This window comes from Salvia splendens, chromosome 3, assembly GCF_004379255.2.
Source record: "Salvia splendens isolate huo1 chromosome 3, SspV2, whole genome shotgun sequence".
NCBI classification, from domain to species: domain Eukaryota; kingdom Viridiplantae; phylum Streptophyta; class Magnoliopsida; order Lamiales; family Lamiaceae; genus Salvia; species Salvia splendens.
Window position 1 is genome coordinate 40,056,962 of NC_056034.1, and position 109,499 is coordinate 40,166,460.

General features: G+C 38.0%; 12 protein-coding genes, 1 non-coding gene and 1 pseudogene across 16 annotated transcripts; 4 read left to right on the plus strand and 10 right to left on the minus strand.

Moving 5' to 3' along the window:
- Positions 1-12,447: 12,447 nt before the first annotated feature.
- On the minus strand, positions 12,448-12,587 carry LOC121797569. Its single transcript, XR_006049928.1, has one exon. It is a non-coding gene; the product is annotated as a small nucleolar RNA Z247 (small nucleolar RNA).
- A 1,100-nt stretch (positions 12,588-13,687) lies between these two features.
- LOC121796026 (ammonium transporter 1 member 1-like) lies at positions 13,688-15,318 on the minus strand. Its single transcript, XM_042194722.1, has one exon. It carries the CDS (start codon positions 15,247-15,249, stop codon positions 13,783-13,785), a length of 1,467 nt encoding a protein of 488 aa, XP_042050656.1. The 5' UTR covers positions 15,250-15,318; the 3' UTR covers positions 13,688-13,782.
- Positions 15,319-21,627: 6,309 nt separating this feature from the next.
- Positions 21,628-23,738, plus strand: LOC121797453 (pentatricopeptide repeat-containing protein At3g06430, chloroplastic-like). Its single transcript, XM_042196212.1, has 2 exons — positions 21,628-22,094; positions 22,196-23,738. The coding sequence occupies exons 1-2, from the start codon at positions 21,756-21,758 to the stop codon at positions 23,357-23,359; spliced, it is 1,503 nt and encodes a 500-aa protein (XP_042052146.1). The 5' UTR covers positions 21,628-21,755; the 3' UTR covers positions 23,360-23,738.
- Positions 23,739-33,573: 9,835 nt separating this feature from the next.
- On the minus strand, positions 33,574-34,197 carry LOC121793969 (major allergen Pru ar 1-like). The gene has a single exon (XM_042191987.1). The coding sequence runs from the start codon at positions 34,157-34,159 to the stop codon at positions 33,683-33,685; it is 477 nt and encodes a 158-aa protein (XP_042047921.1). The 5' UTR covers positions 34,160-34,197; the 3' UTR covers positions 33,574-33,682.
- A 2,125-nt stretch (positions 34,198-36,322) lies between these two features.
- LOC121793946 (major allergen Pru ar 1-like) lies at positions 36,323-37,014 on the minus strand. Its single transcript, XM_042191967.1, has one exon. It carries the CDS (start codon positions 36,953-36,955, stop codon positions 36,479-36,481), a length of 477 nt encoding a protein of 158 aa, XP_042047901.1. The 5' UTR covers positions 36,956-37,014; the 3' UTR covers positions 36,323-36,478.
- Positions 37,015-50,732: 13,718 nt separating this feature from the next.
- Positions 50,733-51,788, minus strand: LOC121797019 (major allergen Pru ar 1-like). The gene is made up of 2 exons (XM_042195761.1): positions 51,783-51,788; positions 50,733-51,146 (listed from the first exon to the last, which is right to left on the minus strand). The coding sequence occupies exons 1-2, from the start codon at positions 51,786-51,788 to the stop codon at positions 50,733-50,735; spliced, it is 420 nt and encodes a 139-aa protein (XP_042051695.1).
- Positions 51,789-52,388: 600 nt separating this feature from the next.
- Positions 52,389-53,493, minus strand: LOC121797020 (annotated as a pseudogene).
- A 949-nt stretch (positions 53,494-54,442) lies between these two features.
- On the plus strand, positions 54,443-56,577 carry LOC121793979 (pectinesterase-like). Its single transcript, XM_042191995.1, has 2 exons — positions 54,443-55,490; positions 55,617-56,577. Exons 1-2 carry the CDS (start codon positions 54,470-54,472, stop codon positions 56,306-56,308), a joined length of 1,713 nt encoding a protein of 570 aa, XP_042047929.1. The 5' UTR covers positions 54,443-54,469; the 3' UTR covers positions 56,309-56,577.
- A 454-nt stretch (positions 56,578-57,031) lies between these two features.
- Positions 57,032-63,773, minus strand: LOC121796027 (DEAD-box ATP-dependent RNA helicase 13-like). Of its 2 annotated transcripts, none has more exons than XM_042194724.1 (15): positions 63,481-63,773; positions 62,840-63,157; positions 62,540-62,718; positions 62,265-62,459; positions 61,908-62,084; positions 61,054-61,433; positions 60,715-60,895; positions 59,731-59,853; positions 59,533-59,649; positions 58,925-59,029; positions 58,513-58,653; positions 58,319-58,384; positions 57,652-57,810; positions 57,438-57,519; positions 57,032-57,337 (listed from the first exon to the last, which is right to left on the minus strand). In XM_042194724.1, the coding sequence occupies exons 1-15, from the start codon at positions 63,668-63,670 to the stop codon at positions 57,282-57,284; spliced, it is 2,469 nt and encodes an 822-aa protein (XP_042050658.1). In that variant the 5' UTR covers positions 63,671-63,773; the 3' UTR covers positions 57,032-57,281. The 2 variants fall into 2 exon arrangements, with proteins under 2 accessions (XP_042050658.1, XP_042050657.1); XM_042194723.1 differs by having other exon boundaries at positions 62,834-63,157.
- Positions 63,774-65,752: 1,979 nt separating this feature from the next.
- LOC121797455 (probable folate-biopterin transporter 9, chloroplastic) lies at positions 65,753-69,082 on the plus strand. Its single transcript, XM_042196217.1, has 3 exons — positions 65,753-66,502; positions 67,241-68,393; positions 68,529-69,082. Exons 1-3 carry the CDS (start codon positions 66,016-66,018, stop codon positions 68,563-68,565), a joined length of 1,677 nt encoding a protein of 558 aa, XP_042052151.1. The 5' UTR covers positions 65,753-66,015; the 3' UTR covers positions 68,566-69,082.
- Positions 69,083-76,048: 6,966 nt separating this feature from the next.
- Positions 76,049-78,050, minus strand: LOC121793729 (MYB-like transcription factor EOBI). Its single transcript, XM_042191768.1, has 3 exons — positions 77,875-78,050; positions 77,084-77,213; positions 76,049-76,572 (listed from the first exon to the last, which is right to left on the minus strand). The coding sequence occupies exons 1-3, from the start codon at positions 77,984-77,986 to the stop codon at positions 76,128-76,130; spliced, it is 687 nt and encodes a 228-aa protein (XP_042047702.1). The 5' UTR covers positions 77,987-78,050; the 3' UTR covers positions 76,049-76,127.
- Positions 78,051-83,339: 5,289 nt separating this feature from the next.
- LOC121793720 lies at positions 83,340-86,111 on the plus strand. 3 transcript variants are annotated; one of them, XR_006049150.1, is made up of 6 exons: positions 83,340-83,495; positions 83,842-84,003; positions 84,734-84,971; positions 85,042-85,162; positions 85,236-85,471; positions 85,636-86,111. XR_006049150.1 is itself a non-coding variant. In XM_042191764.1 (5 exons), the coding sequence occupies exons 2-4, from the start codon at positions 84,736-84,738 to the stop codon at positions 85,239-85,241; spliced, it is 363 nt and encodes a 120-aa protein (XP_042047698.1). In that variant the 5' UTR covers positions 83,807-84,003; positions 84,734-84,735; the 3' UTR covers positions 85,242-85,471; positions 85,636-86,110. The 3 variants fall into 3 exon arrangements, 1 of the variants encoding a protein (XP_042047698.1); XR_006049151.1 differs by lacking the exon at positions 83,340-83,495 and adding an exon at positions 83,695-83,736; XM_042191764.1 differs by lacking the exon at positions 83,340-83,495 and having other exon boundaries at positions 83,807-84,003; positions 85,636-86,110.
- Positions 86,112-87,672: 1,561 nt separating this feature from the next.
- LOC121797021 lies at positions 87,673-91,298 on the minus strand. The gene is made up of 3 exons (XM_042195762.1): positions 90,328-91,298; positions 88,314-89,449; positions 87,673-88,101 (listed from the first exon to the last, which is right to left on the minus strand). Exons 2-3 carry the CDS (start codon positions 88,713-88,715, stop codon positions 87,673-87,675), a joined length of 831 nt encoding a protein of 276 aa, XP_042051696.1. The 5' UTR covers positions 88,716-89,449; positions 90,328-91,298.
- Positions 91,299-91,366: 68 nt separating this feature from the next.
- LOC121796029 (choline transporter protein 1-like) lies at positions 91,367-98,101 on the minus strand. Its single transcript, XM_042194725.1, has 10 exons — positions 97,434-98,101; positions 96,522-96,880; positions 96,255-96,400; positions 95,812-95,995; positions 94,718-94,791; positions 94,395-94,508; positions 93,325-93,681; positions 92,366-92,626; positions 91,779-92,006; positions 91,367-91,692 (listed from the first exon to the last, which is right to left on the minus strand). The coding sequence occupies exons 1-10, from the start codon at positions 97,631-97,633 to the stop codon at positions 91,507-91,509; spliced, it is 2,109 nt and encodes a 702-aa protein (XP_042050659.1). The 5' UTR covers positions 97,634-98,101; the 3' UTR covers positions 91,367-91,506.
- Between the last annotated feature and the right edge of the window lie 11,398 nt (positions 98,102-109,499).

The following is a 109,499-nucleotide window of genomic DNA, read 5'->3' on the forward strand; positions in this document are numbered from 1 at the left end:
TCATCTTTACTTCTTAAAAGATAAATGTAGCAATACCTTGTGCAATCATCTATGAAAGTGATAAAGTACTTTTTACCACCTCTTGTTTGCACCATCTTTAAATCACATACATCCGTGTGAATTAATTCAAGGGGTTTTGTGCTTCGTTCAACCGAGTGAAACGGCAACTTAGTCATTTTTGCTTCAAGACAAATTTCACATTTATTTTGGGTATCCAATTCATTAGCCTTTAGTAAATCTAAATTCACTAATCTTTTAATAGCTTTTGAATTCACATGTCCCAATCTACAATGCCACAAATTTGAAGACTCAATCAAATAAGAGGAAGTAGATGCTTTATTCTTATTAGCCAATGGCTTTGCAACACTGCGAGTTGCTACACTAAGCTTGAAAAGCCCATCGGTTACATAACATTTTCCGAGGGATTTTCCAAACTTATACAAGACAAACCTATCAGACTCAAATACAAGTTTAAACCCCTTATTAACTAGTATTGATCCTGACACTAGGTTCTTGCGGATGTCCGGGACATGCAGCACATCCTTCAAAGTGATTGTGACGCCAGACGTCATCATGAGAATCACGTTGCCAACGCCGAGGATTTCAGACGATGCTTGATTCCCCATGTTGATTTTCCTTCCTTCAACAGCCGTGTAGGAGGCAAACTTGCTCCTGTCGGAGCAAACATGAGCAGTAGCGCCGGTGTCGATGTACCAGCCTCCCTTGTTATCAATAAGGTTAACCTCTTCAGTGACCATTGCAATGAGGTCGTTCTCATCCCAGTCCTTGAACTCCTTCTCAACGACGTGGGCTGCCGGCTTCTTCTTCTTGCTGCGGCAGTCTTTGGCAAAGTGGCCTGGTTTGCCACACTTGTAGCAGTCGCCTTCAAACTTCTTTGAAGGCTGCTTTCCCTTCCCTTTGTCGTTTGGACGGTTTGGGCGAGGGCGTTTGTTGGAGGGACCGCCCCGCTCCAACAGGTTGGCTTTGGCTTCATTTGGGGTGAAGCCCTTAGCCTTTTGATCACTTTTGCGCACGTCGGCCTCAATGCGCAATTTCACGATCAAGTCTTCAAGGGTCATCTGCTTTCGCTTGTGCTTGAGATAACTCTTGAAGTCCTTCCAACTTGGAGGGAGCTTGTCAATGATCGTGCACCTTAGGAACTTATCGGGCAAGGTCATCCCTTCAGCCACTAAGGAGTGGATGATCATTTGGAGCTCTTGGACTTGCTCCATGATAGGTCGAGAGTCGACCATTTTGTAGTCCATAAACTTGGACGCTACGACCTGTTCAGTCCCTGCAGCATTATCTATGTTATATTTCTTTTCTAGGCTTTCCCACATTTGTTTAGATGTGGTTACATTGGAGTATACATTGTACAAACTATCATCTAATGCACTTAGAATGAAATTTTTACAAAGATAATCTCCTTTTCTCCAAGCTTCGTAGTCCGCCATGACTTCGAGCCTAGTCTCTTGGTCACTTGGCGCTGGCGGCTCGTTTTCCGTGAGGAAGTTGGCGACGCCCAATGTTGTCAAGTAGAACAACATCTTCTGGTACCACCGCTTGAAGTCAGATCCTCCAAACTTTGGTGGCTTCTCGGCGGGTGGCATCATTCTTGGTGCCATAGGTGCCGCACTTGGTCCATTGAAGGAACCAATTCCGTTGCCCCCGAAGGAGCCAACAACTTGGTTGGGCATAGAGCCCCCCATGTTCGTGTTGGGCATAGTGCCCCCCACATTCATGTTGATCCCGGAAGATCCAACACCAGTATTGAGCCCGAAGGCACCAACACTCGATCCATTAAAGGATCCGAATGAACCACTAAAAGTGGAACCAACCGAACCACCAAAGGTGGAACCAGTGGACGCCCCGAAGGGGTTGTCCCAAACCCAAGGGACGGTGGATGAGGCAGCTGGGAAGCCGGGGGTTGGCATCATCGAGGGAATCGATGAAGTGTTGACCGGTCCAGTGGTCGCCATGGTGGAGGGAATGGCGGAGGTGGTGGTGGCAGCAGCAGTGTTGGATTCCGTCGACATCTCCAGCAAAGGTTTAAGTTTCGAAAGTTTTTAGTTCAGTTTAAAAGGTCCAAATCCCTTCAAAGGCAAGTTATCTCGTCTTGCGATTGTTGGTTTCTGGATTACAAGAGATAAGAGCCGGGCGTAATACAACCCAAAAGAAGGAATACAAAAGAGGAAACTGAACTAGAATGAGATTACAAATGTAAAAACGAAACAGTAACCGTGAAAAATGTTTGAGCCGAGTCGAGGAGGCCTCTTCCCGCAAGACGAGATACGCCCCGGTAGTGCTCTTCGGTTTGGCGTGTCGTCCCCAAAGGTAAAACGGCTACGTCTCTATTGATGCAGCACCGCAATCAGTAGAGCTCCGGCGAACTGGATGTAGGAGAGAGCAGAGCTTCTACAGAAAGACAATGCAGAGAGGGAGAGAGCTTATGCTGTAATGCTTGTGAATGATGTGTCCTAATGCAGTGGTATGGCTAGCCTATTTATAGGCCAAGCCACCATGCAGGGTCAACCGAGCCATGAAGGCTCATCATGGCAGATTCGTAACCGACGTCGGTTACGAGCGTGTGGCAGGCGTGTGCCTTTCGCATGTGGAGCGTGTGGATTTCTCACGTGGCAGCCGTGACTGTGCCTCGCTTGACGACGTGTCAAGCCACTTGGATTGTTGACTCGGCGGTGGTCCAAAAAGAATAGTTTGGGCCAAGCCCAAAGACCAAGATCCAAGTCCAAGTCCAAGTCCAAGTCCAAGATCGGGATCGGGATCGGGCCCGCGGCCACGGCCACGCCCACGGGCACGGGCTCGGGCTCGGGCGGGGCGGGGCGGGCGGCAGCGGCGGCGCGCGCGTGTGGGCTTTTTCACCCATCTTGATCCACTATAATTATTAAGTAACATAAAGTCACTTAATTTAAACACATTAAAGATGTATTAATCTTCCAATGTGGGATAATTAACACTAGTTAATTATTCCCTAAGCACATGCTCCAAGCTTTAATTAAAAGCTAATTATGCCCAACTTTAATCCACTATTTCTCACTCACCGGATATCGGATTTGAGAAAGTGAATATACTACATTTATCTACGTAAAATATAGATCGACGCTATATCATTTAATTTCACAAAATTAAATGTCTCGTCACATTTATCCTTTGGTCAAAACCATTGACCGGACATATTTAATCCATGATTTTTACATATTAATGTAGGAGTACATAATTAAGTTGAGCTAAACTTAGTAAATTTAAGTCTAATAAAAGACCCGGTTCTAATCCCACTACGACTTCCTAGTTTAGCTCATAAATCTAAAAAATTGTTATAGACTTATAGCTTTCTCATTACAATTTAACATGTTTGTCATTAGTTTGCTATAGCATATAAGTAACACATCGAAGTTTACACATGTAAACATCATATTGTTTCAAGATTATTATCAAGCTTCATCATGTTAGTCATTATATAGTTGGATTTTACTCATTATAGTATTTCTTTTGACAAAATATATCAATCATAAAATTATAACGTACTCATCATAATAGTATAGTATACTCATCGTAATGATATAATATTCTCAGCATAGCTAGTAAATATTAACCGGTCTAAATCTACAACTTGCTCATTAAATATTCACAATATTAGAATTTTCTCATTCTAGATTGACAACAAAGTTGGTGAAAGTAAGGTAACATGATATAATGAGTGGGGTTTTGGACCATACCATAACTACAAATTATGGAAAGACATATATATTCCGGAAATATATTGAATTTAATAATAATGGATTGCAACGCATAAAAATAAGTTTCATTAGATCTTCAAATCCAATGCCTTAATATTTAGTAATTAAGTGTACTACTTATTCCGCAATAAGAATATATAAGGATTTCAAATTTACACTTTTAATTAGTTTCTTAACTTTTTAATGATTTGTATAAAGTTCTTATTTAAATTAGTCTACACATTTGATATTAATAAAAGTCTTCTATTATTATTTTTAAAATATCTGTACAGAAAAAAAAATAAAAATAAACATCATTATTGACCGATCCATTTAATATAGTACTCGTAGTAATTTGTTTGAGTGATGCTAAATGGCCATAATATGGCCAGCCATAAAAATAAAATATTAATAAAAATCTGTACATTTAATGCTAATATTACTTTAAACTTGTTCATCTAAAAAGTATCAATTTTTTAAGACTAATTTACCCTTGTGCATAAATAGGGAGTAGAGTAAAATTAAATAGGGAGTATAGTAGTATACTAATTTTTTAATACTAGTACTCGTAATTCTTTCCAATTCAAATATAAGCAAATGACGCATAATAATGTTTAGATATGATAGAATCTTATCATGGGTACCTAATATGTTGACATGGAATTTATTGTATACAATTCAGATGTCAACTTACAGTAAAGGATATTAGTTTCGTCTAATTCATCAATCTTGGACATTAATAATTAAAATAGTTGTACATATTTTTGTATTTTTAATAAAAATATTTTTTTATTATAAATAAGAATACGTACAATGCATCTGCAATTTCTAGAAATATATCTAAAATTGAAATCCATTTGTATGCAGATGAACCCATTTGGAGTTGCGTATAAAAACAAGATCATGTCATATCTTACCTTCAGACTTTCTAATTACAATTATATTAGCAATTATATAATAATATGATTTTGTATTTTTAATACTATTATTATTTGTCTTATTAATATAGCCTATAGTATGTATTCGTAACAAAAATTTAAATGTTTGTCATACAATGAAACTACTATATAATAATGATAGTACAATGCTACTAATATATCATTACAAATTTATGGCCAAACTCACCCTATTAGTACCATGACGGCATGACCTTTAGATGTGTTTTGCATATAAAGTTTATCCATGTTATCCATATAAGTTAATATTATTAGTATTATGTTTATGTTATTATTATTATTATTATTATTATTATTAAGTTTAGTTATTGGTATATAATTGTATTGTGTCCTATGATAGTTATTTTGGCCATAATTAGTTATAGTTATTTTTGTAATGTAATAACATTACATTAGTACTCCGTATATTTTACATAATACATTGTGGGAATATATTAGTAGTATCTTAAATATACAATTATTTATAACATTAATATGTGACATATATAATGAAATTAAACTTTTGATTATATGATACAATTATAATATATATAAGTAATTTTATGATATGCAATACAATTATATAACGCACATTCATGAAAAATGACTAGCAAAATTAGAATAGCTAGGAGTAACATTGGTATAAGATTAATTAATCTTATTTGACTTGATCGTAAAATATATTAACTATATGCAGCCGTACATACTTATTAGCATAATTTATTTATCATATATTGATATCTTTTACTAAGATATGGTAGGATTTATTTAATATTCATATATATATATATATATATATATATATATATATATATATATGGAAGAATGAATGAAACGAAGAAGAGTCCATGCATGCTTTATTTTTTCACTTCTCTGCATTCACCCATTAATAATAGTTTTGGTTGTAATGGGAAGTTGCTGTGCAAATCAACACCATTGGATTAAAAGATCTAACGACCTCCGTTTGGCATTTGTTCTACGTTTAAGAATGGTTCTACGTTTAAGAATGGTTCTATCTTGATCACAATCCTATATATATATATATATAAAATTTGTTTTAAAGTACAGAAGATTGTGCATAATAAAGGTTTATTAGTAATTTTTCTTGGAAATAATAATTGTCATTATTATGGTGAGAGAATGTTGTATTAATAAATTTGAAGTGAAATATTAGTAATAGTTTTCGAAATAGTGGAAAAAGGGCAATTACATAAAATCACACTTAGCATTAACTATTACTAATAATTTGTTACATCAACTTCTATATTTATTTACAAAAATGCCACCGTGTGGCTGCCACATTATGGCCACGTAGCATTTCCCAATTTGTTTTATCAAAAAGTGGTACTCCATCAAAATTGGATGGATCTTAGTTGGGCTTGATATCAATAAGCATCAATGTTTAGATCGGAAAATACAAGGAATTGCTGGACGAATAAGTGACTTCAAATATGACAAACATCATTAATGGAGCTTTGGAAAAAATTTAGCAGCCATTCAAACTTCAAAGTGTAAGATGTCTTGTGTTTGATGATAAGTGGGTTCCCACTATCATTATTATTTTTTCTATATAAAAAAGATTCTGCACGTTGCTGAGAAAAAAGAGAGTATATTCAATCGATATGGTATGGCCCGTGATTTCTGGAGATTCTCCGTATTAAAGTATTATGCCCCATATATCAATAACTTAGAGCATGCGTAACGCAAGGGGCCGGGCCGCATCTCGCGAGTCCCGGCCCGTCCCGAGCGTTGCACGGAGGAGAGTCACGGCCCAGGCCGCTCCCGGGGTCGCGTTCCCGGCCTGGCTAGCGTCCCGCGTCCCGGCCCGGGACGGCGTTTCACGGTGACGGGCCGCAAGGCGCGAGTCCCGACCCAGCGTTGCACGGTGACGGGCCGGACCGCAAATCCATTTTTTTTAATTCGATGTCTATAAATACGAGCCTTTGTTGTGCATAAATCTTACGTGCATTCAATTTCAATCCTACGTTACATTTCAATCCTCTATTAACTCGAACAATTATACCCTTTGTGTCGGTGTAAATGGATTGGTTCAACAGCGATCAACGTGAGATGGAGAAGTTCGTTAACTCGAACAATTGGTACATACCGGCGTCGCCACCATCGCAGCCGACGCCTAGTCCGGGAGTCGGTAGCAACGTCGACGGAACATCGCCGGTCACCACCGAAGAGTTCGAGGTCAGTGAGATGGAGCCCGCTCAAGAGCGGGGCAAGGGGAAGGTGGGCGAGGAGGATGGGCCGAAGAAGTACAGTCCGCAAGAGACAATGTGGCTTGCGAGGAACTACATCGACATCGCCGAGGATCCTATCATCGGCAACCAGCAAACCAGCAAGGTTTTTTGGGAGCGGATTGCTGAGAAGTATAACGCTGGCCGTCCTAAAGGGTCGATCGAGCGTAGCTACGTGAAGCTGCGCAAGCATTGGGGCCGGGTCCAGGCGGATATGAGCAAGTGGAACGGAAAGTGGGCCAACGTAGTCCGGATGTGGCCGAGCGGGCACAGCGAGGCGGACCTCGTCCAGATGGCGAAGGATGCGTTCTTCGCTGACGGGAAGAAGGCCTTCAAGTACATCGACGTTTGGAAGCTCGTCGAGAAGAGCCCGAAGTACACCAGCGGTGCCGAGCCGGCGGCAACTGGGGCGGCGAAGAGAACCAAAGTTTCCGCCTCCGGAAACTACTCTTCGAGCGAAGGAGGTCTGGCGATCGACCTCAACGTGACGGACGACGACGTCTTCGGCTCCTCTCCTAGCATTCAGAGCCGCCCGATGGGAACAAAGGCGGCCAAGAGGAAAGCAAAGGGGAAGGCAACTGCGAGCAACTCCGCTATGGTGCCACCACCGACCAATCCGTCTCTGGATAAGATGTCCGACACTTTGTCGGAGATGAATATTACATGGCGGATGAGCCAGCTGACGGAGTTGACAGCGAGGGATACATCGAAGATGTCGGACGAGGAGCTCGAGTTGCACCGTGAGATGATCGCCTACCTTCGCGCCCAAATGAAGAAGTAGTAGTCGTGGCCCGGGTTTCTTGTATTTTAAATTTGCTTCGTCTAGTAATGTAATGTTAATTTCGAATGAACAATGCATTTTTCCGGTTTCAATTGTTCAACGAATTGCGTTTTCGAGTTAAATAGGTTGGAGTTGTGAATAGTGTCATTTATTAGTTGCGGCCCGAGTTGCGGCCTGCAGGGTTACAGCAGTTGGGGCCTGGGCCGCAACTGTAGAGGAATGATGACGTGGAGGGGACTTGGGGCCGGAAATGGGGACGAGGTTACTGATGCCCTTAGACTATAAGTTTATCTATGATTTTTATATTAATTATAAACTCCATATCGATAACCAATTAACCATAAAAGTAGTATAGGGTAGTTTGAGATTAATATTATCAGGGTGTAATTAATAAATTAACAATAATCTTATAATGATATTGTTTCGAGATTAATATTCACCCATACGAACATTCATAAGACTCTAATAATACCGTCAATAAAATATAAATTGAGCGAGAATCAAAATTGCACGGCAGATGAACGATAATATCCAAATTCCACCGCAGTTTAAATACGTCATCCCCCATCCGCCGTTAGGAGCTCCGCTTTTCTATTGTAGTCCGCTATTAGAAATCACAGTTTATTTTTACTATAAATGATAGATAGACTTTACATTTCATTCAAATTTTATTATATAAAACTAATACTACATAAAAATGTGTCATCCACCTACTTTCCTTCATATATATAACTTGTGTCAAACTCAAATGAGACTTCTAACCGTTCGAGAATGAGTACTTAGTTGAAAACAACCCTAAAAGCATCTTCCACAAACTAATTAAAATACATTTTTCCTTAGCAGTAAATTAGATAACACGTCCTCTTTTTTCCACCTTGTGTTACCACATCACGCCAGCTCCGCTTGTGGTCCTGCACACTAGCTACGTCGCTCTCCACGTCAGCATTCTCACGAGATTTCTCATTTCCTTTACCCGTGGAAAATCCTTGTTCCGCGCTGGCATCCAGTAAAGCATCGCCTTGCACACCATGGTCCCCAATTGGCTCCTTAGCACATGAGTTCACAGGATCCTTTTGACAAGGCTCGCTAACACGCCCCCTCAATCTTAGAGCAGATTGTGATACCACTCCCAGCTTATTCCGCAATTTCTCGAAGGATTGACGATTCAGAGGCTTGGTGAAGATGCCCGCGACTTGATCCGAAGTTGGGACATGTCGCAACTCTAAATCCTTAGCTATCACTTTATCTCGAACAAAATGCACACCAATCTCGATGTGCTTTGTCATAGCATGAAGAACTAGATTTGAGGCTAGTGCTATTGCACTTAGATTATCAACCCAAACAACTGTTGTTCCTTTCTTCTCCATCTTAAGTTCATTCAGTAGTGAGTTGGTCCAAGTCACATCCGAGGCCACATTCGCAAGACTTCGATACTTCACTTCCGTACTCGATCTTGCAACAACGGTTTGTTTCTTTGCACACCAAGATATTAGATTGCGCCCATGATACACACAGTAGCCACTCGTCGATCTCCTATCATCCAAGTCTGAGGCCCAATCTGAATCTGAAAAACCAACTATGTCTCCATTTGATCTTTGTATCTGAATACCATAATATAAAGCCCTAGAAAAGTACCACAAATTTCGTTTACTGCTCGCCAGTGCGTGTCCAACGGAGCTGCCATATATTGGCTGACTTTGTTGACAGCGAAACATATATCTGGTCTGGTTATTGCCCCGTACTGCAAAGCTCCAACCCTCCTGTATTGCTTCTCATCAGAAATGGGATTCCCGTTACTCTTGCTCAAATCACAATTGGAGACCATTGGAGTAGGACAACCTTTAGCTCCTTCCATGTTCACTTTCTTTAAGAGATCTTTGATGTAGGTCGATTGACAGAGATGCAGGCCTTGATCTGTTTTAATGACCTCAACACCAAGAAATAGATTAACCTCCCCCAGATCTTTTAAAGAGAAGTGAGTATTCAATTGAGTTATAACTTCCTTAATTGAAGATGAGACATTGCCAGTGACCAACATGTCGTCGACATAGATGGGAATATAAATTACCTCGGTGCCTTTGATTCTGAAGAAGAGAGAAGCGTCTGAGCGAGATTGAGAGAAATCCAGTGAGAGCAGCACAGAATAGACAGTAGCAAACCAAGCTCGAGAAGCTTGTTTAAGGCCATAAATCACCTTGTTGAGCTTACAAACCAAATGCGGTCCACCCTGCTCAAAATCGATGGGTTGGCGCATGTATATGTCTTCTTCCAAGTTTCCATTAAGGAACACGTTGATATCGAGATGAGTAACAACCCAACAACAAGACACGTAAATACTTAGAGTCAATCTGATTGTAGCAGGTTTGACCACCGGGCTGAAAGTTTCATTAAAATCAAAACCGGGAACTTGGGAAAACCCTTGAGCAACTAACCTCTCCTTGTACCGAGCAATGGTTCCATCAATGTATTTCTTAAGTTTGAATACCCAAGTGCAACCTATAAGGTTCTTTCCAGGCGGAAGAGTGGTCAGAGTCCATGTGTGTTTTTTTAGAAGAGTTAGGAATTCAAGAAGCATGGCTTCTTTCCAGGATGGAATTAGCAATGCTTCAAGGACTGATCTTGGTAAGGTAGATGCGGACAAAACGAGGGTAAAGAGTTTAGGTTTGAAAATTCCAGCTCTAGATCTTGTGATCATGGGATGTGCAGAGGTGCATGATCAGTGATGGGAGTGGATGAGGTATTATCTGGAGGAGCAGTAACAGTAGGGGGAGAAGATTCAGTGGGAGTATCACAAGAAAAATTTTATGGAGTAGGAGATTGAGGTGAGATTGGTGTCTCTACTCCAACTTGAGAGATAAAGTCAGACGTGTGATTGGATGACATGGGAATTTCATAGGAGTATATAAGAGGTGGAATGACAACAAGAAATGTAGGAGATGTGGCTGGAGGAGCTGTATGTGAGCATGAGGCAGATTTGAAAGGGAAAGACGATTCATCAAACACAATGTCACGAGTTATTATGACCTTGCCTTGAGGTAGAAGAGCTTTATATCCTTTATGGGATGGGCTATAACCTAGAAATGTGGCTGGTACTGATCTATGTTGCAACTTATTTTTATTATAAGGTCTCATGAATGGGTAACACAGGGAACCAAAAACTTTAAGGGTAGAATAATCCGGCTTGGTGTTATTGAGTTTCTCAAATGGGGAAATGTTGTTGATGGTTTTTGAGGGAAAGAGATTGATGAGGTACACTGTAGTGAAGAAAGCAACATCCCAAAATTCACTAGGTAGCCCTGCTTCGGCCATGAGAGAAAGACCAACTTCAACAATATGCCTATGCTTTCTCCCAGCAAGGCCATTTTGTTGAAGAGTATATGGACAAGATACTCTATGCATGATTCCAGATTCTTTGAGGAAAGAGGTTAAGGCTTGAAACTCTCCCCCCCCCAATCAAACTGCAACATCTTGATTTTTTTAGAGTATAGATTCTCAACTAGTGCCTTGAATTGCTTAATCACAATATACACATCACTCTTGTATTTAAATAAATAAAACCAAGTAAATATGTTGTATTGATCTATGAACGACACATAGTAGACATAATTGTTTCTTGATGTGGTGGGGAAGGACCCCAAAGATCACTATGAATTAGCTCAAGAGGTTCATTGCATACAGATTGAGAAAGGGAGTAAAGGAGTCTATGTGCTTTAGAAATACAACACGAGTTGCAAAGGGAACTTGAATTCATTGCACTGAATGGAATGTTATATCGGTTCAAAGCTGACTTAACAATGTCAATAGCAGGATGTCCTAGCCTTTTATGCCACAGGGCTACACTAAAATTGGAAGAGACATTGCTTGGAGAACTAAGAATAGCAGCAGCAGAGTTTAGGGAAGGAGTGAGTACAGTGGGTACACACTTGTCTTGATTTGAGGCTGAAGTGGAGACTCAGTCTCGCTTGATTGAAGGTTTCTTGACTAGGAAACGATAAAGGCCGTTATCAAGGATGCCCTGGAGCACGACTTCCGTAGACACCTGATCCTTAACCAAACAAAAGGAACGGTGAAATTCAAAAAAGACCTTGTTATCACTAGCAAACAGTGAGACACTGAGCAAATTATTGGTAATGTGAGGGACATGAAGAAAATTTTTGAGGAGAAGTTTTCTATTAGAGGAAGATGAATTAGAATTCAGATATGTTTCACCAATATGAGAAATATTCACCCCAAAACCATCACCTAAAAGAAGCCTCTTACCTCCTGAGTATTCAGTACATATGTTGAGATTGCTGAGGTCATGAGAGACATGATTTGTGGTATCAGAGTCAGGGTACCAAGAGGTGGTATTAGATCCATCATAGCTGAGTTCTGAAGGACACACAACAGATTGAGTAGCTCCAACTGATTGACATGAACCAAATGAGTAGTAGGGTTGGATATATATGGAGGCTGTTGAGGTGCTGATCCTCGTTGATTCTATGAGTTGAATCCTTGCTCAAATCTGTACCAGCATTTGTTAGCACTGTGCCCTGACTTCTCATATAGTTGGCATATGATTTTTCCAGTGCTATGACCTCGACCTCCTCTTCCTCTCTATAAGATCTCCCCCCCCTCTACCAGTATTGTTGTTGTCTCCCCTGCCTTGCTGGGGAAATTATCCCTTCTCTGGCCAGATTGTTATGCCAAATTCAAAGATGGCTGTGATCCTTCCATGCTTCCAGCTATGTTTGCTCCAGAACTTAGACGTGATTCAAAACTCAGCAGTGTTGAAGTAACATCTTGCACAGTCCAAGGATCGACTCTTGTTGAAATGGACACCACCACAGGTTCATACTCATGTCCTAGGCCAGTGAGAATGTGAAGTATCTGGTCTTCCTCAGGTAAGGGATTTTCAGCTGATCCCAAAAGGTCAAAATAGGATTTCATCTTACTGAGATAATCCTTCATCAGGAGAGATTTCTTTTTCATCGTCTAAATCATCAGCTTATACTGCATTGCTTTGGCCTTGGATCGGCTTGCAAAATTTTTGAGCAGAGCACTCCAAATATCCTTGGTTGTTTTGAGACCAACCACTAGGACCATGGCACTCTCTGAGAGAGATGAAAGCAGCCACGCTACAAGCCTTTGATCCTGTCGACGCCAAGCTACATACTCAGGATTCATCACTGTCTACCCAGCTGATGTTCCCGACACGGTTTGCGGCGGAGGCTCTACTTCTCCGGTCAGGAATGATTCCAGACCATATCCCCACGCAGTGACTTCAACTTGTGGCTGCCACATGAGGAAGTTTTCATCGGTTAGCTTTACCGAAATGTGAGGAATTTGTGATAAAACAGGGACATGGAAATTTTGATGCGAGGACTGATGGGAATTGGCGTTCGACTCTAGAGAATCCGCCAATTTTTTTATGAGCTAGAGAAAGACAAAAAAAAGGTAGGGCAAAAGAGACAGGATCACAATCCCGCTCTAGTACCATATTAGAAATGTGCCACTCACATCTTAAAAGGCCTTATAAGGAGGAGGATTATCCATAATTTTATAGGTGAGTTAGGATAGTTACCAAGTCGATGTGAGACAAGATATTAAGAATTTTAACAGTAATGCCTACGTAATATGCTTCTTATAGACGATAGTCGACATGTGATTGCACATATTCCAAGTCAATAACTCGTCGACATGTGATTGCACATATTCCAAGTCAATAAATGCAAAAAACAACAAAGAGTCTCAGCCCATGCCTAATTAATACTCCACACTCTTCATACAAAATATTTTACATCAAAAGTCGAAGAGGTTTTTATGTTACATCTTCCTTCTATAAGTCATATACTCCAGATGATTAAAGACTTAAATGGTTTAGACTTCGTCAAAAGAATAACAAAAATCTACTTTATTATGCTTACACACTCAAATTATCACCATTCAAAATTCTCTTAAAATCTTTAAAATTCTCTTAAAATCTTTACAAAACAAAATAAAATATCATGCTTACGAGATAACCGAAATGCATACCACATAAATATACTCCATGACATAAGAACAAGAGAGTTCCCCTCAACAAAAAAATAAACATAATTAAAAATCTAAATTTGATTTGGAGATGGCTCAACTCTCCTCATTGGAATATGTTTATTCGAGTCATCCTCATAGACATAAGCAAAACCACCATGCCGGGTCAGATCCATACCCGCCAGTTCATCATCCTTCGAGATCCGTAGCAGCTTCAGCCTATGCAATATGTAGAAAAGCGGACCCATGGTCGCGCTGACCCACCCGACCACCACCAGAATCTGGATCACATGCGCCGCCAGCAGGCGCCCCCCTCCGCCCATAAACAGCCCGTACGGCCGCCCCGGCTTCCCCGGGTACACCTCGTTCACATACTTCTCCGTCGCGAACAGCGCCGTGAATATCACCCCCCACGTCCCGCACCCGCCGTGCAGCTGCGCTGCCTCCAGTGGGTCGTCGAACTTGACCAGCTCTGCCAGCCTGTTGCACCCGATCAGCACCAGCGCCGCCACGAAACCGCACACCACCGCCGCCCACGGCTCCACCACCGAGCACCCCGCCGTGATCGCCGCGAATCCGCCTAAAAGCCCGTTGCAGACGTCCGTCACGTTCCAGTGCCCGGAGAGGATCCTCTTCCCGAATAGAGTCGTCAGCGCCGCCGTGCACCCGGCCAGAGTGGTGGTGACGGCCGTCCTCCCCACGGCGGACCACTGCCCGTAGTAGCTCTTTGCCACGTAAGGGACTAGGATTTTATTAAATGACCCGGGGTTGAACCCGTACCACCCGAACCATAAGAGAAAAGTCCCTAAAACCACCAGGGACGCGCTGTGGCCGCGGAGGGCTATAGCGCGTCCGGAGTGGTCAAAGCGGCCGATTCTGGGTCCTTCTATGAGGGCGCCCCAGAGGCCGGCGATGCCGCCGACCATGTGGACCACGCCCGACCCGGCAAAGTCGATGACGCCGGATCCGAATAATAAATTATTCGTATTGGTGGCGCTGGCCCAGCCGTCTCCAGACCAGAACCAGTGCGATACGACTGGATAAACGAAGCCGGTGAGGAAGGAGGAGTAGATTAGGTAGGCGACGAATTGGGTGCGCTCGGCGATGGAACCGGAGGTGATGCCGGCGGCGGCGATGGCGAAGGCCCACTGGTAGAGGAAGTTGCTGTAGTCGAAGGAGGAGGTGGGGACGTCTTTGAGGCCGAAGAAGTGGCGGCCGATGAAGCCGTTGGAGGGGGCGCCGAAGGCGAAGGCGAAGCCGAAGAGATAGTAGAAGAGGCCTCCGGCGGCGGCGTCGAGGACGTTGGTGAGCATGATGTTCATGGTGTTCTTGGCGCGGACGGAGCCGGCGCAGAGCATGGCGAAGCCGAGCTGCATGGAGAAGACTAGGTAGGCGGAGAAGAGGAGGTAGGTGGTGTCGACGGCGAAGCCGGTGTCGGTGAAGCGGTCGGAGACGGCGTCGAACTGGCCGCAGATGTACTGGGCGGCGTTCGTCGCGTTGGGGCCGAAGAGCTGCGCCAGGTGATCGGCGGAGCAGCTCATGGCTTTTTTTATTTGGATGGAAAGAGAGAGCGGAGGAGAGATAATGTATGTATGTATATATGAACAGAATTTGTGAGTACAGGATATGTATATATAGAGAATTAGAGATATACATATGATTATGATTTATGAAGCAGGCGTCGATTTTGACTTTTCTTTGATCATGGTAATCGAGGGCAAATTTGTCATTTTACCTATTTTTTTTATTTAGATTTTTTGTTAACTGGAAGATTTATTCCAAAAAAAATCTTAAATTCCAGTGGTTAAGGGGCCATAGCCATCCCTTTGAATAATGGGAAGAGACTTTTCATTTGTGATACTGTTTGATTTCATTGTCTGTTATATTAAGGTTCTTCTTTAGCAAAGCAGTTGACATTGACTTATTACTTCAATTGGATTTTCTTGAAATGATTACACAACTAAGTATATATGAGTTGTAATTCACCGTTCACATACAAACCATTTTTCCAAAATTCCAAAAACCATTGCTCATATATTTCAGAATACCGTCTATACTCGTCTGATGTTAATTATTCATATATTGTCGCATGTGCAACGTCATACTACTAATTTATCTTTATCGTACTACTGTATTACTACTAATTTACATTACTTACAAAAGGTGCGTGCAAATAAGCATGAATCATGATTCATGGGCAAAAGGGTCATTTAGGCATTGCCTTTAAGTTGGTGTTGGATATTCTGATTCATAGAATCGAATTTGACTATGAGAATCGTATATTAAAGTAATATTAAGAGGAAATAAGTAAGAAAAAGTACCTATGTTTACAAAGGTGGGTTGGTACCCATTTTTTATGCTACATTCTACTATATTTATTTGTAAAAGTACATTAGTTAAACGTGAGGAAATAATTAAGAATTTTTTTTATCATCATAAACATTAAAAGGAAAACCTGCAATTTTCTTCGGTCGTTGACTAAGGAAGTTGCTCTCTCAAGTCTCACCTCTGTCCTCTCTCTTCACTACTGCTACTACTACTAAACTTTACTTAGGGCTCGTTTGGTTGGCATGTTAGAAATATTAAGATAGTTATCACTAGATAGTATTTTCGGGCCGAAAGTAAGATAGTGATAAAGATAGTGTTTTTATGACGTTGTTTGGTTGATATGTTAGTCTTCAAAAACTATAAATGGTTAGAAAGTAAAATGACCAAAATATCCTTATTACAAATATTATGTTCATTTTGTGTTGGAATATTATAAATATACTTTGTGACTAAATTAGCTTAATTAATAATATTTTATTACTTAAATCATAAAACAAATCATTAATTTAACACAAATTAGCATAGGTGATCTCAATTGACAAAATTAGTGAGACTTAAAAGAGGGTTAGTGACGCGATTCCAATAGTTGATGACCAAATCCGCCATTGTTGTCCGATCAATTAGCTTGATCACCATCGCTGGCGGCACCTCCAGCTCCACCTCACCATCCTCTGCCTCCTACTCGCAATCGTCCACCACCTCCTCGCTTCCTCCGACGCCGATCCCCTCGTCAAAGGCCGCACCGCCGTCCACCTCTTCACGTCCCTCCAATCCGCCTTCCTCCTCTCCGCCTTCCTCCTCCTCGCCGTCGCGCTCCTCCTCCACTCCCTCCTCCCCCTCCCTCGTATTTAATTTGTTTTATGGATCTTAAATCCTCTTTCCAAGATCGACACCAACATCATCTCACAGGTCTCTAATTTATCCATTTCCATTATTCAATTCGAAAAATCCCCAATCATCTATCAAATCGAATTAAAACAGAGCACATTTTGATGTAAACAAATTCAATCGCTGTGGTGCAGGTAGCGCCACCGCAGAAATTAGCAAACGCAGAGCAAACTCCAGCACGGCGTCGAATCTGTCGACGACGGAGCAAATCAATGCGAGGAAGGCGAAGCAGGATCCAATTATCGGAGATCGTAGGGAGCGATGACCTATTGCAGCCTAGCTTCCACAAATATGTGACGTGTTAGGAGGGGCGCCGGAGACGACGAAGACTTGGAAGAGCAGGAATCCTCCGGCAGCAATAGCTTTGCCGGAAGGCGGGAGAGGATGTGGAAGCTGCGTCGAGGAGAGGTAGGGGGGAACGTGGATGTGGAAGGCGGGAGGAGGAAGAGAATTGTTGCAGAAGAGAGAGAAATTGAGGGTGAAAGAGGGTGACGAGAGATGTGTAGTTAGAGAGAGAGAGGGGGGTAACATTGACTCTCTTGACGAAACAGTATACTATCCCATCATTTTTGTGGTATAGGCTAATCTCCATTTTGTTGATAGTCCATCGGGCCGAGACGGGCCGCCGTCATTTTTTCGGGCCTTGTGATAGTGCTATCATGCCAAACAAACAAGGAAATTAGGGTAGATAAGGGAGACTATCTACCCCTAACATGCCAAACAAACGTACCCTTAAGATATTTGTGAAACAAGAGTAGAAATCCAATACTATGAATTTATAGTAGTACTAATTTTTTCCCCTAAAATCCAATTGTACTCCCTAAAGTCCAATTGTAACTTTGTACTCCTTTTATGTACCATAAATTTTATTGGAGCAATATGATTTCTTATTAATATAATCAGAGTAAACCGAAATTTAAATAGGAACTAGTATTAACACCCGAGCTATGCACGGGATATAAGAGTTTCAAATAATGAATATAAAATATAATAAATATATAGAAAATAAGAATTGAAAGAAATATGGAGATTTAAAAAAACAGAATTGTACTTATCTTGTCTCACTCAAAATGAATAATTTACTACTCCCTAATAAATGAAACATTTTAAATTCGACAAACGATTTTATAAAATTTTAATTTATGATTTAAGTGAAGTAAAAACAATAAAGATAATGACAAAGAGAAAATGTGTGACAAAGAGCATCCGCAACGGTGGCGCTGCTCGCCACCGCCGTCCGCGCCGCTGGCACGACGCTGCTCGATGCATCGAGCAGCGCCGTGCCAGCGAGCAACTGACGTGGCGCGCCCTCATTCGTCAACGGCATAGCCGTTGGGTTTAAATATTTTTTTTTTAAAAAAATCGGTTTTTAATTAAAAAAACCGATAAAAAAAAATTTCACTTCCCAAAAAAATTATATCCGTTTATAACCGTTTTTTCCCACTTTTTAATTTTTTTTTAATTTTTTTTACCCCAAAAATACACACTTTCATCTATAAATACCCTCAATTTCACTCCCAAAAATTCACATCAAACTACACAATTCTCATCATCATTCTCTCATCTTCATTCTCACCTTCAATATCTCATATCCATTTTCATCTTCATTCTCTCATACCCTACAACATCCCTATCCGACTCCGGCTTCGAAGAAGTGGCTAGCCAACTCGCCGGAGCTAACTTGGGTAGCCCCGACGCCGGACCAAGCGGTTCCCAACGCCGACCGCAAGGAAGGAAGAAGGCGGCGGCCGAGCGCCGGCGCTCAGCGACTCCATCGGCCCCCGCCCCCGAACCCGCACCCTATGTTCCACCTCCACCCCCGAACAACTCGTTGTGGGCCCTTTTGGCCCAACTCAATATGGCCGATAGGTCAACTATGACCCCCACGCAACTTCAAACGCACGAGGGCATGATAGTGGGTCTCCAAAAACAATTGGGGTTGTTGCCGCCGGATGAGTAGTCTTCCTCGGGTAATATTAGCCAATAATTATGTAATTTTTAATTTTTAGTATTTTAATTATATAATTTTTAATTTTTAAGATTTTAATTATGTCTTTTTTATTTTATTTGTATTTTGTAATATTTATTGTGATTTTTTAATGAATTTTAGTATTATGGAAATGTTTATGTTTAATTGAATATTAAATTAATTGTGCTCGTCCTTGCGGAAGAGCACAGTTGTGGATGTTGTGCTCTTGCCAGAGAGCAGGCATGAATAGTACCGCCCGGGCCCACAACCGTGCCGCTGGCAAGAGCACGGTTGTGGATGCTCTAATGATCAAGATAATGATTTAATTAGAATAAGTGCAGTTGGTATCGTGGAACTGTGATGACCTTGAGGTCATGAGTTCAAACTCCACCACCCGCTGGGAGACTTGGCATTAATCTGCAAGCTCGGTCGAGTAGGTTTAATCCGATTTCGCCAAAGGCGGGTTCGGAACACCTGTGGTCAAACCAAAAAAAATATGTGGAAAAAATAATCTAAAGTTATTCCTACTATATAAATTTAAATTAATTACAATAGATTTATGTAAGTTTCTAGAAAACTCCCCTTGAATATATGTATAGGCATTAATCCACAAGCCCGGTCGAGCTTGAGCTCAGATTCCGCCGAAGGCGGGTTCAGAATACCTGTGGTCAAACAAAAAAAAATGTGTGAAAAAAAAGATCTAAAGTTATTACTATTATATTAATTTAAATTTAAATTTAAATTAATTACAATGGAATTTATGTAATTTTTTAGAAAACTCCCCTTTAATATATGTGTAGATATTTAAAATAGTAAATGGAATAGAATACAAATTTTTCATATTAAGATTAGAGTTTTAAGAGTTGGAGCTTTCTCATTATTAATGTTAGCCCCGCCGCTCCACCGCCCTGCTTCACCACAGCCGGCCAGGTTGTGGTGTGCTCCGACATTTCAAGATTTGATTTGGTTCAACTTTCTTCATTCCCAAGATTAAATTTTTTTATTGTTTTGCTGTAATATTCTTCCACCATGCTCCGCCCGCAGTTCGACTGCTATGTCGGCGTCGACAGTACTTAATTCAAGTATTTTGTTCTTGTGTTTTTGTATAGTTTTTGTTAAGTTCTTGTTCTTTTAACTTCGGTATTTATAGAGGGGAGAAATTTGGTATTGGAGTATTTGGGAAGCTCTGCATTGTGTATTGAATTGTTTGGGAAGTTTTGCATTGATTCTCGTCCATATGCACCAGCTTTTTTATTTTCAAAATACATATCATACAAAATCTAATAAATTAAAAGTTGAAATTAGAAATCTATAATTTAAGACATGATAATAAAGTATAACATCCCAATCGAACTATATTCAATGAAAACAAATATCAATTTTAATAGTGTCTATATTTCATACATACATATATACATAAATAATCTTTAAAGCTCTAAATAAAACCCAAATATGGACTACATAAATTAGTAAATGTCAAACCCTAAAGTGGCGCCCTATCTCTCCATCATCTTCTTCTCTAGCCTGCTACCATCTCGTTTTGCTTCCCTCCTAAATCGCCGTCGCCGCTCCACCGACGGAGGGAGTATCTAATTGCTACATCGTTGGATCTATAAGAACTAATTAAAATAAGTGTTTGTAATATTATAAACAACAACAAACAAATATTTGTACAACACATAAGAATCTGCATTTTGTGGACTGACGAAAATGAAAAGTGTCAAATTCTATCTAGAATCTGCATTATAATTTGGGTTTGTAAAGCCTTAAATTAATATTTAATCTAACCCTAATACTTCCCACACAAGAGGCGTCCCATTACCCTCTTTCTCATTCTCTTTCTATTCCCGATTGGATCTGTTACTACCACCGCTCCCTCCGCCCCGACTCACCGCCGCTCCACCGCCCTGCATCGCCGGTTCATCCGCCGTACTGCACGCCTGCTTGCTTCACCTATCTCACCAACCTCGGCCAGCCGCCGTCTCCGGCACTGCTCTCGGTCAGCCGCCTACCGTTATCCGCTGCTTTTGTTTTCCCCTTCGTCTACTTTTCTTCTTCTTGCCATTGTGTCATATCTCCTTCGGTTTCACGCCCCACCCCAGTTGTTGCCGCCGTGGTCCTGACAGCCACTACATTCGGTGGCTGGGCTTGCTGCCGTCACTCTCTGATCCTTCATGTCAGCGTTACCCATGTTCACGGTGAGCAATCTTTCTCTTAATTTTATTCATGTTTTGAAGAAGTTGTAAAATAAACTCAATATTTTGGTGTTCAAATTTTCAGAAACGGGTAGATCGAAAGATACTACCTTTGTGTGTCGCCGGAGTGATCGTCGGATTCCAGGCTAAATCGCTCCCGTGAGTTAAGCACTGCAATCAAAAAATTAGTCTACATTAGTTCACATGAATGAATAAATGCAGTTTCAGTTAACTTTACACCTATTTCTCATTATTTCAAAACTTGTTTGGGAAGTCTCTGCAATGCATCCAACAATTAATAGGAGCTGCCTCTTTTCTGTCCAATGGTTACCATTTCTCAAAATGATCAAAAGACTAAACAAAATAGCTTTACATTTTCCCTCTAAAAAGGGTAAAAATGTCCTTTTATCAAACTGACATTTTAGATGTCCTTTTATCAAACTGACATTTTAGATTAGTATAGATATAGATATGTAATTATTATATTCAAATGAATATATAGATTTTTTAAAAAATGTCTTCACTTTTTTGCAAAACGTTGGTCCCTCCCATCCTCTGAGACTTATCCAATTACAGTGTTTCATTCCCAAATATCTTCTCAGTATTCTCCTCCCAATCCAATCCATCTCCACTCTTGAACTTGAATGTAAGTAGGAGTAATACATTAATGGCTGCTCCTTTTCAACTCTCCTTCTCCTCCTCCTTCCTCCCCTCCCCACTCCCCACCACCGCTAAATCCGCCGCCGCTCCGCCACTCCGCAGATTCCATGTCCTGTGCTCCGCCGCATCATCCACATCGGATTTGCCCAAGAAGAAGCACTGGAAGGCCGGTGAATATCCTGCTCAGATACAAACCTCCACCACTCAGCTACCCAAAAGGAGAACCCCTATCAAAAACATCAAGAAAAAACTGGATAACAAGAACAATGCCAAAGCATGGGTTAACACTGTCACCGAATCTCTCTCCGACGCCATTGACAAAAAACAGTGGCTCCGAGCCCTTCAGGTTTTCTCAACTTACAAATTATTTTCGATATTTTGTTTTTCGGAAAGGAAACACCATTTCATCAAACCCACTTAATTAATGCTGGTTTCCCGATCAATTAGGTGTTTGAGATGTTAAAGGCGCAACCTTTTTATCGTCCAAAAGAAGGGACATATATGAAGCTCATTGTTCTTCTTGGTAGATGTGGGCAACCTGGTCAAGCCTGCCAACTGTTTGATGAAATGCTTCAAGAAGGTTTGGAACCAACTGCTCAGCTATACACTGCACTGCTTGGTGCTTGTTGCCGCAGCAATTTGATTGATAAGGCTTTTTTCTTTCTGGAACAAATGAAGGCCTTACCTCATTGCCAGCCTGATGTCTACACCTACAGTATACTCATAAAGGCCTGTGTGGATGCTACCCGTTTCGATCTGCTCGAGTCTCTTTATGATGAAATGTCTGAAAGGTGGATTACTCCTAACACTGTCACTCAAAATATAGTTCTTAGTGGCTATGGCAAGGCAGGAAGATATGAAGATATGGAGAAGGTTCTTACGAGGATGCTTGAAAGTGAGACGAGCATACCTGATGTATGGACTATGAATACCATCATTAGCTTGTTTGGGAATGATGGCCAGATTGAGATGATGGAGAGGTGGTATGAGAAGTTCCGCGACTTTGGAATAGAGCCAGAAACGCGCACTTTCAACATTTTGATTGGCGCTTATGGTAAGAAGAGGATGTATGATAAGATGTCGTCTGTGATGGAGCACATGCGCAGGCTTTCGTTTCCTTGGACAACCTCAACCTATAACAACGTGATTGAGGCATTTTCTGACGTTGGTGATGCAAAGCACATGGAGTACACGTTTGATCAAATGCGTACTGAAGGTATTAGGGCGGACACCAAGACCTTCTGCTGTCTCATCCGAGGGTATGCCAATGCCGGCCTCTTTCACAAGGTTATCAGCAGTGTTCAGTTGGCGGGGAGATTGGAGATACCTGAGAATACCTCTTTCTTTAATGCAGTGTTGCATGCTTGCTCCAAGGCACAGGATTTGATGGAGATGGAGAGAGTTTTCAAGAGAATGAAGGATAAGTTATGCCGACCAGATTCCACAACTTACTCTATAATGATGGATGCTTATAGAAAGGAGGGTATGAGTGACAAGGTCTATGATTTGGAGCAAGAAATGCAGGGGATGATCGCAAAGACTGAGAGTGAAGATGATGTCGGTGATATTGAAGATACTAGCCCTGATGTCAATCAAGTGTTGTCTGTTTGAATACTTGCCTGATAAATTTCTGGTGCCACCTATAAGCTGTTATCAGTTGGAAAACTCATTTTAGAAGGATGTGAAGACACATTTCCTAATTGGAAAGTCGAGAAGAGTGAGGCAGCCTTACTCGATGACAACATCTCTAATTTCAACCACACAAGCCAGGGTAAACTCAAGTCGAGATTTTGTTTGCTGCGATGCCTCTTCCTTCTGGTGACCCAAGAAGTGCTTTATAGGGCGATTGTAATTCAACTGAACCTAATATTCTCATGGATCCATGTTGAGGGGGATGTTTGCTATGGGGTAAGAAGAGAATTGGTAGCTTGTGTTCTCATCTTTTGATGTGGTTTTGTTAGGAGTAAAGGGTGTCACTCGTTTAAATCAAGCACGAGAGGTGCTCGATCTTATAAACTCACTCACACAATCTGCTTGAATAAAATGCACCAAAGGATTACCCAACAAATTTGGAATGAAACTCTCGAATAATTATGAAGAAGGATTACAAAACAGGAATGGAAAGAAAAGAAAATAAAAATATAAATCCTCTGCAGAGGCCTACGGCTACTGCCGTTCTAAACTGATCTTGCTTCCAAAATGATTTCTATCTCCTAAGAATCTCAATATTTATAGACTATTAATGCAGCTAAACAAATCCAAAATGATTTCTATCTCCTAAGAATCTCAATATTTATAGACGATTAATGCAGCTAAACAAATCAAATAACAAGCTTAACAAGGTTGCCTATTTATTCTCCATATCTTCTCTATCAGCTAGCTTGAACAAACTAACCAATCAGCTAGATTTGTGGAGCTATCCTGCTGGCACTCACTTGGCTAGACTATTCGTATCAGGTTTATGCTGTTTTCATTTCAGTGCCATCTTTCCTATTATCCAACAATTATGAGTAGCTTTAGCATGAATGCCTGAAATAGGTTTATTGTGATTAAGTCATTGCAAAAAGATACAGTCAGACGACCAGTATAAATTTTATTGGTTGAGAAATGTTTGAGTCTTGTATTTAGTTGAAAATAACCTTATTGTATTCGTTTATGTGTTTTGGTAATTCATGGATAGTAGTAGTATTGTTTTAAAATTTGATGAGGACTCCATTATATTATGTACTACTAGTAACCTAAATGCTATCAACTTAGGATAGTAATAGGGTCTCATATTCCATTCCACTAATTCATTCCACTCACATTTCATTTAAAATTAATATATGCAAGTGGAACGCATATTCCAATAATTTTTTTCACTCACTTTTCTTAACATTTCTTAAAATCCGTGTCGTAAAGGAATGAGATTCCTAATGACGGACGGAGGGAGTAATAAATAATTAAATTAGACAGAACAAAGGCTATTTGATTTTGATAAATAGCAGTCATCGACTCGACCTTTTTTGGAATTAGTAGATGAACTTGATCATAGACAAATTGACTATGTTTATTTGATTAAATGTTTATGACTGAAAATTAAGATAGCGTTGAACATTGTATCCGTAGCAATCTAGAGAGAGAATGATGGGCATTTCAAAGACAAATGCCTCTGCTACCTAGCCCAATTCAATTGAAAGTGGCAAATACATTTTAGAGCTTCAAACATTCGGGTATATCTAAATGAAAACTTGCACGTGCAATTTTAAGAAATTGGGCATTCGTGGGAAACTAGGCCTATTTTTTTATGAGAGAAGTGGATCTCTCGATGCTTTGAGGAAAATAAGCTTAGTTTCCCACGAATGCCCAATTCCTTCAAATTGCACGTGCACGTTTCCACTAAGATATATCTGAGTATTTGAACCTCTGAACTGTATTTGCCACTTTCGGTTGAAATGTTATTATCATCACTACCAAGGATCTAGAAGTTGTTTTGTTAGTGAAGCCTCTTTGTAATCATCTCTTGAATGTCTTATATAATGAAGATTGTTGGTCCATAATAAAAAAAGTCTTTTGGAAAAGGAGATGTGCCGTCAAGATTTAAGATCATCGGAACAAAGATTGCAAATATATGTCAAGGTTTGCCATTAACTGCCAACATAGTTGGGGGAATGTTGCAGGGACAAGATTGGATGTCAGTCGAAAAGAAATGATTTTTAGATGTTGAGATGTATTTTATGGTAGATTTTTTGGAATTCACCATCAATAGTTTGTCATCACCTATACTGAAGAAGTGTGTAACGTATTATTGTTCAATTTTTCCAAAAGGTCATAAAATTGTGAGGCAGGAGTTGATTGAGTTATGGATGGCTGAAGGATTTCTCCAACTTGATCAAAGAAATGACATGGAGTCTGTTGGGAACAATTTATTCAAAGTTCTTCTACACAACTCTTTATTGGTAGTTGCTGAGAGATACTTACAGAAATATTGAAAGTTGTGTGATGCACGATCTTATGTATGACCTCCTAAGTTATTGAACTATATTTGCCACTTTCAGTTGAGAGCTTCAAACTCTCGGATATATCTTAATGGAAACTTGCACGTGCAATTTGAAGGAATTGGGCACTTGTGGGAAACTAAGCTTATTTTTCTCAAACTATCGAGAGATACACTCCTCTTATAAAATAAACGGGCTTAGTTTCCCACGAATGCCCAATTTCTTAAAATTGCACATGCAAGTTTCTACTGAGATATACCTGAGTGTTTGAAGCTCTGAACTGTATTTGCCACTTTTAGTTGACTTGGCAAGGTAGCAGAGGCATTTGTCTTGAAATGCCTCAACTGTTTCATCTTCCATATATTAGCTTCAACTTTAAGCGCTTCAAACACTCGGATATATCTTAGTGGAAACTTGCACGTGCAATTTGAAGGAATTGGGAATTCATGGAAAACTAAGCTTATTTTCCTCAAACCATCGAGAGATCCACTCCTCTCATAACATAACAGACCTAGTTTCCCATGAATTCCCAATTTCTTCAAATTGCACGTGCAAGTTTCCACTGAGATATATCCAAGTGTTTGAAGCTCTGAACTGTATTTGTCACTTTTAGTTGACTTGGGCAAGGTAGCAGAGGCATTGATCTTGAAATGCCTTAACTGTGTCATCTTCCATATATATGTAGAGATGCCCACCGGTTCCGGTTCCGGCGGTTAACCGGCGAACCGGAACCGGCGGTTCCGGTTCTGAACCGGAACCGTGGCAATTTTTCCGAACCGGAACCGTCGCAATTCGGGTCGCGGTCCGGTTCAGGTTCATGATTTTTTGAACCGGCGGTTCGGGACGGTTCGGAACCGCCGGTTCGGGCGCGTAAATCAAGGCGTCAGGGATGGGGCTGACGGCGGCAGCTTTTCAGCGGCAAAACCGGCCGGTTTCCGGCGGGTTTTGGACCGGAAACCGGCGGTTAACCGTGAAAACCGGCGGTTCCGGCGGTTTTCCGCCAAAACCGCCGGTTTTTCCGGCGGTTTAGGCGGTTCCGGTTCGGAACCGGCGGTTTCGCGGTTCGGTTGTATTTTTTTTTTTTATTTGAAATTTGGATTTATACAACAAATTGGAACAAGACAATGTATAATTCAAATAGAAATACGGCGAATAAGGAAGAAATGATATCTATTTTATTGAGTTTGAGTTGTAAGTTGTAACGGACAACGATACATTACAATTTACAATATGTATACAGGTATACAACATACAATAATGTAATATAAATTTGAAATTTGAACTTATACAATAAATTGGAACAAGATAATGGATAATTTAAATTGAAATAAGACGAATATGATGAAAATGATATCAATTTTATTGAATTTGAGTTGTAACGGACAACGATACATTACAATTTACAATATATATACAAGTATACAACATACAATAATGTAATATAAATTTGAAATTAAATTCTTCCATTTCCCCCCAGTTTTTAATCTATAAATACCCCCCTCTATTCTCATTTACATTCACCACACTCTTATGTTAATAAGAGTTTCTCTCTTCAATCTCCCAATTCTCTCTCTTTGTCTCCAATTTCTCATTTGTGCTATTGTGCTTCCATTTAATTACTCAAGTGCTACTCTTATTACGCATTGTTATACACTTATACTTGTTCCCGTAGTTCTTCCATTTTTCCCTCCATTTCATGTTTTTTTATTTGTAAATTATATTACATTGTTGTATGTTGTATACTTGTATATGTATTGTAAATTGTAATGTATCGTTGTCCGTTACAACTCAAATTTAATAAAATTGATATCATTTTCATCATATTCGTCTTATTTCAATTTAAATTATCCATTATCTTGTTCCAATTTATTGTATAAGTCCAAATTTCAAATTTATATTACATTATTGTATGTTGTATACTTGTATACATATTGTAAATTGTAATGTATCGTTGTCCGTTACAACTCAAACTCAATAAAATAGATATCATTTCTTCCTTATTCGTCGTATTTCTATTTGAAGTATACATTGTCTTGTTCCAATTTGTTGTATAAATCCAAATTTTAAATTAAAAAAAAAAATACAACCGAACCGCGAAACCGCCGGTTCCGAACCGGAATCGCCTAAACCGCCGGAAAAACCGGCGGTTCCGAACCGGAACCGGAACCGTGAAATAGCCTCACGGTTCAGTTCCGGTTCCGCCTTCGACCGAACCGGAACCGACGGTTCCGAACCGGAACCGCCGGTTCGTGAACCGTGGGCAACACTATATATATGCTTCAACTTTAAGCGTAGATCATGCATGTGGTTAACTACAAGACTAAGACTTTGTATGTTGGTAATCTGGTTGAACATTGAAGGATGAACTAACAACATGGATGAAGGCAAGGTATTTCAAATGAATCATATTATATATTTCATTGTCAATCTTTATGATCTTAAAGGGGAATACATTAAAACCTGGTAGCGATTTGAGCAATCCAAAGATATTGTTTTTCGAACACCCAACATAGTCATCATTGGAAAAATAAATAAATGAACAAATATAAGGAGCATAAGGTATTAACTGAAAAACCAAATGCATTGAAAAGCATAAGGCCATCCACAACGCTGTCTCTATACCGTCTCTTAAACTGTCTCTTAACTACTATTTGAGCACTATTTGAGGGCCCCACTGTCCTTTTTTCCTCCATCTCTTAACTAAGAGACGGAACCTGCAACGCTCCGTCTCTTAACCGTCTCTATACCGTCTCTTAATTACTATTCATTCAATTTAATTTATAATTTTTTTTAAAACCCAATTCAATTTAAACAAACACACTTTATTAAAATTAAAATAAAAAAAAACACACAAAATAAAAAAAACACACAAAAAAAAAAATTTAAAAAAAACACAAAATAAAAAAAACACACAAAATAAAAAAAAACTAATCGGAAGGGCTAATCATCCTCCGGAGGCGGTCGAGGTTGAGGGGGAGTCGGAAGGCCAAGTTGTGCTGCCATATGCACAATTCCGTTCCACCAGGCCGCGAATTGGGAGTGCGAGAAGCGGGAAGTGTCCGCCATTGTGGCGGTCATGTACGCCACCATAAGTGTGTCCGAGCCTCCTCGCGAGCCCGATCCTGAGGCCGACTGGCTTGATTCGCCTCGGCCCTTCCTTGCTCTAGCCGCTTTCGCCGCCTTCGTCCCTTGCGGCCGACGGCGCCCACTCGCGGATCCTCCTGCAGCGCCGACTGTACCCGCAAACTCCTGGGATTCAACATCATGTTGGCTGATGCCTTCAGCAGTGTCACCACTAGACGCACCAGCACTAGACGAGTATAGGCCACTCGCCGTATGCTTCGTGCGCTTCGAGGTTGAGCCCGAGCTGGAGCGGAAACCGCCGGCCCATCGTTCCTCGTCCTTGACGGAGCGCCAAACATCAACAAATCTGAATTGATGTCCCTCGTCCTGGTAGTAGGCGCGCAAAGCGGACGTCAAAATGTCGGTGGCCGTGGCGCCGCTTTGGTAGCGCGCCTCTTCCGCCGAGTAGATGCCGCAGAATTTTTTGACCTGTCGGTCGACTCGGTCAAAGTGACAGCGGATCATTTTAACTGTGCGCTTGCGGGAGCGGTTCGGCTTTATTTGGTGGTAGACCTCGACAACCTTTTCCCAGAAACACTTCCGGGTTTGTTGATTCCCGACGATGGGATCGTACGAGACCGTGATCCAGGCATTGTACACCGCCATCGTTTCGAGGTTGTTGTACGGATGTCGGCCAAGATCCTCTTCCTCTTCTTCCTCCTCGTCCTCGCCGGCGTGGGATCAACTGGAAAATCCTCCCGGGTCTGGGATAATCCCTGCGAAAACCGCGGGACGTTGGGACGAACATATGCATCAAGGTCAAAATTGGGTGGTTGGTACCCCCCCGGCGTCGCCGAACCCTGGGTCCCCGGCGTTGACGAACCTCCACCGCCCAATGTGTTGATCATGTTCTCCCAATCGCCGAATGAGTTGAGATCCCACCCGCCGGAGCCGGAGCCGCCATAGTTGCCCTCGCCGTCGCCGGACATCTTGAGTTGGGTTATGAAAATTTCAGCGAAAATTTGAGAGAAAATTTAGATGATAGGAAGAATAGATGTGTAGTTGTGTGTAAATGAGGATGGGTTTAGGAGTATTTATAGAGTAAAAAATTTAATAAAAAATAAAAAAATATAAAAAAAAACAAAAAAACGGTAATAATACCGTTACAAATTTTTTTTTTATTTAAATTCGATTTTTTTTTAAAAAAAATATTTATTGCGTCAGCACGTGACGACGCCCACTCGCGGGCCGGCGAGTGGGCGTCACGCACGACGCCGGGCTGCGCCACGTCGCCTAGGCGCGTGGCGAGACAGCTCGTCTCGTGGCTCGCCGAGGCGAGACGCGCGACGAGACGGGACGAGATGGAGGCTGCAACGCGTCTCGCCGGGGTCTCGTCTCGCTGAGACGAGACGCGAGACGCCGGCGAGACCCGTTGTGGATGGTCTAAGGTATTAACTTATCATTGATTTCCTTTGCTTTGATTAATCAATGTTTGCGTATGCAATCCAGATAATATCATGATAGTGTCCAAGAAGACATTTCATAAGATTCGTTTTATTTGATTGTCACAGGCAATGTTTTATAAATCGGACCAGTGAGTGAACCGACGAAGCTACTGGTTCATGGTTCAACCGGTTCAACCAGTTTAACCATTGATCGAACCGTTATATTGTTGTAATTATATATATATATATATATATATATATATATATATAACTAAATAATATACAAAATATATTCAATTTAGTGAATGATAAAATATATAATATTAATAGTATAGCCAAAAAACATTACACCTCTACATATAAAAGTTTAGTGAATGATATCAATAAATATAGTATATAAATTATATAATATATAAATTATAAGTTAGTGTAAATAAAATATTTAATATTTTATGTATAAAAATAAGTTTGTAACACCTCAACTTTTTGTTTATTCTCCAAAGGACGTCGTTACGCATCTGAAAATTTTTTGCCTTTATTTATTTGTCGGGAGAAGTATTTCACTTTTTGAGCCAAACAATTATTCTTTCCTAGCTCAATTTGAAACCCAATTGTCATGAGCTCAAAACTTTTTAATTCTTCCTTCTTTGAACCCAAAATTAATCCTCTTAATTCTAATCTAAGGATATCTATCACTACTCAATATCAAATCTACGGTAGTTATCTCAAATCTCTCCAACCACCAAATTCATCAATATCTATCAGTTTTGCCTATATATATATATATTCAATTAATCCCACGAAAAAAACAATCCATTCCAAGAAAAAAAACAGAGAGTTAGAAATTTAGAGGAAGAGAGGGAGAAGAGAAACGAAGTTTGGGAAGAGATTGGCGCTCGGGCTGAAGAAGCGGGCTGTCGGCAACAGCAACTACGACTCACGACACCGCTGCAATGCAAGAAAGAAATGAGGAAAGGCGAGCGACAGTGTCCCGGCGAAGAGAGATAAGTCAGCAGCGACGAGAATACAAAAGCGTCGGCGACGGCACTGCAATTCAGAGCGCGAGGCAGCGGCGGCCGGAGGAAGACCGCCGGCTGGACGACGACAGATAGATGGAGCGACGGCGGAGCAGCAACGTCAGTTCAGCGGCAATGATTGACGGAGGAGAAAACCTCTCGGATCGAACAGCGATGGCGACGACGATGGCTGCTCAGCATAGAAACAGCAGCGACGACTTCAATGGCGGAATTGACAGCACAGGAAAGTCGAAGGCGACGTTTCTGGAGGACTCCCCGGCAGCATAGATTCGACGCGGGTGACCAGAATTTGAGAGAGAGAGAGAGAGGAGTGGAGAATTCGATTTGGGGAAAACGGAGACAAGAATCCAGTCATCGGAATGGGAGCACCGTCATGTTGACCGACGGTGAGTGAGCTGTCGCGAAATGACCGGCGGCGTGGAGTGAATCGGAAGGGGCGACGGGAATTTGGGGATTTCCTCATTTGTGTTGAGAGACAGATAGAGAGATAGAGAAGAAGAGAGAGACGAGGAGGATGAGAGTATAAGGTTTGGGCTCTTTTTTTTTAAGTTGGGCCTTATCAAATAAAATTGGAGAAATAAGGTGGTTTAAGAAAATATTTAATCTTGGGTCAATAATTTAATTTTGGGGAGTTATTTAATTTAATTTTGATGATTAATTTATGCGCTTAAATAATTTTGGGATTTTAATTCGATATCGTGGAGGGAAATACGAGGAGCCAACAGAGGAAGCTCGAGCAGCCTAGAAAATAAATGAGAGAGAAGAGAATCGGACTCAAGGAAGGGATTCCTCCGCGAATCAAATCGAAGTGGAAGTAAGGAATTCAAATTCAGAAAATTAAACGAACGAGATGGGCTTTCGAACTAAAGTTTTACTGTGGGCTTTCTTTTTAAATAAGGGCAATGCCCTAAGTATATTTTTATGTGAAATATATTGTGTCATGCCGTATTTTTTTTATTTTTGAGGATGTGCCTATCTGATCGCCTAGCGGGGAGCGAGTCCCTACTAGAAGTTATGAGTTTAATCGAATTCGGGTTTGTCTAGGGAGCGAGTCCCTATTCAAGCTAGTGTACACAGAGGGGATCGTGCGCTAGCTTTCGAGTTGGCCGGTCCGGTGATCGAGAATGTGGCCACGTTCTCGTTTCACATATGAGGTTCAGATATGGTACGAGGAGAGAGAAAAATGGGCTGCACGGCCATACTTTTGAGCGAGAAAATGTTTTGGGTGACTTGGTCTTTTATAAAACCCGAGTTCACTTTTAAATGCTGACACAATATTTTATAAAATGTTTTTGGCATGAGTCCACTGAGTGCATCAAGTACTCAGCCTTGCATTTCTTTTAAAAAATGTGCAGGTTGAGCGTGACGGGCGTGGTGGGTGTTGAGCAAGGTCGTTGAAGAAATCTAAGTGTCTAGAATGTGTCATGTCTTCACACGCGGCATATTCCTTCTCTCAAATGCTTCCGCTGAGTAGTTGTCATTCTTTTGAGTTCTTATATCGCTGAGATAATATTCATTTTTGAGTTGTTGATTGTTGAGATACTCTGAATTTTTTCTAGTTATTCCCATTTGTTTCGAGCTATGGTCGAGTTGTGTTGTTTCCCCCTTTCTTCCCCGCTTCTTTAACCCCTAGTCGCGATCAACCGTGTTTTCTATCTTTAGAAAATGCGGGCGTGACAAAGTTCATATTATTTTAAAAAAGTATTAAAAAAGTAATGTGGCAAAATAATATTATACGTAAAGATATATAAATAAACATGGAGTATTAATAATATAAACAAACAGTAAACTTTAAGTATAATTATTCACCTATACATAATATACATATATACTGTACTAATAATAATAAAACTATCAGTAATTAGCAATGCATAATTAACATGGATGATAATTATATATCATAATTAGTACTAATTACTTATGAGAATATTCAATTAAACACGAATTATTAGTTTAAACAGATAAAATATTTCATGTTTAATTATATAAAAATAACTAAATGTTCATATTATTTTCAAGAAGTCTTTGTGGTGTAGTGGTAGAATTGTTGGTAAGTTGATCTAGAGATCTTGAGTTTGACCTCTATCAACCTCCAAATTGTAAAATAAAATTTTGAAAACCATTTAAACTGATTTCTAGTTTCCGGTCTGACCGGCCGGTTCTGGCAGTTCACGGTGGTCTGATATACTAACTGGTTTGTAGTGCGAATCAGACCGGACTGCATACCGGTTCGCGATCTGACCGGCCGAACCGGCAGGTTGATATTTGGTCTTAGTTATGCAATAAAAAATATGGTCCAAATCCCTTTGGGGAAAACAATGATAATACATATTAATTGGAAAACTCAAAGTGGAAAAAAAAACAAGAAATTACACAAACAAACATGCATAGTATTCAATATTGTAGTAGCTTTTAGGCGTCTGGATTGGCATGGAGGTAAGCCTCAATGGCCTTGAACATAGCACTGGCCGACTCTTTCCCTTCCTTGATCTTCTCCTCACTAATCACAGCATCACCCTTTGTGTTGTAGACGCTTCTTTTCTTACAAATGCTTCCTCCATCTTCAGTCGGGACGATCTTCACATGATAAGTAATGGATTCAATAGCTTCTCCAAGAACATCGCCCTCAACTATGCTGTAACTGTGGGTCAAGTTCTCCTTGTCGATGGCATCCACGCGGTGCTTCACGCTCTTGTACTGACTCCCTTCGCCAAAATGAATAAGCTTGATGGTCCCAACGCCGCCATCCCCTTCCAAGACCTCGACGTTATTGATTGCCTGAGGCATGATCTTGGGGACGAGGGTGTCGACATCAAGCACCACGGCCTTAAAAATCTTTGCGGCCGAGATGGAGGATGGGATCTCGGTATCGTAAGTGATGGCACCCATGATTAGTTTGAAGTAAAATGAGAAAAAAAGGGGGGGCTTATATAATGTGTAATGGTTGTAAATATGGCTTAATTAGATGGGAGAATGAGAATTGCCTATTTATAGCATATAATCGAAGGTTCTCATTTTTAATTGTGTGGGAAGCCAGCCCAATTCGTCAACTCTTCACATGCTAACAATAAAGTTCCATAGTATTTTATTAGTTACCACCACCACCGACTATATATATATATATTTTTTTGTATTTGGTGCAGATTCCCTACATTAGAAATTATACAACTTGTCTATATGTGCAATAGGAACTTTCTCCGTTTGTATATTGATGCGTGAAATTCGTATATAACTTACTAAATGTGTGAAGGGCAGGCATGACTTCATTATGTGTCAAATTCCTCATACAACGATTACTAGTCAACTTCATCTAGAATTTCATCAACTTTATTGTTTTAAACGATTCATTTCATCCAATTGCGTTTGTTATCATAGTTTTTAGGCCCATATATCAACTTTTTAAAATTATTTTCAATGTTTTCGACCCGTCTTTTCCCTACTTTGTTTCAAAATTTAATATATACTTCTTCCGTCAGCTTATAATTACAGAATATGGAAACGACATGAGTTTTAATGCGAAATTGATAAAAGAAAAATACAGATATAAAGAAAAAATTACTACTAAAAATAAAAGTAAACTAATTTTAGGAGACAGACCAAAATAGCAAAAATAGATTATTTTTTGGAAATATAGAGAGTATGTAGTTTCTACTCCGTACGACATATTGTCATCTATTTTACTTTTACTTTTACTTTTAGTTTTTAACTTTTTTTACTTGTTCATTTACTTTTTTTCAAACAATATCTAGTTCTTTAAATTACTAATTCGATTGAATTTACAAGGGAAAGAAATTTTTTTATGAAGTTTGGTTAAATTCTAGCCCTATCCCGCAATTTTCAAAGTTGGTCAATTATATCATAACTTTGATATTTTTCCCATTTGTCCCATAGCAAAAAAGTTTCATCATGTTACATTTCTAAATTTATCAACGCAATGTGTATATATAAAAATTAATGACATAATTGACTAATTTTATCCAATGAAGTCGTTTAAATAGCCGAATGTTTTGTTCACGTGATATTTTTCGTTTTCCAAAAGCATACATAATTTCCCCCAAATCATTGACTATGAGACAATTACGAAAAATGTCAATGTTATGATATAATTGACGAATTTTTAAAATTATGTAATCGACTAGAGTTTGAGCAAACTTCATGGTTTTTTTTGGCATTTACCCAATTTACAACCACTCCATGTGTTGACGTTTATCACTACGAGAGATACTTTCTCTTCTGCAAGAATTATAATCAGGTCCTTCAATTGTTACCAAGTTGCAATCATGCCCCTCGAAGTTGGAAAAATTCAAATCACACCTTTAAGCTTTGAAAATTTTCAATTATAATTTTATACAAGCAATACTTATGGAGTGGGTGAAACTAGGTATAGTACTATAGTTGGTGGATTATTGATTCTGAGGTAGCTAATAGCATCTCATTTGGACCTCTAATTCACTTAAGTCTCTAAACCTCGACAATCCAATGTTCACACTGCCAATAGTGAATTAGCCATTGTTTATGGAGAAGGTTTTGTTACAACTACCTCATCCTTAAGAGTCAATAACTACTTATATATGTTCTCTTACTGTCTCACAAATTACTCTCTATCAGCCATCTTACTAAACAGTTGAAATATACGATTGTACCTTACACCTTGTTTCCCTAATTTAGTGCAATCTCAACCTATTCATAATGCATTTGAAATGTGTTTTTTCGAAAAAAGTTATAGACAGAAGTTTAAACCCAATGACATTATGACAAATTCTATATTTTACCTAGTCTAATGTTTGAGGTCTGCACCCATTCTTGGTGGCCAAAATTTCAAGTACTTTGTCATTTTTTGTTGATGATATTAATCACATTTTTTGTTTGTGATATGTATAGATATTATTATTTGCTATACATATCTTAATTTACATTACCTAGATATTCTATATTCCACATTAATTTTCCATTTCATCATCTTTTTGCTTCTTTGTGCTGCTCATATGTTGTGAAACAGTTCAATAAGTAGCTAGAATTGTAGAAATAACGCTAGTTGGTTGGGAACTCGACATAGGTTTGATAGAAAAAAAAAACTTTGATGAGAAGAATACAACAAAAATGCATGTTATTGGAAAATGCAAAGTCGAAGAAATAAGAAACAAAATCACACAAAACAACGGTACTTTTCATGCATGCATGGCTCATGGGTGTGTATAACTGGAGGTTTTAGGCATCAGGATTGACAAGGAGGTAAGCCTCAATGGCCTTGAACATAGCCATGGCCTTCTCTTTTCCTTCCTTGATCTTCTCCTCACTAATCTCAGCATCACCCTTTGTGTTGTAGATGCTCCTGTTCTTGCAAATGCTTCCTCCATCTTCAGTCGGGACGATCTTCACATGATAAGTAACGGATTCAATAACTCCTCCAAGAACATCACCATCGATTATACTGTAAGTGTGGGTCAAGTTCTCCTTGTCGATCGCATCCACACGGTGCTTCACGCTCTTGTACTGACTCCCTTCGCCAAAATGGATAAGCTTGATGGTCCCAACGCCACCATCCCCTTCCAAGATCTCGACGTTCTTGATTGCCTGAGGCATGATCTTGGGGACGAGGGTGTCAACATCGAGCACCACGGCCTTAAAAATCTTTGCGGCCGAGATGGAGGATGGGATCTCAATATCGTAAGTGATGGCACCCATGATTAGATGAAGTAAAATGAGAAGAGGAAGTTACAAGTAGGAGGATATGTGTAATGGTTGTAAATGTGGCTTAGTGAGATGGGAAAATGAGAGAATATGAACACCTTATTTATAGCATATCTTAATTGTGTGGGCTTGTGTGTGTAACCAAGTAGTTGAATAAAAAAGTCTACTCTTTCTTTTTGGTCGAGAGTGTGAAACTAGTGCGCATGGCATTCCTATATTGACGAGTCATCGCATTGTTGCCAATGAATTTCATATTTGTTTCTTTAATTTCAATTTTTTGGAGCGATCTATTGTGATGTTGCAATTTATTATTGTTTGGTACAGATTCCATACATTACGGGGTGTTCGGTTGGTAAGATTAAATCTCATGATTAAATATGTATCATGTTTGGTTCATAAGATTAAATCCTTCAACTTAATCTTAGATGGATAGTCTCATGATAATTAGTCATAACCTCCCTCTTCCAACTAAAATAATCTCACAACTTAATCCTAGATAGATAGTCTCATGATATTAGTCATGGCAACCGAACGCCACCTACGTTGTGTATGCTAAGAACGTTAACGATTTTAAGCAAGTTTATAGGTGATGGCTTGCAACTCTCCTCATTCCACGAATCTAAATCTCAGATCTCTTAATCAGTCGCCCTTACTCAAATTTTGAATATTCTGTGACTAATAGACTAATCACACGTTAAATCTAGGAAGCGGTATAATATCACAGTGATAGAGAGCGAAGGATGATTCAAAATTCTCCAAATGAAGGGGCGAAATATATGATGCTAACTATTGTGATTTAATTTTCATTTCTCTAATTATTACTACACCTTCTGTCTTTGAATAGGAATCTCATTTAACTATTTAAGTTTATTTGTGAATAAAAGCCTCGATTCATTTTACTATAAATGGTAATAGTGGATTTCACTAACTTATACTACCACTCACATTTTATATAAAATTAAATATATATATATATATAGGGATGTATTCATTTCCTTTTCCTATATTTCCTCATTTTTCCTTCTTAATATCAGCCATTAGATTAGAGAAATGGACGGTCAAGATCAACATTGGGTAATTAATCCCGCGTTGCATTATTTGTCCTATTTTGTGCATTATGAGGGTACAATAGTAATCTAATAATGGCTGGAAACCGCTACGAATAATGCACCACATGGTCACGAGTAATGCATATAATTGCCTATATAATGCACAATATGTGAACTGCAATGCATACGAACAAGATGTGCTGTGTTATGATGTTTGACACATGTTTCTTGTTTCCCCTAAGGGTTTAATAAGCTTAGGGGCTAGGGTATAGTACGTAGACATGTATGTAATCTTCACATGGTAACGAGTAATGGATATAATTGACTATATAATGCACAATTTGTGAACTGCAATGCATACGAACAAGATGTGCTGTGTTATGATGTTTGACACACGTTTCTTGTTTCCCCTAAGGGTTTAATAAGCTTAGGGGCTAGGGTATAGTACGTACGCATTAATAACAAATTATAAAATGATACGAATAATTCACCAAATTGTCACGAGTAATGGATGTTATTAACTATATAATGCACAATATGTGAACTGCAATGCATACGAATAAGATGTACCATGTTATGATGTTTGACACACGTTTCTTGTTTCCCCTAAGGGTTTAATAAGCTTAGGGGCTAGGGTATAGTACGTAGACATTAATAAAAGCACGTATGTAATCTTCAATCCGTTGATTAACCCATATACACAATACCTCTAATAATGCATAATATACTGAGATAATGACAATTAACAGCTACATAATGCATTACCTAAACCAAATAATGCACATACGTATATTCCAATAACAACAATTTTTTAGTAATGTCTACGTACTATACCCTAGCCCCTAAGCTTATTAAACCCTTAGGGGAAACAAGAAACGTGTGTCAAACATCATAACATGGTACATCTTATTCGTATGCATTGCAGTTCACATATTGTGCATTATATAGTTAATAACATCCATTACTCGTGACAATTTGATGAATTATTCGTATCGTTTTATAATTTGTTATTAATGCGTACGTACTATACCCTAGCCCCTAAGCTTATTAAACCCTTAGGGGAAACAAGAAACGTGTGTCAAACATCATAACACAACACATCTTGTTCGTATGCATTGCAGTTCACAAATTGTGCATTATATAGTCAATTATATCCATTACTCGTTACCATGTGAAGATTACATACGTGTCTACGTACTATACCCTAGCCCCTATGCTTATTAAACCCTTAGGGGAAACAAGAAACGTGTGTCCAAACATCATAGCATGGTACATCTTATTCGTATGCATTGCAGTACACATATTGTGCATTATATAGTCAATTATATGCATTACGCGTGACCATGTGGTGCATTATTCGCAGATACCAAAATGTGGCAGTTACTTTTCCGTCAAATGTCAATAATAACCCTGTAATGCATACAACCACCTTCTATAATGCAACACGGAACCAGTTTTATAGAATGAATCTGATCCGTTGATGCCTTAGATCTAACGCGTAATATTAAGAAGGAAAAAGGATCTAAGATGTGAAAAGGAGAATAACGCTCCCCTATATATATATATATATATAAAAGTGAAATCATATTCTATTAATTTTTTTCAACTCACTTTTTAACATTTCTTAAAATTCATACCGAAAATAAATAAGACTTCTAATTGCATGCGGATACTAATAGGATTAGTTAGGTATCAAATGAGGTATGGAATGGGTCTTTCTAATAGATTTCTAACTTGATTTAATTAATTCTAAATTGATCAATGGCTATTAGGATATTAATTAGTGCCATCATACCTACTTACTCGTCCAAATCTAGAGTATCGAAATTTGGACTCATTTTCAAAGTTAATTATTTCTTTATGTTTAAGATATCCAATACGCAATTGGTATATCAAGTTTGTTGCTAGCTCAATTTAATTTATTTCTTTTTCAGTAGTGCTAGAGTTCTGAATGAAGTATTGATTGTTGGTAATGGTAATAAATTATAGACTAAAGGTCAATTTTGATCCGAAATATATTGTCGAAATATGAATTTGATCCAAAATATTTAATTTTTGAAAAACAGGTTTATAACAAATGAAATTCATATCGATCCGATCATTTATTGACGGTGCCGTCAATTTTCGATTGTCAACAGTCAATTAGTGTTTTGTTGACTGGATTAGGGCTAATTATTATCTAATTATTTTGTTAAAAAATCAATATTTCTTATTTCAAATTTCATTAAAAAATCTGTCAAACACAAAGAACACCGACTTTTGGTCTCCACCAAATCAAACCAACTGATTTCTCTTCTCTCTCCTCTCTCGTCGTTCTCGACGACAAACCCTAAATCCGCTGTTCGATTCTGACCAAAATCGAGTAACTGTTGTTGGAGATGTTGGAACATACTCCCTCCGTCTACGAAAAATAGAGCACATTTGTCTTTTTTGGTTGTCCACGAAAAATTAAGCACATTTAAAAAAGGAAAGTTTTCAACAACTTCTTTCTTACTTTTCCCCTTCTCTCTTACTAATAATATGGACCCCACATTCCACTAACACTACTTCTCTCTTACTTTTTTCCCTTCTCTCTTACTAATAATATGGACCTCACATCTCACTAACACTACTTCTCTCTTACTTTTTTCCATTCTCTCTTACTTCACCAATTCCACATTAAAACATGCGTCATTCACAATGTGTCATATTTTTCGTGGACGGATGGAGTATATACTAAAAAGCATTTTTTTGAGTTTATTATAAATTTGATAAATTGCTTGTATATTGTAAACTCTCCTTTTATGAGAATGATAAATGTTTTCTTCATGCTGTGTATTTACTTTAATGGGCATTGACCGTCTTTAATTATATATTTAATTATATATAATTAAAACGATGGAAAGTAAAATCAGTCTAAGTCTTCTACATTAAAGGTTAGGTCGTGGAACAGGTCATTACAGTAGGTGACTCAGCCGGAACCTTGTAGAAGTAAAACTTTTTCACAACCTAGATAGGCTTTGGTTACCTATCGCGAAAGGTTGCAGTGTCCATCTGCAAGTTATTTTTACCTTGAGAATGACTAGTGACACTGGTGTGGTACATTGAAATGATCTAAAGTATAGACACGTCTTTATTGCTATCTACTGAAATACGATGTCTTGGAGATTTAATATTTCTTAATCATTGTAATAATATATGACATATGTTATTAATCATACAGTGCTTTGACTTATCAGTAGGTGCGAATTTTTCGCAACCCAATATTTCTGATATCTTTGGGTAGTAGTAATTAATAACTAGTACGGTGTCAGTTTTATTATTACATTTGTTGGGTCGTGATACCGCCGATCTCACACACGCACGAACGAGGAAATAAAGCACGCAAACGATATAACGTGGTTCGGTGATAATCCACCTACGTCCACGGAGAAGATGACCGGAATCTTATTGATGGAACTCTCAATACAAGAACTTCACACTCACAATCTATCACTCTAAGCAAACGCTAGCTAGTGCAAGAATTCTCTTCTTATTGTGTGTGTAATCTGTGTTCTGCGTCTCTCACTACTGAGCTCTATCGAGCTATTTATACAAGATGCAATCAAGAAATAAAATCCAACTAACTCTATTTCCCAAAGTTAGTTATAACCGCTGCTCGGCTAAAACCGAACTGCCATTCTTGGTTAGCAACCGAACTGCATTTCTCGGCTATCAACCGAACTGCCTTTCTCGGCTATCAACCGAACTGCCTTTCTCGGCTAGCTCAAAGCCGAGCTTTATTTCTTGATCTCTTCTCGGAGCTGCCGAGGCTCCACCACTCGATCACAACCGGACTCAAAACCGAGCTTCATTTCCGAGCTCAGAAGCCGAGCTCCAGTAGTTTGCATGGACACACTTTCACAAATCTCCACCTTGTCCTTGCAAAACTCCATCAATATCTGGATTCCCTTCTCAATCCTTGTTACAAGCTTCAACACTCCACAATCTCAACCAACTTCAAACAATGTTTGAATTTCGAAGTTGGCAGAGATTTTGTCAACATGTCTGATGCATTTTCTTCGGTAGGAACTTTCACCACATTGATCTTTCCACTTTGAATCTCATCTCTGATGAAGTGTCTCCTCACATCTATATGCTTCGACCTCTCATGGAACATTTGATGTTTTGCTAAACATATAGCCGAGTTGCTGTCACAGTTAATCTTCACTGCTCCCAGCTTCATTCCTAAATCTTCCAAGATTCCTTGCAACCATTTTCCTTCCTTTGCAGCCTCAGTCAGAGAAATATACTCAGCTTCGGTTGTGGACAGTGCAACCACAGACTGCAAATTTGATTTCCAGCTGATTGCTGTGCCATATAGTGTGAAGATGTAACCACTCTGAGACTTTCTGTTGTCTAAGTTAGCCGCATAATCCGAGTCACAGAATCCTTCTAGGACTTCCCTCTCCTCAGACCAAACTCCACCACCAAACTTCAAGCCAACCATGACAGACCCTTTCAGGTATTTCAGAATCCACTTTAGTGCTGCCCAGTGATCCCTACCTGGATCAGCCATATATCTGCTTGCAACGCTTATGGCATGAGCCACATCCGGCCTTGTACATATCATCAAGTACATCACACTTCCCACTATATTTGCATAGGGTATCCTGCTCATCTCTTCTCTATCTTCAGCTGTCTTTGGCATCTGTTCTTTACTGAGTTTGAAGCAGCTAGCCAATGGAGTGGATACTGACTTTTCACTCCTTACCTGGTATTTTTCTACCACCTTTCTGATATAATCAGCCTGAACCAATTTCAGTTCTTTCTTCTTTCTGTTCCTGACAATATCCATACCCAAGATTCTCTTGGCTTCCCCAAGATCTTTCATATCAAATCTCTGCTTCAACTCCTCCTTGACAGACAGCAGCTCACTCTTGCTTGATCCTGCCAGCAGAATATCATCCACATACAGCAGTAGATAGGCCAGTATTAGATTTCCACTTCTCTTGACATACACGCAGCTATCAAAACTGGATCTCTCAAATGCCATCAATTCCATCTGCTCATGAAACTTCTTGTTCCACTGCCGGCTGCTTTGCTTGAGCCCATATAGGCTTTTCTTTAACAAGCAAACTTTCTTTTCTTCTCCCGGCTTCTCAAAACCCTTAGGCTGCATCATATAGATCGTTTCCTCTAGATCTCCATGCAAAAATGCTGTCTTCACATCAAGTTGATGCAGCTCCCAGTTGAAATGAGCAGTCATGGCCAATAAGATCCGAATGGAAGTGTGCTTCACCACTGGAGAGAACACCTCTGTGTAGTCAATACCCTCTACTTGTGTGAATCCTCTAGCAACCAGCCTTGCCTTAAACCGTATGCTTTCAACTTCCCCCACCTCTACTTTCTTCTTAAACAGCCATTTGCAACTGATCAGCTTCTGAGTCCCTGGATCAGTCACCAAAATCCAAGTCCCATTTTTCAGCAAGGACTCTATTTCTTCTTCCATGGCCTTGATCCATTTCTGACTTTCCTTGCAACTCATGGCTTCTTCATAGGTTGAGGGTTCTGAAAACATGAGTACTTCTGCTACACATAGAGCAAAGAAGCTCATGTCATAATCTGAGAATCTGCTAGGTAGGCCTGCATTTCTTCTTGGATTTCTTCTGGCCCCTTGAGCTGCAGCAGCTTGCTGCACTGGTGACTCCTGCTCACCTGTGTTCTGAGTATGTTGAGAGCTAGTTGCTCCACCTTCTTCTTGATTTCCTGTGATCACAACATCCTCATCAGTGTCTGTTCCAGCAGATTCTCCACCAAACTCAAGGTTTTGCATTTCAGAGCTACTGCCACCACCAGAGGGCTTCCCATCATCTTTAAATGGCATCTCCTCTTCATTGAATGTCACATCTCTGCTCACAATGATATTTCTGCCTTCTCTATCCAAATTCCACAATCTGTATCCTTTTACCCCATCTTGGTATCCCAACAACACACATTTCTTTGCCCTTGGCTCCAATTTACTCTGCTTAATGTGTGCATAAGCAGCACACCCAAACACCTTCAAGGCTGAGTAATCACCTAGGCTTCCATACCATCTTTGATCTGGGGTCTCATTGGATATAGCAGATGATGGACACTTATTGATCAGATTAGCTGCAGTAGAGACAGCCTCTGCCCAGAATCTCTTTGGCATTCCAGAGTAGAATAGCATGCACCTCACCCTTTCTAGCAATGTCCTATTCATTCTTTCTGCCAGCCCGTTCTGTTGAGGATTTCTTGGCACGGTCCTATGCCTTCTTATCCCTTTCACCTTACAGAAACTATCAAACTCCGCAGACAGAAACTCCATGCCATTATCAGTCCTTAGATATTTAAGCACTGAGCCCTTTTCATTCTCATATCTAGCATGCCATTCTCTAAATTTTTCAAAAGCTTGGGACTTCTCTCTTAGAATGTAAATCCACACTTTTCTTGAGTAATCATCTATGATGGAGATGAAATACTTACCTCCACCTATGGATTCAGTTTGGGATGGCCCCCACAAGTCACTGTGGGCATACACAAATGGGGCTGATGAAGTGTGTTTCCCACCAGAAAATGGCAGCTTATTTGCCTTTCCTAGAATGCAAGATTCACATTTCTTTAGGCTGTCTGATGCACTTAACTTCATCACTCCTTGTTTAGCCAGCTCTCTTATGCCTTTCTCACCCACATGTCCAAGCCTGGCATGCCATAGATGCAGGTCTTCTGTCTGGGCAAGATTCACAGCATCAACCACGGTTTCACCCAGCAAATAGTATAGGCTGTTCTTTCTCTGGGCCTCCATCACAATTCTGGTGCCTTTTGTTACTGTGAGGATCCCATCACCAGAGTTGAATCTGCACCCTTTTGACTCTAGCATTCCAAGAGATATTAAATTTCTCTTGATTTGAGGAATGAATCTGACTTCTGTGAGAGTCTTCATACTCCCATCCTTCATCCTCAATCTGATGTTCCCAATGCCCTTGACATTGCACACTTGATCATTTCCTAGCATCACTGATCCTTCCCAAGCTGATAATTCTTGGAACCAAGATTTGTGTGAGCAAATGTGGAAGGAGCACCCTGAATCCATGATCCAGCATTCTTCAATCTTGGCCCCTGAGTGGATATTCAAAGCTTCATTATCTTCAACATCCTGAGCCAGATCAGCAGTCTCTATGTTCCCAGCCTTTTCTTGCTCTTGTTTCCTCTTCCAAGCAAAACAATGCTTCTTTAAATGGCCCGGTTTCTTACAGTAGTGACAGCTTCTCTTCTCCTTCCATACTCCACCTTCTTCCTTCTTCTGGAACTTCTTCTTGGAACCCCTTTTATTCTGATTATTTTTCACATGCAGACTCTCAGCTACTGGATCAGTTTGTTTGTTATTAGCCTTCTGCGATTCCTTCATCTTCAATGCAGAATGAATCTCTTCATAGGTGACCTTGGTTTCTCTTCCAAGAAGCACTGCATCCTTGAAGTGCTCATAACTTTTAGGCAGGGAATTGAGCAACATCAATGCCTTATCCTCATCTTTAATGACCTCATCGATATTCTCAAGATCATCTATGCATTTTCCAAACTCCTCGAGCTGTTCAGAAATGCTCTTCCCATCTGAAAACTTGAAAGCAAGAAGCCTTTGCTTCAAATGTAACCGGTTCGCCAGAGACTTGGTCATGTACAATGACTCAAGTTTCCCCCATACTCCTGCAGCCGTCTCCTCCTTGGAAACTTCCCTTAGCACCCTGTCCGTGAGGTTCAAGATCAGGGTGCTATAAGCCTTATACTGCATATCTTGAAGCCTTTGCTTCTCCTTTTCATCAGCATCAGGCTTGCCTTCTTTAGCGTCACCTTCATTCTTCAAGATATCCCATAGGCCTTGCTGCATCAAGATGGCCTTCATCTTCAGCCTCCACAGCCCAAAATCATTTCTCCCGGTGAACTTTTCCACCTCGAACTTGGCTGTAGACATTTCTCAAAACGAGCGGTGGGCAATCGCCAAGATCAGCTTATACAACGGAACCTCTAGACACGAACTCACCCAGAAACCAATCAATCGGCAAATCGTGGAAGTCTTCCCACAGACGGCGCCACTTGTTGGGTCGTGATACCGCCGATCTCACACACGCACGAACGAGGAAATAAAGCACGCAAACGATATAACGTGGTTCGGTGATAATCCACCTACGTCCACGGAGAAGATGACCGGAATCTTATTGATGGAACTCTCAATACAAGAACTTCACACTCACAATCTATCACTCTAAGCAAACGCTAGCTAGTGCAAGAATTCTCTTCTTATTGTGTGTGTAATCTGTGTTCTGCGTCTCTCACTACTGAGCTCTATCGAGCTATTTATACAAGATGCAATCAAGAAATAAAATCCAACTAACTCTATTTCCCAAAGTTAGTTATAACCGCTGCTCGGCTAAAACCGAACTGCCATTCTTGGTTAGCAACCGAACTGCATTTCTCGGCTATCAACCGAACTGCCTTTCTCGGCTATCAACCGAACTGCCTTTCTCGGCTAGCTCAAAGCCGAGCTTTATTTCTTGATCTCTTCTCGGAGCTGCCGAGGCTCCACCACTCGATCACAACCGGACTCAAAACCGAGCTTCATTTCCGAGCTCAGAAGCCGAGCTCCAGTAGTTTGCATGGACACACTTTCACAACATTGAATAGTGTGCTTTCGCGGTTTGACTATATCCCCAAGAGGTGTTCGAGAAAAGTTCTACCGATTTTGATTTAATCCAAGAATAATAGTAAAGCAAAGTGTATTATTTAATATACATCTCGTACTAGACAAACTCTAGAAAATAAAATATTAATTTATTTAAAGTCCATAGCAGACTACAAATTAACTAATGGATATAGAAAGTCTTAAACACGGAAAATAATATATTAAAGAGGTTAACCCAGATTGCTTGTAATCATGGATTGGATGGGCGGTCAATATTTTCAACACAACATCAACGGTTGACATTGTGTTGACATTTTTTATTGCTATTATTCTATCATCTGTTGATATTTTCTAACGGTTCAGATCATAGTTTGGAGTTTGTACAATATTTAGAGTTTGCATTTGATCACATTCCTATAGTATACTGCATTGGAATTATTTGGTGGAATATGACATGGATATGTGATTGATGCAAGTGATATGTTTAAACATGGTTTTGGAATTGTTTGAATAATTGGATTAAAGAGGATCTGTGACGATCTTGCCTGGGTTTGATATCAATGGCAATGAACCTACGAGTCATATATACAATGGCAATGGACCTTCGGGTCATATATATGTATACAATGGCAATGGGACCTACGAGTCATATACACAATGGCAATGGACCTTTAGGTCATATATATATAAAGGCAATGGGACCTTTGGGTCATATACAATGGAATCACGGGCAGATACCAGACTTGATTTGTCACAGAATAATAAATTGAACAGATAGGCATATGCATACGGATATGAAATTGTTTATGATATTTAATATCTATGATTATATGTGTTGATTTAGAATATTTGTAAAGAAACTAATAAAGATGAATTTTTGTAATTGTAGTATTTGGACGGTGATGTAATTAATATTTGATTTATTTACTTTAACTTGTATTTGTTTATCATAAGTATATGTGTCAACGGGTTAGGTGTGACAATGACGGTTGCCGGCGGCGAAGTCCCGCAGGAAGAAGATGAAGCAAGGAGGACGACAACGAACCCTAGTCCATACTCTAAATACTTGTTTTTGTTGTTGGCTACCTTTTTTAAACGGTGGGTACTGATATTTGGATTGTGGGTACTGGTTTTTGGATGGTGACCTGTTTTTTTATGGTGGATACTTGTTTGCCATAGGGTTTTTTGACATCAATCGGCACTGGCCATGCTTAGAATTGCAAATGTTCAGGATATTTGATATTGACAATGAATATGTTGGACTGAATTGACAGTATTTTGTTTTATTTTTCTGCTTCATCTTCAACGAAATAGCAGTCCATAATGCTATGGAGGAAATCGGGTTTATAGGCTACTTTGCCTTTAAAATAACGTAAATGTACTCATTTTGTTATCTATTCCATAAATGGGAAAAACGCCACTCTCGTTGGCGTGTTTTAAGTGAAAACGCCACCCGTATTGGCGTTTTACAACGTATGTGTCGTCGTATTGCATGTACGTTGAAAAACGCCGACGTGGTTGGCGTTTGAACGAAAAACGCCAATCCCACTGGCGTGTTTCAAAAAATGCCAATTCGGGTGGCGTTTTTCATGCCTTCCGCCGTGAAAAAAAGGCCAAAAATTATCCCAAGGTATACACGCCAATGGGATTGGCGTGTTTCAACCTTTCGTTAAGGCAAACTTTCGTTCAGGCATTTCATCAAACACTTGGAGGGCAAACTTTCGTTCAGCATTTCATCAAACAGTTGGTTCAAAATATTTAACAGTGCTTGAAGACTTGAGTCGACGATGACCCACAGCCTCATTTGCCCCGTTGATCACGTAATGTATATATAGACGTCTTCACAATCCGAAAATTGTTTATTTTTATCATTCAACCTCAAAATATTTAACTTATAATGAGCTGAAATAGACTTAGAATGAAAGATGGAACGACTTGGACCAAAAGTATAGTGATGATACATACGGACCCGAGGAGCAGCCAAGAATGACCAAAATAATTCGGACTTTAATTTGATTAATTATAATAATATTTAATCATAATATGGTCAAAACATCTCTGATCATTAATTTTTTATGCAAACGTTAGATATGAAACAAAATATTTTATGATTAGAAATGAACACACTAGTGTGTGTGTGTGTCTTGACCAATAAGTAAATTGGTTAATGTTATAACCGTTAAAAATTTATGTTTCTTTACCAATATAACTGTTAATGCTTTACCCATGTGGATGACAAAAATCTATTTTTTTCCAAATATTGACTATTCACCCATGTGGATGAAATAAACCTGTTTTTTTATCGTTAAATGATAAAAATAAACAATTTTCAGATTGTGAAGACGTCTATATATACATTATGTGATCAACGGGGCAAATGAGGCTGTGGGTCATCGTCGACTCAAGTCTTCAAGCACTGTTAAATATTTTGAACCAACTGTTTGATGAAATGCATGAACGAAAGTTTGCCCTCCAAGTGTTTGATGAAATGCCTGAACGAAAGTTTGCCTGAACGAAAGGTTGAAACACGCCAATCCCATTGGCGTGTATACCTTGGGATAATTTTTGGCCTTTTTTTCACGGCGGAAGGCATGAAAAACGCCACCCGAATTGGCGTTTTTTGAAACACGCCAGTGGGATTGGCGTTTTTCGTTTAAACGCCAACCACGTCGGCGTTTTTCAACGTACATGCCATACGACGACACATACGTTGTAAAACGCCAATACGGGTGGCGTTTTCACTTAAAACACGCCAACGAGAGTGGCGTTTTTCCCATTTATGGAATAGATAACAAAATGGGTACATTTACGTTATTTTAAAGGCAAAGTAGCCTATAAACCCGATTTCCTCTAATGCTATGTGGATGTTTCAAATCCAGTTTCAGAACCTTAATATGCATTTCAACATTGTCAGAATTCAGGGACATAGATTAGGCTTTAGGGACTTACATTCAAGATTCAGGGACTTACATTCAAGATTCAAAATTTGGACCAAGTTGCACAGAAAGAAAATTAGGTTCTTAGTGGTGTGGGGAAGAAGAAATGAAATAGAGAGAGAATAAAAAAAATTAATTTTGATTCATGCTTTTATTTAAGGGTTTTCTATTTTACAAATATTTAAAAATTTAGAAAAAAATAGCTACAGTAATAAAAAAAATGGCTAATCCGGTTAACAAAACACTAATTAACGGTTGACTGTCGAAAATTGATGACACCGTAAAAAAAGGACCAGGTCGACACGGATTTCATTTGTTATGGACCCGTTTTTCAAAAAGTGAATGTTTTTGACCAAATTCGTATTTCGATTATATGTTTAGGACCAAAATTGACCTTTACTTATAACTACTCAAGTTTCTGTAAGCTTTATACCAAATAGTTATTAGGAACAAAATTATCATTGGCTCACCGAGACACGATTTTATAAGTAACAATTAGAAAATATGTCTCATTAATTTATGAGATGTTTATTAATTGTAGGTATTTAAATTATAAAGTTTAGTTAAATTCTAATCGATCCCTTGAAGTTTAAAATTGGAATTTTCCTATTTATATACAAAATGTTGTCTTTAAATGTTATTCAAAATTACGAGTTTCATTAAAATGGAGTATTTTTTTTCTTTTATTTTCTTTTCTTATTTTAATAAAATTTTCATATTGAATATCATACATTTTGAATACAAAGGGGACAATTGAGAAATTGATACTTTATGATTTAATAATCCAATTTTAAATTTCACGGGACGAACCAAAGGTTGACTGAATTTCATGCGTTAAATACATTAATTGAGATATTTGCCAATCGATAAACGTTTATTTCACAATTATATAACCGGCCATAATTAAGGTGCATGCGACGTGCCAACGAATGCTCAATAAGTAGAAATAACATGAATCTCGTTGACATAGTTTTGATATTGAAAAACAAAGAACCCTTTGATTAGAAGAAAACATCGAAAATACATGTTATTGGAAATACAAAGTCGAAGAAACAAGAAACAAAATCACACGAAACAACAGTACTTTTCAAGCATGCATGGCTCATGGGTGTGTATAATTGGAGGTTTTAAGCATCAGGATTGGCATGGAGGTAAGCTTCAATGGCCTTGAACATAGCCATGGCCTTCTCTTTCCCTTCCTTGATCTTCTCCTCACTAATCTCAGCATCACCCTTCGTGTTGTAGATGCTCCTGTTCTTACAAATGCTCCCTCCATCTTCAGTTGGGACGATCTTCACATGATAAGTAACGGATTCATTAACTCCTCCAAGAACATCCCCCTCGATTATGCTGTAACTGTGGGTCAAGTTCTCTTTGTCGATAGCATCCACGCGGTGATTGACGCTCTTGTACTGACTCCCTTCGCCAAAATGGATAAGCTTGATTGTCCCAACGCCACCATCCCCTTCCAAGATCTCGACGTTCTTGATTGCCTGGGGCATGATCTTGGGGACGAGGGTGTCAACATCGAGCACCACGGCCTTAAAAAATCCTTGGGGCCGAGATGAATGGAGTTATAATGAGAACCCATGATCAGTAGAAGTAAAATGAGAAAAATGGAGTTATAATTAAGCAGGAAGATAAGATTTGTGTAATGGTTGTAAATGTTGCTTAGTGAGATGGGAAAATGTGAGAATCCAAGCTCTCTATTTATAGCATAGAATAGAATCGATGGTTCACTTTTTATTTTCTTAATTGTGTGGGCTTGTGTGTGTACGTAGCAAAAGTTGTTGACAAAGTTTACTCTTTCTTTTTGGTGGAGATTGTGAAACAAGAGTGCATGGCGTTCCAATGTTGCAGTAGAGTTTCATCTTCGTTCATAACTTAACATATTTATGATTCTATTCACTCATATACGCACGATTATAGTCAACCTCATCTAGAAATGCAATTAATTTATAATTGAGTAGTTCAGCCAGTCTTTTCTTATTTAGATTTTAGGATCAACAACTTATTTCATTATTATCAATTTGTCATTGTTTTCCGCCCGTCCTTACCATACATATAATTTGATTTCAACGTAGTCCATATTTTAAGTTTTTGGTCACTCTTCCCACTTTCAATTTTAAATCAAAGTATTAGTATATGATTGCCCTAGACTCCTAGTGCGTACCAACCTGCATCTTAAAAAATGATATTTTAGAATAAACTAGTGTAACGATGTACTATTAATTATTTACTTTTACACTAGTTTAAATTTTTAGAAAATTAAACAACATTTATATAGCACAAAAATAATATAAATATATGGAGTATATAGGAATGTAATCATTACAAATTTAGCATTTGTCAAAATAATTACAAATTTAATAAATTCATAAAAAATAAGTATAATGCATTAATATTGTTTGTGAGAATAAATCAAAATTGAATTAAATTATATACAATCAATTATAGAAAGTTTAGAATTTTAATTAAATGTATATATTAGAAACAGTTAATACTCAATTACTTCACTAAGAGTATTTAGGCCTGGTCTTTTATACATTTGGGCTCATAGTGCTATTTCGAATTCTAATCTTTTCATGACTATTTATATTTATTAATTGATTTTATAAACACAGTACAAAAACTCGACTCATCCCTAATGGGCTCAAACTCGACTATTGGCCAATAAACCATTTCAAATAAATTCATAATCAACTAAACAATTTATTGAAATAATAATAGGAATAATAACTGGAATAATATTAACATTAAATTGGTACTGGAAAAAAAACATTCTATCTCGTAATATGAGCAATGAAGGAATCCAGCTGAACCCGCAATTCCCCGTCCGCCTCTCTCACAGCGGCCCCCAGCTCCTCCGCCGTCTTCCTAATCCGCTCCCCTTCCTCCGACGCCATCAATCTCCTCACCATCACCACAATCCCCGTTTTCAAAACATCCGCAACCAGTGTGGGCTGATCGGCATGCATCGGCCTCGCCGCAATCGCCACCCCCGCCGTGATGCTCTCCACGCACGAATTCCACCCGCAGTGGCTCATGAACCCCCCCGATCGCCGAATGCGTCAAAATATGCGGCTGCGGGGCCCACTCTCTCACTACAAATCCCTGATCATCTCTCTCCCCAAACCCCTCCGGCAGCTCAGCCCTCCTTACGTCGCCATCGAACACGTCTCATTTATCCGCATCTCTCAGCACCAATAGGAACTTCACCCCGCTCTGCATTAGCTCCTGAGCTAGCTCAATTGTCTCCTCGTCTGATAAGGTAACCGTATTCCCGAAAGAGACGAAGATCACGGATCCCGGCTTCTGCTTATCCAGCCACTGTAGGCATTCATGGTGGAATTCGTCGGCAATTATGTGCGATTGTGATCTAGAATTAGGGCAAATTTTCCAGGCGAGCTTGTTTTTGCTAAGCTCTGACTTTTCTATAACCTCGATGTAAGCAGCTTCGATCGATTTAGAGGTGTTGCAGATCGTCCCTGACCTGAGCTCATACGACTCCGCTTGGAGAGAAGCGAATTTCTTCGCTCCGTCGCTCATATTGAAAGCAGGCAATGGTGTAGGATGCGGGAGAGGGAAGGGCAGCCCTAGCATCTCGCATTGGTAAGCGATGGACGAGAAGGCGGAGAAGCAGACGGATTGGTACGATTCGGCGTTGTGGATCTGAGCGATGTCTTGGACCACGTGCGACATCCAAGGGTCGTGGACGACGACGAGGCGCGTGAATTTGGGGGCGGTTTGGCGGGAGAGGGCGGCCTCGGCAACGGGCTTGAGGTGGGAGGGGTAGCGGGAGTTGGGGTTGGGAGGGATGGGGGGAGTGGGGATGTCGTGGAACTGGATTTTGGCCAGGTCTTGAGGCCGGCGGAGGAGATGAGGCATGCCAGCGGCAGCATTTGGTTTAGGTGGCTTTGGGGTAGATGTGGCACGGCCACCACTGCCACCGGAGATTGTTTCTCATCACTCATCATAGTGTGTGTGTGTTGAAGGATTGTTTTGTGTCTTTTTTTTCAGTTCTTATAGGGTCCATTACCAAAAATGATAAAAATTGATATGAGACAAATTTTGTGAAACGGACGGATTTAGAAAAATTGGACAATCTTTGTGGGATAGAGGGAGTAAATGAATAATGGCAAAGCGTGTATTAATGCGATGGCGTATTGGCGTGGACTAAGTAGTAGTAGTTAGTGGCGTATCCAGTATAGGAACAAGGGGGTATTGATAGAATTTTAAAGAAAAAGAAATTTTGTGAGACGGACGGAAAAAGAAAAATGATCGATATAATTTTAAAGCTTCAAATCAATATAAGTATCGCACCCCGAATAAAAAATCCTCAACTGGTAGTAGTCTAAAAAAACAAATTTTGTTAGATGCGACGATGGATAATTTTTTAAATCTCGCAATTTCATATTCAGATTTTGAAAAGAGAGAGATAAACCATAAATGACATATTCTTCATGCTTTTATGTGTATCCAATAAAAATACATATGCATAAAATTAATTAAAAACATTATCCACGACGGGTATATAGAATTAATAAATTGTGTATATAGAAAACAATTCATCTAATTAAAACCTAGTTGATTGTTCATTCCTTTTTAACGAGATGACCTTTTCTCTACCATGAAAAAGTAAATGACTATATCCTACGTGGTGAAAACTTTTGAAGCCATTGAATTTGCATGCATCACTCTTTATCACACAATTCCAACAGTCCTCCTTCCTTTGAGCTCCTAAATATAGAAGCAAAAACAACCACACCAACATCTCCAAAACTATATATAACCCCCTCTCGTCTTCCCAAAATCATCAACCGCTCAGAACCAAACATTGAGCTCTAGTAAATAATAATAATCGATGGCTGACACAAGGAATAAGTTCACGGCCGCGGCCGCCCTCGCCATCCTCCTCCTCGCGGCCTTCATGATCTCCGCTGCCAACGCCGCCGGGGACCCCCCAACGGAGGCCCCTAAAGAAGACAAAAAGGAGGGCGAGAAAGGCGAGTCCGGAACGGCGTCCACATTCTGCGAGAGCACCGACTACAAGGAGACGTGCCACAAGAGTCTAGAGAAGGCCAACGGCACTGAGCCTAAGGACCTCATCAAGGCTGCGTTCGACGCCGCCATAACCGAGCTCGAGAGCTCCATCAAGAACTCCGAAGCCTACAAGACCGTCCAGTCCGACCCAATGACCGAGAAGGCCCTCGCCGTGTGCGAGGAGGTTCTCAACATCGCCATCGACGATCTCAGAAGGTCGTTCGAGAAGGTCGATCAGCTCGACACCGGGACGCTTAAAAACAACATCGCCGACCTCAGGAACTGGCTCAGCGCCACCATTGCGCACAAGGAGACTTGCATCGACGCATTCGACAACACCACGGGCGAAACCGGGGCGAAGGTGAGGGATCTTTTGAAGACCTCGGGCGAGCTTTTGAGTAATGGTCTTGCGATGATTTCTCAATTGCAAAAGTTCGTTTCGTCGATTGATTTTGGGAAAATCGCGGAGGGGATTAAAGGCCTCACCGGCGGTGGTGAAAAGAGGGCTCTGTTTAGCAGTGATGAGGAGGTTCCGGATTTCGTGGAGTCGCACGCGAGGAGACTGATGGCGGCTGGACCGGCGACGTTGAAGCCGGATGCGACGGTGGCGCAGGACGGGAGCGGGCAGTTCAAGACTATTAGTGAGGCGCTGGCTACGTTGCCTCCTAAGAATACCAAACCGTTTGTGGTTTTTGTGAAGGCCGGTTTGTATAAGGAGTATGTCGTGGTGCCGAAGGGCATGAACAACGTTTCGATCATCGGAGAGGGGCCGGAGAAGACGAGGATCACTGGTGACAAGTGTGTCAAGGGAGGGACACCCACCTTCCAGTCTGCAACTCTAAGTGAGTATCCTCTATTATATTCCTATTAAAGCATGATGAATTCAAATTACGGATTTCACATCGATTGTGCAAGGCAATTACAAATTGTCGGCCGGTTATGCAAAATCTAACCATTTTTCACCGCAGCCGTGACCGGGGAAAGCTTCATGGCGAAGGACATAGCGGTGGAGAACACGGCCCCCGAGAGCCAGGCTGTGGCACTACGTATCAACGGCGACATGGGCGTGTTCCAAAACGTCCACCTCGACGGCTTCCAAGACACCCTCTACTCCCACAGCTACAAGCAGTTCTACCGCGACTGCCGCATCAGCGGCACCATCGACTTCATCTTCGGTGACGCAAAGACCATCCTCCAAAACTGCGAGATCGTAGTGCGCAAGCCGCTCCCGAACCAGGCGTGCATGGTGACAGCGCAGGGGCGCAAGGACAAGAAGGGAGACGGCGTGATTGTCATCCAGGGCGGCACCATCACGGCTGAGAAGGCCTTCGTCGAGGCCAACCCGCCGCACGAGGCCTTCCTCGGCCGGCCCTGGAAGGAGTTCTCGAGGACGATCATCATGCAGGCAAACATCGACGCGTGCATCCAGCCCACCGGGTGGTCGCCGTGGATGGGGACATTCGCACTCAACACGCTCTACTACGGGGAGTGGGCCAACACCGGGCCAGGGGCGGACCTGTCGAAGCGGGTCAAGTGGAAGGGTATTAAGAAGATGACGCCGGAGATTGCGGCGGGATTCACAGCTCAGAAGGTGTTCGTTTATGATGATTGGATCAAGAAGACTGGAGTTCCGTATGAGGCTGGGATGCTGCCTAAATAAGTGCCCTTGCTGTCTCTCTTCTTCACTTTTGGATTTTTAACAAAACTATATTCTTTCCGTTTCTTCATTTTTAGTGATTTGTTGGTGGCGATGGATATTCCGCCCCACTTAGGGTTTTCCTCTTTTTTTTGTTTGTCACTTCAAATTTAAATTAGTGGTAGTACAATCTTATGGACTTCTTTTTATTGGAGGTCCTCATTAGATAATTGTGTCAAATGTATTTAAAACATTTGCACTGATATGATGATATCCATTTTTTATTATTGAAATTTTCGTTTTGGGTTATATTTTGCATTCATATCTGCATTAGTTTTTACAATTATTTATAGTTCACCAATCTAACTAGAGCGGTATTATATTTATTGTGCAATTTTTAAGTAAATGATTGATCATGCGTATGCTTTATTATTCCATAACTAGAAAATATAGTAACCCTTACATCCCACCATAATCAACTATAGTATTCTTTATTTAGAAATCCCACTAAAAACAAAGTCATTTCTTTTTTAAATACTCCCTTCCATCCTCCAATATGTTGTCCCATTTTAACTCAACATAGATTTTTTAAGAAATGTATTATAATGAAAAGTGGATTTAAAAAGTTAGTGAAATACAAATCCTACTTTTTTATATTAATTTTATAATAAAATATGAATGAAAATAAATTAGTGGAGTGTAAGGTTCATTACCAAAAATGATAAAAATAAAGTAAGACAATTAATATGAGACAGATCAAAATGAAAAATTGGGATACGTAGGGTTTATCAAGCTTGTACAATAGTACAAATTAAGAAAAGCACAACAACCACATGGAATACAAATTAAAAGTTCCAAGAACTGTATAGGTATTGAACAAGATTACAATTCATCCTATTTTGGTGTTTTCCCTTGCAATCACGAACTAGAATTGATACATACAATTAACCCGTAGGTTAGGTATCATCTAGCTTGCATTTTGCTTAATTAAGTAAAGCTAATCTTGTCCTTTCTTAAGTTGTTTTCGTTGCTTTCGTCTTTGCTCGTGCAAACCTGGTTACAGAGCAGAACGCATAAGAGACTCTAGTCAAGGGAACCAAAATGCAAGTCGAAGATTGAATATTAACAATGAAGAAAGGGCAAGTGATAATACGTTTTTTCATATCTTTCCTCTTCCTTCTCAAGTCGTTTGAATTTCTCTGCTTTTCTGCAATTGCTTTGAGATCCAAGTGTGGCTGAGAAGACAGTAAGAAACAAACATGAGTGCAGTACGAGAAAGTGCAGTGATTTATGCATCCTAACATGGAACAAGAGCCAAGCTTTTATTGTGCGAGATGGAAATGGAGGTCGGAAATTTTTAGCATTACCTCATTACTTGCACTGCGCAATGCCTGAAGTGGTTCTACGCAATTTTGACCTATAACGACCAACCTTCTCCTTTTATTCGGACCTAAATCATTTGCATCCTCTGGTTTTCTCCTTGCAATTTCTTCAAATTGATTTTGAAGCAGCGACGAAACACCAGACTGGAAAGGTTTGAAATCAGCTCGGATAATTAGAAACAGGCTTCAACCATAAGAGAATAATCGTAAATGATGACGTGACAAGTGGAAATACTATAGATATACGGCAGGCAGGCAGGTAGCATGTCTTAACACAACAAAAGTTTATCACTGAAATGTTAATCAAGCATAGATAAAATCCTAATTTTCTCTTGGCAGACTTTTCCACAGAAGTCATTACATACTTACACGGCTGCAAAAACCGCCAAAGGCATGCAACCTAGATCTGGCAGAGTGAGGTCAGGAAACTTACATACTGAATCTGAAAACTCACTGTAATTATACTATTCCTGACATAAGCCGGTCGAAGATAGAGGTAAATGAGAAAAAAAGGAAAAAGGTACTACATTCTTTAATTTGTTCCACACGCACAAACCTTTTACAACATGCTCTAGGAAGTGAGTGAAGTGAGAGTGTGCATGCACTAATTACTAATGTCAGATCAAATAATTTAAAATTGACATATGCTTACCCCAGTCACAAAGCGCTTTGAAAATGTTCTGGGTTGTAATGGTCTGGAAAGTAGTGTGTTGAGCTCCTGCAATTTTAAAGGTCAAGACATGTCTTATTAAGAAAATATAATTCATACGAATTCCATCTGCTTTGCTCAGAGTTCAGATGTGTGTAGATCAAACAATTGAGAACACTTCTTTACTAAATCCACACCTGCTGCAACTGCTTCAACTTATTTGATTGGGCTTTGTTTTGCCGATATTTCTTCACTCTGTCCTCCTCACTATCATTATCATCCAAAATCAATTCAACTGATTCAGCATTTCGCTCCAACCAACTTCTCTCAGCCTTTTCCTGATGAATTTAAGTTCATGACAATAAAAAATGTTAACATACAGCATAACATGAACAATTAAATCAGGACTATGTAATAGCAGAAGACAAAACCTATGCTAAGGGGTTAATAAGTAACACGATTCAAAGACTTTTTATATATAAACAATGAATGGAATCCAAATGAAATTTCAGAGGACCTTCAATGATCAGGACTATAGGGGTTGGAAAAGTAAATGGTTTTACTGGACAGTTCAGAAGAAATATTGTAACAGAATGCAGTTCTCATTACCTGGGAACCCTTTCTGGCAATCTTGTCTATTTGATGTGCAAGAGATGATTGCTTCGTAATCTCTGGCATGCATGAGACCTCAACAGGGAACCGCTGGAAACTTTCCTGGATAACAAGCCAATGAAACCATCACTTATTCAACCATTAAATGAATATGTATAGGTAAATAAATATTTCTTTATAACTATTCATATAAAATTTAGAAAGGCTACTGTAAAAGAAAATACAAGGGTAGTGGCTCACTTGACTAAGTACAAACTGACATAAATTCTATTTAAAATTTTGAATAGAATCTGTTAACAACCTCATACATTCTACATAGCAAAGCCATAAAAAAGAACGTATGTAAAGATAAAGAGGAATATCATCATCAAATATCAAATCAAGAGGGTTTAAGGCTTAGGGTAAGTGTGTATGCATGAGTAAAGGAGCATCACCATGTTAACATTTAACAATGTACACTTACATTAACTTTAGGAGGTCTGGAAACTTTACATACTTAAAATGCCCATAAAACCTCATTAGGACTCGGTACACCGGTTGTACTTGTACATGGTTAAAAATATCAATCATTGTCACTGCTACAACAAAATCCAACAATGTATTACCTTTGAAAAGGATCTGCACAAAGACGCAAATTTTGATGCATCATTCGGTGATATTAGAGCAATGCTACAACCATCCGTAGAGGCTCTAGCTGTTCTTCCACATCTATGGACGTATACCTACAGCAGTAAACTTATCCTGCTTAAAAACTGCAAGTCTCAGATAGAAAGCACCAAAATTTTAATAATGGCAAGAATTACTTCAGCCGAAAGTGGAAGCTGGTAATGAACCACGGTCCGAACACCAGGAATGTCAAGGCCTCGTGCCGCAGCATCTGTAGCAACAAGAACGACATGTTCATTTGCTCGGAAACGATCTATCGACTGCATTGAGCAAAAACACATGAAGCAAACAAAAGTGAGGAGTCAGAGAAAATAGGTTGAATCTCGGATAATAACCATATATGCAGGTTGAGAATGGAAGTATCAGCATTGGCAAGAAATAAAAAGGTAAATTTTGGTCTTATTTCTCCAAAAGAGACTAATGTTCACCATAAGCTTGGGAGAAATAACACACTATCTAATTTAAATTTATTGTGCAAGCGCTATCAATGTTTCAATCAAATCACACTATGCTGTTGAATACCACGACCAATCATTTAACTATGAAGTAGAACGTATTTCCAGTACTTCACAAATATTTTTTCAACTCTAAGAATATTGTTGTCTACATTTAAACTCTAGCCAAACTAAGTCTGTTGTTCATAACCTTGCCCCAGAGAGATTTACATTTGACATAACAGAAAAGATAGCACAATATTGAGTTCTAAATTCCCAAAACTGAGGGTAAACATATGAGGAACTTGGATATCAAACTGGTATGACATATTAAGTCAATATTTGGACCGAAAATATGCAATCATTGACCTTTCATGGTTTCTTAGTGCACACGGATTGTACATTATATCCACCTGAAGCTAACCAACTCGCCCCAAACGACAGTCCTCAGCATATGCCACAATCAAAGGACAAAGTATATGCCTTAGTTGGTACACCGTACTTATTTATCTACAACTAAAACACCCTGAAAGTGCACTATGCATGAATTTTTTCGATAGACCAAAGACTTGGATAGAGAAATGAAAAAACACATTATATGGCGTAATATTCCCTACAAGACTATGATAGCACAGCTAGGAATAGGATATGAAACCATTAGAAATGCAAAAGATCGAATATTCAAACCTTCAGACGTGCCCTCTGCTGCATTTCTGAATGAAGGGTCCAGATATCTAAGTTGAGGATACGCAATATGGAAGAAATGCGGCGTAGAGCTGCAATGGAGGTGCAAAAGACAATTGCACGGCCCTGTCCATGAATGCTTAATATGTAATACAAATAGGCATCCTTTTCATCTTCTTGACACCTGCAATTCATAATACACAAGGGACTCTCAATGAATAACTTAGTCCACTAAAACATGGAAATGTGAAAGAGGGCTAGAATTCAGCAATTGATGGAACTACACGAAGCATGGTTAGCACAAGGATCTGATTATATAGATATTTTTGGCAGAAAACGTACTCAATAATTGATTCCACAAGCTTGTTTGCTAAAATTGAAGAGCTAGTAAGATCCACTATAGCAGTGTTAGGTCTCATTCCAGCTCTCTGTGAAAGGGTCTCAAATGAACTAAGATCATCTTTTTTTGCACGCAAAGATCCATGCTTCAACTTCTTACGGAAATCAGCTGATAATGCTAGAGTTGCAGAAAACACAAAGGTTTGTCTTTTCTTCCTAGGAAGGTTTGCAAGAGTCACGCAGTTTTGTGTATTATCGGGCTGGCTCTCTGTTGGTTCCTTGCCCATTGGAAGCATGTCAATGATGGACTGTAACTCGCGGAAATGACCAGCTTCAATCATGCGGTCGGCCTCATCTAGCACAAAAAATGACAAGCAGTGCATCTGCAATAATAAAAAAAATTATACGTATATGAACCATCACACTAAATTATACAACCACATCAACCTTCTGAAATAATGATCAAGATCGAATGGTTGATCAATTAAAATCCTTATTACGAACAGTATTTAGTTGTTTTATATAAGAGACATACACAAAAAGTACCAGATGCGTCAGATTGTTTTAAAACAAGCAGAATATTCGTTTCATAAGAAAAGATTGAAACAAGGACTTCTCCAATTTTATATCTAGTTGTTATATATTATCACCCAATCAAGTTAAGAAAAACATGAAACAGCTTAAATGAGAAAATGAATACATTTGTCAAAAAAACTGGGGACCGCCAAGTGACAAGGCAAACTCATAATAAGCTTATGCTTTTTTTGCTATAGGAGATTGAAGAAATTCTAATGAGACCTATACAACAATTTACATAACAACCGCAGAAGGTGAGTGTCTCTTATTTTTAGTCTTACCTCCACAAGGTGCAGTTCTCCACCTGACATAAGTTCCCACAGTCTGCCTGGTGTTCCAACAACAATTTCAGGCCTTCCTCTCAGAAGTCTTTCCTGTTTCTCAGTTGACATACCACCAACAATAGGAACTACCCTAACATTGGTGCCTAAAGCAACTGCCTTGAGATGATCTGTCACCTTCAATAAGGGACACATTGTATGTTTGTATTATTGTAAAATATAACTATGTAACATTCAATAAGCTACAGACTGAACGAGCAGTGCTTGAGGATAGAATTTTACACGATTCCTCTTGCTACTCAAGTAGCTATTTAGCAAACTATAGAGAAATCATCAAAGCAAAGAAGTATTGAGAACCTGGAGTGCAAGCTCCCTCGTAGGGGTAACAATGAGAGCACGTAGACCCCCTTGTGGAGCAATCCCATCACTGCCATCTGCTTTTTCGACCATGAGCCTCTCGGCCTTTTCTCGTTCTTCCAGAAGACGCTGTAAGATGGGTAACCCAAAGGCAAGTGTTTTACCAGATCCTGTCTCAGCAGCACCAATTACATCCTGTCAAGACAACTAAGTCATCAGTACAATGCATAGTTGCCATCATCCAATGCAATGCCAACTTATTTAGAAAAATCAACCTTCCCTTGATGAGCAGCAGCTGGAATGCAAGTTTTTTGTATTGGAGTGGGCTCCTTAAACTTGAGCCTGTATATTGATTTCATAATCATGGGATGAAGTCTCAACTCATTCCATGAATAATATTCATCTTCATCAATTAATTCCTCTTCAACATCGCAATCGTCCTTTGCATCACTAGCTGAAAGCAATTTGTTATGTTAGCTTAGTCCAGTTATTCTTCATGAGACCCAAAAATTCCCCCAACTCTACAAAACTACAATAATAAGCATTGCACAATCATTGTGAAAACAAACCGGTACCCGTCTCTGCATTTTCCTGTGCTTTATCTGTCTCGTCATTCTTCTGATTATCTTTCTTTTTCTCCCCCTCTTTTTTCTTCCTCTCCTTTTTCTTCTTTTTCTGCTTCTTCTTCTCATCACCCTCTTTGCTTTCTTCATCCTTATCACTACATTCACCATAACTATCAGCATCTAAGCTCTCATCAGCATCCCCTTCCTTTAGCTTACTTCTCTTTGATTCTTTTTTTCCTTTTAAATCTTTTCTCTTGGTTTCAACCTTGACGTTGGGGATTTCCAACCCATACTCTGCTTCATCAATCTCTTCGAGAGTAAGAAACCCTGCAACCAAGGTAATTAATTTAGCCCCAAGCCAAAACTAACCAATTACAACTTCCTATATACGAAAATTATAAAAAGAACCTCAAATTCATCAACTTTAGTCGTTACCAAGTAAAAAATACTTCAAAGAAGAACGTTGCAAGTTGGAAATTTAGTTGGTTACAAAATATACCAGCATAAATTTACACAATATAAAGTCTTGACCTCATATTCACCTATCAATTCTACCAGCAAACGAAAGCTGTAGCATTCAAAAAATCACATTACTTCGGCATGGAACTAAAAAAATTATACACAGATAATATAATTAATCAGAAAATTACCTCCTTCTAGTTCGTTGGAGCCGATGAAGAGAGAGAGATCATCGTCGCCGTCGCCGTCGCCATTACTCGCTGGAAGCGAAGAGCTCCAGGGCAGCGACTCCAGCCGTTCAAGCTGCTGGTCCATCTCGCTTCGAGCTCGCTTCTTCAACTTACGATAAGCTTTCTTCCTCTCGGCAGACTCCGACGCCATTTTTGAACTGGGAAAAGTGAAATGGAATCAATGAGACGTTTTCCTATTCGTAAAATTCGATTACTTTTTGCGGCAGAAATTTTGAGGGTTGTTTGTTTTGTTCGATTTTCTGATTCAGAATATATGGGCCGACGACCCGAACCGTCCTGAACTAGGTTTTAAAACTGAATCCGACCCTAACTGATTAAATAATCCATATTCCTCCGAAAATCTTGAATATGTTTGGATTAAATTTCGTACTACACCATCCGCCCCAATTAAGTTGAGTTAAAACTTTTAGGTACGGAGATTAAGAAATTAAATTAAAAAGTAGAAGCAAATAATAAAGTAGGAAGACGATTTGTCATTCAATCCACCCTTGGGAGTATTTTCATTAGTTTTCTTATGTCCAATTCAGTTTCTATGGATTCTTCTTGTGTATTTGAGTTGAATATGAGTGGCTAAATCTTTGTAGAGTTTTGGTGAAGACTACAATGAACGCTTTTGATTAATCCAAGGACTTTTGATTATCTTTGCTCTTGTGATTCCTTTGTTTCATTCTTGTGCTTTTCCAATTCAATTGCTTAGCTACCAATTGAGTTTTTTGACCTAGTTTTGTGTAACCGAGAGATACCTAATTAGGAGTGATAAAAGAATGAACAACATCTAAATAATTTGCATCCGAGAGAATGGATTCTAGAGTGAGGGCTTGAGCCTTTTGTTTTAAAGAGTTAATTGTGAAGTGTTAGAATGAGACTTCAATATTAATAGTTAATCAACGGGTTGAGTGCACTCGAGAAGGGGCTTGGCATAGGTTAGCCGACTTTCCTAGTAATCCTAGATACTTCAATTGGATAATCGAGGTTGTTGAATTGTTTGCATTGTGTTAATTGTAGTTGGATCCAAGGCTCTACCTAGTTCTCTTATTTGAAACTTATTTTTTATTGCGTGCTTTTAGTTTGTTTATGTTTAATAGTTTTCTAAAATCAAACCAAATTCTCTGGATTGTCTAAATAGTAGTTTAAGTCGGTTCATGGTACTTGAGTTTGCACAATTTGTCCCTCAGGCATACGATACTATTACTTGTTTTATGCTACACTAGCCCCGTACACTTACGGGTATTTCTCGTGTTAAAAATAATTCGAGTCAAACACATTCCTCTATTTTCTCTATAGAATTTCCTTGCCCATGCCCAAGCCAAAATCTGTGTTTTTTTCAATTTCGATGACGAATTCTTTGAAAGTTGTAACCTTAACTCACGCCCAGTACCAAAGGGGTGATCAGCTAGGGTATTTCTTGACATGGATTTCCCTGGTCCTGTCTTCATCAGCTTTGGTAGCTTCGTCTCCCACTTCATCTTCCGTCGCGAGCTCCAAGGCATGTTTTTCGTTGTTGGCCTAAAGTAGGTAAGTCTAAGAGAGAATGGGAAAAAAGTAGATAGAATAGTGTTAATAATTTGAGAGAAACTTTTCATTTTTCATGAAAGTATTTTTGGTGAACACCCCAACATAAAAAAATGAGACTATTTCTTATGGTCAAATGTAGTAATTTTTTAATGAAAACAAATTATCGAGACCAGACTGTTTATTCATTCTTTTATTTATTTTTTTGCATATGCATTCAAAATCATAACAAAACAAGGCAAAACTATATAAATTGTACAAGGATCTAGTAGAAGTTATGATAAAAGTATAAAAACCTACCAAAACAAAAAAAATTTGTGGATCTTATGAAAATTATGATAAATATAAGTACTATAAAATCTACTAAAACGAAAAAACTGTGCAAGGACTTAATAAAAATTGTGATAAAAATATGAGTTAACAATGTGTTTTGCCAATTTAAAATAAATAAACTATGACCATTGCATGTCACATATTTCCATTTTCACGCTTTCATAAAGCTCTCAATTAATTTTTACTATTTTTAATAAATAAGGAGTATAAATTTAATTAACTTATTTGATTGATCTCACTGAGTTTAACTTCGTGGTCGTTGATGCATTCAAATTGCCATGCGTCAACATATGCTCGCTTTGGGTCCCTTAAAATCTCCATATCACAAGATCCAAATTAAACTTTAATTTATATCACAACGAAAACATCTTCGTCAGCTGGAAACCTCTTCTTCACACACTCTCTCCCTCTCTTCGGGAATCACAACTAACCCCCAACCTAATTCATAATTAAATCAATTAATTCCATTTTTGCTCTTCCTATACTCTTCTGGATTCCTCCTCAACTCAATCTCTTCCTTGTTACCACCATATAAATTCCATCGCCATGAACATTCATTTCCTTACTTGAACAAAACCTTCAGAGAATCTCACCAAATTTCGGAGATTTTCTGTAGTGATTCATTCAATCATGTTGATTTGCAGTAGAATCCCATTGCTTCCAACGAGGCTGGGCACCCAATCCCATATGAAAAACCAAGCTTTATTCTCTCCAACATCAAGAATCCTCTGTTCTCAGCAGCAGAGCCCCAAGAGCACTATGAAGGAGTACAGAAGGCGAAGAGCTCTGAACCCAATCATCATCACCCCAGATGAGCAAATCTCTCTGATCAGCAAACAATCCGAGAAAAAATTGATCTTGGATGGGAAGAAGGGGTTTCTGCATCAGGAGATGATGATCCTGTGCGCGCTTGGTTACTATGTGAATGGTTTCAGGGGATTCCCGTGGCTGGCGCTCAACTTTCACATGGCCCATAATCTCAATATGAATCCCTCGACATTGCAGATTGTGCAGAACATGGGCAATCTGCCTATGGTGGCGAAGCCCTTTTATGGGATCTTGTCTGATGCTCTCTACATTGGTGGCGCTCATAGGATTCCTTACGTTTCCATTGGAGGTAAAAGTCCAAATCCAGATTGTTTATTTGTTGAAATTCTGTTTTAGAATTGTGTGTTTTGTGATGTTTATAATCTGGTTTTATTTACTTCTAGTTTACTTGATTGAGTAGTTGTTCTTGTTTTGTGTTTAGTTAGCCTTATGAGTTTACTGTGTTACTATGCCAATGGGATTTGGTTTCTTGTGATTGTTTTTGGCTTTATTGCAGCTTCATTATTCAGTTGATATGGGCTTATCTCGTAGCTTGTTTCTTTCTTTGTGTGTGTGTATGCGTGTCCGATTTTCTTTTTTTAGGACCACCTAAATGGGAGTTTCAGTGTGCATAGTTCTTAAATTTTTACTTTGCTGTTATTTAAAGAAATTGTCTGTTCCAATCTGATCTCTGCAGTATGGAGCAAGCAAAATTGCTGCTTTATAATTCAATATCTCTCCATAATTTGCATTGTTTGTCTTTGTCACTATGGTTGAAACAAAGGCCACATTTAGGATCTGGAGTTTAATAAGGCCTTTTTTATAATGTTCCATGAAGTAAATCGTGTGTTTAACTCTGCTCATCCCAAAATATACATCATGACTCAAACATGTGTCATATGCATAATCGTGTTGTAAATATGAGTTTCTCAGTGCAATGCCTCCTATGTGCATTCGATTTTGATTTATGAACTGAAGTAGATTTACTATATTGTATCTAGCAACGGACCAGCCATGAATGAAGCTGATTTTCTGTATATCTCTTCAGTGGTCTTGCAGGCGCTATCTTGGGGCTCGTTGGCACTAATCCCGGCAGCTAGTAAAGCTTTTATACCCCTCATGGCATGCGTGCTTCTGACTAATTTTGGAGCTTCGATTGCAGAAGTTGCAAAAGATGCACTCATTGCAGAGTATGGCCAATACAACAAAGTACCGGGGCTCCAATCTTATGCACTCATGGCCTCAGCTGTAGGAGGGGTTTTGGGAAATTTACTCGGAGGCATTTTCTTGGTGAAAGCACTGCAAACTAAATCAATGTTTCTAGCTTTTGCTGCTATTCTTGTGCTCCAACTCACTGTATGTTTGAAAGCAAGAGAGGAATCACTCGGTTTACCTCAACCATCAAACTACAATCCTGTAAGGGAATCAATCCCACAGATCATCAAGAGACAGTACTCTGATCTTATGGTGGCAATTAAGGACGAGAGTGTATCACACTCTCTGATTTGGATTGTTTCTTCAATCTTACTAATCCCAGCTCTATCAGGCTCAATATTTTGCTACCAGACTCAATGTCTGAATCTTGATTCCTCAGTTATTGGAATGTCAAAAGTAACTGGTCAATTGATGCTTCTGTCGTTAACTATTCTCTATGATCGATTCGGGAAGAATATTCCTATGAGGAAGTTGGCCAGCATTATGCAGATCTCATATGCGTTTTCTCTGCTACTTGATATGGTGCTAGTCAAGCAGATAAACATCCAACTTGGGATCTCGAATGAGGTATTTGCTCTGTGTTTCTCGGGTCTTGCAGAGGTTATTGCACAGTTTAAGCTTTTGCCATTCTATATGCTGTTTGCAAGTTTAGCTCCATCAGGATGTGAAGGTTCTTTGTTGTCTTTTGTGGCTTCTGCTCTGTGTCTGTCATCCATATTCAGCGGGTTCTTAGGCGTTGGTCTAGCCTCGTTTCTTGGTATAACATCCGGTGATTACTCAAATCTCCCTTTAGGAATCATGGTGCAGTTTCTGGCAGCTTTACTTCCACTCCGGTGGATTGGATGTGTAACTACATCACAAGATCCTACCGAGAAGAATGTCAAGAAAGGTAGAAGTAAAAGAACCCGAAGAACTAGGAGAGTGGGAAGAGTCTCGTACGATCCTATGTACTCCTATCGCCGTGAAAGAGAATCTGACCTACAAAGGTGAAAAATCTAATCTCACAAATTTTCGACTTAGTAAAAGCAATGGAATTTACAGAATTAGGTCTGTGAATGGTGTCTTGGTATACAATAAGGGCGAGATCACTTAATTGATTCTCGCGTTTGTTGTGACTAAAGGTGCTGGCACGCAACAGTCGGTTGGTGGGGAGAGTAACTGACTGAGGCAGCATGGTGTCACCACAAGGGCTAGAAGCCATCAAAGCTTGAGATGTATGGATGCTTAAAATGGCAACTTCAAATTTTCATGGACCACTTCTAGAATTCTCCACATGGTTGGTTTGGCTTCTGCTTCATAACCCCACCCTCGACGTGCCAACTTTGTCATGTAGCTATGATTCAAAATGCTGCAAGGTGAGGAGAATCTTCTGCATGCGAGATCCACCTACCATGGCTACACGTGAACCCCCTCGTTGCTCGAGGGTCGTTGTTCAAATATTCGGGAAGAAGGCATTCTAGTATTGTAACTTGGTAGCATGTTAGTTGCATATGTCAATAATAATGAGATTTGGTTCTATTTGAAGAAGTACTAAATCTTGTCTTGGTTGCTACTTGCTAGAATTAGCTTTTTTGTTGTAGTATTTGGTAATACAGCTGCAATATGCATAAAGCTAGAAGTTGGTGCGATTTATATGCTCTTGCTTCAAGTTGTTGAAAGATATAGTAGTAACAAATTTCAGATGAAGATCTTTTACTAGTAATTTACCAGCATTTGCAGTTTTGGTAGGCTTCCAATTTTGGCAAAGGGAATAATATATGGCTGTGGTTCCAAATTTTAATTGGTGGGACTGTAATGTTGTAAAAAAAGTTATTTGAAGCTAAAAATATCATGCAAAGACAACATTTCAGTGAGATGTTTTTAAAGATGTTATTTTTATGTCTAAAATTTTAATGAGTGTGATGTGTGTGAATAAGACGGATGGCATCTTCAATTAATGAATAGATTTTATTTGCAATGAGAAGTTATAAATGAAAACGAAAAGTTTTGAGTATTTTTTTTAAAACCAAACACATGTAGATAGGGGTGTGGCTGAAAAGTGAAAATTGGCACGATCAGTATACTGAAAGTGAGTCGGGGTTTCTTACGATAATATTGTTTTGAATTTGATTTTTCATCATTTTATAGGGTATTTGCTATAAATTACAAATTTTTGTCAAATTTAAAATTTGCCTATAAATTACCAGAACAATTGATTTATTCTGATTTTCAACTAATAAAGATTTTAACTCTAAAATGCCTTAATATCAGTCATAATTCAAGAAAAGAAAATATTTTAATTTAGAAAAATACTATATAATATTATTTCGTTGTCTAAAATATTATGTCATTTGGTTGACACCCTATAGTGACATGTAAGCAAGTTATATAAAGCTATGTTAGCACTATAATCTTGATTAGTGCAGAATCAGAACAAATTCATAGTTCAATAATTTGCGGATGGATTTTAAAATTGATATGCAAAACCAGAATTTAATGAAAGTTTAAGAATTTACTGATAGATAAGTAACATGATATAGTCATGGACAAACATTAATCAATATTATTGTATTAATATAAGTTGTGTCAAATTAAAGTCCATTGTTATTAATGCTATTGACTATTTTTCACATCATTGTGAATAGCAATATCAAATGAACTACATATTCTAGTCATCAATTAACAAAATTTGTTAATTGACAAAATTCATTAATTTCCTAAGTCGCGTAGATTATAAAAGTAGGTTAAACTAATCAAATTACTCCGAAAACATAAATCTATGCGGATTATTAATTGAATTGCTAGTAAAGCCTCTTTTAATGTGGTTATGCTAAAAGTGAAGACTGTTAGAGCATCATTAACCCTGGCCCGGAATCAGGCCTCAAGTCTCCTCCACGTCATCATTCCCCTAAATTTGAGTCTCGGGCCACAACTGCTCTAACCCTGCAGGCCTCAACCCGGGCCGCAACTAATAAATGACACTATTCACAATTCCAACTTATTTTACTCGTAAAATAGAATACGTTGAACAATTAAAATATGAAAAATTCATTTTTAATTCAAAAATAATAAATTATAAACTAAAAATTAAAAACATTGAACAAAATAAGAAAATCAAAATTAGAGCTCCACTTCCAAATTTCCAACATATAATTATAAATTATACTCCATAAACTAAAAAAATGAGAGAATTAAAATAGTTTCCTCTTCCCAATAACAATGTGAAAATTAAAATAAGCTCCACTTTCCAACATTTATGCACGCATCTTTCCCTCCCTCTCCCTCTCCCTCTCCATTCTTCTTCCATTTCTTCTTCAAATGCTAAAAAAATCAGAAGAAAAAAAAAGGAATGGGGTTTGTGGCCCGGCCCAGGAGGTTCCAACGCAGGGACTGACCGGACCCTGGGACCGTCCCCAGGCCGCAACTGCGGCCCCGGGACCGGTCTGGGCTGGAACTTCGTCTCCTCCAACGATGAGCTCGGGTCGGGACTCGCGATTTGCGGCCCGACCTAGAGCGTTAATGATGCTCTTAGAGCATCATTAACGCTCAGGGCCGGGCCGCAAAAAGTGAGTCTCGGCCCGAGCTTGGCGTTGGAGGGGGAGGAGTTGCGGCCTGGGCCGGTCCCGTGGCTGTAGTTGCGGCCTGGGGACGCTCCCGGGGTCAGGCCAGGCGTGCGATGGAGCTTCCGGTTGGAGGGGGTTCGGGCCGCTCCTGTGCCCCAAGTTCTGAATTTTTACATTTGGAAGAGGGAGGGGGAGAGGAAGAAGATGGAGAGGGAGAAGGGCGACGTGGCCTGCAGATTTTTAAATTTTTTTTATTTGCACTTTTTTTTAATATTCTAATTTTTTATATTTTTTCATTTATTGTTTTTGTATTAAAAATGAAATTCTCATGTTATAATTGCTCAACGTTTTCAATTTTACAAGTAATATAGACTGGAGTTGTGAATAGTGCAATTTAATAATTGTGGTCTGGGATGGGGCCTGCAGGGTTAGAGTAGTTGTAGCCTGGGACTCAAATTTAGGGGAATGATGACGTGGAGGGGACTTGGGGCCTGAATCCGGGCCGGGGTTAATGATGCTCTTAGATCATCTTTCTCTAGAAGGTTCCGTGCAGCCATATTTTGGGGAACAAAATCAAATGAAATTTGGAAGTTAGGGCATCGTTAACGCAAGGGGCCGGGCCGCAAATCGCGAGTCCCGACCCGAGACGCGCATTGGAGGCGATGGAGTTCCGGCCCAGGCCAGTCCCCGGGCTGCAGTTGCGGCCTGGGGAAGGTCCCGGGGTCCGGCTTGGCGGGCGATGGAGCTTCCGGTTGGAGGGGGTTCGGGCCGCTACTGTTCACCAATTTCTGAATTTTTACAATTCGGAAGAGGAAGAAGAGGGAGGGGGAGAGGAAGAAGAGGGAGGAAGATGAAGAAGAGGGAGAGGGGCGACATCAATTTTCTAATTTTTATTTTTTTTTGCATTTTTTTGCATTTTTTTATATTATAATTTTTAGTTTTTTAGTTTATAATTTATTATTTTTGAATTAAGAATGAATTTCTCGTGTTATAATTGTTCAACGTTTTCAATTTTTACACGTAAAATAGGTCGAAGTTGTGAATAGTGTCATTTATTAGTTGCAGCCCGGGCTGTGGCCTGCAGGGTTAGAGCAGTTGAGGCCTGGGCCGCAACTGTAGAGGAATAATGATGTGGAGGAGACTTGGGGCCTAAAACCGGGTCGGGGTTAATGATGCTCTTAGGACCATTCAACTAAAATTAACCAGGTGGATCATAGTACACCGTTGTTACAATTATGTCATTTTCACTATCACATTACTGTGTGAATATATATATTTAATTCAAATCCTATATAGTCAATATTTTACGAACCATAAAACCTAAGCCGGAATTTGCGTGACAAGTGGAACACTATATGTAGGTAATTACAAACTAAACTAGTTGTAGTTTAGTGAGGAGGAGTTTGTAATAAGTGACGAGCCCACGACTCCCAAATAAGGGGTCCAAATTTTTTCAAAAATTACAACTTACAACTAGAGGATGTCATTTTATATTCCAATATAAACTTGTTACTTTTAACTATAGTGCTATAATAGCTTCAGAAATACATGTATGAGAACATGTTAAATATATAAAATGAATAGCAGTTTTATTCGTGTGCAGTCACCTAAGAATGCCACAAGAAATTAATTTATTTAATATTTTGAACGACTATGAAAAAATTTCTATTTTTGTCATTTCAGTTAATTTATTTAATATTTTCAACGTCTATGAAAAAATTTCTCATTTTGTCATTTTGAAATGTTCGTGATTAAAAATCTCATTTACTTTGTTTATAATATTAAGTAATGGAACCATCATTCAGCTAAATATTACACTCATATTTTATTATAAAACCAATTATAAAAGTGGAGGCGATCCAATTTATCGTAATCAATTAGTTAACATGTTGGTTAACCGTATTCTAAAACACGGAAAAAATCATTAGCTCAATTAGTGAAATAGTATCTCTCCCTCAAAATCATGCTTTTTTTACAGACGCACAAAGAAAATATTTTATTACGAATGAACAAGATATTGAGGAATTGTGCAATGTAAAATCATAATAATTGATACGGGTCTTTTTCCATAGAAAAGGGGAATCTTGTGTTATAGTAGAAGCATAAGTGAGGTGGATTATTCAAGAATCGAAGTCGATTCACGTTTCACTAACTTCTTTTCTTTTCTTTTTTTTTTCCTTCACGAAGTAAAAAAATTCTTGTAACTCGTAGTGAGTCAAAACAACATACGAGTACCCAATAAACTACACTAATACATAATCAATTTGGCTGGCTAAGGTAGGTGGGGCCGGGCCGGGCGGAGTAGGCTAACCCCAAAATCAAATGCCTTTCATCAACCCTTCGACATCCGCACCTCGGCCTTATCTGAACTGTTGTTTGCAGTCGACAATCCGAACATTATCCCTGACATAAAGTTGTCGGCGATTGATACGATTATTATTATTATTTAGTTAGTTAATTATAGATTTGCATATCTTTTTCATATCTTTTGTCTTGCTCATTAAGTTAGTATCCACTATTATAAATAGTGGACATTGTTCTTTAGTTCAATCATTCAAGAAATATCAATCCAGTTTATCATTTATCGTTACTTTATCTTTTATTGTACTTTATTTTCCGCAAGTTCATCTCATCAAACCCTAATTGACCGAGAACCCTAGGCTGCTCGACGGGAGGATCCCGCGAACGAACCTAACCCTTCTCCGGCGACTTCGCGCTGCCGGAACCGATACGAGTACCCTCGTATCATCTGGTGCTTTCATTGAGAGCTCATCCTCTGTATTTCCGCCATCATGTCATACACCTACACTGACTACGTCCATCGCCAGTTCAATAGACCGTTCCTCTCGTCACTGCCCATGCCGAGCCCCACATCGTGTTGGTACCTCCAGAGCCAGAACGTGCAATTTGGATACTCCTATCCAGACTCGACATTGTTATATCCGCAACCTCCCGATCAACCGGATTGGCAATGTCTCCCAACGACCAACGATGTCGGCCATATGGAGCCTCTCAACATGCCACGTGATCCAGTGACGCCGGAGTCTGAACCGAACCTAACGGTGGCTGCCTTGGCTTCACAGCTCGAGCGTTTGACTGCTACTATCAAGCAATTGACGTCTCGGATGGATGCAAACAAACGCTGCATGGGTGATCCACACGCCACGACACGACCTCCACCAGACCCTACAGCCAGTGTCATGTACACATAGCCGGTATCGTGTCCCCTACCACAGATGACAGCCGCCGCCCCAGCTGATCTCCATCACGATCCATCTAGAAGCTCGCTGCCTGTTGTCGTTGCTATCCCGCCTCCACCAGCCACAATATCTCTGTCATGCGACTCCAATTTCGGGTATGACTCGATGGAATTAATTGTCGTTGATAATGATGAAGAGGAAAAAAATGTTATTCATTCTAGTGTTGATGTTAGTGGACCAATTTATGGTAGTAAAGATGGCATAGATGATCCATATAATGTTGTTTTTACTTGCCGAGTACCTATACATGTGGTGGAGCATAACATGTTGGATATTACAATGTTGAGCAACAAGATTGATTCTTTTTTGTTGAAAGAGGACGAAGATAGTTCCATTGAGGATATGAAGAAGGTAATTGCTTGTGTATATGCGGTTTGGCATGTTGGTGATGTTACAAGTATTAATCATCGATCAACTTTCCTCGACGCCGATGCCTGGTTGATTCCTCTGCAAAATGACACTGTATGCTTGAGTATTCATGGACGCATTGATGCAGGGAGACGCTCAACTATTCGGTGTATGTTTGACCCAGGAGGATTCCTCGACACTCATTGTTGCTTCATGGTGCCCACCTTGGGGACAAGGTGGATTTCAACCGTGGGGGAGTTGATACGATTATTATTATTATTATTATTATTTAGTTAGTTAATTATAGATTTGCATATCTTTTTCATATCTTTTGTCTTGCTCATTAAGTTAGTATCCACTATTATAAATAGTGGACATTGTTCTTTAGTTCAATCATTCAAGAAATATCAATCCAGTTTATCCTTTATCCTTACTTTATCTTTTATTGTACTTTATTTTCCGCAAGTTCATCTCGTCAAACCCTAATTGACCGAGAACCCTAGGCTGCTCGACGGGAGGATCCCGCGAATGAACCTAACCCTTCTCCGGCGACTTCGCGCTGCCGGAACCGATACGAGTACCCTCGTATCAGCGATGTCCGTCCTACTTGCAGAATGCAATTATGCAACTGCAAATTGAACTCTGCGGCCTTTTCTTTTAGAGTACTTCTTACTAATTGGGCCTGGGTCTTCTTTTATTAGTCATACATATAAATCTTCCGTCTCCTTATTTTAATTGGGCCTTCTTTTAGAGTACTACTAGTTACTGGGCCTTCTTTTATTAGTTATAGTTGCCTATTATTAGATTCGTGCACTTTCTACTTTTATACTATTATAATGTTTTATTCAATATTCTATTTATTATCTCATCCAATTCTACGATTATCAATTCCAGGATGTAGTACACAAACATTTTAATTAATAACTAATAAAGTGCGGATTCAAGTTTTTCTCACATAAAATACTACTCCTTGTTAATGCGTTTGAGTCACTCATGCTCTGAGATTGAATTGATTATAAAGTGCCCTCACTTTCAACATAGTGAAAGTTGACAAGAGTATGAAAGGACTAACATAGCTTTAAACGTATCTGTTTTATTATTTTATATGCACTTTATTGGAATAAAGTCAATATTTAAATGCATTTAAGAAATATTAAATCCCAAATACATGATGTAACTAAACAACCAATACTTTTGCAAATTAACTATAGCTGGAATGTGGAGAATATGCACGCCTAATGAGTGATATATATGGAGTATATCACTTCAAGTAAAATTTAAGTTAAGTGCGTTAACATTTTTTTTAACTCAATTGATTTTCAAAAGGATGTAAAAATGAAAGAGCCTGTGTTACTCATTCAATATGGCTAGCTAGTGAGTCGTGACTTACTTCACCATCTGGATTATGATGGCTGTTAGACCAATAATACAATAAAATTTTCTCAACAGTTAAAATTTAATAAATAGAAATTGTTATCGACACATCAAGAATCGCAAAATTGACCAAAAACAGCCATAAATATTTCATTAAGTCGAAAACCTTCTTTGATTTTCATTGATTTGTTTTATTTCAAACATGAAAACTTGTACTAAAAGAGCTCAAAACTAAATGTGACGGCAAAGTGTGCTGATAAATAGCTCTATTTGTGCTACTACATCCGTGAAGATCAGCCATGCTCCAAAAGCCATCCCATATGCTCAAATCGTTTGGGGTCTCATGAGGCAACACTTCTTGCTCGACCTGTGGGTTCGTTTTTACAAGTTCATGGCCCGATTCATCAAAGGTTGATAGATTATTGACGTTTTCATAAAACAACGGCATAATATATTTCATGTTTGTTTCTTCTTGTTGACGCCGTTGTTCTTGTTGAAATTGTTGTCTTTTAAGAAGGCGAGCCCGCAATTTTTCAGAATTCCGGGACGGGAGTTTGCCTTTTTTCTTGAAGCGTGTTCTCCAGTAGTTCTTGATTTCATTGTCAGTCCTTCCCGGTAAGCTTCTAGCAATTGTTGACCACCTGTATTCATAATTTTGAAATTTGTTGGTTTAAGTGGTATGTACATATATGCATCTCTAATCAAATTAATTTCTATGTGAAAATTAATGAGTAATTATTTGTTTTTAGATTAAAATGTACTTCCACCTTCCACGAAAGTATACAATGTTTGATTAGTATACGTTTTAAGCAAATAGTAGTTGGATGTTGATGAATGTATATTTTTTAGTGATTAAAGCGTATTATCACTATTTAGAGAAGACGTGGCTTTTTTGTATGTAAAATTAAGAGGTGTTAGTAAGCTAAAATATAAAGCGGAATATGAAATTATGTTGAAAAAGGTATACCCTTTATGGACCTTAAATAAGACATTTGTAATATTTTTTTTGGAGAAATTAGGAATAATATTTAAACAATTGGTCTAGTCTAAGTAAGACATGCTGCATCAAACTTACTAGGAAAGGGAGAAATTATTGAGTGATTGATGGTGAAATATTAAATAGTAAATGGGTGCATGTAAGAAGAATATTACCTGTTACCCCATCTAGCATGTAGTTCAAGGATGACACTCTCCTCATAAGGGGTTATTCCACCCCTCTTGAGATCAGGCCTCAAGTAATTCACCCATCTTAATCTGCAGCTCTTTCCATTTCTTTTTAATCCTGTTGTCCAAATATTGAGAAAATTTAAATAATAAATTATCTTTATTGATTGATGATAGATAGATATTCACTTAATTTTTTTTTCTAAATTAAATAAAACTGCAACCTAGTTAGAAGGAAACAACACTAATTAAAGAGAGGAAATTGGAAAGATTGTATATTGAAAACAACCATGCATACTAGATTAATTAGTATATGTAAAAATAATAGTTGGAGCTCATGAACTTATCTTTTAGAAAACTTATAAGCTATAGTTTATTTGTATACCATAATTATAAGTGGTTAAGTTACATACATTTATTGCTAAACACTCCTCAAGAGGCTATATCTGGAGTAGGAGTACTAAATAACTTACAAACCGATTTAAAGAATATACTATGTTGATGCTCAGCAAAACACCTTCTAAAGAGGGTATTTTCAGAGCATCCGGACGGATGTCCGCGCGGGATGTCCGCCATTAGGCGTGGGAGGGGCGGATGCGGACGTCCGCTGCTGATACCTCACATCCGCGGCTTTCCGACGACGTTGACATTGTTGAACATCATTTCATTCGCATCATTTTGAGATGGAAAATGATCTTCTTACATACTCCATATAATTTGTGAATAATATGTTTGAATTTTTTATAGAATTTAAAAAAACGATCGATGAATAACCTAACCTGCAAGCGTAGCGATAGCGTTCCATTTGCCGTCTCCATGCAAGTTCACATACTCAACAAGCAATCTGTCTTCTTCAGCAGTCCAAGCTCCTTTTCTCCACTCTTCTTCCATCACTCATCAACCTCTCTCTCTCTCTCTCTTATGTGTGTGTGTGTGTGTGTATGTAGTCTAGTTAATTCCTAGCTTGGCTAAAGGTGTTTGTGCTTGCTGCATATTTATATTGGCCATTATAGTGCAATATGACTTAATCAAATTAATCATCAATCTTCATGTCATTATCAAACACTTAGGATACCTATCTTGACATAAGATAAAGATCAACCTTCCTGGCCCATCTAGCATCAATAAATTAATACGCCATAATATTAATTTTGTCAATAATATCTCATAGTATCTTATAACTTTGTTTAATATATTTTCGGATTGATGATCGTAAAAATAGTGTAAAGATCATTTGAATCTACGTAGCCTCTACGTTGGATTTGAAATAGTTTCCTTGACAATTTGGATGGACTAGTTTAATTAATTTTAACTTCAATAATACCTTTAAAATTATTATTGATATCATTAAAAAGAGTATTACTTAAAGATATTAGATTGGTCCTTTTTTATTGATTTATTTGAAATTAAAAGTACAAAAACAAATCTAATTTTAATTTTTATAAAAACTAATAATGATATTTGTTAAGGTATTAAATGCTTATGAACTAATGTAAGAGGTGCTCAAGAAAGATGCTCGTGTAGTCGTGTAATATATCGCTTCTCTATAGTTATATAGGAGTATAGTTTTTTTTATTTTTGTCTTTAAAAGTATTCGCTATCGTCTTATAACTTTGTTTAATATATTTTCCTTAGTATAACGAGTGTCCAATATGACATATAGTAATTAATATCTATCTATATTTATAATAGAGTAATAAATACGAGATTATGGAAAGCTGTGTGGACTAATGAATCTCGAGTTTGGTGGGCAATTATTTATTCTTGAAAACCACTGAATAGCCAATGCAATCTCAACAGGTGTGGATTTTGTCATCTTGGTGCTATATAATTAAAGATTCTTTTTGTGCTTATTATGGGTATTTAAGCCTTTAAATATACTCCATTAGCAGACAGGTGCTATGCTACTAATATCATGGTTTCAAATTTATATAAGTGGAGATTGAATCAATTGTAGCTTTTTAGAGCATCCACCGCGGAGAGTACACTGCTGTCCGTGCCAGCGGCATGGCACCGCTGTTCGCCGTTGCGCTCTTGCCGCTGGCACGGCGCGGCTCTTAGCTAAGAGCACGTCCGTGCCAGCGAGCAGGGCGACGTGACGCGTTTCTATTGGTCGTTAGCATTTTTTTTCTTTTTTTTGTAAAAATTTAAAATAATACCAAAAATTAAAAATATATATTTTTGGATTCCCAAAAATATAGAGATTTTATTACCATTTTTTGAATTTTTTTTTTAAAAAATTAATCCCAAAATCATCTATAAATACACACATTCATCATCCATTTAGGCGAAATTCGGCCACGAGTAGTGAGTTTTTTTATTTTATGAATTTAATTATGTAATTTTAAATTTTTAGGATTTAAATTATGTAATTTTTAATTTTTAAGACTTTAATGAAGAAAATTTTAATTTTTAGGATTTTAATTATGTAATTTTTAATTTTTTTTGTAATTTGTAATATTATTCCGGTTATTTTTAATGCATTTTAATATTGTGAAAATGTTTTTTATTTAAATTGAATAATAGAATGGTGGGACCATTGAGCATTCCTTGCGGAAGAGCACGGATGTGGGTGTTGTGCTCTTACCTAAGAGCAGGGAGTAAAAGTGGATCCGGGTCCACATCCGTGCTTATTGGCAAGAGCACGGATGTGGATGCTCTTAAGTTATTCCAAAGGGCAAGAATGAGTGCTACAAAATTGAAATTCATCATAGTATTTTCAAGGAGAAGAAATAATATCATGAGGGCGTGTCTTATATAGTTATATTTGATGTAAAATTATGCATATTTCTTTTCCATTATTACCAGCAAACTATTTTTTTTCTTATTTTCAGCCTAGTTCAGAACAATATTTCTTTTATGTGCCGACATATCTCAAGATTCAAGAATCCATTTCTATTTATTTTCTTTAAAATAAATGCATAAAAATATTGCGATCCAAAAGTGATAACATAGTCATTTATAGTTGTATGAATGAAATATTTTCAGTTATTCGTAATACATGACTGATTTGAAATTTGCTAAAACTTGAGAGTTGATTACTTTTTTTAATTGCCGAATCAAATGGATCAGCGATTATATATTATCTGATTAAATGCAACCCCCTTAAAAATATATTACTTTTAGTTATTTTAAGATGTCATTTCAAAGCAGATTAGGATAAGATGAAGATCATATAGTAATATTTTAACTACATAATTAATTGAGATTATGGAATGTTTGAGGGATGCCAACGGGCAGGGGCTTCTCTAGAAACATTAATTAGCTTTATGATCACGACATCCACGTTGTCGAATCTACTGAATCTCATAACAATTTATGATATACAACAACTAGGGATTTTCTATATTATTTCTCTCTTTTCTAACTCATTACTATGTCTTTGGGTTTAATGTAGCCATTATTATATAAAGGAACTTATAATGGACTCGTGCAAAAGGTTTTATTGTGGGATTCTAGACTTTAAATTAGTATTTTGATCAAATCTCTTGTAATATGAAAGTCTTTAGTTTATGTTATCAGTACAAAAGTGAGTATTTATTCTATTACGTCGATTGACTTGAGTCTTCCTGATAATAATACTTAGGGCAGAGTAAAAATACCGAAATACCGAAATATCGCCCTTACCGTATCGAAAAAATAACGAAAATACCGGATTTTCGGTATACCGCAATTTTCGGTAAGGTATCATACCTTACCGATTTATTTCGGTACGGTAACGGTAAGAATTTCATATACCGAGGTATATCGGGGTATACCAAAAATACGGTATATACCGTAATTTTAGGTATATACCGAAAATATGGTATATACCATAATTTTCGGTATATACCGATATCAATATATGCCAAATTATATCAAGTAAATTCATACTTTTACAAAACAAATAAATATTTACATGTAGAAATCAAATCTTGCCTCATTATAGTTGTCGGGTAATCATGTAAATATAAAATCAAATAAACTCAATTAGGAAAACTTGATATCGTTGAATCAATTAGTTTCAAATAAATATAAGATTTTAGTTAATTTAGTTCCAAACAAATATCGGTGAACGTTATGTGATTGCGTGGAGTTTAATTGTTGCAGTTTTTTTATTGAATATATTTGAGTTTGATTAAATTTCATGTTTTCTAAGTATTTTTGAAATTTTATTTTCATTTGTGTTTGTATTTAGAATTATTTACAAAATAATGATACTTTGGTATGTCGTATTGTAGTCCGATATACCGCAAAAGTACGGTATACCGAATTTAGATATGACATACTGAAAATAAGGTATGGTATTGATATTGAAATTTGTCATACCGAAAATAAGGTATACCGAATTTTCGGTTAGGTAAAGGTATGATTTTTTCTCATATCGAATTTTCGGTAAGGTATACGGTATGATGGTTTCGATAAGGTATACCGTACCTACCCACCCCTAATAATACTGTTCTAAGATGAGGGAAAATTCAAATTTTGGATGAGTTTGGAAAAAAATTTCCATTGAAGGGATTTTTTTTTTTGCTTTCTATAAATTGGAAAAATGTCAATCTTATTGGCGTGTTTAAATACGTCATATCATTGGCATTTTTTCAGATTATGTACGTACGTATATAGTTATTTTTCTTTCTAAAAATATAATTGAAACCGGTAATATACATCTTTCTGCTAGAATGGTTGGCTTAGCTTTTGTCAATAAAACTATAAACACCTTTATATGCTACACTAAACTTTATGCCATATCATCCAATAACCAAAATACCAATTGATTATTACCAAAGCTATCAACAAAGAAAACTCCACAATTTTAACAAAGGCAATAAATTACTACTGTACTATCAATCAGTAGCACTGAGACATATGGCTCAATGCCCAATATATAAAATCCTAAAATAAAAAAAATGAAAAAAAACCATTTGTTATCAAACTTGTCTTATAATCACTTGGGCTGTGGGGGATGATTTGGGCATGTTCATCACCTTCTCCTCTGCCAAACTGAACATTTCTGGTTTCAGAGGTTTGCCTCCATCTTTACACGATTGAATAAATCGAATAACCATCTTTTCAAACACACCGCCATTTCTCAAAAGAACTCGTATAACTGGAATTATTGAGACGTCACATATCGACCTATTAATCTCAACTCTCTTTAGATGGAGCAGAGGCGGATTCCGGAAATTAGACTCTTCGCCACTCTCATCACTCTACAATGTTTAGTTCAAGGAAACGTATCGACCGATAATCCGAAACAGAAGAAGAAGAGGAGGAAGAGCAAATTAACCAACCTTATAGCCAACATGAAGAAATAAGGTCTCCACCTTAGGAAACATCATCTCAACAAGATGGAGCATATCTTTAGCATCTTTCACATCGTTGAGCAGCAAAAATTTAGCATTAGACGACGGCACAGCCATATCTTTCTTCTTCATCTCCAGGAGGAACTGCAGGTAACCACATGACATAGAATTCTTCTTGCAAATGATCAAAAACAATAACAATCAAACAAACAATGGAACAAACCTCAACGCAGAATCTGGTTAACAGTGACCTTGTCAACATGGCAAAGGCTTTTCGAAACTTGAAAAATGGTATCGAATTTTAATGAGACATTTTCATAGTATTTCAAACAAAAACTTGCATTACTCAAAGATGGTACATCCAAAACACAACCTCCACCTTTCGTAAAAGCAGCTGAGAGTTGTAGATTCAAGAGATTAGGAGCCCAAATGTTTAGAAGCCCCTCCTTCACCTAAATACGAGGAGTCAACCAAACATCCCCGACTACATGCGTTGTCAAACTAGAAGATCGGATATCGAAGTTTCCTCTAATTGCACTAATGTTCAAAACTAACTCTTCTAACGCAGGAGAGCCCAAGAGAATTTTGGTCATGGCTTCTGCACTCATGCAATCTTTCTTATCATGATATGTTAGGCTCTTGAGGTGTCCCCACTTCACATTGTCCTCAAATCTCGATTTCACAATCGCGAAGGGATAGTTTTGTAATGGTGGAACATGAATACAGAGGGGGGGGTGCCGAGTATCTGTGGAAGTGTTTGATTGACGGAATATACGTAAAGATATATAGCTCTTCTACTTGCTTTTCGATGGCGAAAAGCAGCCACGAATCGACATCGCTTGCATCGCTAGTCCGAAGCGGCTTCTGATTAAATTGGCGCATCCAAGAAAGCGAGTCATCGCTACCATCGTCGGACCAGAAATAAACATGTAGGTTGAATCTGAGAATGTTGGGACCTTTCCATTGTGCGAGAGAGTTTGAGTGTTGTTGGGAGAGGTCGAGGCAGGGGATGGTGATGGTGGTCCATAGGTTTTTCCAACGTTTGGAGAGAAGACTTGTGGCGACGGCATCTTTTAGCTGCGTCAATGAAAGAATTTCAAGGATTAACGAGTCTGGTAACTCGCTAATTCGATCAACAACATACTTTTCTTCCATCTCAATAAATTTACAAACCATAGATGAATTTTCAGTTTAATTATGATGAGTTTAGGGTTATACCTCCAAATCTTGAAACAAATCAAATTTTGATATGGATATACTACAATACATCATCAAACGAATAATCTTTAAGATAAAGATTACTAGATGAAAAAGCGCGTGGCCTGGTCGTTTTATACTTACTGATAGCAAAAAGTGGTAACGCTTAATTATTTTGATTATTTTATTATATGTGTAGATGAATTAATTAGTGAAGTCTCGAATTATTTCTCAAAATAATTTCGAGCATATGTTTGCGAGCAGGGTTGTTTCTCGTAGTGGAACTCTTCTAAATAGTGCAGATTAGGGCAATTATTCTTTCACTCCTCTCTCTCCAGCGCCGATCTCCCTCCCTCGATATCCCCAATTCTCTCGCGCCACCGCCACCGAGATCCTCCCCGCCCTGCCGATCTCTCTATTTCTAAGGTGCAATCCCTTTCTCATTTGATTTTGCTTTTGATTTTGCTTTGACGAATTATGTTTCGATTTCGTTTAATTTTGGTGCAAATTGTGATGCATTGTTGTGCTTAATGTTTGAGTTATGCTATTAGAAACCTGATGTTGGTGTTTATGGGTTGGATGTGTAGATTAGATAAATGTGAGATTTACAGCTTCTGCTCGGGAAAGAGTAGAGGAATGTTGATTAGGTGTTCTTATTTTAGATCGATATACCTCTTGCATTTGATGCGGGAAGAAGCTTGACAAACAACTTTGTTTTATTAGACAAGTGGACATGTAAAAATGCATTTTAAGCGAGTTTTAGAGTCTTTAACTCTCCAGAAGCATCACGAAATAATAACACTAACCTAATGAAAGAGACGAGCCAGCCAGCATAAAAAATGATGAACTGATCCTGCACTTTTGGGAATTTGTTGATTTTCCTTTTGTTTTCATTATGTGGCACATCACATCAAGTTTGTGGGCATCCATTTCTACCATTTAACTGAACTGGTAGTTGATACCAGTTTTGAACTCAAGTTGTTACCAAAATACTTTGTCTATACCTAATGCTGAAGACAGTTTATGTGCCATTAATTACATTTTGTTTTGTTATATTTGGTATGAGTTGAAATTCTGTTTTGTTTTGTCATGAGTTGATGGTTGTCAAGCCTAATGGCAAATTGATGTTTATTTTTGCGCTTTGTCTACTTTGTAGAAATGTCTCAAGAAGCATCTACAGGAAGCACAACTTCACCTTCTGATGACTCTTCGCCACAGTGTGTCCTGGAGATGTTCCGCATGGTATTGTTACCTGATAATAATCATAATATAGAAGAGGAAGATACAGCAGATTCTTCTTTTGATTGGAGTGAATGGGATGAAGATGATTTTTACACTTTACCGTGTATGGAGGATGAACTTGGCCGTAAAATGATAAAGCCCAAGGGTGAAAAGTAAGTGATCGTATAATATTTTACATTTTTCATATTGTTTTTGAAGTTAATAACTATCCATTGATTGCAGGTTGGTTCCTTCCTCCGATGTATCCGACATATGTAATGATGCTTTCAAGAAGATAGTTGACCCGATAGGCCATAAAGATCTTTATGATGAATACATGAACATTTATTGGGAAGAGTTTAAGGTAATTGTGCATTTTATATTTGTACCCAATTATGGACTATTAGATTAATTAATACTTTTCTATTATTTTGTAGAAATGAGTTAATACGGAGGGTTATGATCAAGACCTTTACAAGAAAGCTTTTATTAAAAAATGTAAAGTTAAGTACCGTGACTACATCAACAAATTGAAGAAACGGGGGAAGAAGAAACCGGACTACTTCACGGATGCCTTGTGGAAGGCTTATACTGACGCTTGGAAGACGTATAACGATGCCTTGTGGAAGACTTACAATGACGCTAGCAAGACGCATGATCCAACTTGTGAGAGGTAAACCAGGGTAGGAGAAGGCCCTTGGCAGACACAGTAACACCTCTGTTTCATTTGCCTAACAACTTTGTTTCATTTTCTGAGTTGTTATTGATTATATTTTCTAGATTAATTTGTTCTATTTTTCTTGATTTTTGACTCCTTTTTAATGTTGTTTTCAACAGAATAACGGGAAGCGCTCTTATTGTTTGAAGGACGACGTTATGGCAAGGGTTGAAGAACTGCGAACTCAAGGGATTTAGAATCCAAATCATTATGCTATTTACATGGAACTTTATGGGAAGGCGAAGAAGAGAATTAAGATTTCTAGCACTGGACAGGCAAAGAGCACACACTCCTCATCTGCCACCACCTCGTCCGCATCTGTGGGCACAACCAACATCGAGCGTATCAAGATTGGTGAGCTCTACGAGCAACAAGCACGAGAAGCTCGATAGCAGGTGTCAAACGAGATGAAACTCAAGTTACAGGAGGAATTTGAAAAATTGCTGGCGGAGTATGATAAGCAAAGAGCAGCGTTGGTGTAGGAAATGAAGATTCTAATGGAACTAGGGGTGAGTCGATACGAGATATCGTATCGAAAACGTTGTATCGTATATCGTATCGAAAATATCGACATGAAAGAATTTCATATCGTTATCGTATCGAAAGTTTCGATATATCGAGTTTTGATATATCGAACTTTCGATATGGATAATATCAATATCGATATCGTATCGAATACTTGTATATCGAAAATTTTAATTTCAAATATGTTTCGATATATACGATATATTCGAATATTCGATATAAAACGATATATCGAAAATATCGATAGATATCGTATATTCGATATAAAACGATATATCGCGATATAAGGAAATTCATATCGTTATCATATCGAAAACTTACGATACGGTATCGTTTCGTATCGAAAATTACGAAATATCGAAAATCTGATAATTTTTTGATATTTTTCAATACGATACGAGCGATATATCATTTTTTCGATATTTTTCCTCAGCCCTAAATGGAACAATGCAATCAAATTACATGACAGAAATAGTCTCCAAGCATTCTGAACTCAAATGAATTGTAAAATAATTTTATTTTATTTTTTTAATAACATTTGAATTTTGTTTACTTTTTTATTTGGTACTCTCTTCTTCCTTCTATAGTAGAGACGATTCTTTTAAACACGGGATTTAAGAAAATTTGTTTTAAGTGCGTTAAGTAAGGGAGAATAAAGTAGAAATGAAAAAGATAGAGAGATTAATAGATAATAAATGTATTGTTTTTTGTAAAAAAAAATGAAATGACTCCATTTACAATAAGACAACCTAAAAAGAAATAGTATAACTTAGCTGCAAAGGGGCGGAGAGAGTACTAGTAATAATTTATAAAAGTAAAAAATTCAAATAATAGTAATTAGAAAATAATACTAATAACTATATTAAAAAAAAGTGCAACAATTCCCAGCATCGGCATGCTCGGAAACATAACACGGGCCGTGCGATAAACACCTGACATGTGTGTAGGTCACAAGACTCACAACTACATTCAATGATTCAACATAACCCACAGAGGGGGTGCTCGGATATAGCACAGAGTATTGTTTGTAAATTACGAGCAGCTAGAGCTGCTCGGATAATTCGAGTACAATGTAGTGCTCGGAAATGTTCGCATTAAATCCAAAGTACTTGAAAATAATTTCCTTGCTAGTTTTTGCCACAATTCGTCTTGATTTTCCTCTCCAATTTCTCGGTATTTTTCCTATACTTTTCTAATAATATCTTTTCTATTTTAATTCCTTACTCTAAATATTTCCATTGTAATTATTTGCATCGCATCAAAAAATATATAAACTTTAGTATTTGGAAATCTCATAAAACCAAGAAAATAATTCGACGAAAATAGTGAAATACTTAATATGTACTTTTAGTGGTGTTCGGTGTCCTAGATAAAAGAGTACCAAGATATAATTAAAGATTGAGTTGTGAGATTATTTTCGCCATACAGGATTAGCTATGACTATTTACCGCATTATTATCCATCTAAGATTAAATCTCATGAACCAAACATACTACATATTTAATTTCGGGATACAATCTTGCATATCGAACACCCCTACTATGCTATTTTAACTAATCCATTATTTTGACAACAATAATCATTATTCGACGGAAGTATCAAAAAGTTGCAACAAACTGAAGACCTCTAATCTAATCCATTATTTTGACATAGGAGTACATTTTAACAAATTGGGCTTTACTTAAACTTTTTGTTTGATTTAAAGATGCCAATTCATTGGAGGCACACCTCTTATCCCATTTCAGTATTAATTCTTTTAAAGGTGTGATTTTCATACAGATTTGACATGAAAAAAAAAAAACAAAAAACAAGTGCCACCGTGTGCGTATTAGTGCCTGTGTGCATTTCTTCGACTTTTCAGACTCAAAACTTAGCTCCATGACCATTTTCTGAATCCTCTTGATGTCTTCTGTGCATTTCTGCATCTCCTTTTCGGCTGCTTGCTTTATGTTTTCTGCTTCTATTTTCATCGCAGCCTCTTCTTCCTCGAGCTTCCTCCTCAAGGAATCAATTTTATTTTGAGCTTTTGTTTTCTCCTTCTCCTCCTGCTTCCACAAAGCCTGAAATGGTAGAAAAGTAAAAACTTGCGTACATCAATCCCAGGTTATGATTTATTAATGTGAACACAAACACAAAGACATAAGAATGTGCGTGGGGGTGCATGCGTGTGCGTAGTTTGGAAACTGAACTTATTCTAATTCCATCAGGGGCAAGATGTTTATACACTGCTAAACTAATTGATACAGAAAAAAAAAAACAATTTATGCCATACCTTGAACTGAACCTTGCGGCCTCTAGCCTTTTCTAGTCGATTGTTGAGTGCAGTTATCTGGTGTTTGAGATCCGTGAGTTGGTCTTGGATGATGGCCTTGTCTGCATCCAATGACTGCATTTTCCGTAGGGTCTCCTGCTCTCTTTCCGTAGCGGAATGCAGGTTAGTGGCCACCCTCATCGCGCGCATCTTAGCGGCTTCCATATCATTCATCAACAGATCATGCTCCTCCTCAATGCGAGCGACAGTGCAGTTAGCCACCTGAATCTGACCCGTAGCATTGGTCATGGCGTACTCCAATTCCGACAGCTGCTTTATGGTACTATCCACCAAAGCATGTTTTACCTTCTTCAATTTCTCCAACTCTGCCCGGGCCTTCCCAAGCCTCTGTGCAGCATGCATGACCTTCTCGTTAGCCCACTCAGTCCATCCTTGGAGCTCCTTCTCGATCTTGCACTTGTGGGGGACTAGTATCCGAATGGCTTCATCTTTAATATCTTCAACGATGTACTCCTGTAGAGTTTCGTCGAACCGGATTGAAGAGTAATAATCCTTAGCATCAGGAGTATCAGAAACATCGGCTCCGCCCTTCAAACCACCATCGGGAGGCCTAACCTCTCGAAGCACAAATCATCTTCAGTAGTGTATAGTCTACTAGGCTCTGCAACCTCTCAAATACAGGAAACTTCATTGCAATACTCATCTCCTTTTCTCTCTTTAGTGTAGTCAAAGCACTGTCGACAACATTGAATACAGTGTCTTTACTACCATTGAACAGGCTGCTATATAAAATGGCCGTCTCTGCAACTTCTTTAGTGTACCCACTTTCAACAATCTTCTTCAGTGCACTGCACAATGTTGCACTTAAATTTTTGGTCAATAGTTCTTCAATATGAGAGGCCACAGGATTATCCCAATCGGACCCCTGTAGTTCTTCTTTGTCCTGATCCTTCATAACTCCATTATGGAACCCAATTAATTTGTGAAATCGGATACAAAATTCCTTCTATTTCTACCCTTCTCTTTAACCAAAAGAGCTGAGACTCCGCCACTGCACAGATTCACTACCACTTCAATTTTGACTCGTGCGGCTTACTCGCACGACAACATCCGTCAGGTCCAACACCTTCAGTTTCCTGCTGTGAATGGTCAATATAATAACAGTAATAGGGGCATATGACAAATACTTATAAGAAAGTTTATTGTAAAAACAAGGTATTCTATTTAATCTAGGAAGCAAATTCCTATCTATCTTGATCAATATAGAAAATATTATGGAAAAAACCACCATTAAATCCAGGTCAGATTTAGCAATAAATGATGAATTGAACATGCCAGTAAACTGAACCTATTCAAATTTATTCTGAATTACAATAACTGGAGTTGGAAGTGTAGATTAGATAAATGCGAGATTGACAGCTTGTTGTTTGAGGTGTTTCTGCTCGGGAAAGAGTAGAGGAATGTTGATAGGTATTCTTATTTTGGATCGATATTCTTCTTGCATTTGTTGAGGGAAGATGACAACTTTGTTCAATTAGAGAAGCGGACATGTAAAATTGCATTTTAAGCGAGTTTTGGAGTCTTGACTCAACTGATCTTGCACTTCTGGGAATTTGTTGATTTTCCTTTAGTGTTCATTCTGTGGCACATCACCTCAAAGTTACTAACTATGTATTGATTGCAGGTTGCATCCTTTCTCCGATGCATCCGAGATATGTAATGATGCTTTCAAGAAGATAGTTGACCCTCCGTCTTTCTGATGAATACATGAACATTTATTGGGAAGAGTTTAAGGTAATTGTGCAGTTTATATTCTTACCCAATTATTTTAGATTAATTTATTTTTTATTACTCCATTTTGAAGAAAAAAGCTAATACAGGGAGTTATGATCAAGACCGCTACAAGAAAGCTTTTGTTAAGAAATGTAAAGGTAGATACTTTAAGTACATCAACAATTTGAAACGGAGGAAGAAGAAACCGGCCTACTTCACAAATGTCATGTGGAAGGCTTACACTGACGCCTGGAAGATGCTCGAGGCTGCTGCCGGGTGCTCGGAAAATTGTGAACAGAAGCAGGAGAAGGCCCACAGCTCACGTAGTGACGACTCTGTTTCATATGCCGGGACAACAGAAACAATGGTTAAAATTATATTTTCATACATTAATTCATTTTATTTTGGATGCTTTTTTACTCCTTTTTAATGTTGTTTTCAGTCTTAGAAGTGTGATGGGAAGCGTCCTGCATATTTCGATCTCCCTGACATGACCTGCAAGCGAGCGAAAAAAAATTCACTGGAGATATGTCCGAATTGTACGGTGATGGCCGCACAAATTCGAGTAATTTCATTTAAAATTTGATTGCTAATATAATTTTGTTTAATTTTAGTTTGAACTATGTAACACTATGCATTTGTTGGAAGGATATGGTAAGTGCTGGATTACTACAGATTCCTGGGATAGAGAACGCATCTGATATTACCTCGTCCGCATCTGTGGGCCCTGTCGACAATGACTCCCCCGCATCTGTTGGCCCCGCAGACATTGACCCTATCACATACAATGAAATGCCATCACTGTCGTGTACCGAGTTAGAAAGCGAGGCTACATAGCATTACATTACAAACTATGGGCATCTACCGTTGTGGACTTGTGGCAGTGACGCTGCCTATGGGTATCGAATGAGATCTGAGGATGCAGGCACTGAAACCTTTCATTGGTGGGGTGAAGCTAAAACACGAAGGACCATGTGAAGACGAGAATGATAAGCAAAATGACTACATAACACGAAGGATGCCGGCAGCACTACAACGACATTACTTTTCATTTTCTTATCGCTTCTTTTCGTCTCCCTTGCTCACTGTCTAATTCTATCTCGTCCCTCTTGCTCTACATTTTGTCGTGGATATATTAGACAATGGGATGTGGATTAATAGATTATGAATATGAATATGAATATTTCATGTATGAAAATTATCATTTATATGAGCCTGAGCATTTATTCAGTTCAAACTCTATTTGCAAAAACAGATCTAGTTGTACGAATAGCATGGCATTTATGTTAAGATTATATTATACTATAAAAGGAACCATAGATGGTAAAAAAGCTGGTTAGCAAAAACACAATCAGAATATTACACGAGAAAAGCAAGTGTGGTCTAATTTATAGCTAATGTGAAACATAATCCAAATTGCTCATTGCATCAGTCTCTGCATCTCATTTTCGTCGTTGAGGGTTTCAATAAGCAAGGGAGGAGCGTATTGAGCAGTTCCTTGGTGTTCATCCGAGTCCTGACAGAACGAAAGGATTATCGTATCAATAGACATCTCCACCACTCCGAAGAAGAGAGTAGCCACTATGTAACCGAACCCCCAGCAAACCTGTATAACCAACTTCATCAGTCACCTTGCTTCACTTTCTATTAATCTCTCAGAAAATGTGACAGAAAGAGAGAGAGAGTGTATACCAGTACAGGAAACAGAGGCGACGTGATCTTGTTGTGTGAAGATTTGTATTTGTGTGTGTCCAGCATGAGAAAAGCAAATAGTGCACTGGTAAGGCTTACGCAGAGCTTCCCAAGGAAGAGAATAACGTCTCCTATCACGTTCACTTTCCCAATCCGAAGAATGTTACTCATTATCAACTCTGTTGCAATCTCCGAAGATTTGACAAAACCTTTACCTGTTATAGCAATCTGGAGAAAGGAACATATGAGAGACCTGCATATTTATCTTAATCTGAACCTCAACAAAATAAAATGAAATAAACATAAGCGGACTACAAACGTCTCAGGTCTCAACACCTTAAGACGTAAGGATTTTCCACTTTGAGCTTCAATGTAGCCAAAACGTCTTCACATTTTACGCAGTTAATCAGGAGACACTAATTATAGATACACCTTATCAATAGATCAATAGTGACATTTTAGCACCAGGTAGTTGATCAAATTGGATCTCCATATTATAGAGTCTAAAAGTATGCAAAAAACAAGTGCACGTCAACTAATTCTCAGTAAATTCATAAACTTGACAAACCCAAAACTCTCCAACCTACCATAATGTAAGCATTGTGGTTCACGGATTTGATGATGCATCCAATAAGCCTCAGGCAGCCTTGTGAAGTGTGATACATCACCTTCCCAATCCAGCTTCCAGGCATGGAATTAACATGCTTAAGCTTACGACGAAGAGCTTCAAGTATAAAACGTACTGATTCAACGGAAGACACGATCAGAGAACCAAGAGCAACTGATCCTAGACTGTATCGTGCAAGCCGCTTCATTGAAGCAAAAACAGGAAGGAACGGGATCTCAGGCTGCATATAGAGAGGAAAGGACGATCCGTCATGGGAAAATCTAAACAAATATATTATACTATGAATTAACTATCAAAATTACAATTTCAGAAGTAACTAGCAGATGAGTGACTTAGAAACACGTGAAAAACAAGTACTACTATACTAAAAATTTAAATACACTTTATAAGAATGAGTATCTAGTGAAGAAAACATTTATGGCATCTAAAGTTAACAAAAAAGTCTTTTCATTCATTCATAAATGATTGTAAAAGAATTCAACTGGGTGAAACATTTAAACTAATTGATCACTGTCCATTGCAATCGTATTTGGAAAAATTACATGCAAGTAAGCAAGGATAACCCCAGGACTCACTTAGATCATACTAATAGTATCCTACAGACCAATTTTTCCTTCAATGGGAAGTTGACCATGTGATGCAACATCTTATGATGAGTAAGAAAGATGAGACAAGAAATGAAACATGTCCACTACACAATCAGCTTAAAGAAATAGCTCTAAGTGAATCCCAACTAACAATGCAATCTCTTGAAGTTGAACATAACAAAGCCTCTTGACGTACAAATAGACTTTCTAAGAGGCTATTCTTTTCAAATCACATGGAACGACTATCATACTTATGGCAATGTTAAAACTAGGAGAGTATAATTTCTGAAGGTGTTCTTTAATAATATTGAAGTTTCTTCCAGTGTCTTACCGAAGTTGCTCCTCGAGCCCAATAATATGAAGCGACTGAACCAGCAACCACAGTTGATGAGCATGCCATGAAAAATTGGGTGGCCCAATAGCAACCAAATAGGTGAAAAAGGATTGCAGCAGCAATATGAGAAGTGTAATGAATGCTATAGCCACAGCAACTATTACAGCTAAGCCTCTTTTCTTTGAGATTATAAGCACAGCAGTTAGCACCACAATCATTTTGTAGTACACTTCCGGAACTAAAAAGATGAAGGGCGGCTGACAACCAGAACATATAGAAAATAGCTAGCACGGCATACGGTATAACTGGGAAAATTATCAATGCCTGGACTTCTCCAATGACCTTAGCAGCAACCTAAATTTACAATTGAACAAGTTAGGACAATAAGATCTGATAAGCAAGTACAAAGGGCCAACAGCAGAAACATATACAACAACTTCATCATAGTTTCAGTTTCAGGGTACTCATTATTAAGAGGCAAAACAATTATACCCTTAGCTTGTATAAAAAGAATTAGCTAAACATAGCAGTGCATAAAAATTCAATTAAGCCTTGTAAGACTTAGACGGATAACATCTTCGTATATATAAATGCAGGAAATGGAGAAAGTTCACTTTTCATGGTCCATTTCTTCAAGCAAACTAAGATCCACCCTTAATAAGAAAAGAGGGTACATGTTTAAGTGATCAATTAAGACCATGAATATTTTTTCTAGTCCTGTCAATTTGTTTAGTATCTTTTGAAATCAAGTGTTCTATGATCTCATAAGAGGACTGACAAAATAATAAACAACTTAAGCCTCTTTCACATATTAAAGTAAAACTTAACATTTTAGCTCTACAATTCACATTGGCATTACAATATATTAGTCTGTTTTAGACAAGTCTCTACATGGGCCCAAGCACAATGTAGCAAGAATCTGTGGTCTAGGTTACGTATGGTGCCTTTCAGTTGACAAATAGCAGAAAATATGTTAGCAATAGGGAACTCAGAATGCTCCACTAGTAGACTAAGCATAACTTTTCAACAATAATTCCATTAATATTACAGAAGTTCACATAACTTGCCTTCAAAACAGATGTTGCCATAAGGATACGGCGGACAATAGCAATGGAGGAGAGAAAAGCGACAATCATCAAAACAGTCATGAAAAAAGCAGCTGCATGGAGATGATTCACCTCCTGAAAACATATAAACGCAAACGCATATTGATGTGTATGTAATGATTAAAATAATAGGGTCGAGCTAGGTAATGAAGAAATAGAGATTCAGAATCGGCAGGAAAGCATCTTGCTGTGAAGGTTTGAAGAGATTTTACTGAATGCAGAAACTCCAAGTTGAAAATTTGAAATCCAAACTTTACGTAAGACATCAAGAGTATAAGTCCTACCCTTGCTGACACGCGATAATATGGGTCGTGCTCACCAATGATCGGAGAGATGGCATCATTTCCAATCCATCCAGCTGAAGAGCAATAGAACAAGCACGAAGAGGAAAGTCATTACAAAACAAAAATAAATTGAACTAGTTCTTAATTTCAACAAAGAAGGAAAAACACTTGAACCAACAAATATGTTATTTCAAATTTCAACTGGTAATGGTAACTAGGTAAGCAAGAGATGCTAGTCAACACCAAGGTAGACGATAACATGAAACAGAAAACAAAATACTCAGAAAACATACAATATAAAATCCTGAAGGCTAAATGATTTTGTTGGTTTTGGCCCTATACATTATTAATGAAAGGTGCGAAAACTATACTAGATCTTTGAACAATAGTATTTCAGCACATTGCAATCTTAGTTTTTTTTTTAGTATTCTCAATTCTGTCTTAAGTAAAGGCTGGTTTGAAGGCACTTAGGGCTTTTTCCAAAAACTATAGTCAGTGTAGTAGAATTTCGGTGATAAATCCTAAATCTGGTTGAAACAAATATTGCTAGTTCTGAAATAAATTGATTGTGTTAAGCAACCAGTTACATAGAAGTTGCCCTAGTTGTATCTTATCTTTAAATGGAAATAGAGAGAAGATGACAGCTGAACTCATTTTTCTCTCAGTAGATTTCAATTGTGTGCATGCTTAGGTTCTTAGCTTATCAAATTTCATTACCTGAATAATGTTTCCTAAATCATTGATGAAGCACCTCCATCACTTACTCACTCTAATACTCTATTCGTAAGTGTATGTAGAAACTAGTAGGGGATCTTACCTATAGGACATGCTACCTTATACGCTCACTATTTACACCAATAGGAGTGAGTATATCGGCTGTTATAGTTAATACTTAATATCATATATCTATTAGTACTGAAAACTAATATAGTAACATGCAGAAGTTAATATGGCAAACTATATTTTCCTAGGTTCAGCCTTAACTAATCAAACATATGTGGCAGTTACCTGATCTAATTATTCAAATATAGGTTAGGAAAAGCTAAAACAGAAGTTTGCCTTGTCAAAGCAGTGTCAACAGATAGTATCCAAACCTTTCAAATAGTAAAACATTGTCACAGATACCATGAGGACATTGAAAACAATGACAGTGACCCACGGCATCCCAGCAACGAAATGACGGATCATTAAAAGCCATATGATTGATAGAAACAAAGGCAGCAATCCTCCGCAAACAAGAAGTACGGGCCAAGCTTTTCCGACATCAGCTACATATCTCTGTAGATGGACAGAGTAGCGATACCTTGTAAGTAGAGAATAAAACAGCAGTAGTAGTACAACCAATAGAATCCATACAAATCACAGAATGTTTAGTGCCCAACAATCTTGAAACCATCAATTGTATGTTTAGTGCCCAACAATCTTGAAACCATCAATTTTTCATATGCACTTGAAGATAGTAATAAGATTAAGTATTGCATAACTTGTTTCAAAGAGAGCATATCTTGAAGCATGAAAGTAGAAAAATTCGCCTAACCTTTAGTACTGATGACCGGGAATTAACTGATTTGTGGATAGATTTATCAATTGCGATATCCTCTATAACTTTCACTCCGCCCATCTGTTCCCAGTGAGTCAAGGATACATTTGATGCCCTAGCAATGAACTGGCAGGTCCAGTAAACTGACAACAGAACACAAAGACTTGTATTTTAAAATTAACTTTTATAAAGAAAATAAGAAAAATTATTATTTAATCAACTAGGATTGTCTTAAACAAAAGGTTAATAGTTGTAGAGTTTTACCATTGACACTAGGAAATATAACAGGATAGCAGGGACCCTGAAGCTGAAGAGAAGTGTTCCTGAGCTCAGGGGTCAAGTCCGCAAAATAATCATAGTTTCTATCAATCCAATCATCCAGTGAAATACGGATATCTCCCTCAGGATAATCACAGACCCAATTGAGGGAGTCTTCAGATGGGATAGGACAGTCCATCAAGCAAATACTCCGAGCATTGGAGAGCTGGAATTTACTGTTCTTCACACCAGTTTCATAAACCTGATTGGGATTTGACCAATATCTGAGTTCCAATTCACGCAGATCCCGATCACCATGTCTATCGCCACAAACATTCCCTTTATAGTCCAGCCCATAGTTTAGCCTGCCACAACAATATAATTATGTACCATAAGAAGGAACAGAAAGCAATGCATAAAAACGTAAGGAACCATGATGAACAAGCAAGCAGAAAAACTACAAAATGATACAGTTATTTATGTTCAAACACAAAAAATAACTTATTCTTTCTTCTTCGGGTATTTGGTTCCTTATAGCTGTAAAATCTTGACGATATTAGTCAGAAGGTGCACATACTGAAACTCTTCAAAAAAATAAGAAAAACTGTATTTCCGGGGCAATCCAAATTTTGGAAAGTTCAAGATACAATTTTTCCGAAAAAACAGCTTGTGACACAGTAAACGGGAAATGCCAAATTTCTGTCTCCACCACTATCCAGCATACCGATATTAGCATGCAAAGACTATGATATGAAGAAATACAGTAGTCATGCCATGAAAAGCCCAAATGTAGAGAAGGGCAAATATAACATCATTGAGTTAGATTGGCTAAAGAAACAGATCAGGATTGCACAAAAAGGTAACTCGTGAAGAAAATGTCAGGCAAAAGGAAGCAGTTTTTCAGTACTGGTTAATTACCTCAATGGGTTTCCTTGGTTGAAAGCGAAGCTGGAGTTAACAATCATTGCAATCCAAAAGGCAATGAAGATGACAAGAAACACCAAATCTCTGCATTTCCTGTTGTGTTTTATGATATCATTGTTTCCACTCCCCATTTCACCATTAGAATCACTAGATGATGGATACTTCCCTATCACTGGCCCCAATGGCCCTCTCATACTTCTTTACAATATATCTGCTCTTCTGCAACCAGAAAGGGAATCTCTTTTGCTACTACTGTATGGATCTATATCTCTATAAAATTGAATAATTCCCTTTCCCCCTAACAGATTCCCAATCAAACGTGAGCTCTCTATCTCTCTTTAGGTGGGAAATTGAAGAAGACTAGAAGCAGTGGAAGTTCACAGAGTGTGAAAGGAAACTTGCCGGTGGAGTTCGGAGTTCTGGCGTCGAAGATCCTTGGAAGAGAAAAGCTCCAAACAGTGAAGAAAATGTGAATTTGGTAAGAAGAGTGAACACTGATTTCCAGAAGGTGTTTGATGTTTTACTAAAATGGTAGAGAAATGAGCTCGAAAAGTAGAAGAAACGGAACAAAATTGAAACAAAAAAAGAAGTAGAAGATGAGGATGAAGAAGAATCAGTAAAGCTGAAGAGTGAAGAAGAGGCGTTGGTAGAGAATGAAATTTATTAGGGCTTTTAATATTTCTTTTATTTAATTTTATAGTAACATTATCTGTCTCTGTCGGAGGACATCCTTTATTGTTAACCCTTCTTTCCATAATATTCCATTCATTTTATAAAGGATGTGAGTTTATTATCATTTTCCTTCGTCAGAAAATGGTATACGTGCTTTAGGATTTAGACAGCTTTATATTTTTGTCACTGTTCATGTTTACTATATTTACAAAAAGAAATATTTATTCCTTTTGTAAAAAATAATCTCATTTGTTAATGACAACGGGATCCAGAAAAAGGTTATCATAGAATCGAACGAATTAACAATGAATATAATATTTGAATTATTATTTAAAAATATATTGTAGGATTCAGTATTAAATATCGAGATGGTTAATTTGAGGGGTTAGAGTTTGCTTGCTTTGATTAAATATTGCATGACTTTAGTGTATTTTGCCTAATTTTCTATCAATTGTTTTGATTAGTTTAGAGTTTTGAAGGAAAAAAGCTAAAATGATTAATACCCGTCCGTCTTTAATCGATATTCCTCTCATTCGCATTAATTGTCACACTTTAACCTGACACGGGTTATAAGAAATGTAATGGAAAGTGAATTGAAAAAGTTACTAGAATGTTGATCTTACATTTATATATATTACAATAGTTTTATATAGTATTCCACTTAATAATTTGTGAGTGAAATAAGTTAGTAGATTATGGGGTCCACTAATTATAGTAAAATTAAGTGTGACAAGCATTGACGGATAGGCCGAAAAGAAAATTAGTGACAAATAGTGGCACATGGAAGGAATACTAATGTCTTCAGTTTGAAAAGCGCTTGAGTGTGGGTATCTCGTATGTTTTATTGTAGTTATGTAAAGAAAAGTTATGTCTATTTTATAATAGTTGCTCAATTTAGTCCATAAGTGATAGGATTTTGGCTGAATTTTAGGAAAATTTAATCACTGCTTTCTTTTTCCGTATTAATACATACAAATAAATTAAGAGTGAACTACGCAAAAAGTCCATGAACTATGTGTTTTGCATGCAAATGGTACATAAACTTTAAAAATATCATGAGTAGTCCATGAACTAAGGTGTAATCACATTTATGGTACCTTTTCACTATTCATCACAATTTTACATCCAAAATGTCCTAAGGCATAGAGGTCATTTTTGGACTTTCATATTTAGGTACTGGATTTGATATTTTCTCTATCTATCTATCTATCTATAGTACTGAATATGATATTTTCTTATAGTTTGAGTACCTAAAATGATATTATTCACTTCACTGTTTCAATCACTTTATATCAGAACTTCTTTCTCTCTATTTCTCTAAAATTTTTAGAAAGTCAAAAATAAAAATAAAAATAAAAAATAGTAAATTCTTAAATATATTAATTATAAAAATTTTAATTATAAATTTAATTATTAAAATAATTTGTAGCAATTTTTAATTAACATTTTAATTGTGATTTGATTATTTTTTTAATATAAAAAATTATTATTTTTTAATTACCACTAAATTTGTTATTTTAAATTAATTCTAATTTTTAATATTTAATATTAAAAAATAATCGAATTAGAATCAAAGTTAAATTTAGCTACAAGTTATTTTGATAAATAAATTTATAATTTTAAATTTTATTCCATATTTAAGAATTTCATAGTAGTATTTTTTATTTGAATTTTTTACTTTCTAAAAGTTTTAGAGAGGGAGAGAGAAAGAAGATCCGACATATTGTGATTGAAAACAGTTTTAGAGAAGGGGAGAGAAAGAAACCCCAACATAAAGTGATTGAAAAAGTGAAGCGAATAATATCATTTTAGGTACTCAAACTATACGAAAATAGAGTGAACTACATAAATGATACCTGATCTTTCACTTTCGCATATAAATGATACATGATCTTTATTTTATATCATTTTTTGTACCAATAAATCACATTTTTGGTACCTGATGCAATTTCCATCCCAAAATACCCTATAAACAAATTCATTTTTCTATTTGTATCATAAAGGATATTTTAGGCATTAACAGAACTAGTACCAAAAGTGATATTATAATATCTTATCTCATTCTCCTAACTCTTTATACTATTATTAAACAATATTAATATTATTATTTTAATGTTATAAATTAATAATTAATTTATTTTTAATATCATTTAAATATACTTAATCATAATTATAGTTATAATTATATTTAATTATTATACTAATATTATTATAATGGTAAAAACTAGTAGTAATTAATAAATAATAATTATTATTTTATATTAAATTAATAACTAATTAATATAGTCTTAATCAAAATTTAAAATTGTGAATTCTATTCGTAATGATAAAGAGTTGAATATTTTTAGTTAGGTGTTTCAACTCTAAAATGAGTATAAATAATTTAATTAAAAATATTTAATTGATTTAATTACTTTAAATAATTAATTTAATTAGGTGTTTTGTTATTGATTTATATTATGAATGCAATTAGATGTATGTATAAAATACTAAAACGAAAGAAGAAAAAGAAGAGAAAAGAAAAAGAGGAAACATAAACTAAGGAGAAAGAAGAAAGAAGAAAGGAAGATAAAATACTAAAAAGAAAGAAGAAAATGAAGAAAAAAGAAAGAAGAATAAACTAAAAAAAGAAAAAAAGAAATAAGAAAGGAAGAAAAAAAATTCACATATTTCGTTCTATTTAATTGAAAATTCCAAAATTATCCTCCATAACAAAAAAAATCACATGTTTGGTACCTAGGGTTATTTTTGTCATGGGGTACCAAAAACGATATAAAATAAAGATCAGGTACCATTTATGTGCGAAAGTGAAAGATCATGTACTATTTATGTAGTTCACTCAATAAAATATCATGTATTTAGTAATAGAGAGAGATAAAAATATCAAATCCAGTACCTAGATATGAAAGTCCATAAATGCCCTTCATGCCTTGGGGATATTTTTGGTGCAAAATTGTGATAAATAATGAAAAAGTATAAAAAAATGTGATTACACATTAGTTCAAGGACTATCCACAATATTTTAAAAATGTAAATACTATATGCATACAAAACGCATAGTTCATGGACCATTTGCATAGTTCACTCATAGATTAAAAATGGGTGATAATCATCTGAATAAGAAATGGTAAGTATGTTTGTGGAAGTAGTGGAATTTCTTTCACGATAACTATACCAAGTGCTTTTTTTTCCAACAGGTTAAGGAGAGGAAGAAAACAGAATGCTTAGGTACATTTTTGCGCGAGAGAAAAAGATAGAGATCGAAACTGAAAAAAACACTTATATATATTGTTGAAATGGACAGTTGATTAACTATTAAGTGTCACAATTACGAAGAGTTATGTATACAAGGCTTAAGTAGAATTAATCGAATGATAATATTATATTTAATTAAATAATAGTACTTAATAATCACGGTGTTTTCAATAGAAAAACATAGCTAAGACGGAAACACGACTATATGAAATTACGAGAATATCTTGATTAAATATAGTTGTACTTAATAATCATGGCGTTTTCAATAGAAAAACATAGCTAAAGTATACGGAAACACGACTATATGAAATTATGAGAAAATCTTGATTAAGTATAGTAGTACCTAATAATCATGGCGTTTTCAATAGAAAAACATAGCTAAGATATATGGAAACCCGACTATATGAAATTATGAGAATATCTTGACTAAATATAGTAGTATTTAATAATCATGGAGTTTTCAATAGAAAGACATAGCTAATATATACGGAAACATACGGAAACATGATTATATAAAATTATGAGAACATCTTAAATTAAACTCAATATAAAACTCGATTTCACCCTTCGACCATAGTTCAATCTTCACAATCAAAGGGCTATGTACAAAAAGCAAGACAAAATTGGTCACTTTTATTATGCTTTTGAATTTGAGTGCTAACGAGTATCCATTTTATCAACTATAGCCCAATTAAATTGGGGGCATAGCTCGCTATTCAATTTCTTGATCATATTATTTAATTAACTAACCCAAAAATTTAATTTATCCAATTGGCTCCTAAAAATAAAAACTTAATTAATCCATAACTGGGCCAGGCAGTAACCCCAGCAACATTAATTTAAAATAGACTAAACCAATTTAGTTTAAACTAAATTTAGCCCAATTAACACTACAAGCTCAAATAGCCCATCTTACATCCCTTATATTAGCTCCTAAAAAATTATTTAAAATATCATATTTCAAAATCAATCAAATTTTAAATGATGATGACTTTCTCAGTTCAAATCTACTACACGTTTTACTATCCATCAATTTGAGTATATTCTTTACTGGGGAGATGATCAATTGCTAACTAATTATCAATCCAAAATCAAGACAAATTCTTAATCATTAGATTAGGAGGTCTAGTGGTTGATATAATGCCAAGTGGATTATATTTTAAATTTAAATAATTATTAATTAAAATTAAAGAGTATTAATGTCAATTTACTCTTATTAAAATTATCCCAAAATTTTAAAATTTACGTAACTCTCATTTAAATTATTTTTTCGTAAAAAATATATCAAATTAAGGTAACTTTATAAGGATTCTAACGAGATCTCAATTGCATATATTCCGACGACGTTCGGATGATGAAATTTGATACTTTATTTCAGTTTTCGTAAATGTTGATAAGTTTTTTATCAACAAATACATCAAAAAATCTCAATAAAACCATGTAAAAATTTCAAAAATCTGTGTTGATATTTTCATGTACTTGTGTTGAAATATTCATGTACTTGTGTTGATATTTGTTATACACTATGTTGATATAAATAAAAAAACGAAAATTATAATATGATAATAGAATGATGATCTTACCCCTCTAATGATATTTGTTTACTATTTATTGAAATTTGTAAGATTTAATCTTATCCACTCATTTTAAAATCTAAGTATGTAAATTTGGTCTTAATTTTATATTATAGTACTATAAGCATTAGAAGATACCCATTCTCATGAACTTAACTTCGTATGCATATTAAATATGTTATTATTTAGTCAAATTATTAATTTTTTAAAAGAAAGAAAGATTGGTTAAAATTAAAATATAATAAAAGGAGGGAAGCAAAATAAATGTGAAATTGACTTTTCCACATTAAGTAATTAACACTAAACCCACCTCTGCCGCATAAGACTTTCAATTCAGACTAATTAACTGAAATTGCTATTGAAATTCATGCAGCTAATTGCGCAAGTCTAAATCTAAATCTAAATATATCTTTGCAATGCTATAATTAGATTTTTTTACTCAAAAGTTATTGTACATTTGTGTTTATTGGACTATTAGGTATTAGTTGTTGTGCTCAACAATAAGGTGGATGAAACTATTATCAACGTAACTAGCAAAACGTGTTTTCTATGTCACGCGTATTATATCACCGTTGTTAATATTTATAATTACTTTTACGACCGACGTATATGTCGTCGTTTGAATTTTGATATGAGAGCATTTGTAATTAGGTGAGTGTATTTTGTATATTTATTAAATTTTTTTCTAAATAATTTTTTAATTTATGTAGTTATACATCTCCATCTTGATTCTTTTAGTATTTATTTTCTCATATTTGATGGAAGCAAACATTGTAGTACATCTTATCAATAAATATGAGACTGGTTGCTGTTTGTTTAACATCTTAATATTGTTAGTGCACATGGAATATCTACAGTGTGATTAATGACTTTTATGTCAATAAAAATGTAGATGGATGACCAAATGATTTTTCTATATCTCAATGGTGTAATTTCGTGTAATTTATTTGGATAAATAAAGTTTGACGTGAGTTTTCGATTTAATTTCATAAATGATTAATACATCTAATATTTTCCTTATAAAGGATAACTTCAAATAATTTTCCATCAAAACTAATGTGTAATCCGGTAGTATTACATTATTTACCATATATACACAAATGGAAACCATTAATTTCCATCCATTTGTAGTGACGTGGATCATTATATTATACGGTGTATGACAAATCAACACAAGATTTGAAATGTTCAAACATTTACAAAATGAAGATAGAAGACAAAAATCATATACTCATATGGAGGGAAATGATAGGCAACCCCAACTATAATATTGGCACATAGCATGTGAAATTGTTAGCATAGTCTATTATATCAAAATGTAATTAAATAGTCTATCACCAACAATCTACTTTTCCACAACGGTGTGAATAGGACAAAATAATTTATACTTATTGCAAATAAAGTACTTTATGAAGTTGCAATCATTGTTTTTAATTGTCTTTAACATCTCTGTCCCTTGGATTCCCTATACGATGTATTACTACAACGCACCTAAATCATATGCAAATATTTAAGTTTGTGCGACGACTTTCTCCTAAAATCATGCAACGGCGGTGATGTGCATTTGATAGCGTGGTGCTTTTTGATTGGTCACCCCACATTGGAAATATTATAATCAGAATGTTTTAAAACCCTTAAGGGCATCCACCCTGGAGCTGACGATAGGCCGTCCGATGCTTTAGGCGCGCCATCGTCCGTCACTGTGGATGCGCGGACGATGGACGATGCGTCGTCCTCGCCCTAAGCTTAATCCGCGGACGTAGTGCGGACGATAGGGCATTGTCCGAGCCATTGGCCGCCCATTGTGGGCGACGTGGACGATGACGCGGACGATGCAACGTGTTTTTTTTGAAATTTGTCTATTTAAACCTCGATTCTCATTCTATTTTTCATATGAACATTTCTCGCATCTCTCACATTTCTCCATCTCTCACAAACTAAAATGAACCACGACGACGACCGGAGTTCCTCGGAGGGCGGAAGTCCGACCTTGACTCAAGCCTTAAATGCAGTCGTTCCAGACGCAATGGCGGAATGCTTAGCCGAAATGCAGCGCAAGGAGGCAGAGGCGGCGGTGAAGCAGATCCCCAAGCCTATTCGACGTCGGACGTTTGTCCTCCGCGAACACGCCGCAGCTCACGAACGTCTAGTTGCAGACTATTTTGCCGAGCAACCACTGTGGGGCCCGACTGTTTTCCGCCGCCGGTTTAGAATGTCTCGTTACCTTTTTCTCATCATTATCCAGACGTTGGAGTCACGTGATGAATACTTCCAGTATCAGGAAGAAGCCATCGGCAGACCCGGACTTATGCCGTTGCAGAAGTGCACAGTTGCACTCCGTCAGTTGGCCTATGGCACTACGGCAGACATGTTCGACAAGTACCTCCACGTTGGTGAGACAACAGGCCGCGAGTGCCTGAAGAGATTTTGTAGGGGAGTTGTGGAGGCTTACGGCAACACATATTTGCGACGACCGACTGCTGTAGATTGCTAGGGCCTGATGAAGACGCACGAGACGGCGCACGGTTTTCCTGGGATGCTAGGGAGCATCGACTGTATGCACTGGGAGTGGAAGAATTGTCCGACGGCGTGGAGAGGCCAATTCACTAGTGGATACAAGGGCAGCCACCAGACGATGATCCCCGAAGGCGTCGCTGACCATCGACTTTGGATCTGGCATGCTTACTTCGGTGTAGCTGGGTCGAACAACGACATCAACGTCCTCAACTCATCCACCCTCTTCACCGAGCAATGCAATGGCAACGACCCGACCATCGAGTTCACTACCAACAGACGCATATACCACATGGGGTACTACTTGGTCGATGGCATATACCCAAGGTGGCCTGTTTTTCTGAAGACGATCAGCTGCCCAAGGAGTGAGAAGAGAGTTTTATTTGCACAAAAGCAGAAGGCGGCGCGGAAGGATGTGGAGCGGGCATTTGGTGTGCTCCGATCACGGTGGGCAATAGTGAAAGGGTCGGGGCGTCTCTGGTTCAAGAAAGTCCTCGCCAATGTCATGTATGCGTGCATAATCTTACACAACATGATAGTTGAACACGAAGGTAGAAGCGTCACCGATTGGGCCGATGATGAAGGTGGGTCTAGCTCCTCCAGCACGGCGACCCCACCCCCCGCTCAAGGATTACCGACGGGCTTCAATGAGGTTCTATCTAGACGGGCATCAATGCACAACCAACAAGACCATGCTCAGCTCATGAACGACATGATTGAAGAAGTGTGGGCCCGTAAGCGCCGTCGCTGAGTTTGCGTATTTTTTTAATTCGTATTGTAATGTATTAAATGAAATGAAGGGTTTTCCCAATTTTTGTAGTTATTTAAATATTCAAATAAAAGAAAATGCTTAGGGCGACCCACTGCAGGTGGAAGGGTAAGAGGATAAAATGCTGATGTGGCGGTGCATAGGGCGGGCTTTAGGGCGCCCCACTACTGATTCCCTAACTCACATATTTTGGCCTCGTATCTATTCGTATTTCCTTTTTGTCTCTTTCACTTAAAAATTTGGTCCTTCATAAAATATTTCTTTCATCCATTTTCACTTTACTCAATCACATTAAATCTCACAATTATTCATCTTACATTCAATCATGTGAATAATTTAATAATAGACAGAACATGATGTAATTAATCTCATCAATCATCATTATAACTAGTTGAATGTTCTTTAAATGTACTCCCTCCGTCCCATTCAAGATGTCCATATTCTTAAATGATACGAGATTTTAGAAAGAGTTGTTAGGTGTGTGTAGTAAGTAGAAAGAAAAGAATAGTTGAATACTATTTTAATGTGAAAGGAGAAAGAAGAGATAGATTTATTTCAGAACGTAGAAAGTGAGCATTTTAAATGGGACAGAGTAAAAGAGAAAGGTAGACATCTTGAATGACGGGGGTAGTATTATTTATACTATCTCTTAAACATATTTTCTCCTCATCTTTTAAGGGCATCGACAACGAGATGCATTGTTGTACACCACATGACGTGCACACATGCTAAATCCTTGTCGAATACCAAATGATGTGCAAAATTAGAACAACGAGCGTGTGGCGTTCATTTCATTTTTGCGGGATAAATCAACGAGTCCCCCCACTGTTGATTCTCTAACACCTACAACACTTGCAATATTCACGAGTCCCATTTTTTATTTTTTCCGTTCTTGTTTTTTTATAATTTACAGTTGTGTATATTTATATGTACTAGTAATTAAATGTTGGAAATATTGTAGCCTTTTACACGGGCAAACTCTTGTTATAACAAAAGAACCAAAAACTAGGAGGTAAATAAAACAAAGTAAATACAATAAAAGGAACAAGATGCAAGCTATAGTCTTCTTTAAGTCGAGTCAAGGTATCCCTCTCTCCGCAAGACGAGATACGCCCCGGCTAGTGCTCACGGATTGGCGCAACGTCCCCAAAGATGAAACGACTTTCCTCCTACCGAGTTGAAGCACCTCAAACTCGTAGGCTTCGGCGAACTTGAATTGGAGGCGAGAACCGAGCAATGCAATGCTCCTAATGATGCTAACTAGAATGCTTGAGAGCTAGAGAGAAGAGAGAATGATTTGTTGGTGTGTTTCCACTCTAAGAGCAAGCCTATTTATAGTCTAGAGAAAGTACTTGAAAGGCCTTGCAATCAAGTTATCTCTTTATGTATTTGGGGGTTACCTAAGATGAAAGGCCATAGGTCTTGGCCACATCAAAGGTCTCCCACATTTTCCACATGTTTCCAACAATCCCCCACATTGGTTAGAGCGCTGCAAGCTCAAACCAACACCAGACATGTATGCATGTATGCAGATTCTTTTGCTCAGTTCTCGAGAAACGATACTGCATTTGGAGATGTAACTTGTGATTTTGAACCTTCCATAGTCAACACCGTCGGACATACCGACGGGCTAGTGGACTCGATGCCTTGAACTATTCCTCCTTGGTGTATGCCTAGTCAATAGCATCAACACAATATTGTCTCAACTCTATCAGTTCTCACATTTGTGTCCGTTTCGGCCGTGGAACACCTCTTTGGAATTCATAAGTGACTCACACACACAAAGCGACCTCACTTCTCACTTACATAGGTGATTCTTTCATGAGTATCCTGCCATACTGCATGTCCTTGAGATTTCAAGAATCATTAAAAGTCAAAAGACTTAACCTCTTACCACGTGCAGGTTACAACACTCGATGCTTTCTAAAGAATGGGCGAAGATTAAAATCTTTTGAGTGTTACAACTAGATTTGTATAGCTTCGTTTTCCCATTGAACCAATCCCATGGGATCTCCAATCGTATGGTTGGGTTACCACTATACTCATCTTTTAAGATGTGGTTTTCAGTCCCATTCATTTTAACAATTTATGCATTTGATCACGGTTTAAACCTTTTGTTAACGGATCCGCTAAATTATCCACTGACCTTACATAGTCAACTGTGATAACACCACTTGTGATCAATTGCCTGACGGTATTATGTTGCCGACGAATATGTCGAGACTTACCATTATAAAAGTCACTTTGTGCTATACCTATAGCTGCTTTGCTATCACAGTGTATCAATACTACGGGCACTGGCTTCTTCCAACATGGAATACATTCTAGGAAATTTCTGAGCCACTCGGCTTCTTCCCCTGCTTTATCCAATGCGATAAACTCAGATTCCATGGTGGAACGAGCAATACACGTCTGTTTCGTTGATTTCCACGAGACAACACCGCCTTCCACAGTGAACACATACCCACTTGTCGAAAATGAGTCTTTTGAATTAGAGATCCAATTTGCATCACAATACCCTTAAGTACTTGGTGATATCTAGTGTAATGCAGCCCACAGTTAATAGTATACTTCAAGTATCTCAAAACTCTACACAGAGTTTTCCAATGTTCCTTGCTAGGATTGCTCGTAAATCGGCTCAACTTGTTTACAGGACAAGCAAGATCAGGTCGAGTATAGTTTGTGATAAACATCAAACTTTCAATGACCTTTGCATACTCTTCTTGAGCAACAGAATCACCCATATTCTTGCTCAGATGGACATTGAGCTCCAAAGGAGTCTTTGCTGGCTTACAATCAAACGAGTTAAATTTCTTAAGCATTTTCTCAACATAATGAGATTGCGTTAATGCAATTCCCTCATTAGTCCTCAATATTTTGATTCCGAGAATCACATCAGTTAGACTCATATCTTTCATATCGAAATTTCTTTTCAACATGTTTTTGTCTCGTTAATAATGGCACTATTGCTTCCCATATCAACATATCATCAACATACAGACACACAATAACAAACCCGTTATCTGTGTTCTTAATGTAAACACACTTATCACATTCATTAATAGTGAATCCATTTGCCAACATCACGTTGTCAAATTTCAAATGCCATTGTAACGGTGCTTGTTTCAACCCATATAATGACTTTACCAGTTTGTATACTTTACGCTCATGTCCAGGCACAACAAACCCTTCGGGTTGTTCCATATATATTTCTTCTTCCGGATCACCATTCAGAAACGCAGATTTCACATCCATTTGGTGAATCTCAAGATTGTG

What these genes read in the sequence shown, in the direction of transcription:
- LOC121796026 (XM_042194722.1), bottom strand. Translation starts at nt 15,249, where the DNA reads ATGAGCTGCTCCGCCGATCACCTGGCGCAGCTCTTCGGCCCCAACGCG.
- LOC121797453 (XM_042196212.1), top strand. Translation starts at nt 21,756, where the DNA reads ATGGCTGCTCCTTTTCAACTCTCCTTCTCCTCCTCCTTCCTCCCCTCC. An exon ending in AGTGGCTCCGAGCCCTTCAG is followed by an intron (nt 22,095 to 22,195) that starts GTTTTCTCAACT and finishes CCGATCAATTAG; the next exon opens with GTGTTTGAGATGTTAAAGGC.
- LOC121793969 (XM_042191987.1), bottom strand. Translation starts at nt 34,159, where the DNA reads ATGGGTGCCATCACTTACGATACCGAGATCCCATCCTCCATCTCGGCC.
- LOC121793946 (XM_042191967.1), bottom strand. Translation starts at nt 36,955, where the DNA reads ATGGGTGCCATCACTTACGATATTGAGATCCCATCCTCCATCTCGGCC.
- LOC121793979 (XM_042191995.1), top strand. Translation starts at nt 54,470, where the DNA reads ATGGCTGACACAAGGAATAAGTTCACGGCCGCGGCCGCCCTCGCCATC. An exon ending in CTTCCAGTCTGCAACTCTAA is followed by an intron (nt 55,491 to 55,616) that starts GTGAGTATCCTC and finishes TTTTCACCGCAG; the next exon opens with CCGTGACCGGGGAAAGCTTC.
- LOC121796027 (XM_042194723.1), bottom strand. Translation starts at nt 63,670, where the DNA reads ATGGCGTCGGAGTCTGCCGAGAGGAAGAAAGCTTATCGTAAGTTGAAG. An exon ending in CTCCAACGAACTAGAAGGAG is followed by an intron (nt 63,158 to 63,480) that starts GTAATTTTCTGA and finishes CCTTGGTTGCAG; the next exon opens with GGTTTCTTACTCTCGAAGAG. An exon ending in AGCTTCCACTTTCGGCTGAA is followed by an intron (nt 59,650 to 59,730) that starts GTAATTCTTGCC and finishes TTACTGCTGTAG; the next exon opens with GTATACGTCCATAGATGTGG.
- LOC121797455 (XM_042196217.1), top strand. Translation starts at nt 66,016, where the DNA reads ATGTTGATTTGCAGTAGAATCCCATTGCTTCCAACGAGGCTGGGCACC. An exon ending in TCCTTACGTTTCCATTGGAG is followed by an intron (nt 66,503 to 67,240) that starts GTAAAAGTCCAA and finishes ATATCTCTTCAG; the next exon opens with TGGTCTTGCAGGCGCTATCT. An exon ending in AGAGAATCTGACCTACAAAG is followed by an intron (nt 68,394 to 68,528) that starts GTGAAAAATCTA and finishes TTGTGACTAAAG; the next exon opens with GTGCTGGCACGCAACAGTCG.
- LOC121793729 (XM_042191768.1), bottom strand. Translation starts at nt 77,986, where the DNA reads ATGGAAGAAGAGTGGAGAAAAGGAGCTTGGACTGCTGAAGAAGACAGA. An exon ending in CGCTATCGCTACGCTTGCAG is followed by an intron (nt 77,214 to 77,874) that starts GTTAGGTTATTC and finishes TTTGGACAACAG; the next exon opens with GATTAAAAAGAAATGGAAAG. An exon ending in CATGCTAGATGGGGTAACAG is followed by an intron (nt 76,573 to 77,083) that starts GTAATATTCTTC and finishes TTATGAATACAG; the next exon opens with GTGGTCAACAATTGCTAGAA.
- LOC121793720 (XM_042191764.1), top strand. Translation starts at nt 84,736, where the DNA reads ATGTCTCAAGAAGCATCTACAGGAAGCACAACTTCACCTTCTGATGAC. An exon ending in ATAAAGCCCAAGGGTGAAAA is followed by an intron (nt 84,972 to 85,041) that starts GTAAGTGATCGT and finishes CATTGATTGCAG; the next exon opens with GTTGGTTCCTTCCTCCGATG.
- LOC121797021 (XM_042195762.1), bottom strand. Translation starts at nt 88,715, where the DNA reads ATGCATGCTGCACAGAGGCTTGGGAAGGCCCGGGCAGAGTTGGAGAAA. An exon ending in GCCGCAAGGTTCAGTTCAAG is followed by an intron (nt 88,102 to 88,313) that starts GTATGGCATAAA and finishes CTACCATTTCAG; the next exon opens with GCTTTGTGGAAGCAGGAGGA.
- LOC121796029 (XM_042194725.1), bottom strand. Translation starts at nt 97,633, where the DNA reads ATGAGAGGGCCATTGGGGCCAGTGATAGGGAAGTATCCATCATCTAGT. An exon ending in AACCAAGGAAACCCATTGAG is followed by an intron (nt 96,881 to 97,433) that starts GTAATTAACCAG and finishes TTGTTGTGGCAG; the next exon opens with GCTAAACTATGGGCTGGACT. An exon ending in CCCGGTCATCAGTACTAAAG is followed by an intron (nt 95,996 to 96,254) that starts GTTAGGCGAATT and finishes GTCCATCTACAG; the next exon opens with AGATATGTAGCTGATGTCGG.